Source organism: Anarrhichthys ocellatus, unplaced genomic scaffold (assembly GCF_004355925.1).
Source record: "Anarrhichthys ocellatus isolate YVR2014 unplaced genomic scaffold, GSC_Weel_1.0 scaffold113, whole genome shotgun sequence".
In the NCBI taxonomy this organism is placed as follows: domain Eukaryota; kingdom Metazoa; phylum Chordata; class Actinopteri; order Perciformes; family Anarhichadidae; genus Anarrhichthys; species Anarrhichthys ocellatus.
In genome coordinates, this window is record NW_022280143.1 from 38,278 (window position 1) to 162,786 (window position 124,509).

The 124,509-nt window shown below is 39.9% G+C and overlaps 2 protein-coding genes across 5 annotated transcripts in view; both read right to left on the minus strand.

Moving 5' to 3' along the window:
- Positions 1-4,267, minus strand: part of olfm3a (olfactomedin 3a) — a 24,737-nt gene extending 20,470 nt beyond the window's left edge. The window contains exon 1 of the mRNA XM_031876722.1: positions 4,042-4,267. Coding sequence (XP_031732582.1) covers positions 4,042-4,161 — 120 coding nt within the window. The 5' untranslated portion in view covers positions 4,162-4,267. The remainder of the gene's footprint in view (positions 1-4,041) is intronic.
- A 29,805-nt stretch (positions 4,268-34,072) lies between these two features.
- On the minus strand, positions 34,073-113,350 carry col11a1a (collagen, type XI, alpha 1a). 4 transcript variants are annotated; one of them, XM_031876706.1, is made up of 67 exons: positions 112,972-113,350; positions 107,763-107,924; positions 107,310-107,523; positions 104,726-104,888; positions 96,872-96,997; positions 95,447-95,539; positions 94,030-94,125; positions 91,795-92,076; positions 90,337-90,402; positions 90,023-90,064; positions 89,854-89,916; positions 88,230-88,304; positions 87,997-88,080; positions 86,640-86,696; positions 85,303-85,356; positions 85,132-85,185; positions 83,980-84,033; positions 83,755-83,808; positions 82,779-82,832; positions 82,290-82,334; positions 82,017-82,070; positions 81,870-81,914; positions 81,494-81,547; positions 80,545-80,589; positions 79,942-79,995; positions 78,331-78,375; positions 77,405-77,458; positions 77,200-77,244; positions 75,575-75,628; positions 75,347-75,454; positions 75,162-75,215; positions 73,702-73,755; positions 72,602-72,646; positions 72,355-72,408; positions 72,154-72,198; positions 69,682-69,735; positions 69,001-69,054; positions 63,262-63,315; positions 62,677-62,784; positions 60,133-60,222; positions 58,921-58,974; positions 56,619-56,726; positions 56,361-56,468; positions 55,799-55,852; positions 55,522-55,575; positions 55,228-55,335; positions 51,932-51,985; positions 51,798-51,851; positions 51,528-51,581; positions 50,957-51,010; positions 49,067-49,174; positions 48,634-48,687; positions 48,408-48,461; positions 47,332-47,385; positions 44,526-44,579; positions 43,042-43,149; positions 42,674-42,727; positions 42,340-42,393; positions 41,404-41,511; positions 40,371-40,424; positions 40,255-40,290; positions 40,109-40,162; positions 39,732-39,978; positions 38,987-39,099; positions 38,475-38,543; positions 35,648-35,881; positions 34,073-35,355 (listed from the first exon to the last, which is right to left on the minus strand). In XM_031876706.1, the coding sequence occupies exons 1-67, from the start codon at positions 113,084-113,086 to the stop codon at positions 35,209-35,211; spliced, it is 5,427 nt and encodes a 1,808-aa protein (XP_031732566.1). In that variant the 5' UTR covers positions 113,087-113,350; the 3' UTR covers positions 34,073-35,208. The 4 variants fall into 4 exon arrangements, with proteins under 4 accessions (XP_031732566.1, XP_031732565.1, XP_031732568.1 ...); XM_031876705.1 differs by having other exon boundaries at positions 107,763-107,927; XM_031876708.1 differs by lacking the exons at positions 91,795-92,076; positions 94,030-94,125 and adding an exon at positions 94,354-94,539.
- Between the last annotated feature and the right edge of the window lie 11,159 nt (positions 113,351-124,509).

Consider the following 124,509-nt stretch of genomic DNA (forward strand, 5'->3'; position numbering starts at 1 on the left):
AATGAACAGGATTAATTCACTTGCCTGACAAACATAAGCTCAATTGAATTATTCATAAAATGTTCCTTCCCCACATACCTAACAACTGACACATCCTAAAGCACGTATTAAAAGAAAGTGACAACAAACTCATTAGAACCTCACACAGACTCAAACCGTCTACCATCTGTCTAAGACCGAGCAGAAAGCGCCATATATTTACCCTGCTGCTGGTATAAACAATTCACATCCATCAGCAGTGGACTTTCTTTATTTCCAGTCTATCAGCTCCGACTACCCCCTCCCTGCTTCAAACATGAAACATGCAGCGTCGCAACTAATGACTTTGCTGGCAGTCTTGCGGCTGGCTGTTTGCTTTGTTTGTGTCGACACATATATATTTAGTGGGTGTCATCTTTAATTTGGCCCCCGGTGGAAACGGTGATGTGAAATATGAAATGATTGTGCGCATGTGTAGGTGTTCGCCTACAGCATCTCTCATCTTTTAATATGGCATCTGTGGCAGACAAATTCTGCTACCGAGCCCGAGTGCATCATCCGCAAAAATGCTAATGCAGGCTGGAAAAGAGTCTCAAATAAGTAGAAACAGCATCAGCTCCTGGCAGACGACACCTTCAGCTCAACACACAATCATCTTAGAGAACGCCTTTTTATGTTTCAGATGATTAATGATCAACAGGACGTCCTATTGATGAGAGGACTAAACATTTTTCTCCCCAACCTTTGCAGCTGTGATCATATTTTAGGTCGTATTTTGATCACACAGGATCAAAATATGAAACATTTCAACAGAAGCTGAGGCTGAAAACTGTTAGGTGGTAAATTGGCAAAAGTTACATTTAGATTACAAGTGGATCGGACTTTGTGTGTGAGTGCGACTGCAAGAGTGTGTGTGTGTGTGTGTGTGTGTGTGTGTGTGTATGCCACCTACTCACTGTGGCTAACACAAAGGGCAAGTGCCTACACAAAGCTCCATCCCACTGGCATTGGAACGTAATCCCCAAGAGAAACTGCTCCAAAACATCCACATGATTCACTGTTACTCCAGTTTTGTTCAACGCGGCCATGCACATCATTTGTTTTTTATCCACCAAACATATTGAGGAGAATTAAGGTTTGCTAGGAACCTGTTTGCTGTTACTAACCAGCTGTTAATTCGTATCCCAGGGAACAACATGGCACCATTACTGTAAGCACAAAAGCCCTGTCCTAACAATACATTGGTAGGTTTAGCATAGCTGGAATACATTAAGCCCCTCTACAGTATCTACTGCTTCATTTCATTATTAAAAAAGCACATTCAGTTGCAAATGTCAAGTCATGACTGCTGGTGTAACTGAATTTCAAATGTAGCTAGAATGAGCATCCTGGAGATACTGTCTGTATGTGATACTGTAGGTACTGTGATACTGGAAATACGACTTTGGCAGCCTATTTCAGACTGGCATTAACAGATCATAACAAAGAGTTATAATGAAAGACGATATTGAAAAAACACAAATTAACGTGATTCAACCTAAAATTTCCAAATTGATTTTTTTTTACCATTAGCTGTGACGATTAAGGAAAGATAGGTCTAGTGAATTTTAAGTGGGCAGTTGAATTCTGGCAGCGGTCTGACGTCAGACTCCTGGAGTCTATTAAGTCTCTCTCTCTCCTCCAATCAATACGTCCTCCAGGTGCAGGATATAATGTGTAATCATAACACACAAATTCCAGTCATCATTTTGATCATGATGAGAGTAACACATTGCCGTTAGCAGTCACTGTGTAATTACCCGGCTGGCACAGACCATAAGGGAAAACTAAATATGCAAATATTTCATTTTCTCACAAAGGTTCCTTTGGGATTCTTAGTGTACAATGCAGAGGTAATATCTGCCAGGATCATGCCACACTACAGCATAGGGGATTCCATACCATTTGCCCCAACTTTAGAAAGTTCATCCAGAATAGATCTGTGTTTTAACAGGTTATTTATATATTTTGTGTTGCTAAACTGAACCTATGGGAAAAAAACAAAAAGAGACATTTACTTACATACCAAGAGGCAGAGGCTGCCACCCCTTACTATAATGAACAAAGCCTTGTGTACAACGTCTGACAGCCTGTGAGTGACAGCTTAATAATTTCAAGCTTAGCGTATTACTATAAAAGGTTTGCCTTCCCAGATCTTTATAAACACTGAAGCAGAAAGCAGCGTACTAGCAATTTGCATGCAGGTCTTGCTCCAGCCATATCACATATTCCTCAATGGCAGCGGTGTATTCTATTGATTTAATGAAAACCGATGAAAGATAGAAACTGAACTGAATGATAGCCATCAGAGGTAACCAGGGGTAACACTGCAGAAATGTATTTCTAAAATGTAAAGAGGATGACAGTTGATATCAAGAGCTTTCTGTTAACACAATAACAGAAAGCTGTGCACCAGGGATGCACATGTCTGCGAAGATTATTCTCATTTCTGGTCAATGTATACATTACACTTTCACTGAATTGCTTAACCTATAAAGTGTTGAAAATAACAAAACTGACGGCATCAAAATGCCTTTTCTGTAAGACCACCAGTCACAAAAAAATAAATAATTGGAAATCATAAGAAACTGAAAAAGCAGCAAGGCCTTGGAAGAGCTGAAAACGACAAACTGACAAATTGATTTATCGCCTAACTGTTTAAGAACTATGAGAGGGTCAAGGATCTCAAAACTATGTATAAAGCAGTATCTGGTATTGGGTGTATACTCTCCTCAGCATCACTGAGCTCTGCTTAAAAAGGTTCAGACAACTGCATATGAAATGATAATACAATGATGAAATGATAATGTTTTCTCCCATCCTGTGGGTTGCTGCATAGCAAGAGAGCTTGTGTGGTGAAGTGTCAGCACCAGAAGGCAGACAGCTCCACACCCGCACCACCAGAAGACCCAGAGTCACATATTGATTCCTCCATTAATCATAAGGGACTTTGAAAGGAGTTGTCCTGAGTACAAAACTACAAATCACTGTCCATGCAATTCCCTCGAATTTACTTTATGCGATTTGCACAAAGATAAAGCAAATGCTGACAGGAACACAGTATTTAACTCAGACAGAAGAGAGACTGTCCTTGGTGGACAAAGAGGTTTTTCCTCTGAGACGGAGTCTTAGGCATCACCATGTGTTAAAAACAATCAATAGCCTGTGCTGAAATGATTGTCTCGCCCATATGCACTTGCCCTCACAATCTCATCACAACACATATATCTTACAAATAAAAGATGATCCACAAGTGGGCAAGATGGGTGCATAATAGGCTGAAAGTGATTAGTCACAAAGGTATTGTGTTTCAGCATGAATCCAACCTCAGAAATTACAATTAACGCAATGATATTCTGGGAAAGTAAGGCGCAGATTCGATGTTCTGCCTTTTATATGCATGATACAGTACTTTATATTTTTTTCTTAGAAATAAATGCAATGAAAAGCGGGAGTTAAATATGTTCTTGCTTGTCGGAGAAAAATGATTTCTGATATAACAGCATTTAAATACCTTCCTGAATGAATAGGGTCTATTTGCCAATTCGCCATACACATGATCCACTAGCACTGCATTTTCAAAAGTTTTAGAATTGATTTCAGCCCACCTTTGTGGAGGAGCGCGGCATGCATACTGATTAGCTTACTCCTATTATATTTTAAAATCATTATTATCATGGGAATAAGTGCAGCTTGGTGAATTACACCTACACCGAGGTGAAGTGCATGCTGTGGATTTGTGAAGCTCTTTAAAATATTGTCTAACCAGCTTTATATTACTGGGGGTAAAATAAGCAATATTAAACTGTGGGACTTTTGAGTGAAGTTTGGCATGACATCTTCCGTAAAAGAATTCTGACACCTATCGGGGCGAGCCCATACTGTATAGATAGGCTACCGGATGAAGCCTATGTCCTAAAACCCGAGTGAAATACAGCCGTAAATAGTGAGCAGCGATCAACGCTCTGATATGAAACAAGTGGCAGTAAGCGATTATAAAATAACATGCAATAAGAAACTCACCAGAGAGGGGTATAATCCGAAGATGGTGAGGGAGAGGACGGGGTACAGGACGCTCAACAGGACCCGCATGATTACGGGCTCCTGGCAGCCACTTTTCTCCAAGGCGCAGTCCTTTACCATAGAGCTGCTGTCCTCTTGTTCACGTTACCACGTCTCTACTGTAGTCGAGCCACAGAGAGAGCGCTCCGTCGGCGGCACAGGGTCCACACGTTCACCGGCATCACACCCACCGCTCCCTGGCGCTCCGTCAAGCACAGCCGAGAAAAAAAAAGTTTTGAGCGAGGGGGAAATATTCAAATATTTGAGTTCCAGCAGACTGCGGGGGAGGCGCACCAAGGGTGGATGTGACATCACTCGATGGGTTTATCTATCTACCCACCTATCTGTAGCGTCTTTCTATAGTATCATGTTTCTCTATCTATCCAATACCATGACACTGGGATTTTGATGACCTTCATATTCACCTTCAGATTTTGTACAGTTGTCTTTTAAAATAAGAAACATACGTGTTTATTGCAGTGCCAATGCCTCTTACTATCACTATGCACTCAAGATTCTGCCAAACAATACGTGTGTGTGTCTGTCATTTAGCTTCTACTCAAATTGCTATACATAGATGATAATAACACAACAAAAACGAACAACAGCATTGTACCATAAGGAACTAATGGGCTAAATTCCATCAAAACAGAGTATTTTTGATCCATGAATAGTTTGCATTTGCACAAATGATCTGCTATTGGTGCGGGCCTTTGACACTTAAAAAAGGTCTCATTGATAAAGTGTTCATCATGTTACAATGGGCATTGTGCTGACAGAGATTGACAGCAGGTGCTTCATGGATATGAACTTGCTTGACAATTTACTCACAATCTAATAGGTGTTTTCCCACTTGCTACTCTTTCGCTTGTCTACAGTGTACTACCTTTAAGGAAATCAGGAAAAAAGCAGATGGGAAAGAGGTGCAGCAACAACAAAGACCTGATAAGACTGTGGTGTCTCGCATTTTCTCCAAACAGAGAGGGAAGCAATTGAGGGAGCCTGGTTCTTTATGACTCATTCAGAGCTCGAGCTGAGAGGTTGTTATTTACAATGCTGACGGGTGGGTTCTGCACACATCTGTGGTTAACCTCATACTGTATAGTTTCATGAATATCTCATGCCTGAGATATTCATGAAACTATTCATCAGTGGAGCAGCAGTGGGGAGATGAGATGCCAGTGCGGGCTGGTGTGAAGATGCATGTCTCTGGAAAAGCAGTGGTACAATGCCATGAGATGCATTGCTGCTGGCAGTTGTATTCAGTTGAAGTCTTGATAATCTGGTCATTAGCTCTGTGACATTTTGTTCTGGGGTTCTCCCACTGTGTCATGAAGAAGAATCTCTCCACGAATCTCTCATCACAGCAGCAATGTATTTCTTACTTTCTGGTCTGTAACTCCTTTATATTCAGTTACACGTCTATCAAAACACAAAGTCAAGGTCAGTATAGCTTTATGTGTGCTTTTTTTCTGGTCTGGTATGGTTCCTCGTGAGAATGTTGACCCATAGGGATCACTAGAAATATAACATAAACAGATTAAAGTAATGCACCAATTGAAGATTGTTCAATGGGATTATCCATGTTTTCGTGTAAACTTGGGTTTTCATTTTAACATAGACGGTTGGCGTGGAGTGAGAATAGGCAACCATTTCAAAATGAACAGAATTTTTGCCAGCTTTGTATCTAAATACATTTTCAATGACATGGAGCTGCAAGTACTGTATGCAGAAGATTGATAACAATGTACATGAAAAGAATCCCCCAGAGGACAAATGCTACAGACTTTGATAATTGCCCTGACATTTGCTCTCTGAGCCACCAGCAGGTAAACACTTTCGGCTTTTGGTCTTTAAAAAAAAATGATTGAATGGATTGCCAAGAAAATACATGATGCTGCTAGAATGAGCTGCTAGAATGGATGTAGACTCTTAGTCTTGTTGAATCTGCAGAGAGTGAGCAGAGTATGGAATAGAAATGAGTATAAAAAAAATCTCCTACTAACATGTAAACACTCTACTGGAAGTGTGTTGGAGGACTTATTGTTCTGTAGAAAGACTGTGGCTTTGCGGAGGACTCTCAACTTGTGTTTAGTTGCACTAACAAACACCTAAAGTTGGTGTGGGAATAGACTGAAGTGGTGACCAAGCGTTCCGTTACTCAATGAGTATGAAAGACTTGGGGCCTTTATAACTAAGAGAAACCTTCTCTATGGGTAACTAAAGATTCACTCAACCTTTACATTGACAAAGTGGGCTGAATGTTGTTCCTTATGTCATGGGGCATGATGGAGGACTCAAATGCAGACCAGAAGTAGAGTGAAACATGAATTTAATGAATACTTAAATCAGAACAGGACACTTAACACACAGGGAATCCACAGACGAGACAAGAGGGTAAATCCAGCAGGACGAAGGAGGGCAGGCAGATGTGGGAACCCGGGAACAGGACAAGCCAAACAGGCGGGTCGACATGGCAATGGTCTGGCAGTGAGTGACTGAGAGGCAGGGGTTTAAATAGTGGCTTGAACAGGTGAGGGGAGTTGTGCTGATGAGGGCTTGATTAGTGATCAGAGGCAGGTGAAGGGAGTTAGGCTGGTGCTGAGGGAGTGGCTGACAGGTAGAGTGAGGAGGGCGGGGCTACACAAAGAACACACACAGAACACAGAAGGCAAAGCCTGATCGTGACACCTTAATACTTTAATTAGCAGGATTATTTTCCGCATTTTCTTATTCATCCATACAGTTTATCTGGTATGTTTTGAGCAGTCTGCTGTTTTAGGTGGCATGCTGTGTTCAGACTGCAACACTGTGTTCCCTCCGTGGCAGATAAAAAAATACTCCTGTCATAGTTTAAAGCGGGGAATGAAACTGCTTTTCGATACACCACTTTAAGCACTGCTTACCAATGAGCTCCTCAGAGCCATTTGTTTGAAGAGGAAACTTTGACACTGCAAAGGAAGCAGGCTTACATCAGTGTTTGCATGCTAATTAGACAAGTGTGACCTCTAGGTTTTGGGTGAAATGACAAAAGGAATTTAAATCTAATCTACTAAGTAGATTAGGAAAAAAAACATCCAGGAGTGATGCAATGCCTATTCACACCAGTATAATGGAGTCTTAATGGAGTAAGTTTTAATAGAGCTAGTTCAGATGGTTAAGTTGGAGTAATTAAAATCAAACAGACCATCTACTGGAGGAGATGTATATACTTAATTCTATATTCTTTTGGATGATCATATTTGTGAACTGCAAGTTCTGCTATTGGCCATGTGTAATGCTGTTAAAATACAGTAATGTGTATTTATATGAATAATACATGTATTGCATGGTGCTATTTGTTTTGTTATTAAAAGCCTCCATCTCATCTCTGCTCATTTACACCTTGAAACTGGTCAAAACTCTCTCCTTGTCATACCTCTTGTCTGGTGTCCTTGTCTCTTTTGGGTTTATTAAAGTCTGTAAAAAAACAACAGAACTGAGATGTGTAATGTAACAATTGTTTAAATGGACGCGTATACACAACGCCAGATCCTGTGCACAATGTTGAAATGTTTGCAGGTGTCTGAATTTACCAGATTATCAGGTGAAAGTTGATGGTTAAATGTTAATCATGCATCACTGAGGGATAAGCATGAGTGTATGTGAGTTGTGGCACATCTGTCTGCATTTATTTACCCTGAGGTCATTTAATGAGTAGTCTGGGGAGTAAGGATGCGTCATGTGGTGGTAAATTAGAGTCTTGGTAAACAACATATACCAACACTAACCACAGCGTTGTCTTCCAATGGCTTTAGTCCAAATTGTAGAACTCCCTTTAGCGTTAGCTAAGCATGAAGAACTCTTCTTTATCATCTCATAACTGGCAAGAATTCACAAAGTTGTGGGGAGCAATGAGCAGCAGTCCAAATACTGTTGCTGTCACCATAACCTTTGCCTACCCTACATTTGGATTCCCATCTCCAATGCTAGTCACTTCTGTTAATAAGATGTGTGACACTTTAAAGAATATTTACATATCTCCTGAGGTAGCCAGTATCTGTAAAGAGACTTACAAGAAGCAGTGAACACGGCTTCTGTTCACCGTGTTTTTGAATGGATTTTATCCACATTCAACTTGTTCAAGTTAAGGTTAACCTCACCTTCACATCAGACACTCTGAAGCATGCCACAGTAACTGAAAAAGATACGTAAACTGTGTGATTTGGGATGTTGACATAACAAACAAAAACAGACAATAATCAATTCTGTGTAGCTGTTGTTATTTTATGGCAGAACTGCAGAAGCATCAGACTTTTTCCAACAAATGTATTTTGCGAAAATCAGCAAAAGAAAATGCAAATAAATGCCTGTTTCCATCAATGACCATTATGTGATTATTAGGAGTTGGTTGAAAACTATCTTACCATTGTAGAAGAAGAGGGCGCAACACGATGGTATAATTATAAGAGCGCAGTCAAATCTCAAACGGTGAAAAACACTGTTGAAAACACAAGGGAAATATGACAAGGGAATATGTTGGTTTTGTGTATTGATGTGAGGAAGGTTGCATCAGATCTGTGTGGATCAATGAGTTGACTGCTTTAATCTGCTGCTATTTTTCATCTCTTCCGTAGAGCTTCCATATCAGTGGATGTTAAGGTCACGTGTTTCTTCATCATTTATTAGTTAGATCTTTTTCCATTACAGTTTGTCGATTTTTTTGCTTTTATCATTTTTACCAGTTGTAGAAACATTTAATGTGTGAATTGAAAATTCGCATAAAAACAGGTGGATGGAAATACACCATATGGTGAGACATAATAAAACCTAGAAACCCATGCTACATGTGAAATATTTGTGTTGTACTGAAGAATTATCTGCAAAACCAATTCTACAACTAAACAGTACCAATTAAGATCGTAATGACAAATTACAAAAGGTGGAAAAATTAAGATTGTCTAAAAAGCAACATCAAAGATCAAATGTTCAGAAAAAAAATAAAGGTCCAGAGTGCTCGGAAGTTCAAACAAGTATAACGAAGGTGGGGGACACAAAAGTTAGAAAAAAAAGAAAGGTCCAAGGCACTCTTGTGGCAAAAAGTTAAAAACACTTTAATCAGATGGCTTTTTCATGGTGACACGCATGTATATGTTAAGATAGAGCTGGGTTATGACCCAGGCAAAGCAACACAAATAGCCTTATTCAGAGAATTCATTCTTAAGATTTTGTTAAAATATAAAATATGCATCCAAGATGGAAAGTTCACTTTTTGGATGTCTTATTTTCTTCCATTTTTTGTCTTATTTTCAGTGTGTTTTTCTGTCAAATCGCAAGAAACACACAACAACTAAACATCTGAGAGCTTGAGCAATAAGCAACCTGACTGTACCGTGCCAAAGCCCCAACAAAGCTCGGGAAGGAAGAGGAACAATAACTCCAATAATCCACCCAATCCCAGTCACAATCAATCCAAGCATTGTTAATATACAGCTCGCCTTCACCAACATTAAACGCAAAACAAATTCCACAGAAAAACTGACCACTAACCATGTGAAGACACAATCATCGGTGACAAAGCCATAGATAAGCTCAACAATATACAACTCAATATCATTCATCCACCCCATACAGCAGAACAGCAGATCAGCCCGTCTTAGTGCAGTGACATCCCACCTTAATAACCCCAAAATGCAAATAAATATCCATGACAATATATTTTGTCATGAAAATATGTTCAATAAAGTACAACACAAAAGACAAACAGTGGCGTGCAGTCAATAAGGGTCCTGGACAAATATCTAAAATGGGCCAAAATTGGGTGCAATGAGTGTAGGATGAGTATTGTACACACTCACATACAGAGAACTATACACAAACAAATGTTTCTTGTGACATTATGGCAAAAAATTAAGCAAGAGTTAATAGTCCCTTCAGGATGCCCCTTCAGATAAGTAAGGGTGTCATGTGCTGTAAGCTTTTGGCAGAAGGTCACACCATGGCAGCACTTGTACAAACCAGAGGGGTATTAGAGGCAACCAAAGAAGCACCTGGGGGGCACTTGGACTTTGAGGGGGTTTGATTTAAGGATTGCACTGGAATGGCCTAAGTGCATCTTTGCTGTGACATGAAGCAAGGCAATACTCCCATAGGGAACATACTCTGGGCCAATGAATGATTTTGAAGGGGCATTTCTGCACGAAAGGGGAAATAGTTTTCCTCAGAGTAACATTCTAAAGTAATATGTTACAGTATAAAATGGTGGAACAAAAAACAAAGCACAGATGAAACTCTACCTGTCATGCATCCGACGCTCTTCAACATTATTGCTGACAGCTACAGATAATACAGAATAAAGCAATAAAACTTTTCCACAGACTTCCATTTTACATCACCTGTCATTACAAACGCATCACAAATGGCACTTGGGTCATAAGACAAAAACATCAAGCACAAGGACTGAAATGCATCAAGACAATAATGAACAGTCACCCACGCAGAAAACCACGGAAGAAGCACAGTTAACACAAACACACACAGAATGTTCCCTACAATGGCACTAAACTCAAACAAACACCGACCGCGTCTATATATGCAACATATATCTGTACAGTATGTGATAGTGTATGTCCTGTTATAACATATATACTTGTTTTAGTTAGAAATGCATTGATCATCACAGATATTTATTACATGTACACTTTGGTTTCCTGAGCCCCTCTCTTCTTCCTCTGCTACCATAAGAGACAATAGTTTCCACAGCTCCTAGAAAAAGATATGCATGTGTTTCATGTGTTTCATGTCATAGCTTGACAGCATGGACAGACCAATATCCAATCTGAAATTGTTCCCATTACTGCTTACTCTACTTCCCCTTTCCTCTTTTGTCTGTCTTCTCTGTTCCAGAGTTACTTTCCTGCCCTTTTGCTATTGCTGTATCGTCCTTCCTCTGTCATTCCCTCTGCTGTGTTATTCCTTTTCCATTCTCCCGCTTGTTCTTTTCTGTCATTAGTTGCTCAGCAACATCAAGTGGTATTTGGTGGCACAGAAAACAAATAGAGGGGAAGAAACGTGAGGGGTCTTTTGCCATTCTGCAGTAGCTGGTGGATCTGAAAAGCACTTGGACCTTTGAGTGGGCCTTTACCACAGCTGTCATTCACTGATTAAATAGTTCTGCTTCATGCCTTTATTCAAACTAACACACTGTATTTTAAATGGAGCTAATTAATGGTACCTTGTGGACGTCTTGACAACGTGTGGTGCTTATTCTACTGTGCAAGACGTTCTTACTATATGAGCACAGTAATCTGTAAAAGGCTGTAAAGCATCATTAAAGAAAAAAAGAAGACAACTTCCCGCTGATAATGAGACCTGCTCAGGTTGAAGGTGAGTGGAGACATGCTCCAATTATGTGATGTTGCCTGACTCCATATATCAATAAGGCAGGGTGCGCTCCAAACCGTGGTTTTCAATGGTGCATGCCTACTTTGACCTTTGGCCATGTAGCATGTAAATCAAATACCACGTCTCCCAGGATCATTAACAATACTGAGCAATTGAATACATATTTGACATGGCTTATTAGAGCAGCTGAACACAAATGATACTACTGTACTGTCTCTGTCAACACGTGAAAGCTGTGAAAAGATTTTGCAACATCTGAATCACCTGCAGATTCAAAATCAAAGCCGTTTCCTCAAATGCTGCTTGTACATTACTTCACGTTTTCATGGCCTTGCAGCTAGATAACAGTCAGGTGGCACACTTGCATGGCCAAATGGAGGCAATTAAAGGTGTTATTTGTCCCTCCTTAACAGCTGCAACAAAGCTTACAGGAATGTCAGGGAGACATCAGACACTAGTGAAAAAAAGGTCTAATTGGCTAATAATCAAATCTCAATTTACCTGCATTACCTTCAGGGTCTTGGTATTGTGCATGCTGATAACAGTGAGTCCTTCATATTATTATTGAAATCAGTGCTTTCCCGATTGTGACATGCCAGAAAGACTACTTGTGCAAAAGCCTATTTCAGGAAAATGGGGCTCAAAGTGTTTTGGAGAGCAACGATGAATGTAAATTGTAAAAACTTAAATAAAAAGGAATGAACTTCACAATAACTATAGCAACATTTTTCTTGGTATGGTATGCTAGTATAATTTCCCTGCCTTTAGTTTCAAGAAATTCGAGTTTTTTATTATTATTTATTATCACATTTGGATAATCTTGACATGGTGTTGCTTCTTCAAATGAAGCTCAAGAACTGTCAACAACAACACATTGATCACAATGTGCACAGCTAATTACAACATACAGTTGACCAATTAGTTCTTATGTAATTGCCTCTTCAATTCTGATAGTTGAGTGGCCACTGGAGTTTGACTGCTCCTTTGATTGAACCAGATATAGATCTCTTTATTATCCTCCGCAATAAAATATGCCTTTGCTTATTAGTCACATTTTGATATCATATTTGAAGAACTGGCCAAGTTGTGACTTGGGAGTGTAATGCATCCCGTCTTTGCATCTCGCACTCACAAGATTATGCTAATTTTGCCAAAGGGTTAGAGCAAATAACTGAACACCAAACAAGTTTTTTTTCCTTTCTACTTCAAGCTACAGTAATGAATTTATGTACGTCTGGGAGGAAATCAATATTGTCTGTGTGATTTTTCCGAGAAATAAAGATCTCTAGCCCAATAAAGTGACCATAAAATGCTATCACATAAGAGGAACTTATGCAGTATTCAAATAAATGTTTATATGTACAATTTAATTAGAGTTAATGCTTTAATCATTATCAATCAGTTAATGACAGTTAATGACTTACAGTTTTGTCATTCTCTGTGGAACAATTTAACAAAGTTGTTCATTAATGTATTTGTTAACAACTTTAACGCATATGTGGAGGTGTGCTGTATAAAGAAATAATGAATGACAATATAGTAAAAGACGTGTAATCACAAAATATTCCTTCATGGAAGAAGTTATAATTGTAGAAAATGACTGTACATTACACAATTTAATAAGCCCTTGTATTGCTTATGTTACGGTTTATTATTAAATGTTTAACATTTTAACATAACATACAACTATTAGTGGAGACTTAAGCCTCGGCCTGAGACTATACTGTCCCATCTTTCATGTCAACTGCTCTGGTGTGTCTTCTGCTCAGGTCTCTTATCTCTCCGTGATACTGATTTGCTTCTCTGTTTGTCATGAAAAACTCTGTGGGTGGCCAAACAATCTGTCTACCTTCTTGCATGACTCAGAAGACCTGGGGAAATGTCAGCTTGCCCATGCTGAACCACAGCTGAATCATAGTGCTCGAGTATGTTCAGGTTTAGCAAAAGTTCATTACAAAACTGTTTTGTATTGCAGCTATACTTTCAGCCTTCAATAACACTCACTGGTGACTCTGATTACCTGACTCATAGGCAGCAGTTAATGGCCCAATATTGTAAAAGGTAGTAAGGAGGATAACTGTTTCCCACCCACAAAAATGCTAATTTACTTGTCTGTACTATCATCACCAGCCCTCATGCTCTCTCCACCTACACTTTTTAAATCAAAAGCTGGATGCAACAAGTTGAGGCCTATTCTTTGATGCTTATTGTCTGTCTGGGAGACCAGAGGGAATCAATAACCGAAGAAGAAGTAAATAGAAAGAGGCTAACAACAGACACATTCAAAAATGACTGCTGGCATATATTGATTATCACATGCTGATCAAGGTTTTCATTAAGACTTAAGCTCATTTTTCAGAGCTGATATTTGTGAATTTATAATAATAATAATATTATTTTTTTTATAGAGCACTCTTCAAGATGCTCAAAGACACTTTACAAACATTAAAATCATCATAAAAAAGCTATACACTAAAAACGTACAACACACAACATTCGTCACACATTAAAAGCAGTTCTGAAAAGATGAGAAGCACTTTCATCTTCATATGGAGATTAAGATCACAATGCAGAGAATAGTGCAATCAACAAGGTGAACTTTAAAATTGTTATTGACATCTATACTCTTCATGTTAATCAAAACTCATCTCTTTTGTATACTCTTGTGCTGATTTGCTGAATATTTGTTCTGACTCTATTGAATTGTAGTTTGACATAAATCACTTAAATGTTAACTGTGGTATTTATCAACCTGGACCCTATTTTCCCATGTTTCATGCCTAAGTGACTAATGGGGACAACAGCTTTTGAAATTGGTCCAGTATTGAGAGAGAACGCTGCAGACGGCAGCCATCTAAACAGGCTGCAATATCGCTAGGGGCAACTCCTCACCTTCAATTTACATCCACTGAAAGTGCTTGTTTTTGCTACCGACAGGTTCAGATTGTCTGGCAAGATTATGGAAAGCATCCTACAAAGAAATAAAACATTTTTCCATACCTTTTGCTTGATCCGGTCCGTTTGTTGTGTGTGTCTTGCTGGGATAAGTCTCTGTTGGAAATCTTGTGTTCTGTCCTTACTAAGTGTTGTCCCCATGAATGCATACTCAGCTATACACACAGCTAAAAACTCTCCCAATCAAGCTCCAATTCGATGTGTTGTATTTGGCAGTTGAATAGGATTCAGTGTAAAACGATGGACAAAAGAGCAAGGATATACAAAAGAAAATGCTCCATCACAACACAAAGTAAAATAAAGCTGAACTTAAGGACTATATGGCATCTTTAACCACAACATACAAATACAGGACCAATAAGCTATGTTATAGGAGAATTACAAGGTAAGTCTGTAAATCCAAAGAATGACCATTTCCTCATGTCAGTAATACAATCTGATTTTACTGTACTAAATCACAATACGGTCAATCATATCTGGCTAAACACGATACATGTTCTAACAAATGATGATGCATCAATGTCACTTTTATGCAATTAAACAATGCTACTGAAAGAAGATGCCATGTATAAACTGTGAAGGTGAGAATGGCATTAGATTGTGGCCAGCAGTAACATGTGACTACCTCAGGTAGGATATAGAGAAGAAGTGAAGCACTTCCTGTTTCCAGGTTCATCAAAAGAAACTACACAAAACAACCACAAGTGGGTGACAAATGCAACTCAAAATAGATCTGGCTCCAGAACCCTCCCCACCTGACATTTTAAGGATGTCAAACTTTTAAGTTAATCTTGAGAGTTTACGCCTCCTGTCAAGTCACTTGACTGAGTCCTGTTGTAGCAGAAGGATGACTTCAGAGACTGGCCTATAGTTTTGGTACCCCACCTTTGACCTTTCGATCATCACTAGGAAAGGCTTTTGTGATTAGTCCTGTGGGCCGGTAACATCTGTTGACTTGGTTGTCTTTTAGCAGGACAACATCACCATCCAGCAGATTTGGTCATTCTGTTCTTCATATCCGCCAACCCTTGAGGTCACTAACATTGGAAGACATCACCACCATCAAAGTATCCAGAGGGTTATTTATTTGATTATAGGAGTAACCTCAGCCATGTGTGAGCTTGAGGAACATTGCATCAAGCATCAGACTGTGTGTGTGGTGATGATCATCCACTCCCAGCTGCTTCCTATGTGCAAGGAGGTAGTTGTCCACTTGCTTGTTGCTGCAACCTCTGGAGTCAATCTGAAGTTATCTGCAGTCGCCTATAAAAATTGGTTCCCCAGTCATATCTCAGCTATTTAACAGGCCCCCTAATTCTGAAGAAGCGTCTAAGAGCCTTAATGAAGCTGGATGAATCCATCAATTCAATGACCTCCATGTGTATGGTGCACATGCTTATGCACATGAAGATGATTGCCCAGCTCTAACCGTTTGCCAGGCCTCCAGGTCAAATAAGCTTGTAAATAGCAAACCACGACGTGATAAGGGCTTTTCAGTAGCAGAAACTTAAAAGGTCAGTGTGTATGTGTAGCAAGGTCCCATCCAAGGCCAAGGCAGCGCTGCACAGAATGAATGTTCTGACTCACATCTTGTAGGTTTGTGGTAAGGTCTTCAACCGGGAAAGCTCTTACAACCAAAACACTGCTTTCTTGATGCATTCTTATGCAGTCTGAGATTAGACTGAGCTAAAATGTCTTGGGCTCCTTTCAGCCCATTAATGCCTTCCTCTGCGCTGGGGAACAATTTTAGGCCGTCATCAACATAGCAATGTCAATGCACAAAGTTTGGAGGGAGTCAAGATGATTCTCTCTTATTAAGAAGCGGTGAAACATCTGTTGAATGTCCGTCATCCCAGCTATTGCCTCTGTCATAAAGCACATGAGGACCCCAAGTAGAGTGGTTTTGAGGTCTTGGCCCTGTTTTAGCAACTCATCCATAGCTATGCCCTTGATCTGTGGGCTTGAGTCGAAGACAATCCTCCTCCTTGCTTTTCCCAAAGCTTGGGAAATACCAATAGTCTTTATTAGCCTCTGGTGGAGGAGCTGGCTCGACATGGGCATGTCTGAAGATGTCTTCCATGAAGTCCACAAAATGGTGTTCCATCTCCAGATTTCTATTCAGGGTCCGACGCAGTGACATCAGTCGGCTGAGGGCTTGTTCTCTATCTTCTTCTACTATCTGCTCTTTAAAGAAAATTCCACTCTTGCAAGGCCAGAAGTAACTGGGTTTTTCAGGACATTAGACTTTAACTTATTGACAGTTGGGCAGTGGACCCCACCAAGGCAGACAGCAGTCAACTATGACTAGATCCAGTCATTGGGCATAGGGTGCATTGTGATGCACATTGCACTGGCTGAGCACTTTGTGTACACAGATGATGTCTCTGCCAAATAATAGTAGAATTTCAACAGAAAAGTCAAGAGGAGGAATCTTGTCAGCTCTCCAGCCCACAGGATGTCTTTCCCTTTTTGGGAATAATGTTGCACATAAGGATTGGCAGTGGTAGGTGAAGTACGCATTAGCTGACTCCACCGTGAATCCAGTGGCCCTCCTTCTAGCCGTTTTTGAAACTCCTACACATGTTTTGAGGGTGTAGGCAGAAGTATCCCTCTGGATGTGAAGCTTGTCAAAGAATGTTTGACATCATTTCTTTGATTATCTAGTACCACATCTGTCGTCATCTTTTGCTCAAGGTGCCCCTTCAAGTAATGTTGAGATTTTCCTAAAGGATTTCCCTTGACGACTCTCACCACAGACCCCTGTACATCTGGAGTGTGTTCTGTTTGCTCCTCATGTTGTTCCGCAGCAGGTGCATTGAAACTAGCAGCCCAAGGTGCTGGTCCTATGGAGTGCTGAGATGTGTCAGTCACTGTTGCATTGTGAGCAGCGGTTGACAGCTTTACACTGCTTATCCTGGTGTGTTGTCGAAGCATTTATAACACATGAAGTTCTCTGTAAGGAAGCTCCTTCGATCTGCAAGACATTTTTCTTGAAAAACTTGTGACTTCTTGAGGGAATGACGTCTCTTGTGGAGAGGACACTGCTTATCTGCATACATGACAGACCCTTTAGGGGAGTCTGTGGAGGAGGGGTTTCTATTTCAGATGTACTGACCACTATAGGTTTGGCTTTCCATCGTTTGGATGAACACCTGTCACCTTTGAACACAGCTAAACTGAAGGTAAGGAAAGCATGAAGTCTTTGAGGAACAAGAAATGGGTTATGGAACATGGTGCTCCCTTCTACACAGAGACCGCTCCGAGTCATCCACTTTTCCAAGATGCTTTTGGGCAGTTTCTCCAGAATAGGGTTTATTCCCTTTGCTGTATCTAGAAAGCTGAGTGGTAAATAACCGTCATGCTTTGCCTCTTCGATTTCTAGAAGCAGATCTCCAAGTTCTTGAAACCTCTAATAATCTCTGTTTGAAAGCCTTGGAAATTGCTCCAATCCATTGAAGAGAGAAGCTTCAATCGCCTACGGAGAGCCATGCACTTGTTCACCAAAGTTAGTCTATCCCAAAGATGGATTAATAATGTCAACTGCTCTTATGATTTTGGCATGGTGCAGTGACTCCCAACCCAGCCACTTAATGAGCAAGTCCATTTCTTAGCTATGTTTGCGATTTAGCCCTTCTACCGCATTGTTAAAGTTTACAGGATAGATAACTAGCAGGCTGGTTATCAAGCACTTTCAGCACAGATTTGACAAGATCTTGACGTGCCAGATATACACTATGTCAGATACACCAGGGGCCTCTGATAGGGAGCGATGTGGGAGCTGGTTTACTGAGTTTGTGTTATTGTGTATATGGAAGCAGTTGTGCGGACATAATTACCAGTATGACATACTGACTGCTTCGGTGATGGAGAGCGACTCACTTCTCTAAATCTGCAGCCTCAGCTTCACACTAATCTTATCATGCATTCAATGTAGCCTTTATGCTTGCTTTTTCCACTTGCATATCTATTTGATGCTTTGCATAGGTCGCTCGTGTGGGTGCAGCTTCCGCTTTGGCACGAGCTTGAGCAAGAGCTACACTGGTTGAAGACCTACTTTGAGTGCTGTGAAGATGAGGATGTCTCCAGAACATCTTGCATCACATCCACATTATCGAATCAAGTATTCAGCCATAGACATTATTTTAGATAGCACTAAGCTATGCTGTCTGTACTTTAACACAACAAACTCTGACACAAACACCGGTGTCACATGACAAAATAACAAATGTTTTATTTCTCTGTAGGGTCATTTCCGTAATGTTGTCAGACACATACAATAACTATCTGAGCCAACAGTGGCGAAAACTACAACTTTAAGTGGACGAACATTGAAAGAGAGGACTTGCACCAAGCGATTACATTGCATCCTGTTTAGCTCCCGACGTCTGCAGCATACTCCCTCAATACTGGACCAGTTTAAAATATTGTTCCAATCAGTCACATAGACACAAAAACATGGTACATAGGCCAAATGAAAGGATTGGACAGTGCTGTGACAGCCACGAATACTGGATTTCTTTTTTTTTGTGAGAGCATTTGATATATTGATTTCTGTCAGGCTGTTTAGAGAATTTCTAAAAATAAAACAAAACTGTTTTTGAAGGAGATTACAAAGCCTAGCTTTAATTTTTAGAACTAGGGATTTCATTTATAACAGGAGCAACAGCAACTGAAGGATAGGCCTACCTGTTTATCAGTTTTAATGTTCTTGTTATGGAGGAAAAACCTCTGAAACAATAATTACAACTGAAACTTTAGAACATTGAAAATTAACTCAAATTAAACAGAAACAAGTATTGGGGAGTTCATGTAGAATTCATGCCATTACCCCGAAGATGGTTAAGTTTTAATTGGATCAAAAACAAAAAAAAGACCCAATCACAGCTAGCAAATCAACTGTGTGAGGATATTCCTCCCACTCTATAGAAGTCGGTCCTGGATGTGCCACTTTAGTGGCTGATGTTATATTCCTCATTATACTTGTCTGTACTGCAAGAAACAACAACAACACATTGAAAGAGCAATACTGATTCTGTATTTGCATGTCTTCTGCATGGATCATCAACTGCTGAGGATCCTGAATTTCTGCCTAGACATTTACTGTTTCCTCAACCTTAGTCTTTTGACACAATATCATGTAACAGCTATGAATCCATCAAGTTCATAGAAAAGGACCTTTGGGTTCTTGTCTTATTAGGTAGCTGGAAACATTCAAATGTCAGACAGAGACAGCATTGTCAACCAACTCATTAAGCGTACCCTATCTAAAGTCGGGCTACAGCTGACAAAATCAGCTTGAGGCAGTTGTCATTTCAGCTGACAAAATCAACAGCAGGAAAGAAATGATAAGCCTTCCTTTGTTTGAAATCAACCACCCATTGATTCCAAAATTACTATGAATTTAAGTTGTAAACCACAAATGTACCCAAATGGATTGAACAGGCATAGCAATTTGTTATAGGAAAATTGAGTGTAATTCTCAGAGAATGTTTAGTTTGTTGTGTCAGGGTCCGGTGGCCTGTCCCTTCACTGATCCCATGCGGTTCACAGCAGCTTAATACAGGACACTGACTCATCATCTTCCCAGTGGTTACCCCCATGTCTCTCCTCCCTTTCAGCCTGCCCTGGCATGCATACAATGCAAACTTGGTTCAGGAGGATAGAGCGTGCAGTACCTGTCCTCTCTTCATTATGTCAAGGCATCGAGCACACACATTCTCGCTGAGCCCGTGTGTCTGTGTGATCAAGGTGAGGGTCAATTCATTCTTTTCAAAGGAGAGACGTGCTGCGACTCCTCCTTCAACAGAGCCATACAGATGTAAAATGACCCCTGAAACGTGTCATTAAAGTGCAGCCTGGCAGGCTCATGGTCAAATGCTCAATATCTTTCAATTTACTTCTCTGCAGCTGAAGCTTTCAGTTTACCACCGTCCCTGAGCGGTTTAATTTCCGGTCTCAATGGGAATTGCCTCTCTAGTTTTTCACATTTAAAAGCAGAAATATTCCCTGCTTCTGTCCGCAATCTTCATTTACTGGAATTTATTGTCAATAGGTGCAGTTACAGTCAAAGGTAGAGGGCTCTGCCTTTTTCTACGGCTGTCTTTCATCAAAATGAGCTGAAGTGATAAGGCTGTTCAATGAAATTCACAATGGATGTGAAGAGTCTTGAAGGCTGGTACAAAAAGGAGTCCTTATTCCAGAACATAATGTCCTCTAAACTCGTTTTTTTCTCATCACATAAACAGATTTAGCCTTTTGTGCTGTACGTCCTGGATAAATGACTTATTATGTGAGAGAGTGTGGCTGAATGAGCATAAAAGCTTAGATTACCATGTCATTTAATTATGCATTGTGAGCATTTCAAATCAGAAAAACAACTCGCAACTGGTAGTGGACAACAGCAGGTGCCTAAACTTCCAGCTGACTGTAGTCACTCTACACATACAGTATATATTTATTATGTCTATAGGCAGCATGGGATACCACACAGTTCTGCCCTGGAGAGCTGCTTCAAATCAAAGGATTAGACCGCTGATGTGTGACATCATCAATTTTCAGCTCAAATATGGGATTTAGCTCACATTCCAGTGCCTGGTCAAATAGAATAACAATTGCCTCTAACCATGTCTGCAGCCAGTACTGACTGTTTTCTGGAAATTTATAAATTCAATATAGATCCTTAATGTGTCAGACGAATGTGAGCTAGTTTTGGTACTGCAGAGGGAAGCAGCCATATAGTAATGTAGTATTGAGTATGTTATTATTTCAGAATTAATGCTAAGGTCACCTGTTCTGCAGATCAACAAGATTTCAATGAATTAAAAAACATGTAATGGGAACCAGGAATGCTTATCATTTTGGACAGTGGCAAAAAATACGGGTCTCGACATAATGTGAGAGCTCCAACATGATGACAGCACTTTGCCGGCGTATAGTTTCTTCCCAAATGAAAATGCCAATCTCCCAAGTAGAATATTTTCCGTCTCTGAGTGTGACAGGACTTCAAATGGTTGTGATGCGAGTAAGGCTGTAGAGGAGATGTGGGCTAAATAGCAAATCCATCAGAGGCAGGTCGATAGGTGTGACCTTGTACAGAACAATCTTTCTAACTTGTCTCGAAGGGAACACATTTCTCATGACTGTGACAACAGAGCAGCATAATTGTAGGAGGAAACAGTGGACGGGATTGTCATGGCTTTCCCTTATTCTTGTCGGCTACATGGTGGTGTCTTTAACTTGAGTAAACGTGCCAATACTACACAGGACAAATATTCAATAAGTATTCAAAACAATACTGAAGTAGAATTTTTTGAAAATGTACTTAATAAAAAGTATAAAAATTTAAGTAATCATCTTGGATGGCTATATTATTACTCAATTGTTCATACTGATCATCAAAGCACATATAGCGTTTTACTGTTGTGCTGTAGCTGGTTGAGGTTCTAATATAGCTCAGTTAGTATCGTGGTTCCAGCACTTTGGTAAAATGGGAAATCTCTCTTTAGTGAAACGGCTCAAACCTTTTGAACATCTAAATTGAGGGAAGAAGCCCAATGACACAGCTTTTATGTACAGAAAGTTGTCACAAGCACACACTAAAAATGTTAGAAACACTGGTTTGATCGTCGATTACAATTCATCATATTAAGTTTTTAGGTAAAATTGTCAACTAAAAACTAACTAGCAGCTACAATTGTAAAATAAATATAGTGGAATAAAAACTACAATATTTCCCTCTGAATTGAAGTGGAGTAGAAGTTACATAAAGTACAAATGGTACAAAACAAGTAAAGTACCCACATTTGTACAGAGCTTTAGTTACTTACACCCACTCTAATTCCTGCCTATTTTAGTTTTAGTCAGGATGATTTGATTTCATCCAGATGTAGAGCAATATTTTTCTGAATTCCTATTAAAATCAGCAAAAGTAAATATTAATTTGCATTTCCATTCACTCATGTTATGTAAATATTAAGACAACAATGTTTCTACCTCAGCGAAGCATAACATTTTTTTGACTTCTGGCATTTCCTTTCAGGTTTCTTATGTGCAAATTGAAGAAAAAACCCCCACACACACTTATTGTGCATTATATCAGTGTTACTCGACTCAATTAACCATCAAAGAGAGTAAACAGATTAATTAAGCCATAAGAACTTTAGGACTTAAAGAAATGAAACAGATAATGTCAGTAGAACAGTATGAAAATGTCAAATAATGTTAAAACAGTGACGTGGAAATGTGATGAAGTAGGAGAGGTTGAATGAGCTGGGAAACTGTAAGACCGTGTTGTTACCAGACCAGCCAGGATTTAGCTCCACTACTCATGAAGTTTACTAATTAAAGTTATCTTGCCTAACACTGACAAAAGACAGAGAGCAACAAAAGAAGAAATGGAGAATTGGAATTTTACACGCATACACATTATGCAGTGGTAATTGCCCAACCAACTATTAGAATCAGCATTTTTAAAGAATTAATAATTCACTGAATCAATTTTTCAGCCGGAAACACTGACAGCAAAAGTCTGCTTCAAAGTCCGTAACTCAATGTTTTTTCTTTCATAATACACCCACACCAGGGTGGTGCCAGTACAACCAAAGCAGTCTTATTGAATAATTATTAAAAGAAAGACCTTAAGGTGTTGCTTTATTTGTATGCAGCTATTATTTATTATTGTCAGATTTGTCCAACATTACTAATTAATTGTTAGTGAAAACATAGAGACTTATCCCTTTCTACTGTTGCTTCCTTCTCCTTGAGTTCTATTTTCCTGAGATACACTGTTAACCTTTCAAGTAAAGAAATGGCTTTTGGAAAAGTCTTCCTGTTAAATGTTTTAACAGGTGCTGCCAAGATCTATTGTGCAGTGTTTTCCCCGCCCCGAGAGATTTGCCTCCCTTGTCCTTGGCTGGTAAACACAATCTTCACGCTTGTCCCTTACCTGCTATTTAAGAGCTCACCGGCTCACTACCTCCCAGGAGATGCACCAGAATTTATTGGTAGGGAGGTCAGAGCGCCTGTTGTCCTGTTTGGGATTCAATGCCATGCACGGATACAACACCTCCTGCACAGGATGGGAGAGTGGGGAACGGTGCTCATCTGAACTTATTCAAATGAGAGTGTGTCTTTGAAGCATTTCATGGGGTGAGCTTTGTTATGGGTCCCTGTGGATGTGCTGTTGACAGTCTCTCAGGTTTTCTAATGAGGGGAGCCTTGGCATGTGCCTCGGGGCTTGTTCACAATCACTTGCTGTGCGTCTCTGATCACTCCCTCCACTTCTTTATATTCCATTTCAAATATGGCCTTAAAGTCCACTTGAGGATTTTGAAAGGCAAACACGGAGCAAGACCGGATGCGCTAGGTGCCGGTTCAGTGCAGCCACACGAGTGTCATTTTGTCCAGTGAATCATTAATGTCAGGCCAAGGTTTTTCTACAAGGATGCTCTGAGACTGACTGATGCCTGGAGTCCAGTCTGACTGAAACAATGCATTCAGAAAACTCTTTCCCGACAGTCACTATCTGTCACAGGATTACCACTTCAGGGACTGATAAATATTTCTAGGTAGATGTACAAAAAGAGTTGATACCAATGATAAACAATCAGGGAACCATTATTGCACAAGTGTATTGGTACTTTTTCCTGTGGCTTTCTTCTGAAAGGAATAGTTCAACATGTTGGGAAATACGCTCATTGGCTCAATTTCCAAGAGTTAGATGAGAAGATTGACACCACTGTTGTGTCTGTCCTTTAAATATGAATCTGTGAGAAGCTCAGCGTAGCATAAAGCCTAGAATCAGAGGGAAACAGGTAGCCTGAAAATTGACCAGACATACCCCCCCTGTAAAACAATTACCATGACGTACCTACACTTTGGGTTTTATATGGAATAAACACATCAGATACAACATGTTGATTAGTGAACTTCAGAATAAAACAGGAAACAAAACAAAGATCATAAAAAACAGGTAATTGTTAATCAAAACTCTAATTTATTTTGTGTACTCTAATGCTGATACTGAGTATTTGCTCTGACTCTATTGGAGTGTAGTTTGTCAGAAAAAAAGGGTAACTTTGGTAATGTGGAACCTTATTTTTCCATAATGTTTGTGTCTAACTGACAAATGGGGAAAACAATTTTTGAAATTGGTCCAGTATTGAAGGATTATGCTGCAGACGTCAGCCAGTAAACACGCCGTAATGTAATCGCTCAGGGCAACTCCACACCCTCAATTTACATCCACTGAAAGTGCTTGTTTTTGTTATTCTAAGTGTCTGACAAAGTCATGGAAAGAACCCTAGAGAGAAATACAACATTTGTCATTGCCTTTCACTTCCTGTTTTGGACTTGTTGACGGAGGACAACGTTGGAATCGTGTGTGAGAGTTAGAGAGAGGAGTGCCACGTGACACTAGTGTTTTCAGAGTTTGTTGTGTTCCAGTACAGAAAGCACTTTTAATGTCATGGCTGAATATATGGCTGATTTCAACAATGTGGATGCAATGCGAGATTTCAGGAAGAGACTTTTAAATGAGACAAACAATAACTAACAGATCGGATCAAGTGAAAAAGTAAAGGAATACGTTGTATTTCTTTGTTGTCAGACACTTATAATTGGAATCTGAGACGGTCAGTGGCAAAAACAATCACTTTTACTGGACGTAAATTGAGGTTGTGGAGTTGCCCTGAGCAACATTGCAGCCTGTTTAGCAGCTGCTGTCTGCAGCTTTCTCCCTCAATACTGGACCAATTCCAATAAACAGTTGTCTCCATTAGTCACTTTAGGCACAAAAACATGGAGAAAGGGGGCTCAGGTTAAAGTTACCCTTTAACAGTAATATGTCAAAACCTTAGTCTTTTCATCGTAAAAGGTGACAAAACACATGGTGACATTCTGTGAAACATGCAGCATCATATTTGATAATGGCCCCAGTGGATACGAGAAATGTACCACTACAGAAAAAAATAACAGAAGTCTTTGATTTGGGATGATGACAGAAATAAATATGTGTATAGTAACAAAATGCTGAAACGTGATGGATATCACACAGATCATAGTCAACAACATTTAGATCATTTGATGTATGTGCGCACATTGATAATGATACAATTTATATTATATTATAGTACAAAATAAAATTATCCAAGCAACTAACTAACTAGTTTGTATTATTCTACTTCATAAGACTTGTAGAATTTACAATTCTTCAGAGTTCTATGTTTTATGTTTTAGAGATGTTGAGTGAAGACTGTCAGGACTTTTTTTCCTTGATATACAGAGATATTAATTTAAACCGAATTAATCTCGTCACTTCCTCACAGATAAAGGTTTATTTGTGCTTAGGTGAAGGTTTTTTTTTTTCAATTCAAAACCAAAGCTCAGGTGAGTGATTCACCAAGAGGGAGATTGTTTTTACAAAATTGCATATTCACTTAAATCCTTGAAAATGTTTGACGGGCTTTTATCCACTGTTTAGCTGATGGTGCCCCCTGAATGTGAGGAAAATGTTAAGGTGACAGTAACGCTGTTTTTGTCATCTACCTCACATTTCGGTTTTCTCTTGGCAGGAGTTCAGAACTTGTTTGGATTCTTTTTTTAAGGTTTAGTGAGAAAGGTATATAAATAAATGCTTTTCCAGTTGCCTGGTTAGAACCCTGCTCCTACTTGAAGTGCCTTAACAGAGCCTGACAGCACAAATCCTGTACAGTCCCAGATCAGATATGTGACACTAACATAAACAAATGTAAATTTCAAATGTTCTGAAAGTAATTTCAGCTCTCGGGCTCCCGACAGCAGTTGATCGGTAACACCAGGACGCTGGGGTCGCTAATTAAGTGAATCACAAAAATAGCTTAGAGCATGTTACATCCACGGTTTGCTAAGAATGGATGTGATGGTAACGGAGCGGTTGGAGTCAAGAAGTAAGATCATTCCCTGGTGTTTCCAGCCAGTCAGTGTGTTGAGCAGATTCCCCAGGTTCCTTTCTGAGGACTGCTTGTAGCTGAGAGCCATGGTCGTGCTTTAAAATGATTGCCACTCTATCCCTATCTGTGCTGACCGAGCACTCTGCCTGCATGTTTAATGCACTGCTTTAGGTTGGAGAGTCTTTTTGGAACAGTGAAAATGAAGTGTACATGTGGAGGCGATAACCCATCTGTCATGTAGAGGTGCTGTGCATGCTCTGCAGCAAATGTGAGGAGAGATCAAGTATGTATGGATGATTTTAAATGTGGTACCGTACATCAGTGCATTTGTGATGGGATTATAAACATAGCACAAAAAGTTGGGAAATTTGTGTTTGGTAGATTATTTCTTTGTTGTAACAATGCTTCTTGGCAATACATCTTATATCGTTGGAAAGCCTGTTTATTTCCCTTTTAAACGGTGCCACATTTGTCAGGAACATACATTTGTGGGATGAGCAGCAGAGGTGAGTATGTGGGTTGCGCCCATGAAAAATTTGCCAAATCTTCTCTGCCAATGCCAAACAGCTTATTTTGCCATTGATTCTTGTTTGGTGTTGTTTGGTGGATTGGATGATTGAAGTCACATATTGGCAATTTAAGAATTTATTCATTTAAAACCTCTTGCACACGACGCCCCCGAATTTGGGGGCTCTCGGGCTCAGCCCCCCTGAAAATATTGTTCGGAAAATGCCCTTATTGTGCGCCAATATTGTGGATTTGTACATTTTTTTTACCGGATTAAACAGCAACGTATGGGCAACACTATCATATAAGTCACTTTTTACACACTCCAAACACAACTATAGACTGCTAATATAAGCATCTAGAAAATGTGGCATAAAAGGACGAATTTGTGGCCAAAAATCGCCGTCATATTTAACTGCACATCGATTTTGGAACACGAAGCTAATGGCTACCTAGCTAACCAATGCATTTTTTAGCATTATTATTTGACGCCGAACGCATAAATATCTTTGGTTTTTCTCTCCATGGAACCAGTAGAAAGCTGTGAGTGACCAACGGTACCATGTCAGTGCCCTTCGCCAAAAAAAATCGTTGGTTTTTGGTCACCTTTCATGAAAAATGAGTACAATAACATCGAAGATTATCCGGTTCAAAGCTACCATCATTGTTGGCAACTGCATCCTGTTTGCAAACCTTCTGTTTCCTGTAGAAGGGGGGTCAATCCACCATGGGCGAGCGGTCAGACTTTCGACGAATGGAAATTTGCGCACGGGGAGACGTGGCACTTCTTGCAACTTTACTCGCTGAAAGTTCTGTCAATCAACACCCGCTTTGACGCTCGCATTCCTGAGACTCTGACGCGTCGAAGGCGGGCTCATTGACTGAAATCGACGGATGATAGGCTGAGCTACAGCCCAATACACACAGAGCAACTGAGAAAATCCTATGGATGACAGCCAGAAACATGCTCTGAGAGGACCCTTGCTCTCAAAATGACTTCAAATGGCTGTATTTGGATGTATTGAATAATATGAGTGATAAAAAAGTGAAATATATAGTTATATAGTATATAAAACTGCAATGTAAGAGCTGCAACAGCTGGTTCGAAAATGACGACCTCGCGTTACCTCTCTGTACTAAAGCCTCTTATTCTTCACTTTATCCCAGCCAACCTTTATTCAACTACTGATCGGTTGTGCTATGATTTGGGAGAGTTTTTAGGCAGCCAGCTGCATTATTTCAAAAACATAATATCAATAAAAGTGCTATTTTTTCAGGCGAACCTGAATATTTTCAATTTGATTTTCAATATCTTCATGCACTATATTAACCAGCAACATATACACAATATTTATCCATCTGAACAATCTCAAAGTGTTATCTGATTATAGCATCAAAAATTATTAACTGTGGTCTCCTTAGTATGGGTATGCCATTTTCGAGCAGAGGCCTACAAATAGGGCTCGAGCTTAAGAGGTTCATTTAACAAACAGGAGCCTCGGTAGCATGTGGAAGAACCATACACAGCCACAACAGCCTGGCACCTCCTCCCCATGCTGGTCACCAGCCTGGTCACACACTGCTGTGGGATGGCATCCCATTCTTCAAAAAGCATTTGTCGCAAGTCAGCCACCGTGGTTGTGTTGGTCACTCTGGCACGAACAGCACACTTAAAATCCACCTTTGTTGGAGACAGATATTGATTTGTATCAAAACGTCACCTTTTTCAAGGCATTTTAGCTCTGGTCAGCAGCATTACAGTGTATCATTGGCCCTGATTGCTACCAGAAAATTGAGTTGGCATTAAAGCTGGAAAGTCTCCACTCAGCTGGTTTACCTCATTCAAACCAGAGGAACAACTGCTGCAGTTGGCCAATCAGAGCCCATTGAGACTGTTCTGACTCTGACAATCGAAACATATTCAATTAAAGACCTTTTAACTAAATTGCATTCATTTGTGGAACATCATAAAGAACATTTTTCTTGTTCTACTTGAAAACAAAATTATGACAATTGAGTACAAAACGTTTAATTAATTTCCTTTCTTTTTTGATGTAAGCCATCAATGCCCAACAGAAAGCACTCCAGGCTGTGTGTATTTGCTGCTGACATTTAGGCTTTGGGGCTTTTTTTCAGCCCCTCTTTATCACTAATTGCAAATAGCCAAAATTCCCTCTTGAAAAGGTGTAATATAAAATACTGAATGAGAAATAACCTTAAAGAAAAAACATTCAGGTTCAGTCATTTTAAAGTCAGATATGGTAGAAATGTGACTTCAGCAATCAGATAGTGATCTCACCACTACCTACTGTACACAATAAACCACAGTGGCTACAAAAAATAGACCTGGAAATAGACCTACAAAGCCAAGAAAACCTCTTGCTGCAGAGTGTGAATTATTAACCTGTTTTACCACCAAAGCCCCCCCCACACATGCCAACAAAGTCCTGTGAAATGTAGTCACTCTCTGTCTGACGCTACTAACGCTACTCAAAACAGAAGCTGCATAGATAGAGTTAAATGGCCCACACCTAAAAACCTTAAAAACATTGCCTTAAACTAAATATCTGGATGTCAGGATCTGATGGACATAGGATAAAAGATTTTTTTTGTTTTTCTCAGTAGTCAATCTTTTTAGCTGACCAGCAACATGGCTCGATTAAAGGCAAAGTCGGCCAATTTGTGATGAGATTCATGATCCCCAGAGGATGAAAACAAGTGACAATAGTGATCTCCTTACTTTTCCTCTTGCACCACCAACAGGTCATTGTTGGTCGTTGGTCCTTTTTTAATAATTATGTGATATGTCTTGACCACTATTAAACAAACTGCAATTAAATTTCCCTCAGGATGAACTGTAATCACTTTGGTAATCCATTAACTTTTCATCTAGCGCCATCATCATCATCATCATCAGTTTTTGACTAATAACCTGCAAAATACATTTCCTATTAGCCTCAGATTTATAGTGTGTGTGCAAAAGGTTCACATGGTAACCATTATATCTGATAAGAATCAGCATGTTAGCTTTCGCATTGTGAGCATATTAGCATTTAGCTCAAAGCAATGCATATGAATACAGTCTCAACGAGCTGCTGGCGTGGCTTTAGATTCTTATGCCATGTCCACACTACGCTGTTTCCATTTGAAAACGCATATGTTTTGCTACGTTTACACTGAGCGTCCACACTACGCCGGCGTTTTCGAGCACCGAAAACGGAGGAGTTTGAAAACGCTCCTGAGGACGGATAAGTTTGAAAACTCCGGGTTGCGTTTTTGTGTGGACGGTCACAAGATAAGATTAGAAACAATGACGCCCACACCTGTGTTCGCTACTTGATTGGTTCCTAGCAGTCATGGCGTGTCCTTCCCTGATTCGTCACACTCCTATCACCTGACTCTTACCCGGAAGCTCACAAACAACAACATTGATTACCGATCGACGACCAGGTTAATTTAACATGGACAACTGATTACATGTGTTGCCGACCTTGTTGTCCCGTTAAAGTCTGCATTATTACGGAGGAAGCAGCTGTTATTGGAGCGATTAGCGAGCCGCCTGACCAGCGGGCGTTATCAGACCTACGGAGCGGACGAAGTGTTTTCCTTTTATTTTTAAGTTTTGTTCCATTTACGTATGTGAAGCTGTAATACATCTATGCATAAGTCACTAAAACCCTATTCTTATGTCACAATGTTAGACACATTTTGACTTACGTTTGTAAAATCAACTTTGACCTGAGACACTTTCTGTCAAAAGGCCTGCCACTATGTCTCAGGCTGATGAAATGGGAGTGTGACTGTTCCTTGGTGGGTCCGAATGGAGGATTGCTGCTCTCAGATGGGTATCCTAACTTAAAGCCCACTGTGACGGTCGGGGCCCTGTGTGATCCCTCGGGTGCTGCATAATGTTTTCACATCCTCTGATCCAGAGGATGGTGCAATTTGGACAGCAATAAATGTTGTTTTTTTTTCTCTCTCTCTTCTGTGTCGGGGCAACTGGGAGCGCTGCTGAAGACTACATGGTCCCTGGGAATGATGTCCTTGTATTCATGTACATATGGAACACTCAACTAAAACAGTCACTGATAACAGACTATATGAAAGAGGCCGATAAGGTCAGGAGTTTGAAAATGTACAAACTGAATACAAAAATGTGTTTGTGTTAAGTTTTGACTAACCTCCTATGTCAGGTTGGTCACTGTGATCTGGATGATAGCCATTGAAGATCGGATATAATATGTGAGAAAGACAGCTGCTGGAGACACCAGAGAGAGCTGGATTTAACATGGGTGTTTGCCTCTTGACATTTTAATGCTTTCCTATTTGTTGCTAACAGGCTATTTTATGCACCATACTTCTGAGCAATCTTCAGTCAATCAAACAGTGGTGGTGTGATGATTTCTTTCCATTGATTTACAATTTATAAAGAGGGCATTTCTTCAAGTTGATATCTTTGTCTGTTCCGCCGTGGCTTCTTCTTCCTCTTCTTCTTCTGTTCTTGCTTTATTTATTCTAAACAATCCAGAATGGTACAAGAAAATCACTTCCTGCGTGCTGACACTTATTTATATGATAATGTAAGAGATTATTACTATGATCTTCCACAACAAGTTTGATTGCTTCATTTAAATAAATTGTATGTCCTGAATATGTAAAAAGAACTATTAAGGATGCAAGTAGTGTAATCTTCAGAGACGAAGACCGTATTTACTCAAAAGCTTGTTGTAACATGAGTGTGGGGCTGAATTCTCCTCTGAAGCCATGGGGAGGTTTTCGTGATTGTTTTCTCTGTGTTCGGTTCTACATGAGTATTCTCTTTGGTCGTTTCTCCAAAGAAAGAAAGATAAAAGGAAATTCCAAAGTCCATTTCTTTTGCTCAGCACAGACTTGTCAGTTGTTATTATGTGGATTTGTTTTGTACTCTTCGAAGAGAAAATAAAAGGTTTAGCGGTGGTCAATCCTTTGAGGTGACACAGCCCATCGCTTATATTTCTTCCAAGGAGCCTGAGGAGGACTGAATACTAATTTGGCCTGTTTTTTTCCCCCTCATAATTTCAAGGAGAGACGAGGAGTTGCAAGATTGCAGCGATCTGGGTGTAACAACCAGCACAGGTTTAGAAGATTGATAATTAGAAACACTGTGATGGACACTCAGGATGAATCCAAAGAAATCTTGAAGATAGAGGGGCAGAGATGAAAACTTGAAGCAGTTGCTTGACATTTCAGTAAATTCGCTTATTCACTTTCTTGCCGAGAGTTGGATGTAAGATTAATACCACTTGCCTGTCTGTTCACTAAATAGGCCTATGAAGCTACAGCAGCTGGTTAGCTTAGAATGGGGAAACAGCCGGAGGGTAACAAAATGTGCCTTCTAAAGCTTACTAATTACTCTACCAATTTATGTATCGGTTGTTTGATTCGTACAGAAACTGGCAAGAAAAAAATAACAATTATTTTCATGACAGAGACTATGTGGACTAGTTTTGGCTCGGAGCAGTTACCAAGCAACCAGCAGAGATTCCAGGAAATTACTGGTCCCATCCAGGAAAGTCTGGTATGCCAAATAGTTTTTCTGAGGATGACAAAATCACGAATCTCCCTACTCTGCCTCTGATTGGCTACTACTGTTGTTTGGTTAGGTTAAGGCATGAGGAGTAACATTGGTTAGGGTTAGGTTAAGAATATAAAGAATACCAGGATAAGCCAGTCAGTGGCAAAGAAGGGCGGGTTATACCTTCGCCATTTTAGAAAAACAAAATATAGAGTCTGGCACACAACTCCCTGAAAATGGTAAATTGTTGTTTTCACTCGTTGTTTTTTTTTACAAAAAATATATGGAGTGCCTTGGTAGCCAAGTATTTACAGCGTGCATATAACGGCAACATCCCGGTTTAAATCCCTCCATGCGACAGTCCTCTATCAAAAATAAGGCTAAAAACGCCCAAAAGATCTAAAACAAACAAGATGTAATGTGTGAATTAGTGAGCTTTACAGGTGCTGGTAAGATGTTTTTGTGACCTTTGAACAGAAGCAGTCAAGATGTTAGCTAAGCTAACCAGCCGCTGGCTGTAGCTTCATAATACTGTACAAACATGAGAGGACGAAATCAATCTTCTTATCTAATTTTTGGCAAGAATTAGTATAAGAGTATTTCTCAAAATGTAAAACTATTTTTTTAAGTTTTCAATTCTGCCCCTTTACCCTTAAAATGTCATTGATTTTTTCCTGAAAGTGTTGACAGTATGTTAAATTATTGAGCTTCAGAGGTGCTGGTCTTACCTTAAGACAGAGCCAGGCTAGTTGTTTTTAGCAGTTTTAGTCTTTATGCTAAGATAAGCCAACCACTACATATCTACTGGTCAGATGGGAGTGGTGTCACATCGCTATGTGATCACCACGACATGGATTGCATGTGTGAGAACAAGGCTCCCTTCCTGCACTTTGCTGCAGACAACAAACTCTTTCCCAAACTCTTTTTGTCAGACACAATTTCCCAATTGTCTCACTCAGAAGTCACACATGCTGTTTTTCTTTGAGGAAACAATCAAAACACTCAGAGGTAATTTGAAGTTGATGAAGACAAATCCCACATCGCTCTATAGTCAAATTGAAATTCAGATTTGGTATGAAAGCTTTTTGTCATAGAAAAGAATTCCCATTTGTCACACATATGCAAAGATTACTGTGCTAAAAAAACCTTCCAACTCTAAAGGAGTCTTTCCCTCCATTCTGTATAATAAGCCTTTATATTTACCACTATCTGAATAAAAAAATCGTCAGTGGCGTTAAAGGGCTTTGTGTGTGTCCTTCTTAGGCAAACACTTGTTACGCTCAGAGTGTGAGCTGTACCTCAAGTCCACAGCCATACCTTCTCAGAATGGAAATAAGAAAATATAGGAACATTTAAATAGGGAGGTCTTTTTTCATTCTTTCTATGACAAACAAAAGGAGACATTTTATTCACGTTTCCATTCATGTACTCCGAATGAGAAGAAACTAATGTGAGATGGTTCTTTATTGGTTTCAAGAGAGATGGAATTGCACCAGCCCAGAGTCTTAGTTGAAGTAACAGATCTTTGATTTAAAGCATTTGACATGTACAGTAGGTAGATCTACTCCAAAGTCATCTTACACAAACCATTGAGACGTTCAGCTCACTGTTGTTTAGAATCCAGTTTTTAATATTTAAATGAACTATAAAAAGCACATTAAAACATTTTCTCATTGTAGTTACAAAAAAATGGGTCACCTAAAGGGCTTCTCATTGCATTCACAGAAGGATTTGAACAGTGGATGTCTAACAGTTAACGTATTTCTCTCTTTAAAAAAAATCCCCACCCAAATATATAAACTTAATTGCTTAACCAAGGTATATACAGGGCATAACATCCTTGCATCTTACAGGTTATCAAGAAAGTTTGAGGTATACAACCAAAATAAAAAGCCTGTCAGAAAAATAAACGGAAAAAAACAACAAATAGAATTAAATAAAGGAAAAATGAATGCCATGATTGCTTCCTACTCGCACAGGATCACAACATTAGTGGGAGATGTTGCCGTATACGTGCTGCTGTGATACTTCCAGCTGTTTCACCTACGGTCACAAGGGCAAAACAGCAAATAACCTCAAGCTTTGGACTATCAATATATACAAAGGGAATACAGTCTAATTTAGCAATAGAGAATTGTTTGAATGCTCACTTTATTTGCATTATGACAAATACACAGTATGTGTTGAACAAAAAATATCATTATCAATTTATTTGATTGGATGATGTCTTTAACTTACACTGTATATCTTTGAACCAACATTGAAATTAAAGAGCCGGAAGCAGAATCTGATACACATGCAAGTTTTGAAAGTGGATTCAGAAATAACAGTATTGTACAAAATAATAATTACAGTTTTTTTTTAATATAATTATCAAAATACACCTTCTTTCTTAGCACCTCTTTATATTTTTGTGTGTTTTGAACAAGCACCGTTGTAGTCGTTTTCATACAGCACCTGGAGAATCCAGAGAGGAGGTCTGTTTCCCCTTATGTCGCCTGACCTCCTCTTGGTTACCTCTGATTCACCCTCCTCTGCCACGCGTTTAATGTCCTTCACCTTTGCTTCATAACGTGGTTAAGTCATGTGGTTCGAGCCCTACAAGGGCAACAAGTATTTTCCTGGGTTACACGTACATACATGGAAAGACATGTTTGCTACACCATCTCTTATTCAAAACTTGCATGTGGCATAGAAAAGGGTGGGGGGCTAGAAATGGGGTTTGGTGGTACCCAAAACGTCTCAACTTGACTCTCTTTGCTGGCCCCATCAAGTCCTTTTTTTTTCTTTTTTCATTTTTATTTAGCCAAGGAAGCAGATGGGTCCAACTTCAAACCCAAACTTCTGGTTAGGGTCCCCAAAGTCAGTCAACATGACATCGATGATGGGAACCTGATCGATTTTGGGAGTATTAATCTCCATCACAGTCTTTCCATAGCCCTTCCTTGTCTGCAACAAGAGAGACACAGAGGAACCAATTAGACATGCAAATCCAAAAGCACACATACTATCACATGTTTCTAACTGCACAAAACACTTTTTCTGTGTGTTCATGCTGATCATTAGGTCAGTCCATTTCCTTTAGACCTGAGCTACTGGGAAAACTTTGCTAATGTGTGTCTGAGAAGAGTCGGGCTTTTTGAAGGCATCCGCTGTCATCAGCTACAATAATAGCTTCCTGCTCTTCCTTGTTTCACCACTAATGTGATACCATTTCAGGAAAAATCGGTCTAGGGCTTACCGCACAACCGTCAGAGAGGGTCTTGATGTAAGGGTTATTGTCATAGGACATCTCCTCATCGTTGGCGCCCAGGAAGCGCAGCGCCTTTTCGTAGCTGTCGCTGGTGGCGTCGTGCCACGCCACGGACTGGTGGCAGCTGTAGGTGAAGTTTTGCCTGGCAGAGGCTGTCAGTAGTCTGAGGAAGGTCATCTGTACCATGTTTATTGAGTTTCCATCCACGTCAACATAGGAAAACTGTTGGTGGGCAAAGAGAGAGTAAGAGGTCAAAGGAAAGAAGCAAAGATGGGTCCACACTTTTTACTTAACAGTTGGATTTATTCATTTGTTTAATGAAAAATAGAATTAAAAAAATACAAGCAATATAAGAAAAGAGATGTGTAAAAATATGGAGAAAAAGTAATACTGCTACTTGTATTATTACTAAGAATAATAAAATAATAATACAGCAATTAGAAGACAAAACATTAAAAGAAAGTGACAAAATACCACAATGCTCTCAAATCTCCGAAAACAATCGGAGCAAATTTCCAAACAGTTATTTGGATTAACTGACCACATATTGGGATACTAAATGATCACTTTCTCGCATGAAAACATATTAAAACGTAATTAACAGCTTTTATTAACAACACTCAGAATTTTCTTTCTGAAGTAAAACTATGAACTATTAATAGTAAAACTCCTAATGCCGCACAGTAAAAGTCTTACTTACTTAAAGTAACATCTGTTCAAGGTGGAGTTTTCAATTCTATGATGCTGGATATTTTAATGAATAGTAATGCATCGTATTTCAATTGTTGTATTTTGTGAGTCAAATTTGAATCTGCAACGTAGCTAGTTCCTCTGAAGTAGAATTACACAGCCAATTAAGTTGCATATTTGTAAGTGCCTTGGGGGCCTTTTGTAAGGTATAAAATGAGTTAGAATAATAACATAATTTTCCATATCTAAACATCCTAATAAATCTTTTGGAACCCTTTTTAGTTGGGGGCCACAGGCAGTTGCTTACCTTGCCTAACGGTAAAGTCTGAACCTGAGTGTATTTCACTGATGTTTCTGACCGTGAGTAGCCGTGATTTGGATGTGTGAGGAACTTTGTCGTGTCAGGTATACTGCTGAGGACTCAAGGAGGAGCAGTGTCGAATGTGAAGTTGTTTGTATGAACGCTTCTCGAAAAAGTTGCAAGCAGCGACACCACAGGCCAAGCGCTCGGCCCGTACTGAACAGGCATGTTTTGAATGGGAACTGCACTCGTTTTTTTTCACAATAAAAATAGACAATGCATTTGTTAGATCTCCAATGACCAGCTTTGTATCTACACGAGCATTTGACCTCATTACTGAAATTTTGTAAAAAATACATTTTGAAGGATTTTGACGACCAGGGAGAATTTAAATATAATTTAAAAAAAAAAGATGAAGTCTGTACTTTATTAATGCTGAAGGCAATTAAAAGATTAAAACTTAATTTCTATGAGAAAAAACAGCTGATCTCCCAATTTTCCTTTGTAATATGTATAGTTTTTTCAGATATTAAGATTATGTACTGGCCCAAATAATATTGAAATAATTCAGTTCACTCAGAACACTAAATATGACAAACTGGCTCATGTAAAAACACCTGTAACAATTAAACAGAGGTTTTTCAATTGATGTACAGTAACCATGGCTGCCTCTTAACCTTAACCCATCTAAGGCTAGTGGCTAATAGTTACAAGGTAACATTAACCCTAGTTGCAGTCAGAGGATTTCTACACTTGGGCATCAGTTAGTCTTGCGGTACTAAGTCTTACATTGTCAACATCATCTAATTACTGTATTATATCTGGAGTCGTCCTCATTAGGTTGACTGGCAGTATATAAAACATGAGTATAGCACTGTGTGTTAAAATAGTTGGTCTCCATGTAAAGTACAGTAGGAAAACAGGGTTTTCAAAAGGCTCTGAAAGTTGTGCAGAATACACAGCAAGCAAGATACATTTAAACATCATTGTATTATTTTTTCTGTGGTCATTAAATACCACATATACAGCACTTTGTGCAACAGTATACTCTCATACTTTTCTATCTCTTTTAACGAAGCTTGAATCTAGAGTAACAAGAGGTCAACGGTACACACGTGACCCTGACTGGAACACTGACTTTGTGTGAACCTTGTCTGAATATGTACTTTGAAAGAGCTACCAGGAGATGTACTGTGCTGTGTAATGTTCTGTCACAGTCAGTCTTTTAAAGTCTTCTCTCTCTTGAAATACATCAGCATGCCATGTTTGATGGAGCAGGGCAAACTTGTTTCTTTCATTTCTGACTACAAGAACTAGTAGCTGATGTTTACGGAGATGATTGTATCTGTTCAAGGGCAGAGAGAGGTCTACTGGAATGTTAAAACACTGAGGCATTCTGCTTGAATCCTCTGTAATGTTTTATCGATGCTCTCTTCTTTGTATAGAACAGGCTAAGAATTGTAATGAGTTGGAATGACAATAACTGAAAATGAGGCACTAGTTCAAAAGGATGTAGATTATTTCAACTAAAAGCCAATCTGTGCATTCTCTCTGCTCTGGCTTTTCCTAAAATATGGACACACTCTAACCATTAGGCAGTTTGGGAGTTCTTTATGGGAAGCAACTTTGGGTCACTGCTTCACAATTTCATGGGTGGTGCTGCTATTTGAGTCTATTAGCAGCTGCTTGCCATTTTGCAGTGTCCCTGCACAGGTTCATAGGAGAGATGGAGCAATCCATTTAGTTTAGCACTGAGTGAAGGAGTTTCTGTTTTGTGTGGTAAACTGAAGCAGACGGATGAAAGAAGAAGAAAAAAACACTTACTATTTTACCACGCTTAAATTCACTGAACCATGTCCCAGGGACTTCCTTGGGCCATGACGATATTCTGACCTGTGGAAAACCAGACGGGGCGGATTAATACTAGACAATATAATCATGGGCATTATATTTTGTTGTGAATTATGATGTGAACATTAAAATGAAAGCTAAGCCTAAAGGGTAGCATCAAAGTTAGTCATCTGGGAGCAGAAGGTAAACCTGTATACTTTTTTAATATCTTTGAAATATTGTTTTCACAAATTTCATAGAGTCAAATCATTCTGTAGCATTGGCCTTTTGGTGGTTTTTGTGTTGTTTGCACAAAAGTGAATATCAAATCTATACACGCTTAGCCCTGAAGTAAATCAGATGGCTGCCTTTGACAACTTCAGTCTCGTGCTGTGCCGTTTGTTGATGTGTTGGTTTATTAACATGATGGCTTAATATTTGATGAGAAATGATGATTAGAAACAGGCAGTTATGAATCTTGTGGTTACAAATCCAAAGTCACTTACTCCATTAGACTTCTTATCTGGATAGATGCAGGTTTCGCCCCCAGCGGTGAAGTTACAGTAGACTTTGAAGGAGTCCCCAGAGCAGCCTTGGTTTGGATCAATCCAATATTCGCCTACGGAGAACCAAGCACACTCAAACACCCTGTTCTACTAGCGTCCACAGAAAATGTATTGAAGCTACTTTTCAGAATTAAGTGTACTAGAATTTCTTGATCATATTTGAAATTGTGCTTTAAAGTAATTTACTGCTCATTGTTATGGCTTATTCACAGCTAGATAATATGTTATCATGCCTGAAGCAGGGTATAATTGATGTGCAACAATTTTTGTCAAAACATATTCCTCAACAGAAGTAAAATAAGTAATGATATCCATCAGAGGGCCTAGAGGTCGTGTCAAATTACTTAATCAATCTGTAGTGGGCACACATTTAACAAAAGAGACAAACCAAAAGACACCAAAGGAAAAATGGGAAACGTTCGAACACTGATGAGTCCAATCTTCTCTGAGCAGTGTTCTCAATCACTGTTTTCAACAAAAAAGTTAGTTTTTTCACTTGAGTATCAGTCAGAAAACCAGGTGTCTTGACCAGAATCTCTAGTTTCTCAATCACAGAGGGATATGACGCTCTGCTGCAGCCTGACTCTGTGATTTACACTGACAAGAGGGCTGTGTTTTTATTTCAATTTCTCTTTCAGCATCTCTTTACTTTAACATCAAACACTCCTGCTTAGATTGAGCTTACCATCAGGGAACTCTGGGTGGCAGAGCTGCAGATCTTTGCATGTCCTGGCAGGGTTGTTTTGTGTGCCCATCGGGTATTTCATGCGTTCGATGTCCTGTTTGAGGTTGTTGAGTGAGCCGAAGATGTCTTCCATGCCCTCGCCGTAGTCCATGATTGCAGCGGCTGCGTCTGACTGTATGTCACTGGAGCGCTTGGTCTTCCTGGGTGACTGGATGGGCAGGGGCTGGATGACTTCACCTGGTGGGCCCTGTACGGTGTGGTGGGAAAAGCTGTTTAAGATTTCATGCCAAAAGACTGACCATAGATGTTGTGCAATGCTGCAGTACTGTGACAATTATAACTTAGTGGTACAATAGGCAACAGTCTTTAATACTCACAGGAGGACCAGGAGGACCAATTGTACCAGTGTCTCCTTTTGTACCAGCAGGCCCCTGAGAGAAACATGCATAGAAACATGTCATCTCAGATAAATCTAACATACACACAGTGACAAAATGCCTTTGAAAACTCTGATAGTACTCACACTTGAACCCTTGGATCCTTTGGGACCTTGAGGACCCTGCATGAGATAGGACATAATAAGACATTGTATCATCAGTGTAGAATCTGAATGAATGACTGAATCAGTAAAAGACTTACAGGCAGACCAGGGGAACCTGGGGGACCGAGAGGACCGGAGGATCCACCGATACCCTGTGAACAGATGAGATGAAAGCAGAAGTCAGATATACATCAAAGAATCATAGGAGACAAAAGTATTAATGTGAGGCTTGAATGAGTGAAATGAAAAAGCGAGACTAAACTGGCAAAGGACCAGGGATATGTATACATAGTTTATGAGCTGAACAAATGCATAATGAGCTTTCTTGTGAATGTCTTTATTTTAGCAATCAAGAAAAGGCCAAACACTGTGCCTGTGATATGCCATTTCTTTGAACCCAGCAATTCACAATCTTATGGCTCAATTTTGTCAGAAAATAAAGACAAACAATATGAGGCCTATTTTCAGTCATTAAAATAGAAATGGTAAACTGAGTGGAAACCTTTTTGAAGCCTTTGAGCTCTGAGAAAAGGGGACGTTATGATTTCATTAGGCTTAATATCCAGATACTTAATCTAACCCATCATCTTAAATCACTAAGCCAGGGCAGTACAAGGGCCACAGCAGGACAGAATAGCACATTCAGTCGTTCTGCAATGTTTATTTAAAATGGATGAAGGCTGTCATAAGTCTTTTATCGAGTCTGAGCTTCAACCTTCTGTCAGTACTGATTCCTGCTTCAGTGATGGAGAAAAATATCTTAATTTTAATGAAAAGGAAACTTTTTTTTGTGTTTTCCACAATGAAGGTATATTATCACAGCAGGTGTCAGATACTCAGAAATGGATCACAATGGGTGGAAGTTGTGTTAACAGTGAAAGGTTCAAACGAGATGCCTCAAAGTCTTGTTAATATTGTGTTTTTACACCCTTTGAGCAATATGAACGAATAATCCAATCTGTCAAAAGCCAGAACCAACACAATGTTAGCTCTGCACTGCATTGCCTTTTTCAGTGGGTTTGGTCAACAGCAAGTGCCTGTGGTAAGACCTTTGGCAACAGTGGAAGGGCAGCAGGTGGAGGGCAAACGGCCCGAGGACCAACGTGGCAATGGAGCGTATCAATTACTTACACCGTCGCCTTTGCCACCGGGAGAACCTTGGGGCCCGGGCAAACCTCGGTCTCCCTTCTCTCCTTGCTCACCAGGGGGTCCGATCAGGCCAATCAAACCTGGATGACCCTGTAGGACAAAAAGAGTTAAAGATAACAGCAATGTCCCTTTGTTTACTTGAACTTTAAAGCTATTGCCTACATGTCTGACATGGGCAAAGCTCCAATGGTTTTCTTCCCAAAAACTGCAATGCACATGGGAGGCTGTGAAGAGTGACGTTTCATTACAATACAAATCCTCAGGCTTTATAATTGAAATGTCTCTACTGAAAGAGAAACACCAAAATAAATAACACAAAATACTCACAAACAATTCACAACACAAAGATGATGACTTTGAAATAGGCAAGCCCTCTTACCAGGTCCAATGATTTGACAGCATTAAAAACGCACAACTCGCAACACGGTGTCTCTATTGTGTGCTTTTAAACTGCTCTCTCTCAAGCCATCATGTCAGTGTGTGGGAGGCAATTTAGACAGAGTAATGTGTGCTGTCCGAATATCCTTTGTAGTTATATTTCACCAGCAAATTTGACAGTGGCAGCGAAGAAAAGAGCAAGATTAGACAGATTAGAGTGATACATCACATTTAGCTGCATATTCAATCCTATTGAGAGTTTTTCTGTTACAGCAGCTGTGGCAAAATCTAATTTTGTTTCCTAAATGTTAACATATGCGCTAATATAAACGTTGCTTTGTAATTCTAAAAGATGTCTTGCTTATGATCAATTGCAGCCGTGGAAGCTTTGTGCTCGTGGTGGGCAGCCTTGACTGGAGTCTCAACCTAGATCACGATCCCCAGGTTCCTTTCACTGCTTTCATGTTTGTCTTCCAGCCTATTTGAAAGTGGAAAGTGAAAGAGCTTGCAGTCAGACACAAGAAGAGACGCTATGCTCACCTTTTCACCTTTAGACCCAGGGTCACCTTTCAGGCCAGGAAGACCAGGAGGACCCTAAACATCGACAGCAGAAGAAAAGGGAAGACAATTAGACAGGACAGGGTGCTGAAAATAAGCAAATAATAAGGACAGAAAAATATGAAAGGGAAAAAAAGAAGAGGCATGAAAATCATAAATTATATAGAGAGAAACTGATCCCTTCATGTATTACGGATATGAATTTTAGGGACAGTTCAGCTTTCTTTGTTTAACCTGTATTTAGGACTCCAACTCTAGCTGGATGGATAAATGTGAGAAAGACGGAGAGAGGGAGAGGGATTTTATACATACTAACCATCGGACCAGGTGGGCCATCTTGTCCTGAGGAGCCGGGCAGTCCTTGTTCACCCTGTGAAAAGCCATTCAATTGCAGTGAGCATTATAGCGTCCTGTATTTTCTCTGGCCTGCCATTGATTTGCTGTGCTCAGCATGATGATTAATAGCCCAAACAGGGGAAAAAAAGAGTGCTGGAATAAACAAGCACAACTAATGTATAAGCCAAATGGGTGTATTGATTATTCCATGAAGTCTATCATCATACCTTTTTATGTGTGTACACTGTGGGTGTGTGCCTGTGTTTGACCATGCTTGTGTGTTTGAGAGTAGAGAGATGCATATGCAGTGTATCACAGGGAACGTTCGCTGTTGTAGCTCAGACTTACGACAGGACCAGGGATTCCACGCAGACCCTCTGGACCGGGTTTTCCTGAAGGTCCCTGGGGTCCAACCGGTCCGGTTTTACCCGCTGGACCCTCGGAACCTGCCTCACCCTGTATGCAAATGTTTTGAAAGCATGACTCGGGTTAAAAAATACAACACAATTTAGGAACTTAAGCTTATTTTTCCTGGCGGAAAGTAGCGTACACCTGACATATTAATTGAATGTATTTGTATCAAAGCAGCTGTTATTTACTGATATTTTGATTAATGACATTTTATGAGACATTACAACTTTGAAACAAAACATCAGTCAAATAAACAAAGTGAACACTCTAGAGGTAGATGCCATGAGGTTGGTATATCTGGTTCTTTACAAAAATCTAGATATTTGTCAAGTTTGGTAGTGGTATAGAATAAAAAAATCTTCTTGTACAACTTCTAAAATCTGTTCCACATAAAGAACTCTTGATATGTCAGGTTTTCTCTGGAGCCTATCTTGGTATCCTAGAGTATTCGTATCAGAATTCAGCTGCAGGCTGCTTCTAGCTTTAAATTATGCTGAGATAGTATGCAGTGTGTAGATCGGGAAAATGGGGACAAGTAAACAAGAGTCTGAGTTATCAAATGAGAAAAAAAGGCTCTTGTTCCTCCAAATGAGGTTGAGGACAGGGACAATAATATACGGCGCTACATCCTACTGTGTTTTCATTCTCGGGTCATGATAAGATGAGTATGGCCTCAGGATCAGGGTCTGCCACAGCTGACGGAAAAACGTCAATATGCACAGACTAGACAGAGCTCATGAAATCAAGTTTGAGCTACAAGGCTTTTACAGGGTACAGGCTTATAGCAAATCTCTCCTTTACTGAGATTATTACAATCACAGCTGTAATTCTGTTTTGTTTTTTTGGAATTTCAAGATTCAGATCTATAAGCACGAGTTCAAGGCCATTTCATTAAGGTAGTCTTTCAATGCAACTATTTACAAAAATGCAGTATATAAGCAGGTAACAATACTATCATACCATAGTAGTATAGTTTTTACTACACTATTATATTACTATAGTATAGTAATATACTTTTGAACAGATTAGCTGAGAGGAGAGGTATGTTTTTGTAGTAAATATCATTTATATTCAGCGTGCTCATGCTGGTGATGATTGATTCTGCCCATGCACAAAGCAACAGATCATATGTATAGATTTAGACACTGATGAAACAAGGAGATTGGTGTCAAACGAGTGCTAACTCAGAGAGAGAAAAACTCTGAATACTTGGGAGCTTGACTGTTTTTGTCTTGAAATTAACAATGCAAGAAACAAGTGAATCTTAGTTTTACTCAAATAGTCTGCATCCATACATTTCCATCTAATCTAGGGTGGAAATTGAATTACGTCTGCGTTTTGGTGCTTTTAATTCAAATGGGGGAACAATGTGTGTACGGTGAGACGACTCTACTGTGAGAAGGACGAGTTGATTTTGTTACCTTAGCGCCCTTCTCTCCTTGCCTGCCCTCTGAACCAGCAGTCCCCGGAGGTCCCTGAGGAAGACGACAGAACACTGCTTTAGCACTTTAACACAGCATCGACACACAGGAACTGTACAAAACAAAAGTGAATGTTCATCGTTGACCTTCCACAGTATTTCAGAGGTTGACATCAGTAAGCAAAACAAATCATCAGCACTAATGAAGCGCCTTGGTACCCCAGTGGTTACAGGGCATGCTATGTAACCGCAACGTCCTTGGTTCGATTCGGGCTTTGTGACCTTTGCTGCGTTTCTCTCTGCCCCATCTAAACTGTCCTCAAATTAAGGTGGAAATGTCAAAAAATAACTCTGGTGCCTCTTGGTATTTCAGTTTAATTTGATTCGATTTCATGTTGAACAATTGTCTTGCCTGATAAGTACTTGGTGGATGCTGTCTTCAGACGGATGATAATCCGATGCCCTTGAATCTGCACTACTTCAGGGATCAAGATCTATTTGAGTGACTTGGACTTGTCTGCCCACAAAACCATACAATCTTGCGGTGTAGTAATGTGCTAACACACATAGAAACACACCAGCTTCTTCAGTCATGCTAAGGGTTGGCAAGGGTCGTCTTTTCTGACTGGTCAGGAGCTCTCAGGCCCACAACGAATTCTTTCAACTCCACCTCCAGTCGTCCCTCTTCAAAACCACTCTCCATCCAAATTCCATTCTCATCTTAGCTGATGGAAGCCTGAGTGCTATTGACTGAGAGGCTATGAAGTGAGCTCTCCCCCGTGCTTGGAGCTTTCATCTTCTCCTGATGTGTACCTCTTACTGGTGGGGAAGAGGTGGGCTCTTGATCAGCACAAAGAGCCATTTCAATTGTAGCGCGATACACAGCAGTCAACGTGTAGGTGTGTTAATCGTGTTCGGGTTGCCACGGCACCTTTTGTTGTCTCTGCAGCATCAGGCATAAGAGACACTTTATTGTTGTTCTTAATTGCATAAAATTGTTACCCGTGTCTTAGAACACATGAAAGGTAACACTCAGTAGTGACGTTAACTGCGCAAAAGCCAGATGAGGCTAATAACTTTTAGATATTTCTTTTTTCAAGAAGCAAAGTTGAATACATATCCAGTATTAAGGCAGATTAATATAAAAGGTGCTGCTATGCTATGCTAAATGGACTAATTCAGAATCAGAGGCTGTGCTGGGGAGATTTAAGGATTGTTGCAATTTTCTACAGGCGAAAGGCAGCGAAGACAGAAAAAGGGCCAACAGATCCTAAACAACTCTTGCTGTGCAATTATGTATTCAAAGGAGCAACCTGTCGGGTAGCAGCCGGGATCATCTTAGGTCCCTTTCTTTCTCTCAGCGATTAAAGACCTATGAGTGATAAAATAGCCCTTTTCCTTACCATAATCCCTAGGCCATTTGGTGCAGCAGATGCTGATACCATGCTAAATACTGAGAATGTAAATTTCATTGGGCATATTAGAAAAAGCAATCAACCCTAGTTTAGAAATGCATGACATGTCGTTCTTTGAAATGCAGCCAGTCACTTGAGATTGTGACTTTTCTTTCAAATTCAGGAGAATAGCTGCTCATTTTGATGTGGACTTTGAGCTCCACATCATATTGGAAATATGTTAATATTCCACATCAGATGTGTGCATTCAAGGAGTAGCTTGCTGGCTTTGATATTTCACTCATTTGTCTCCACCTCATACTGTAGGATACTAGATAGAGTGAGAATGGACATCATAGAACATTGCTGTGTCCAAACTCACTCTCTCATTAACTACTCCCTTCAAACTATCCAGAGCGTTCTATGGATAAAACTCATTCGGACACTACAAGTACTTGTCCGTTTGTGTTTACTTTGAGTCCACTTTATAGGGTATAATAATTGTCACTATACATTACACTATATAGTGACCAGTGGGTGATTTCGGACACAAACATTAACTTTCAATGTTAAAATCTTTGCATTCGGATTTGTAACCAGTTTTTTTTTTAAGTAGACACCCAGTTCCTCTGGTAGGCTGACAAAAATGTGATGATAATCACATCACAATCGACACATTAAAGGTTTCATTTGATTTCATTCTTTTTTTGGTGGGCAGTGCTAAAGCCCACCCTTCTCTTCTCATAACAACTTTACCACGTCCATGTTATGCCTTTGTTTTGCTCTGACTGTCAGTCAAGCAGCCATGGATCAATAATGTGTCAGACTTGCTATATCGCTCTCTGCTTTCTTCCCACTGCCGTGAATGAGTTTGGAACCCGCGGCTCCTTTTTCCTGCTATTTTTCTGTAAGCCTTTTCAATTTCTTGCTAAGAGAAAAAAATAAAGATTCATGATTTTCACATCCTGCCATTCATTTCTCAACAGGCTTTGAGGGAGATTTCTTTGCAGACAGCAAAATGGCTTGACCCCTTAAATCTCCCACTTTGTTTTCCCCACTCTTCTTTTAATGAGAATGAATCTCTCCTGCTTTACTGTCAAGATTGAGTTGTTGAGGAGGAGTTGTTGCAAAGCGTGGCGGGATACCGGTCTGTTGGCTATGAAGCCAGAATACAATGCCAACAGATGCACACTCCCTTCATCTATTTTAAAATAGGGCTAAGACATTTCACAAGGGCTTGTTGAGTCATGATTTTAACACTAACAAAAGCTTTGGTCAGCAAGAGATTTCATATCAAAACAGCACACTCTTGCAATGATAAAATGCCAACAATGGGGACTATCAGACTGGCCTATCTTGGGATGTACAAATAAAATGCTGCAGTACTCTTAGTTTTAATGGTCACAGACTTACTCTCTTGCCAGGTGGTCCAGATGGGCCAGCTTCTCCTGATGGACCTGGAGGTCCCTGAAAACAAGCAAGGAGACAGGAGATGCATGATGCCATTACAGACAATAAAACAAGTTGTATTAACAAATGAGTCAGGGCTGGTATGAATTTTCATGAGAGCAGCATGCTTCACTAAATCTCTCGTTATGTCAGCCAAAAAGGACAATAACGCACAGACCATATTGACATTTAGGGAACATTCAACCCCGGGATAGTCCAAGAGTTAAGCCAAAACCAAAAGTTGGATGAGTCACTGCACTGCCTGAAATAATACATGTTGTGATTCTTGACACACTCTCATCCAATTATCTCTGAGTTAATTGCAAGCAATCAAACCAATTTTTTATCATTTGCATTGGTAAATATTTGGCAGTTATTGAGCTGTTTTATGGGTTGAGTACACAGATACATGGAAATTTCGAATAACAGGCGGATAGATAGGTTTTCCTTTCAAAGAACACTGAGCCATTATATGAAGTTAAACATGTTTTAAAATACCTTCTAAGCACAATTTTTCGACTGTAGCGTTTCAGTATGCAATCATAAACATTCATTCATTCATTTAAAGTTCAAATATGCAACATTCATGGAGTTGATAAACTATTTTCTGTGGTATTCTTTGGCAATGGCAAAGGCTCATTTACATTCATGAATGTTAATCAGAGATGTGATTAATTGTGCTCTACACAGGGCTAGCACATTATTGTTTGGCTTTTATTTCGAATCAAACTTAATGGATCTGCAAAGCAGATAAGTCCATTTACCCTACATCCAAGAGTATGGAGTAAATATAATGATTTACAATGCTGCAGTGTCAATTATTTACTGACTAGATGTAATTACAGCTCTTACTACAGGCAACATTTTGGTGGACTACTTTAATATAAAATAAACGTAAACAAGACACATTCATACTCATTCGTGAATAGTAGCTGATTGTTGTGCTAATTACATTTTATTAGGTGTTTGTAAAGCGTACATGACATATACTCATGCAGTCATTTGTTTCGTCCAAATAATGTGAAAATACAACAACTTACAGGCTGACCGGCTTCACCATCGTCTCCTTTCTCTCCTGATTCTCCATCCGTGCCCTGTAAAAGAGAGATGTGCTGGTTAGATAATGTCTGTCACGTGAAATATTCATCCTCTACTTTAACAATCATACAGTTTCATTTATGGATGATTCCCAAGACAAAAACCTAAATCATTTAATGTTTATGGGCCTATATAGAGTGAATATTGCTTAAAAGATTTCATACTTACAGCAACACCTGCCTCTCCAGGAGGACCAGGGTCTCCAGGGAATCCAACGGGTCCCTTTAATGGAGAGATATAAAATACATCAGTGAAGCAAAAGAAACAGGATGCAGGTATTAAGGACGTGGATAGGAATTTAGACCGTGATTTAGTCCTGGCGTACCTGGTAACAACCGTTGAAGGCAATTTGATGGACTTAATGATGATGTTGCAAATCCATGAGAAAAAGTGTCACTGCATGCCATTACCACGCAGGCATAAAATATAATCCTCCCCAATAAAAAGGCTTTTAAGTTCTTGAATATGTGCTAGAATAGAATTGCCTGCCTAACGGCCGGTAGGGGACATTTCCTTTAAAGCAGTACATTTAAGCCTGGTAGACTGAGTGACAGAAAAGATTTCTTTTTAAATTGATTTTGAGAGTATTTGGCGGACTTACAGGGTTGCCCTTTGGCCCGTCATCTCCAGGTGGTCCTTTGGCACCCGCAGGTCCAGCAGCTCCAGGGGGGCCAGCCTCTCCTTTCTCTCCTCTCTCGCCTTTAGGTCCCTATAGTGATGAACGAAGGATGGAAATTGACATGTGGACAAATGCTGCTGAGAGCAATTGGGTCCAAAGCTGAGCTCAGTGTGTAACAAAGGACAACAACTCTGGATGGTCAACAGTGCTGATGTGAAATGAGACTGAAAATTTTTTTTTTCAGCACCAAGAGCTCTTAGATATGAAGGTAATGTGCCTCTACAGTCTTGTTCAATTTTAATCAATTTTAATCACAGTTTAAGCATTGTATTTAATGATTTTACTCCACAAACACTTTTTACAGTACGGTGACATCCACATCTTAATAGTGTTTTATCACTTATGTATATTTAGCATGTACAGTATGTGGCTTCATGCATGTTTCATGTCTGTTTGTCTAGTGTTTGTCAGTATTGTGTGCAGTTTTCAGATGGATGGATGATGATGAACATCAGCTTTTAGCTGTATTAAATTATAAAAAATGTTATTGCAGCAATTTTGTTAAATATTTTACATGATGCCTTACAAAATAAAGTTAATTAATAGTTAAATGTGTTCATTAATTAAGTAAATGATATTTAACTCAATCATTTTTTGTTAGTAGTAACTAATGCAACATTATGTCTACACTATATTGTAGTAATTAGTTATTACTGAGTTAGTATTGTCCCAATGCCATCAGTACTAACACTTGTAAAAAGACAAAAGAATAGCTGAAAGGCATTGGCTTCAGATGCCTTAGATGAGGGGCTTAAGCTGCACACTGACTTTGGAAATGTCAATGACACCAGCAGTTTGATGGGACCTAGCAGGGGACATTATGAATGCTTGTCATCACGCTCCTCTGCCACTCCCACTGGAGATGAGCCATCTTTTCAATCTGCTGTTGTACCTCAATAATAATTAATGAGGCAGCAGAGCTAATAGAGCCATCAATGACGTGTGCTTGGTAAATGTTTAAAAAAAGCTAAACAAATTGTCATAAATCTCTCTCTGGCAGTAACATGGGAAAGCATATGGATATGGTAAACTTACATGAAATCTTTCAGAATCTTTTCAAATTGAATGTGACATTCACTATAACACTATAGTATATTAGAACAATCTAACTGCTAGGTATTACAGATGATTTACTAAACTTTTAAAGTCCTTTACTTCTGCACCTTTTAAGCCATCAAAACAGGGCAAATCACAGCTAAAAGCTGTACTCAGCAAAGTGGGTGTTTTGATGCCAACTTGCTTCATGATGTCTGCAATGATTGCTCTTTAGGACAGAAGCACCATGGCGTATCCTCTTGGTAATTATATTTTAAGAGTCCTGGAAGATACTCAATTTGGCACGCCAGGTGGACATGGGGTGCAAAGCAGAAGAGCCATGCTGAGATGAACGACCAGCCTCAATGTGAGGAGCAATTACTTGCAGTGTGATGAATACAAAGTGTCACACTAAAGAAAAAAAACCTTCTTGTTAGATTGGCTTTTGCACTATATTCGCCTAAAGCTATCCATTAAGCAACCGTTTTCCTGATGATGAGGATGAGGATGAGGATGTTCCTTATATTGTTACCTATCTTGCATTGCAAGCTACATTTTAAAATGTTTTCATGTAGAGCCCTACAAATATTCATGCCAAGGCTGGTTGGTATGCTAAAGACTGACATTCTAACATATGGAATGTGTGTTGATAAGCAAGATGCACTGTACACACAAACACACACGTGGTGGCACGTACATACATAAGGACATACAAACATCAGATATTCCTGGAACACATAATAGCAAATAGCAAAAACAAAATCAGAGCTCACTTACCCCGGTTCCAGCCTCTCCAGGTGGACCTGGGTTTCCGGCCTCACCTTGTTCACCCTGCGGTTAGACAAATGTCAGTGTCCGGACAGATACACCTTCACCCTAAAATAGCCCCACCTATTCTACCAAAATAGTTCTTACATACTAACACTTAATGATAGCAACAAACGCCAGACATGTAACTTGACTAAGTCTATAACTCTAGTTGAAACAAGGGGCTTAAAAGTTACTGTATAACAAGTGCCCCCTTAAAGAGTTGGTAGCTCTTTATTTTTCATACTCCAGAAGCATTTAACTGCCGGGGTAAAGCATTAAGCATTTATAGTGCAGCCGTCTGCCAAATGGCAGTAAATTGCGTGAATCTTGTTGGAAGCGTTGTAAAATAGACATTAATAGTGTCAAAGCACTAACTCAGACAAAAAGCCTTGGCATATGAAATGAATGGACTGCATGTGGTAACAAATGGGGGCAGCTGGATGGTCTGGAGTGGGCTAGACCAGCAGGTTCTCAGTCCTAATGCCCAACATCACGTTAGGCAGGCAGAACACCTGGGGTGCCGAGTTGTGACTCTTACCTTCTCACCCACAGATCCCATGGGGCCCACACCACCTGGAGGGCCTTGTGGACCCTGCAGCGGGGAATAAAGAAAGAGATGAGTCATCCTCCATCACCTTGGGAGAGGACACCTGATGATGTCCAGGCATTGCAATGTAAGATATATGAGATAATGTCACTAAAGATGAAGTTAACTGTATGTCACAGTCTTACAGTGACCATGTCCTTTTCAATACATGCAGGTCATTAGATTTGGGTAAACACATTGTTATCAATTAGCCATACGTACATCAGCTCCACTAGGACCCTGAGGACCTCTGGGACCAGGAGGACCAGGAGGGCCCTGCACAAAAGAAACACAGTGTTGTTAAAGTGCATTAAACTATTATAAGAGTGCTTACAAGAAGCAGATGTGTCTCTTACCATGGGGCCCACATCACCGTTCTCTCCCTTCTCACCAGGAGGTCCAGGAAGCCCCTGAGGAAAACAAAAATGAATAAATAATTATATTATCAGAAAAGAAAATAATTATGTTAAAAGCACAAGGTGATGTTGAATGAATAAGTAATGGTGTTTTTCATGATTTACATTTGTCTGTGCTGTTAAATGCATTCACAACAGCTGTTCCTGCTTGATATTTACTTTTTTAATTTGATTTGACTGCTGGGATACATTGTAGTGAAGCACTGGAATATTAAATATATCTGTGGGCCAGAACATGCATTAATGAATCACTTGAATCCATGTTTTAAGTGCAGTCTAGTCCCACTCTGTTAAATGAAATATTCAATGAATATGCTGAGCAAGGTCAAGAACAAGTCTCCTACCAGATGAACCACATACCTTAAAAAAGAGTCAATCTTGTGCACACAAACAGAGAAATAGAGAACTAACAGAATCACACGAAATGTAGTGAAGAAGTCATTTCAGTTCTTATCCATAGATAATATACTGAATATTTCAAACTGCTCTTTGAATGAGGAACGAGATATGGTAGGGCAAGTATGCCAGGTATTAAAAACGCCTAACTTAGCTTGCCTGTGAAGAACTTAATGATGTATCAGATATCTCCATAACAGGGGTTTAAGCTTCGTTATAAATACTCAAGCAAAGGGGAGATGATTTTGTTCTGCAATCTGTCCCCGGATCCACTGACATGTAAGACAAGACTCCTCTCCTGTTTGCTTTCCCTTTTGTAGTCAGTAACAGCTTCATCTGAACTCAAAGGTGCAGACATAGATCCAGCTCACTTATGCATGGTAAATGAGCAGCGTGGTCAAGACCTCATATGTGCGTTTGATCCCTGACATTTCTACCGGTAATTGCCGTGATTAAATTGCTGTACTCTGCTTCGCATTCTGTGTGTGTGTGTGTTTGTTCTTGATTCAGGCGAGGTTTGTCATCAGTATAAGGTGTAACGTTGCAAGGGAGGAGATCAAAGAACGCATTCCTCAACATGTGCTTACACCATAAGCGGACTCTTTTGTGTATGTGTGCGAATGTCCTTATTTGCAAGTATTTTCCCTAGGTGCTGAAAAGTGTGTGTAGCTGCATGCTGATTCCTACCGTGCTGAGAAATCTCATCTGTGTAAAGGTCTCCTCTAGTCTGAGATCATTAGCGGTGCTACTAATTATGCAGCGTGGTAAATGTGCTCGATGAGGAACTGACTATCGAGCAGGTCAGTCCACACAATTAATGGAATGGCGATGGGAAGTGAATTACTCCCAATTAAAAGTCCATTGAATACAATCCTGCGGAGATAGGATAGTTCCTTGGAACGATGAGTAATAGTCTATGTAATTTCATCAAGACAATGACCCCAATCTCTGCAGTAAACTCTTAACGTGTTTATCTTAAGGAGCTGATTACTAATGAAAAACAGATAATTACTAACAAATAGGCTCCTACGGAGGGGAATGTCCTATATCATTAAATTATTATCCTGGTGATACAGAACATCATTACGCCTGGTTGTACTGTAGATCGCTTTATATATTTGTATCAAGCTGATCTGGATTTCTTTTACCCTAATATTACCTTATTATTTTCAGTCTGGCTACAGACTATGTCCTTGGATCTGTAGAGGCTACTTTACCACACACTTATGAATTACATTAAATGCTGTATATTAAAAAGCAAAATGTATCACAGATTGCCATGCCTTTTTCTAAAGCGCTGATTTAGAATGGATGTTGCCTTGGAATAAAGGTGAGAGGGGTCTTCCTTTGTTGGCACTGTAGCGTGATGTGAAATGAATGTCACACTTGTGTTGTAGCCCCACACAGTGTAGAACGGTAGTTGAGTGATTCTGATTCCTACGATGTCATCACTCGACACTGCTACTGCTACTAAAGGCAGAATGAGTGAGTAAATACATTTAATTTCGGTTTATTGCAGACTTCTTGTTCAGAGCAATAAAATATAAGAGAAGTATTAGAGGAAAGTATACACAGTGAGTGGTTATTCTAAATTGTTTTATACTCAGTTTGTTGTAGTCCTCTCTATCTTTCCACCCCTTATGCATGCTTAATCAGCTCTTCCTCCCCGTGCTACAGGTGATTATTGTACCGTATGGTGTTGCAAAAGAATGTCCTTAAAACTCTCTTATGCCGTTAGAAAAAAAGAAACAATCTTACTTGAGAGTTCGACACACGTCATATGACATGTCATGTGTCACTCACAGCACAAACCTAATGCATAGCCTAGTATGTCAACATAACTTGACCCACAAAACAAAGCATGTAAAATGGATATGAAGTGATGCCCTGCATTCAGGATCCTGCCTTGTGCTATTTAAAGGTAATTCCTCACCTGAAGAGCCAATCTCTCCAGCCATACATGGCTAAACAGGTAATGTCTTTTTTAATACGATCTTTATGAAGCCAGGGCTGTGGCTCATAGAGGACTGGATATTTTTACACCACAATGATGAGATTTTGTGACAAGTTACAAGACCACAGAAGAAAAAATGCTATCACGAAAAAGTCAAGGTACAATGGAAGTACAGTGGAAGAAGGTCTGAGTCACAGGGGTACAACATCCACCCCGGCCAATGCCTGCTACCACATTTGTGTATTTGTTGGACTAAATTTGACAAAAAATATAAAGTACAGACTAAATGTATCAAAATTGTAGCTTTCCCTCTCGGCAACAAAATGCAATATCCATTATCTAATGACATTGTCTAATAATGTCTTGTTTCATATCACTGACGCTCATTCTAGAACAAAACTTCAGCAGAAACAAGTAGCATTACCAAACCTTGATAGCAGAACTATTCATGACTTATGACTTATAGTCTAAATCGTAGAGTGAGTCTTAAGAACTGAATATGGCATTAAAAGCACAGAGCTGATGGAGTTGTGGAGGCACGATTGGCTTTTGTTCTGGCTTCCATTTGACGTTCATTTTGCTCGTATAAACAGTGCTGCCTCACTGTTCCTCTGTGTGTCTTAACAAAACGCCTTTAATGCTCATTTAAAACGATTGAAATTCCGACAGTAAATTCATTATTTCATTTTCATTGACTGAAGGCCTCAATGTACCCATAATATTTACACAAATAAAAGTAACTATATAGCACTACTTTAAAAGAAATGCATGTACACAATAGGAACTCTATAAAGACTCTAAGTCAAATACAGGCTTGCAATACGGAGAGAGTTGTTCGAGATAGCCATTTACATGACACAAACTGGATTATGTGAATGGTACTAACCTGCAGACCGATGGGACCAGGGGGTCCAGGGAAACCTCTGGAGCCTTCATCTCCCTTCTGTCCAAACATACCCTGCTGACCTCTGGGACCAGGCTCTCCATCAGCTCCCTGAGTAAACATACGTACACACATTTTTTAAATTAATTTACGTCCGCATAGAGAAGAACAATACAAGGACACAAATAGTAAAGGTGCCGTAGAATCATGGACCAGTGACATAGGTCTTCACAAAATAAAACATCGTAGGCTTCGCCTAGATCTGTTTCAACAGTCTTTTAGGACAGTTGTACTCACAGCAGGACCTGGGGAACCTATGGGACCTTGGAGACCAGCTGGGCCAGGAGGACCCTGAATGCAAAGAAGAAAAAGTATCACACTTGAAAACGTTTTGCTCTGTGATTTGAAAAACAAAAAAACGATCACTGTTGTTTTTATAATGTTGTTAATGTGTGGTTCTGTAAATGGGAAAAGAAAATATTCACAGTAACATGACCTCCTAAACGAATGTGAAAAATGTATGTATATGCTTGTACAAGTAAGAAATGAATGGACTTCGATTCGCATAGTGTACCTGTTCTCCCTTGTCGGCTTTGCTTCCTTTCTGACCAGGCTCTCCAACCTCTCCCTGGGAAAGAGAAAAACACACACACACAAAATCCGTCTCAGCTTAGCTTCACTTCTTCTCTCAATATCAACAGTATATGAAAAGATCATTGACAAGCTTCACCTTACATGAACACAAACCACCATTATACTCTAACTGTATGGATGCACAAATATGGTGAAGTCAGTTTTTTACTGTCTTCTTTGTTGCATTGAAGAGACATATGTTGGGCTGAATGCCTGATAGTAACCTCAAGGGGCACAATGACTGCAGGAAGTGGAGCAAGCAACAGTTTTTCACTTTTACATCTCCTCTAATTGCGTTTGCTGGCGCATTTGGTTATGAAGATGGATAAGCAACAGTGTTGGAATGAAAGACATATTTTCCATGCAGATGGACTAAATATGAACATGGGGATGAAGACTGATTGGCAATCTGGTTCAGTCCCAAAACATCCATCCCAGTTTGGGAATGGAAAAGGAGTTGTAACTGGGCCAACGGGGTGGGATGGTAAGTGTGGATGACTAACCTTGTCACCATCCTCTCCAGGCGGACCCTGAGGTCCAGCAGGCCCGGGCAGACCAACAGGACCCTGGACACCATCACGACCAGCAGGACCTTGAGGTCCTTTCTCACCCTAGAAGAGATAAGACATTTGTTTGAATTATATTTAGAAAACTAAAACCAGCAGAACTGAAGGTCAAAGGAAGGTAAAGGAAGAAAGAAACTATTTACGTGACAGAACGATTGGTGTTGGCCACTGTAGCAAAGAAAAAAAAGTACTTACAGGTGCTCCCTTCTCTCCAGCGGGACCCGGGGGACCCTGAGGACCAGGTCTACCAGATAGGCCTATTGGACCAGCTGAGCCAGCAGAACCTCTTTCACCAGGAGAACCCTGTGAGTGTGAAAAGGAGAGGGAGATGGTGAGTGAAAAATAAAAGATAGAAGCCATGTTTTGTTTGCTGTAGAGAGAAGGAAACATATTTCAGAGTTTTGTTAGCCTGAAATCTAATATAACCGAGTATGCTGAACAATAACCGTTGCCATTAAGACATCTACAAAGCAAGACCCAACTGAGTCCCACTGCTAATGGATCAACACACACATACACACACACACACAAACACCTTTTCAGAGGAAACCTGAGGAAACAGCAGGAGCAACACACAGTAACAGGTGGCTAAGTTGTAATAAAGCAGTGCTGCTCCTTGAAAGCAGCATTATCTGCTTTCGGAGAGCTGATGTCTCGCCGGCTATAAGCTCCGAGAAATGCTTTTCTGAATGAAAGAGGCCGCTGCTGTGTATCAGTGCTCATAGATACACATATACACATTTTTACATCCATATTCAAAAATTACGAATACATATTTTTTTATTTTCTACTTGTTGTAATTTATAAGGAATCCTACTGCTACCAGATAAGCTTTGATGTCCCATGATAATTGTTGGAGGCTTTTCTATTCTGTTCAGAATAAAAATCCTAGAGCAAATACAACAGATGTTAATGTTCAACATGAAAACAGCCATCCAAATGTAATGCTGGTGGAACCCTTTGATTTCTACTCTACAGCGTGAAGTAAGTAACACTAGCTATCATAACGTCCGCTGACATTTTGTTATAATCTTCTTCATCACCACTGAATAAGTAATGAAAACTATTGCTGTTGGTAAACAGCGTCATACATACATCGTGTACTCACTCATGGAAGAGAGTGAGGGGGGGCAAGCAACACGATGCCTTAATAATCTCTCATCTAGAACATTGACAGTTTCAGACCCTTATGCAACCTTAAAGGTTTATAAGGTAAAGTGTGTGGAAATACAGTCTACAAAAAAAGGCAACTAAAGTTTGTGTTCACTGCAGGTTACTTTAATATTTTCAATGTTTGGCCTTGAGTAGGAAGTTACAAATGTATTCATTTTCCAGGGCTGTAATTACTGTAGCGGAGTTGCATTGCTGCTAGAATGTTTTAAACATTTTCAATCAACATGTTCATGCTTACATAAGTAATCCGAAGTCTCTCCTGAGCTGAACATTATGAGAAGAAGAAGTGTCACAACTCACAATGTTTCCATAACATAATATTTGCAACTTCCACAGTATATGTCACATTTCTAGAGCCACTCATAAGGGCCAATTAGATGATTTACTTTAAATATCTAATTTTATAGCAGTTGGTATTTTGTGATTTTATTGCATAAATACAGATGCATAATCACGTCCATGCCCATTATTAACCTGATTTAACCTTACCACTGAGTTGTGTGACGAAGCTCTAGAGTCTCTGTGACAATCTGAGAAGAATGAACACAGCTGGCGTTAAGTGCCAAGATGCACCCTTTGGGACTGATGAGGCATGTGTAGGAGCAATGCCCAGGATGACTAGACACTGTGACTCACCATATGGATGCTCTCCTGGCTGCATGTTTTTTTTTGTGTGTTTGTTTGTTTGTGTCTGTATCTGTGTGCCAGGAGGCAATGATGCAAACAGTCTTAATACCAGAATCTTAAGCACATGATCGCGGCAAAGACAAATCACTGTGTGCAGTGGGACAAGAAGAAATTTGGAAAATGATTAAATAAAACACTGATTACGTGACCATGAGGGCTTAATGAGATTACTGTATGTGTATTGCACACGTTTACTATAATTTACTATGTTTGATTTTCTCTCATGTCTGCCTTTACTGCAGTTCCACAGCTCATATTTACCTTCAGCACCTGCTGTAAGACTCTCTTTTATCTTTAGCTACAGTTTGTGATGTCTTTGAGTAAGGCACTACAGTGGATTTACACAAAGACAGAACTATAGATTCATGTATGTTCAGCACTGCCGAGCTGAAAAAGGAAATACTGCTCACCAAACGTTATACGTTGTAGTAAAAGGAACAAATAGTAGTGTAATGTAATGTAGTTAAAAGGAATACATAAATAGGTGCACAATAAAAGTCACATGTAAACTGCCCTCTGGTACTTGGCATACGCAGGCCTCTAAAACATGAAATATACTTCATGCTAATCAATAACACATATCAAATTTACAGAGTGAAAAGAAAGACACTTTGATCTCAGGTAACAGTGTACTTACAACGGGACCAGGTGGACCTTGGGGCCCTTCTCCTCCCTTCAGACCTGCTGGGCCCTGAGGAAAAGAAGGACAAAACACATTAGGTCCTACTTGACACAACTGTTAAACACTGTGTAACTTTACATTAGCCTATGCCTTCTCTCTACAGCATTGTATTTCAACGCCTCCATTGTCAATCCAGCCTGGACAGTCTACCTTCGTTTACTGGTTTCTTGCTTCAGCCAGACACTACTAGATATGTGCTTTGAGTGATATTAACCCCAGATTCCTACTCCAAGAAATATCATAACATTTTCATCCTTACAGACCACCATCATTAATCTCAGATCAAAAATATAATGCATGTTAGAAAAATCTATAGCATAAAAATAGCATTCATTCATCATTCGGATACATGAGTCGTGAGTAAACACGACTGTGTGTGTGTATTTGGGAGTATACAATTATCTCAATCTACACATCCAATATTCTGAGTTTCAATTAGCACATGCCAGATTGTGTATAATATGTTGTATGCGTGTGTCTTGTATATTTGTCAAAGCCCATAATGTGTGTGTGCGTGTGTGTGTGTGTAGGTCCCTAGTGGGCCACAAAGGAGCACATGGCTGTCTCGGTAATGAGTCTCAGTTGGCTCTGGCTGGGTCCTGGAGTAAATTACAATGGCAGAAAACAATCAGCAGTGCTGCTGGCCTGCAGAGTCTGACTGACCTTGAGGATACAGGCAGCACAGCATATCCATTCCCAGCCACCACAGTCTAATTGCTAACATTCCCTCTTAATAATGTATTCGGTAAATAATGCATACAGAGAAAAACAAATAACTTAGCTGTCCCCCAAAAAATGCTGGTACTGAAATATGAAAAACAACTCAAGTCCTTGAGTTACACCAGGGAAAGATTTTGCAAATGGATCCCTTACCAACATTCCCTAGTTCTATAATAGAGGTTCCATGATGCATTGCGGCAGATAAAACAGTGGTGTCAGTGGCGGTGGACCGATACAGAGGCACGCCTGTTCATTTGTAAGATGTCGCTTTGGATTTCCTCTGCATCGGATTGATTGCTAAGAGTGAATTCCAGGGCTGGTGTCTCTAATGAAGCGAATGGCTCTAGATAGATGCTGGTTCATTCGTTATATAGCAATGTTCTGTCACTTTCTACTAGCAAACACATGTAAAGGGATGCTATGATGAAGGTGGAGTGTAGCTCTTACCGTGGCGCCAGGTAGACCTCTTTCTCCAGGGAAACCTCGAAGGCCGGGAGGACCGTCTTTACCGGAGGATCCCTGTGGTCCAGGGTCTCCCTATACACACAAGCACACATGTTTGTGTTAAACTTAGTGTACTTAATTGTACTTGCCATATTCCTTGGGTGTAAATTAAGTAAATTAAACAATATTTTTTGTTGAGCAGCAGAGAACATTTCTTTCCTGCTAGAAGACCAAAATACCAGTCCCACAAACCCGACTATATCTCGCATATTCACTTTTCCCTTCAAGATCTGGAAAAATGTCTTTCAAGGAACGATTAAGTCTGCCAGAAACTATAGGAAGTGTCTCTCATCAACTTCCCAAACCTGACTATTCAAACTAGCCATTAGAATGTTGCAGAAAATGAAGCTTGATGCTGCATGGACTGTTGCTTATGGTTTTACTGTGCGATGAACCTGACAGTGTTTCTAGAACAGCTGTTAAAGCTGTTAAAGTTAAAGGCAAAGATTAATAAGAGCCAAACAAGTGGCACATTCGTCAAACCGGGGGTGTAAGTAGGGTGTCATCTATTCTGCTGCCTACCTATAATGATGCCAACTAGGCCTTGCCAGACAATGAGCGGAAATTGAAAGCGATGCCAGACTACCGAGGTAAAATTTGCATTTAAAGATCAAAATGCTAGCCTGGTTCCTAAGGCAGGTTGTTACACAGGATTAGTTCAGTTATCAGTTATATAGCTGTTTTATATAGTAAACTGGTGTATGATGTGCTTTACTGTACTGAACAAGTGCTCAACCTTTGACCCTTTCATATGACTGTTGCAGATTAATTTATACTTAGAAAAGTACATAATAAATGTAAGTTTCAGTTGAGCCCCTTAGTGTCAGAGTCTGTCTGAAAGGGCCTTTAGTCTTCAGTAATTGCTGTGGCATCAGAGAGGCCTTGTAGTGAAACAGACTGAGTCACAAATCTCGACTTTATAGATTCAATGAAGAGCTTGGATCTTTTATATTTTCGATGACTTTCGATGACCTTATTCTTTTATTTAAAATGCAGTTATCCACATAGTGGTGTTGAATTGGTGTTGGCATTGTGTAGTATTGGTTTGAAGATGCAAAGCACATGACAGCTACAGCTTGGCCATCCTATTTAAAGAAACATCCTCCACCTCCGAGCCCTCTGGTGAAATGTGTACATGCAGGTACGTTTGGCATTTATGTATGAAATAAAGTACTTACACTACACAGTTTGCAAAGAGAGAGCTATCTGATTGAATTTAGATTGAAGACAGCTTAAAGGCTAAAAAGCCCAAATCAAAAGTTGAAAAAATCAGGTGACTCCACGTACCACGTAGATAAATATCTTTTATGACTAAAATGAGCAGACAAGGTGCTTGCTACAGTGACGGACAATAAAGATATCCAAGCAAAAAGAATTTCAGCTTTTACAACTGTTTGCATGCTCTCCCTTTTCACTAACCCTTACCTCAGACACTGTAGTAACTTTTTAGAGTTAGTGCCAATAATTGCAGGGCAACCTCATTTACTTCCTGGTTGATTTTGTAAACCGTATCTCCAGAACATTTGACTTCAGAAAAAGTTACTTCTGGCTTTGTTTGATTTTCTTTTGTATTGGCAGGCTGACTTTATCTGCAAACAGGGAGACACAGAAGAGTGGGCTTGAGAGGTATAAGAGGATTTGGGCTTTGCTGCCAAGACCTCGGCAAAGTGTCCCTGGCATAGTGATGCACAGGCCTGAGCGGAGTGGGGAAGAAAATGGGCTTGTGGGAGGCAGAGCGTTTGGAGTTAGCCGACGAACTTGATTAAACTGTCTGCTTGGCGAAGACAGGAAGAAAATGAAAGCAGAAGACATGGGTGCGTGAGGGAGGGTATGGGGAGAAGGGGACGTTCAGTAGTCCTGGGAGTCAGGGGTTTGGTTTGGAGCAGCCCATACTTCTACAAAATGGCTACTGTCTGCTCCTAATGGACACTCAATTGCCAGCCGGGGAGAGCCAGGGAGGGAATCTAACCCCAATTCTCAACTACTGTATCTTCAGCAGTCATTTGCCAGAGTCTCATATAGCGCAGATAGTAATGGTGAGACTTTGGTGTTTGCTGGGGTGTGTTTCTGGGTGAATTAATTGCTATAGATTTATTTCTGCTCTCTCCCACTTTTATCTAAGCACTCCAGCAGTCTTTTGAGCCTTGCATGCCTTCTAGAAATATAACTGTGTAAAGGCAGCTGGCAAAAATCTGCAAAATCAAATGATGTACTATAATTGCAGCTGCATAAGTTAAATTTGATGCCCACTTCTATACTGTTGATCTCTCTATCAACCTCACTGGCTTCATCTCTTCAGTATAACTAACACAAATCTAATAAAGCCAATCAGGAAATATAAGCTCACTATGTATACAGTATCTGTTACCATAGAAGAGAAGGGGAGCAATGGGGCCATCTCTTGCATTATTACTATACAAAACAAATGAGAAGACTAATCGTAAGGAGTACTTCTCTCCCCTTCAGTACAGTATACTAGACACATACCTTCGCTCCCTCCTTGCCAGCAGCCCCTGGAAGACCCTGCTCACCAGGTGGGCCAGGGGGTCCAGGATGGCCTCTCTCACCAACAGGACCAGTCTCTCCAGTAGGTCCCTAAGGTGCAATCACACAGTTTGATATCAGTTCAACATAGCAATGATACAATATGGAGAAAACAGTTATTCAAGGCCTATTTCATTGATGATGTACATCAATACTTTAGGCCATTAGTCAGTTGCTGTCCAAAATCCAAATAAAAAACTATCTATTTCCAAAATGACAGCTGTTATAAACAGATCCATTATCGCTTAGTTGTCTAGACTATTTCTTTTTCTAATAATAAAGATACTAATCATTGAAGAAGGGGCTCCACAATACCACTGACACATTGCTTGCTTTACATCTATATACATTTATATTTTAGCATTGCTTTGAATAGCTGTTATTTTTGCAAACTTACTACATGCTGTATTGCCTTATTCCCAAACGATAAGCTTTTATGGAGGGCTATTTCAATACCCTCCAGATGTCACATTAAAAAATGTATTCTTTAATAATAAATCTATTCTTTTAATAATTAATTGCTCTTACCTGGGGCCCGACAACCCCTCCTGGGCCTGGTGGACCAGTTTTTCCTTGGAAACCCTGAAGAAAATACATTACAAAGTCTTATTCATACGGTTTATAATAACAATAAAACACGCAGCTTATCTATCAAAACCCAGGTAGAGAAACCATAAGGCAGGGGTCTCAAACTCCCGGCCCGCGGACCGAATCCGGGCCGCCACGTCATTTTATGTGGGCCGCGAATCCGCCAAAAAAAAAAAAAAAAGTAAAAAAATAAATAAATAAATAATAATAATTTTTTTAAGTTAGACTTGACAATAAAAATATCTCCATAGTCAAAATTATGAGATAGAAAGTCGAAGTTATGAGATAGAAAGTCATAACTATGATAGAAAGTCATAATTATGAAATAGAAAGTCAAAATGATGAGATACTTAAACACAGTCATAGAAGCAGCTCTTTGGCTGGTTACTGTACATTTGACATGGAAATGTTTTGTGAGAACAATGAAGACTACTTTAAACGTGGCTTTAAAACACATGAAATACTTCACGTGAGATTGTGCAAACGCACCCTTGAAAGGATTTTAAGCTTTGAACAAAGTTATTGTAATAACTTGTGTTTGATATTTGTCTTTGCTATTTTCTTTAATAGTTTGATCTTTGATAGAGTAATGTGGGTTTCTTAACCCTAAATTAAAAGGATTTAAGTTATAATAACAGAAATGTGCTTAAATATATTTTTACATTTATATAACTGCATGTACAATATTTTTACACTTGAATAAACAATAATCAAATGCAGAGAGTTATTTAACAATATGTTATGAGTAGTTACATTTACAACCGGCCCTTTGTGGGCGACCATGATGCTGATGTGGCCCAGAGTGAAAATGAGTTTGAGACCCCTGCCATAAGGGATTCCAATTGAACATGTTTCAGATGATAAACCGGGATTAAGGTTTTGGCTTTGTATTACCTTGATGTAGGAACAATGAGTTTTCAGGTTATATTCACAATATCAAGGATTGATTCTATTACATCACAATGCTGACTAGTAAATTACTGTAGGCACAGTTTTTTGATATATTGTATACCTTGATCTCTTCATTGAGAATACATTAATATTACATGGAAATATATTATAGCTTTTAGCCTTTACTGACAAGTAGAAAAGTAGATAAACATGAAACAGACAGGGAGATGACATGCAACAAAGGTCTCTGAATTGTTTCAAACCAGGATATCAGGGCTGATCCTGTACCTTACACAGTATTTGGAAAAAACATTACAATGAACCTTCCACTATATATTTCTAATATCTTGCCAGAAATGCTAGATTCATTAATGCGGTATCTATCTCTCTGGTCTTTTCTATCATTGCACCACTAGATGAAGTATCACATGACCTCAGAGTTTGGCAGTTGCAATTAGGATTGACGAAGCCGGCAGGCAACAGAGGGACGCAAAGCAGACGAAGGTCACTTGATATGTCATTGTAATTATGAATCCCACTGCTTTTCATGTAGCTGGTCTTGCAAACCAATTGTACACAACCTTCACAGCACCAACTGATAACGAGCCAAATCAAATAAGTAGCTGGGGCCACATTAAACAAACTTCCTAAGGCTACATCCACACTACTCTATTTCCATTTTAAAAGGCATTTATGTTGTTGTGTTTGCACTGAGCATCCACACTACTATGACGTTTTAGAGCACCGAAAACAAAGGAGCTTAGAAATGCAACCGAAAGCCGGGTAAGTTTGAAAACTCACCAGCCTTGATTATCGATCGACTACCAGTGATTTGTTTCAACATGGATAAGGGATTACAGGCATTGCTGACCTTGTTGTCTATACTAACAGCTGTTGTGCAGTTCAATTCTGCATTTCATTTTACTACCACTGCCGACATGCGGAGGAAGCAGCTGTTATTTGAGCAATTAGCGAGGGGCGTTATCAGCCCTATGAAGCGGACGTTTGCAGTCACGGTTTGTGGCTTTGAGGAGGATGATGGACACAAAACTGAGGACTTTCCTTTTCTTATTAATGCTTATTTTAGTCTGCACAACTATTGTGAAATCCACGCAGAAACTGTAAACAAACAAAAGCATTAATTGCTCTCCAGTGCAACAGGGACAACAGTGTAAAAACAGACAAACAGGTAAACGGGTAAGACACGTGTGTTGACCAAATGTATTGACCTGTAATCTAGTAAACTTTCATTTGTACATTTGATGTGTGTGTGAGAGATAGAGCAAGACCGGCAGCCTTGAAACTAAGTTTGAAAAATAAAACTTTCCACGAAATGTTTCTGTTTGAGTACATAGAGGAAGATTAGAGTAGAGGAAGAGTATCAAGCACGGCCTTTTATTATTAAAGACTACTATAATATTTTGATGTATTTTCTCTAACTAAGCAACCAATCTACTTCCTGTTTTCACCAGGACCCGCATGCCCAGTGTACGTGAATAGTGATATTTGTTTTCAGGCGGCTAGTATGGGCGGAAATCATTTAGAAAATGGAAACTCATTTGATGTTTTAAAACCCCGGTTATAAACGAAAACTATTAGTTTAGTTTTAGTGTGGATGTAGCTTGAGTCCGAAATCCAATCTTCTGTCAGTTTAGGATGTCATTTAGGATTTTTTAATATAATAAAAACATGTTTCCTAACTGCATTTAGGGAAAATTTAGCATTTAGCTATTACAGAACTGTCCTAACTAATGAATTCAAAAATAACACCAGCACTGATATTAGGTCTGTATGGCAATGCAATGCAACTGGAAAACACATGAACACCAAAATCGAATGATTGAAAGGCTATGTATCGCAACCGCCAGGACAATGACTTTTGAATTTGATAGACGTGCTACGTCCAGCTCTGGAAAGGCCTACAAGGAGGCTCTGCTAGTGCTTGTACAGATAACAAAAGTATTTTGTGAGGGTTGACTTCCAGACTGAGGTTGCAGATTTGTCTTCAACATCAGAGCCTTGCATCTCATGTATCATCACAGAGGTCACCAAAGCTATCTGTACTTTTTTTTGTCCATGATGGCAAGTTAGCAAGCAAATGAGAGCCATTAAAATTATGGCTTGTCCATCTCGAGAGGTCGAAGTTAAGATAGGACGAGCAGTTAGAATATTTTTCTGTAATGAGGCCCCTGGTGAATAAAGTAGTGTGTCTAACATCAAAAGACCCCTACAAGTTTCTATGAGAGTTGATGAGCCAAACCAGAGCTGAAATGCCAGGGAATATTGAGCTTACTTTAGTCTGTAGCAAGACACCTGACTCCAATGGGATGATAATGTTGCTCTAACTCTGCTGAATGTGTAATTAGGCATCTGGCAGCTCATAAGCCGATGGCGTTATCATTCTGCCAATGTGTTTTGGAGTTTCCCTGCTTCATAGCTGTCAACAACTGCATGCAGCTTTAAATTTACAAATCTGAGTAAGAAAAAAAAAAAAACAACGTTACCTGATGAAAATATATAAATAAGCAATTGCTTAATTTTGCTGTTCCCTGCATGGATCCAAACCACTTTGCCATGCATTTTTTGTTGCACAAGTTTACATTCACAGTATGCGGTTGATTTGCATTGCAGCATTCCCTATGGATATGCTTAAGCGGATTCAAACAGCCGAACAGGAAAAGCAAAAAAAGACAGAAGTTCAACATCTCAAGAATCGACTCCAAAACTGCAGCACAAATCAGATGAATTTCTGTCTCCCGGGGAGAGTAACAATCCAATCTGCATTGGCTTAAGCCTTCTTCCAAGTACTCTATAGTATGAAGATAAAAAATGTCTGGTATCTTGAACATATATTTCATAATTGAGACATATCTGCCATCTATATCAGAGTTGCTTTCTTCCCAGACATATGAATATGTAATGCTTTAAGATAGAATGTCATGAACAGTAAGACTCTACTAGTGCCAGGGAGTGATTAGCATAAAGCAAACATATCAAACTCCAAGGTTAGAGTGTCGGGTGCCCACACTGACTTTTCTACTTTGACTTTCAATTTTCTGCTGATTTCCATTTGATCTTTGAATCCCTCAGTCATCAAACTCCATACACTGAGGTATTGCATTTCCATACACTGAGGTATTGCATTTCGAAATAATTTCAATTGCAACTTATTATCCTACAACCAAACAAATTTTTCAAATCCAAGCTCTTAGAAGAACGATCCTGAAAGACTTATGACTCCAGGCCTATTGATCACTGTGTTGTGATTTATGGTGATGTATTATTCAACGGAAACCCTCAGGCCATGCTGTTACAGCATCAACCTTGATTCAGAGACAGCGATTCAAATCTTTATTTGCACTTCCTCAAATGCAAGTTCTGTTGCAGTGAATGGCTGCCTATAAGCATCTTTATTGCTGTGATCTATTCTCATATTGGATGCTTGTGGAGTATGTTCATCAGCACGTAGATCCACAGCCATAAACACCTTGATGAAGACTCTATCGTTGTAGCTTGAATAGCAGCAAAGGCAAAGGCAAAGGGAAGCACTCATGTGTGGCATATTACATTATCTATAGGAAAGAGGCAGGCGGAAAGGGAAGCTTTAACGATAGAGGCGATGATCTGTCAAGCTTTTAGTAGAATTTATTGGCCTCTGAGCCTCGTCAAACCAAGGTGCACTGATGCATACCAAGTACGGACGAATCGAAGTTGAGAGCAGGGATTGCAACTAGATCAAATCAAAGTTTGCTTTGTTTTTGTTTGTTGTCACATAAATCTTATGTCCCATGGGATACACCATCTACGCATCAATACATCTTCAGTTCAGATTTAGTATAGCCATTTCTCATTAAGCTCATCTGCATTTTGAAAGAAAAAAAACTACATGAACCATCATTCAGTGCTGATGCAACACATTTCAATTCTGCTAGTTTTTGTTATACTTCAGCTACACTATTATTGCTCAATTATTTCAGAGCAGGCAATGCAACACAAGGACACCTTGTTGCAACTGGACAATCTGTCTTCAGCATCCTTCCATTGCATATTTGTAAACTTCAAAAATATAACAAGATAGGAACTGCATCAGGGAGGGATGGTTCCCCAGCTCCCTCAAGTCCATCTCTATGATAGGAGTCTGAGCCATCTGGATTTACTCAGACAGAATGAAGTGAGTGCGTGTCTGTGTGTGTCTACATGTGTAAATAGAGACAAGACAAGCAGACAGACTTGCAGAAAATGTTCGCAGGGGTTTTTAGAGTTCTGCTTTAAGAGACATGTCTGCTCCTTTGGCATCCCGCTGAGATGTTGTATCACTGATTGTAATCACCTGCATACAAGGGCAATAGAGATAAGATTTGGAGGAGGAAGAGTGGGGAGATTCACTTGAAGTGCAGCCCACTGATTGGGAGGATCAGATCCGTCCTTCAATCGAAAGGTAATTTGAAGATTGAGAGCTAAAAAGCTGTCGTTAGCAACTTTACCCTTAAAGGCAATAAGCAACTGAGTACCAGACATTAACACAACAAAAGTCATTTTTGCAGGATTAAAACAAGATGAGCCTGAGCACTGAGAGGATACTCCTGATTAAACGTTGCTGTCACACTCTTGCATTAGCTTTTGCAGTGGAAATATACCAAATCTGTCCAAGTGTGAGAAATGATGTTGTATTGTGTTTCCAGGTCGATGTGAGGTCTTCAGTTTGTGCACTCAGCAGGACGTTAGAGGCTGAGCCAAACAGGAGTCACACAGGTGAGTGAAAGCTCAAACAGGATCTTTAGGACTCACCGTCTCACCACGCTGACCAGGGTGCCCGGGCAGCCCGTCCTTTCCAGGTGGTCCCTGTTAGAAATCAAGAAACACACTTAGTAGGAAACCAAGTACATACATCATAATGACATTCACATCTTAAGTGAATGATGGCACTATGACATTGGCCCTATTGCTGAAATAGAAGGGATGTTTTCCAAGCAATGATGTCTTATTATTGCAGAATTGTGTTAATGCTTTGTAAGCACAATATATGATATAAACATATTTTTCAGACAGTAAAGTCATAGTTAGACTACTAGAACACTAATGAAAAAATAACAGGTTCTGTTGAAAGGAACAACATCATTTGCTGACGGCTCAGAGTCAGCTATGTATCTAAGCTGAATCGATAGGTGGAAATTACCCCTTGTCTGGGGAGTGAGAAAATGGGTTCTGCTTCAGTAACAGTTAGACTAATGATCCCCGCACAGAATTAGGGATATTGCTATGTATTACTGCACCCCTGAACTCTTCAAATTGAATCAATTCTGACTGATAATGTTTGCAAATGAGGCTAATTTGCCACTGAAACAGTAGGAAGAGGAGAATAGACACTGAACACCAGGAACTAGCGGCAGAACATACAGCCTCACTGTTGTTTTTACACTACATTGATCTATGAAGTGCGAACACTGTACAGGAAGGACAATTACTTACAGGGGGGCCTTTTGGTCCAGAGAAGCCCACTGGTCCCTGAGGTCCTTGAGGCCCCTGCAGTAGACAAACCAAAAATTATATTAATGAGAGATGCACAAAGAATAAAGTCCTGAGGTGGCTTAGTGCATCATGCAGAAAGAAAAGCAAAACAAAACATAACAGTGACAAGTTTAATAAGTTGGAAGGATATAAGGCTGTCACGCTTTTCACTATCAGCCATGCCAAAAGAATTCACAATAACTATATTATCGGATTATCTACAGACAATTTGAAAATAATAATGCTATCAATTAAATTCATCTTTATTTTTGTTTACTGTGTGATTTGTCTCTTTTTAATTACACTCAAAATAGTTGTGAGTCCATATTTTCATATGTGTATTATTAACATGATATCCATATTTCATTTTTTAAATAACACGGTTATCATCAATATGTTCCGGTATATCACAACACCCCTAGAAGGATATCACGTGGACTATGAAATATGACTATTTTCAGAGGAGCTTGACAAAGCAAATTAAAGCTATTCAGTACAAAACGTTATCTAAAATAATTGCTGTCAGGTGAGTCATTGTTCACCAAGTCATTGTAGTGAGCACACTGAAGTGGTAAAATGCTTCAAAAATCTTTTTTTGGTGGTAATTTAGTGGCTCAAGTCTGGGAGGAGCATGTAAAAAGAAAGATTCTGAGTGAATACACGGCTTAGTAAAATAGGGTCACTTCCTGTCAAACGCCAAACAATGATGTTGCAGGGACAAGAATAATTTTATATAAGCCAGACATTAGGTTTGTTTTCTATTGAAGGCTTTAGCTGAAGCCATTAGAAAACTGATAATTAAAACACCTTACTGTACAGAGTGAGGTATGTTAATCAGCTAATAAAGCATATTTAATTACATATTTTATTCAGTGTATGTACCCCTCTAAGCTGAAGTGCATTTACATATTTGATTGGTATTTTTAATGACGCAATGATGGTTGAGCGAAGTGAAAAATGAGACAAATGAAGAGAGGAAAGTGGGACCGACATCATCACACAAACGGTGAGAATCTGGAATGTGAAGAAAAAGAGGTCAGTGTGCCACTTATACAATGTTACTGAGAGAGATGATCCTATTCAAAAATTGTGTGCTGAAGTTTGTTAAAAATGAAATATGTTGATGAAGTGAAAAAGTGTTTTTGGAAAGCTACATAACAGTACTTTGTTGAGGTAACATGACGGTTTAGGATTCAGTGGTATTAAATAATTTACATATAAACTATCCAGTGCAAATTGATTCAATCTTTTGCACTCTCATATAACATGCCTCAAAGCTGACCTAGTAATTTAACTTAAATCATATTTATCCATCACAGTTTACTTTACCTCTCTTTTGGGATTGGGTCAAAAGCGGAAAATCCAGTAGATCGAAGTAGATTCTAACCAACCCAAGCACTAACCTACACCTTCACAGTTGAGTATTCGTAGAACTTGGGCCCTTAATCAAATGATGCTCATGATTCGGACTCCAGGGTGACATTGGAAATACTGAATGTGACTATTTTAGGCAATGAGGAGTAAGATACTGTACTTTACTGCTGCCTTTACATTCTTGTTTTTGACTTCATCTTACAGAGGTGAGGCTCTTTTTTCTGATGAACTTGCTTTGTCACAGTTAGAAATATCCATTTCTCCCCCTGTAGTGTTAAAATGTCTATGCAAACTGAGCAATTGCTGCAGCTGTCTTTCTTGTTTCATGCCTTCTTTGGCCTTCACTAGATTCCAATCAATGTTTCACGTTTGCTTTGTTACACAGCAAAATGAAATTGCACTAAAACTGGAAATCGAAATAAATCGACTGAAATATTTAAAATGAGGCGCCACTGCTTGATGTGAAGCAACTGCAGAGATAATTTACTTTGCCACTTTTTGTTGTCGCTTCAGTTTAAAACTCTGTAAATGAGAAATGCACTTTATTTCAACTCTGAGAACCAATGTCAAAGCAAAGGAATAACAAACTGAAATGCTGCTGTCTGTTGAATGAAGATAGGAACAGGAACATGGCATTATAGCAAAACCGAAATGACAGCAGTTGTTCTACATAGCAGTATGTGTACAGTGTGCTAAGCTGCCCTAACCAGTAAACTTATGAATTGTTTTGGGGCAAGTAAGACTTAGAGCAAAGAATTCCTTTATGTTGATGAAATGGAAGACACAAAGACACAATCAATTAAAGTTAATTCAATCAAAAGCTTTACCAGCAAAGAGTCATTGATTTTGAATGACTTAATTATTTTCAGTTAACCCTAACTGATCTTTTTGCCTTTCGAGGAAAACTGTTCTAGTAAGTTAAACACTGTCTTCGTCTTTAGTGACCTCTCAGAACTTCTTGTGGGAGCAAAAAAGTATAAAAAGTATGTTTAAGTCTAAATATCATCATATTGGAGGTGGATTGCAAGGAATGGCCTATAGACAATATAATAGACTTACTCTCTCTCCAGGACCGCCTGGAGGGCCATCGTTGCCTGCTGTGCCCTGCAACACACAACCACAGATCATCATCAGTTGATATTTAGATATGTTTAAAAATGTATCATGTTTTCATTGGTCAAGAATCATTTCTGCTTGATAGTACAGCCCAGTAAAAAGCCCAGTAAAAAGCCAAAAATCTGTTTAGGATATCTGGTGTACCTTGGGACCGGGTTTTCCTGTTGGACCTCTGGCTCCTCGGCCCCCACGGGGACCCTACAGAGAGAGAGAAAACTCCAGAGTCAAACAGAAAGCCTGGTTATGTGCAGCAAGTTATAGCAGTCTGATGTGAATATGTCAAATCCTAAAACTGTTAGAACGTAAATAATTCAGTTGGATACAAGATGAGTTGATGCTATATTACAGTTGTTTCATTAATCATGGAAATCATGGGGTGAAAAATACGTACCGTTGGACCTCTTTGCCCTCTTGGACCAGATTTGCCTGCAGTGCCCTGTTACATAACAAAGGACAAAACATTTGAGGCACCCACAAATACTTCCTATTTGTCATTATTCAACATTAATTCACTCCTGACAGCACTATAACACCTGTACAACAGAATAGGGCTCACTTAACTAAGGCCAAACAGCCACAGAACAATTTGTTTCCTGTTCTACATAAACAGCCTCAGACTCCTTCATTTTAAGAGATAAACTACAGTAGTTGAGATGAATAAAATTTTTCTAATGTTTCAGTGCATTGATACACATCTTTACCCAGCGTGAGCTTGGTGTATTACGACTAATGTCTTTGTTAGATAAGAAAACAAAAGGTTACATTCAAATGACAACATTGACAAAACGTAGTGGAACAACATGCACTCCTAGAATAACGACACAGAATATGGTAAGTAATATTATTTCTACCGGTTGGCTGCCTAAAGCAGCAGAAACAGCCTGCCAACAAATGCAGCAATGTTTCTGCGATAGCTTAAAATGGTTTTCTGGTTTTAAGTCCACACTGGACAAAGTTTGACTTTATGGAAAAAGTATTAAGTGTATAATTTTTGGCAGCTAGTCTCGACATAAGTGAGATAATGTGCTTCAAAGTGTCCATTAAATGATTTTGATGTACTCCACATAGCTAATTTCTTACCACCACTACATTCATTTGAAATAGATACTTTTTCAAACACTAACTCCATGAATCAACTGTTTTATTAAGGTGCATTAAGCCAGGACTATTTTGGCCATCTCATACTTAACTGTTGAAAGTAAAACCTGTACCATTAACTCTTTCTCAGCCATTCTTAAAATTGTGTGTGAGCACCTTCTTTTTTCAAGCCTATAAATGGTGAGAGGGGCTCGATGAAAGCACGATGGTTTCCACGTCTTTTGTTCTCTCCTCAACATTGATTTTGCTGCTGTTATTTTTTTGTGCCAAGTCACCATACAGATGCCTTTATAATAGGAATCAATTTTCCTTTGTGCTGGGAATTGATGGCGTGGTGATTTTCATACACAAACAGGCAAAGGATGTATTCTCAGTGAGTGTTTGTCTTCTTACCCTGGCTCCTTTCTCGCCGTTGGCTCCAGGGAACCCAGGGAAACCACTCGAGCCCTGTTATTAGGAGAGGGAGATATCATGGAGGGGAAACAAGGGAGAGGCTGTATGGGTCAGGGCATGCATGATAATGAGGGCTCATCCTGTACTGTATCTATCTGCACTACTGTTTGATATCTACACTGTAGTTTCACACAGTTAACACAATGGCCCTTATATAAAATTTTAAGAATTTTTCACAGTGTTATGGTAATGGAAGTCATCCGTTTTGTATTCTAAAACACTTGTTTTAAAATATGTCTCTATTCCACTTGAGCACCACTATTTCATTCAATGAACCTTTTTAAATTGTAAAACACATTCTCAATATTCCTGTGAAGTGAAAGTTTGACATAAAAACAACCAAACATTCAAAATTCACAAACTTTCCCCACTCTGGTATCTCTACAATGTTTATCAAGCTAGCAGAGTAGAGGACGTTTCTGGGGCAAATTCTCTAAACTATGATTATGTGGGGAACACACGCACATACAAAGAGAGAGACGGACTTCAAAACAAAACAAAAGGCTTCGCACAAGACCCCTGTAAACACAAGACCCCTGTAAACACAAGACAAGGTGACATGATTTTTTTCTTTAGTCAAACTCTTAATAGGGGATTAAAAAGCAGCTTACCCATTCTGCACCACCTTACCACACGTTGCATTGGGACATTCAATGAAAATGTAATCAATGACAAATCATAACTTCCTCCAAATATGTTTAATACATTATGTGTTATAAGCTTTTGTAGAACTTTGATTTACTTATTGATTTAATTCATTATGTTTTCAGATTGGAGGATACATACAAGCCAGATTTTTCTTTTTAAACCTGGCAAATCAAAAGTTGTTCTTAGTAAATGGAATATAGAAGAAGATAGAATAGAAATATACTTTATTCATCCCGAAGGGGAAATTTGTCTGTGGCAACAGCAATCTTTAAAGCATGATGTTAACTACCCATTGATAAAGCAATTAGTTACTACTTATATGCCCTTTGTAATTTGTGCTTTATTAAAAAATGGTACCAACATTTCTGCAGGTACCATCCCTAAGAAAGATATAGGGCATGCTTCATTTTCAGAACGGTCACTTCCAAAATGTTTCATCAAACCAGCGTGTATATTATGTATTAGATAAATGATCTGCACTAAAGCCCTCATGCTCCCCAGGAAAGCAGGTAACACTTATCTTCTGTCACGCTCTACTGGTTCTACACTAAGATGGTTTATCTTCAAAATCTACGTGTTTTCACGATGAACAGTTTCTAATAATTCTATTTATGGTAAATCCATTTCATGTGAAATCATCAGGCTGTCCAGTGGGGACGCTTTGGTTTGTTGTGTTATGCCAGTGTACAGTGATCACTGTGACGTCTTCACAGCTCTGATAACAGAGCATACTGGTGCAGTATTGTTGTTACCTTCGGTCCTTGTCTTCCTGGATAACCTGGCAATCCTGGAACACCCAGTTTACCCTGAGAGACATTAACAGCACGAGTCATCAGCCCAGCAACACAACTTTAGCACATTCAAAAACACAACTGAGATGAAAACATATGATTCTTCGATTGGCTTTTTAACGCCCTTGGTCATTGAGCCCTAATACCTTTTCTCCAGCAGGACCAAGGGGACCCGAGTCTCCGTTGGGGCCAGATCGGCCTTTGGGACCCTCAGGACCATCCTCTCCACGGGACCCAATCATGCCAAGCTCACCCTACAACCCAAAGACATACAGAGACTATCACGTAATGTACAGCAGTTGCCTCCATGTAAAGACTAAAGATCTGACTGGACATGTAGGAAGTTATTTTTAATGACAGATGGTGGTCCTCACCCGGTCTCCTTTGATTCCCATGTCTCCCTTGAAACCTGGGAAACCATCCTCACCCTAAAATGAAACAAAAACAAGTTTTGCATTTGGCAGCAATCATTCCTTGACATCATTATATTGTTATTTAAGGCATTTGTTTATTTCCGACTGAGACACATTACAATGTACTATTTTCTTCATTTCACTGGGGAACTTATTAAGTCTCCTGACGTTTTCTGTTCACTCTGTGATGCTGCTCCCTGCTGGCCAGATAGAGGAACAGCATAAGCAAAGAACTGTTAAGCTGTCGGGCTGTGCTTTATTTAAATAGGCTCTATGTTTAGCACCTGCACCAACTGATTTTAGGTATTTGGAACATATTAACGTAATAAATTAAATTTGATGATCAGATACAACATTTAAAAAAACACTTTTCAGCAAAATATTGAATGGAGCAACCATAGAGCTCCATTCAAGCTGTGATTTTTAATTGAACCAAAGTCCTAACTATAATCCAATGGACACTGAGGGGCACTACTGACTTCAGCAGGACCTCTGTCTCTTTTCTTGTGCACTCTCTCTCTCTGGTCTGTCACTTGTCCATGTTTTCAACCCTATCTGATGCATAATGCAGCGCTGAGCATGTCTGTTGCCAGCAACTCGCATCACGAAGACCACACACACACACACACACACACACACACACACACACATACACAAACACACACCTGAGGTAAAGAGCATCCTTTATTCATAACAAACCCCTTCTCCTCAAGGTTTGGCTTTGGAATATCTTGCTACAGTATAAATAATTCAATGATTCCAAGAAAATAAGAACAATGATATGAATACTTTCATTGTAGTGAGAACAACACCCCTCAGTCAGACAATGGATTTCATACAGCTGAATAACTGTATTGATCTTAAATAAATGTCACGCATATTAAAAGGAAGCTTAGTTTAAATTCGACATGGCGAAACACACAGTCACACACTTCAAAAGTGCTTGAGATGGATTGCAGTATTCTTTGAAACCAAAAGCCTTGAGCATGACAGCTTTACATTCAACAACTGATTGAGGGTCACTCCAGGAAAGGCTCTGTCTCCACTGAAGATGGCTATCGACTGACCTCTGCATGGTTCTTTCAGGCTGCAGCAGCCGTCCACTCCAGCTCAAAAGAGCCAAAACACAGTTGGAAGGACAGGTAGACAGCCGCCGTTACAGACAGAATATCTGTGACATGAATATATTTACGGGCTGTTCCCAAACTTTATTTTGCTGTCTTCACCTTCATCACAAAGTGAGTGAAGTTTGGACAAACACATACAGTATTTGCAAAAGCACATTTAAACTGTAGCCTGTTGATTCAACTTGTCAAAGTACTTTTTAAACAGCACTTCCAATACAAGATAGAGATCTTAATTGGATCGCTGTGCTATTGTAGATTAAGAAGATCACATTTTAGCACAGCAGTTGAAATAAATAGTTTCCAGTGGCGTCAGGGGTCTGAATATTTACTTAATCTTTGTTGATTACATTGACATTCATCATATGATTCGTATCCTGTTGGGGCTGCTAAGTGGCTATAATCTGGGAGGTACACTGAAAAATGATGTGGAAACAATTTAGCATTCTAAGAAGCTTTTACCTTCTCTCCCTTGCCTCCCTTGAGACCACGGACACCATCAGCACCCTATTGGACAGGAAAGAGAGATAATAATAACATTTAAAACATAACAGAATGCAATACAATACCATTATGTACAATATATTAAAAGGAGGACTTTATCTGGTGAGGAATAGTAAATACGGCTGATCATGTGGGCATTTGATTGACCGAACTGAAACCGTACCTTGACACCACGAGGGCCAGGATAACCAATAGGACCCTGTGGACCTGAGGGACCCTGGAGAGTCAAATAGAGCATGGTTATGATAGTAAATGCGTTACAGTGAGGAAGGTGGAGGTGTTCACAGATGGGATGTAGCACATTACCGTATAAATAAATTAAATTATACATTTATTCTAGTTACTGTAATTTAGGAGATTATGAATGATATAGCTCAATTGAGGTTACTAATTATATTTTCCAATACATTGACAAATGTAAATACTTTATCTTGAATTAACTGTGCTCTGCATTACAACGGCTCTCTATTATAATTGTATCAGAAACTGGCCAATGCTCATAAAACTTACCGTACTATTAAATATTATTGCCTGACGACATATTTCTTGAGCCAAATGCAAAGACAACGACTTATCACTGGCTCTAAATGACTATGTTTACTGACACTATGAAATTCAAATGACAATCACATGACACAAAAAACACATACTTCATTTGAGAATCTTAACTTCATTAATGAAAAACATACAATTTATAATGTCAAAAAATATGTTATTTTTCCTTTGACAGCTAACCACATTATTATCACTTGTGTTGTTGTCAAGATAGTTGGTTAAATGTACAACCTAGTTGGTTAAGTAAAACTAAAAGGCACATGGCGATGCTTCTGACTGTGAGTATTAGAAATAATCAATAAAAGTAATTTCATGTATCTATGTAGACAAACGTGACGTTATCCTTGTGTCCTTTTAGATTACATGCAGACAAGACTTACCTTTGGAGTAAATATAAAGGAGTTACTGTACATTTTATACTACTTTTAGCCCTTCAACTGCACTAAGACATGTTGGTAGTTTTCCACAGCATCAAACATACATATAAATACATATCTCACCCAAATGACTCAAATCCTTCATAAATACACCTACCAGGGATCCTTTCTCTCCAGGTGGACCCTCCTTACCAGGATGACCCTGTGAAATAAGCGTTCACAAAGTGATTAAAAGTGCTAGTTACAATGCTGTTTTCTAAACTAAACACTCAACACAGTGTGAACAAATGTTTGTTATTCAGCTAGTTGATGCTAAAATGTATGATGTTGAAGCATCTGTGTCTGTGAATTGGTATCATTATCTACAGGGGGTCAGGTTTGTGTTGTCCTGCTCTCGATGGCTTCGCCAAGCAACAAACATATATGAGAATGAGAGCCAAGGGATGACCTAACTTCTCAAAGGCTCCTGCCAACTTATGAGCATGTCTTTGTTAAAGCTCACAAAGAGCAACCTTCAGAAAGAGCAACCTTCATATGCCTTTTGAAACCAAAGCAGAGCCGTGTTGGACCCATATAAAACATGGTAAATAACTTCAGCCTTTTGTCTGATTCACCCAAACAACGCAGGTTTTTCCCTGTTTCTTTATGTGAAAGACATGTCAGTGTGCACAAGATGGTGTTTTTTTTCTACTGCACAAATTCAGTTCTGTGCCTTAATAGCCACTTGCGTGGTGGCCAATGGTGGTGTCAGAGTGATGGGGCAGGTAGACATGCCCATACAGATGGCTTGAAACACACCTTCACACACACACATATGGAAACCTTTAGCTGCAAACACCTGGCACTTCCAATGTGAGGTGTGAGGTTGAGGCAGAAGGCTGTAAATCACTAGGCTCTGGGGCCTGAGGGCAACTAAGGGCTGCTTGCTCCTTGAATTTACACACCTCTCCTAGCGAGGGCAGAAAGGGAGGAATGACATGAGCTGCTGCAGGTCTAGAATAACAAAACTCAAAGGCACATTTCTTATATGTCTTCGCCTTGAGAGATTTCTGAGGGACAGTTCCGCAGTGTTTCACAAAAAGGCCGATCAAAATAGTCTATCTGCTTTTGTTGCTCAAAAGAATAGCAACTTTTTCAAGAAGACACAATTGTTTAAATTCTAAAATGCAGTATTATGCAGCTGGTTACATTTTTAGATGGAGATTAGTAGTTATGTCAAGATTTAAACTAACCCAAATAAATATAATCAATATAATTTCTTGTTTATAAACATGGCTGTTCCCTTTATGATGGCCACTGATAACATTTTAACAAGTGTCCAGTGACTTGTGAGCTGAGAATGGTTTGAAACTGGAGGACTGGCTGTAGAGTAAACAATCTCACATACTACCTGACCTGCATGCCGTGTCTATATTATGTGTAACAGTTTTATGAGGATATCACAGGTCATCAGATCTGGTTTAAAAGGGTCATATACAGGATCAGCTCTGTGTTGGGAGTCGTGGGTTAAACTTGGTGTTGAAAAGAAAACTCAGAATGTAACCACCTCTACATCCACCACTTTACTAATTCCCTCAAAGCAGTTTTTACATCATGTTAACTTGTCGAAGTGTCTATGTGTATGTACTATCAAATACAATTGACAAGAGTTTCCGAAACAATAGTTTTAGTAGTGAGGTTTTGGTGGAGTAAAGTGGAATCATGTTTCTGTTTGTGTGTGTTATACTGATATACTGTATGTACGTATATAGGTGATAAGAGCACGCACAGGAGGCCCATCAGCTCCGGGTAATCCAGGCAACCCCGACCTGCCATGAGGTCCCTGTATGGAGAAAAAAAAAGATCAGAGGTTACAAACAAGAATTCTCTATTACCGAGACGTCAGAGTATCTGCAGATTCCAATATCATTTTTTTTATGACCTTTCATTTGTTACCTGAAGTTGGTATAAGAGAGCAGACTGATTTAACATGGCTAGTCAAATTATTTCACTACATGTGTTCAGTTTAGGTTAAAAAGCAGAAGAAAGACACAATGACCAGCTCTATTCGGTAGATACAAATGAGTGATTAGTGATTTATCATTATCCTTATTGTTAGTGTTATTTACATTATAAATAACATTGACTTGACTTAACTAAAACATCTACATTTTGTCTTGATACTTAATGAGAAAAGCCAAAAGTTAGCACAATCTAAAAACTACAGAAATCAAGAAACTAAACAGTTTTGAAATGTAGATTATGAATTAACTTTGGCTAATTGATACTTTCTTGTGATTGACTGATTTTTTAAAATTTGATGTCATTCTTATTGTGCTTAAATTTTGTATGTACGTTTTCCACAAAACAATTACAAAAAAAGGTTACATACTTTTTCACCAGGTGGTCCGATGGGGCCTTGAGGACCAGGAAGACCCTATGAGACAGAGCCACATAGAAATGAGAGTATGTTGCTATGGCAACAACAAGCATGCTTAAACACACACACATACATAGACACACACTAGAAACTGAAGAGTTTGTTGGAGTTGTAAATAGTTGAGCAAGTGAGGGATTGTTCAACTGGTACCTTTGTGTGTGCGTGTGTGTGTGTGTGTGTGTGTCTTTGTGAGAACCATTTTGAGCTTTAAACCGTGAGAGTGAGGACATTTTTCAAAGTCAAGACATTTTGGCCAGTCCTCTCCTTCAGACAGTCCCTCAAAGGCCTGTTGGAGGGTTCAGACTTGGTTCTAAGGTTTAGGATAACATTTGGTGTGGGTGTGGGTGAGAGTTAGGGTACAGGTTAGGTTTTGGTATTAACTTGTGAGGTTAGGGTAAGGGTCTATAGAATTGTAATGCATTATCTCAATGAGTGTCCTCACAAGTATAGAAGTAGAGGGTTGTGTGTGTGTGTGTAACGAGAGGGGTCTGTAGGCATATTAGCATCTAGCATGCGTGTGGTACTGCATGCACTTAAATATTTGTGTTTCTATATATGCCTTTTTATGTGTGTGTGTGCGTGTGTGTGTGTTGCAGGGGTAATTTGAGGCACTGAAGCTTGCTCCAACAGGTGTGGCAGCTTTGCAGGAATTCCACCAACATGAATAAGATGCTTTCAACTGCACCAACCCCGAAACATTCCCCTTTCCGAGGTGCTTTTGGAGAGCTGCTTTCCTCTGTGTGTGGAGTTTGTGGTGGGTGATACAGGCAGCAATAAGGCCTAAAACAAGTGTGCCTGTGGCCACTGCACTGTATTAACACATCATGGTGCATGCATCAACACTGCACTCTGTCTTTGCCGCTGTCATCAGGTGTCATGGGTGCATGATGGATTCGTTTACCTGTGTTCCGGGGATTCCCTGCTGCCCGGGTGGGCCTGGTTCTCCTTGTGGTCCCTGAAAAAAGGTGGAGTCTGTCAAAACTAAACACTAGTCCCTGAGTAATCCTCTGTCCCAAATACTGCCACTTGAATTACACAAATTATTGTCATTGTCAACAATCAGGTGGGTTCCATCCAACCTTCTGCCTATAAACAGCATAAACTATGACGGCGTGTAAACATGCTTCATTTTAACAGAATAAGTGCTTCTTCCTAACCGAGACAGTGCACAGTTATAGAAACAGTAGTTTACAGCTCAGACAACCTCCTAAAACTCCGCAGCCTTCGGAGCTGAGCAACATATAAGTCAGTTTAGTAGGAGAAAGTTTTGCTCATACCATGTTTCCTTTGGAACCAGGAGGCCCGTCAACCCCAGCAACACCCTGCGAAGGACAAGTCAGAAAAGACCCATGTTACCTTGTATACATTTTTTTCACACACAAACTAATATCAGAGAAAAGGGTAATAAAGGTAATGGTACGTACAGGAGATCCAGGGGGTCCAGGAGAACCACGAGGTCCCAGCAAACCTCTAGGACCCTGTGAAGAATGAGAAGCAATGATTTATATTCTATGCTGAGAACAATGATGAATCACTTTCAGCAGGGCAATCGTGTCCTCTGGTGGATACTTTTGTCAAAGAGAGATCAGACATCAGAGATCACTTGCAAAGCAAGAATTAGGAGAATATTGTTGCAACATGTTGGAATCCCATATGTTTGGGATATCTTGATGAAACAAAACCAACAGCAGCCTTACACTCTCGCCAGCTAATCCTCTGGGCCCGATCTCTCCATCCTCGCCCTACGGTAAGAAAAAGGCATAAATCAGACTCTTCATTGGAGGCGTTCTGTAATTCACGCTCTGTAATTTCAACAAATACAATCTGAGGTAAATACTGGCATCTTTTACTCAAACATGAACTATCTATCACCACCTATAATCGTAAGCTCTCAAAAGCCTGTATTAGCGAGGGCTTAATCTCAACCTAACCGAACATTGTTGAATGTAGTAACCGCCTGAGGGTGGAGGTGGAAGGTAAGAGTGGGGTAGTTAGTTTCATGGGGAGTAAAGGTTAAGCACAAACGCTCCTCCTTCCCAGTTGATAAGTTTATGCCCAGCTGATGCTGCCTGAGGGTTGAGTTGACGGACCACCTCTGATGTAACTGAACAATAGTGGTTCACCTCAGTTGAGTGTAATTTTATTCAAATTCATTCAGGGTTTCAGTTGAAAGAGGAAGTACTTACTCTCTGTCCATCCTCTCCAGAGGCACCGGTGGGTCCCATTGGCCCGAGCTCCCCCTGAGATAGAAGAGGAAAGAAAGAGATACAGATTTGGGTCATTCATTCATTTATTAACTGTCCTTCATGTTTCACTCTTGATTCCAAAAAACTTGAACCAATCAGCCATAGGCTTGTGACATGTGTGATTCATACTGGACATATTCTGCATCATTCTGACTGGTATGCTGCTTTTATTTTGATAACTCTTATTATGCTGTATTTCATGTTTAATTTATACATTTCATTGAAATTGAGTATGATTGAAATGATTTGCAGTTTATAATAAAATGAAACATTTTAATTTCCATTTCCTTATCCTCCACAATGAAGTGATCTCTGCTTCCAATTCCACTTTTATAAACTGCGGCTCATTCTACAAAGTTGAAATGCATCAAATATGAATACCTTGCTTCACTACAACGCTGACACTACATGTTTCCATGTCAGTCAATGCAGATACATTAGTGGAATGAAACAAATTACAACTTCTTGTTCCCTCGTGACATTGTAGTTATTCACTCATCACACTGAAATGTATGCAAGTCACTCAACGTGATCTCTGACCGCTGACCGCAGCCAAATGTATTTCATCCAAAGCATTTGCCATCTAAAAGATACGCAACCCTTCAGTAAATAGTAATCTGAGAAGACAAATCCCCAATAACTAGATTTTGTTTTAATGGCAGTTCTGTGACAGTATTTTTCTCATAAGCTTAAAAACATGTAGAGGAGTTGTTTCTCAGGCAAAACACTACCCTGCTTTTCATGAGGATTCCTTCAAAATCTGGTTCATTGTGTCTCTCAGTGGACAAATCTCTAAGGTATTCCACTTCAGTGGCATTTGCAACAGAAAAGCAGATTTTAAGAACGTCGAAACTTTAATACTTTGACACATGATTTTGACAAATTGAACTGCTGACAACTACCATACTGTACTCACCCTGTTTCCCTTTTCACCAGGCAGTCCGGGCAGACCATCGAAGCCTCTGTCGCCCTGTATAATAAACACAGCAGAGCATGTCACCAGACCACACAACATCACCATAGATCAATGTTAAACATGGGCTGCAGTACGCTCGTAGCAAAGCTTGATGAAAATAATACTCAATTTCTCATTTGTACTTTGTCACATAAACATGAAAAGTTGTGTGATGGCATGTGGTACCTTGGAGCCTGGCTCTCCGGGCATTCCACGGGAACCGTCAGCTCCGGCACGGCCCTTAGAAACAAAGCAGAAAAATTAAGCACATACATAAATGCTTATGTATTGTAGTAGACTGTTAGTAAGGTGAGTTTAAGACAAAACACCTTTGAAATTCTATAAAATCCTTAAAATAATGAGAAGTCGCTCTTTGTGTTATCATTGTTGTCTTGTCTGGGTGGTTTGTTGGATGGTGCAAAATCTTGCCAGTAAAATGAAAGAAATATAGATATCTGGAAAAAAATACTTTTAATATTTCTTGAAAAAGTAAACAACCGAGTAGACTGTGTTGGCCCCAGAAAAGCCAGCAGAGCAAAAATAATGCTGACTAAACAAAAACACTGGTTGACAAAATATTAAGCAGCAATATACAAACAAAATCAATTAAGAAATCAAGAGGTGGAACTAATGAATACTGGGAATCATCTATAAAGCCTGATGCCAGTATACTGGAAATATTCTGAGATAACTACTGAAAAGAATATTATATATAACATGCAAACAATTATAAATCTGAAATATATTTCTTATGATCATACTACTCAGATTTTCTGTTGCAGTGATATATTGCATTGAACTATTGTCTCATCCCCGCGGTTGCTTTATTAGCTGTTGTTTTTTTTTGTATTGACAGAAACAGGGATGTGAGAAAGAATTGTCCACTACAGCGGTAGATGGGTAGATTACATATTTACACTAGGTGATTCTTTTATCACACTTTGTGACATTACAATCAGCTAATGGCTCACAATTGACCTATGAATCAAGCTTAATACTAATTTGCTTATGACTGGTTTATGTTTATTAGTAATCAATTAGGTCAACATGTTTGGCCCTGCAGAGTGACTGCACCCTGACACCAATTGTGTCCCACATCCATAGCCTGTTTTAACATTTTGGCATTTTCAGACAGATTTAATGCCTGGCCATTGATCCGAGGATTGGAGGCAGCAAAGGCCTTTAAGCACATATCAAGCAATTGTTTGTTGGTCTGGAAATAAGCCTCTCAGCATTTGAGCAGTGACCCCAAGTACAAACATTCACACAACAACAAACACAGACATGTGAGCACACACACACACAGTGAGAGCGGACCAGGTCATTGAGTTCACTCACCCTCTTGCCAGCCTTGCCAATTTGTCCTGGAGACCCTTGGATGCCACGGGGACCCTGTACAGACCAACGAGGACCACTTAGTGACAAAGAACTAATAACCTGGGAGCCGGTCTTCAGTAACTGGTGAAGGATATTTTATCCGCATTATTATCATTATCACTTCATACTGACCTGAGGACCATGGTCTCCACCGTCACCTTTCAGTCCAAGAGTACCAGGTAGACCCTGAGGAGAGCACACAGACATTAATACTTTGTATGCATGTATTTTTGACGCATGCAGCTTGCTATCTGAGAGAGGAGTAAAAAAATAGTGAAAAGTAAACAGCAGATGGCGATGTTGAGCTCAAGATGTACATTCTATTTGTGTGTTTGTCTTAAGAAAAATGAATCCACACATTCTTGTTACAACAAATGCACACTTCCCAGGTAGCTCATACCTGGAAAGTGAGGACAGTCAAAGACAATAAGATCCTTTAAATTCTTATGAATTCGAGCATGACTCTATGACAATTCATAGGTAATAATGGACTATGTGCAGCTGGCACAAACTGCTGTTCATTTGGATGGTTAAGGCTTGTTTTTAGCATATGAATTAATAGAATCTGCTTTAAAAATGATGTAAAAAGATCCTGATAGCGTTAATGTTAAAAGGCATGCAAGCACATTATCACAACTGGGTGTTTTTTGCATGGACTGTGCTTAATTCTAAAAATGCACTGCTAAATTGTTGGTCGAGGCAGAGAGATTTGGGGCATATACTGTAATCTGTCTGCAGGTAAAGCTGGTGATTTGGTGATTGCAGAAAGACATTTTAGAATCCTGAAATAGCTTGAATGTCTGAAAAGCTGGGTTTTAATCAATCAAGAGGGGAAACCTTTTAGAGAGGTACAGATACAGATAAAAGCCACACATTCCTTATATCATCCACTACTCTTTTTATCTGCTTATTGCAATATCATTTCGGATCATTATACTTGGCCTTTGGCCTGAGAAGAGCAGATTAAACAGAGGGTGATTATTTGTGTTGTTCGTAGGGCCTTCTCCTGCAGATAAATAGTGGATCGTACATCAACAAGCCCAAGAGAAAGGAGGAGGGGGAGGACCAACAACAGAAGGAAATATGCTTGGCAACTGGTAGCACAGAACAGTCAAGCAGTGTGGCCACTGAGCCACCAACCGCTGATGCAACACAACATTTTTTAAACAAGCAACCAGCTTTCTGGTCTCTTCCAATTCATTTGACCTGAAAACACTAAGATGTTTTTTGTCACACAATGCAGAGCTGTCAAGAGCATTGATTTCCAAGGCTATTCTTGAAATATTGGTGAAATACCTTTACCATCAAGCTTTGAGTAATTGTAACTTTTGGTGTCATAGTATTGATCCGAAAGGATGTCATGTGTGCATATGACAACTTTATACGTATAAAATGCTGGAAATTACAAAAAGTAAATTGCCAAATTCTTACAAACAACCACAGAAAACAACCAAAAGAAGGAGACTCACCACTGGCCCTGATCTTCCTGTCAACCCCATTGGCCCTGAGGGTCCCCTCATAGCCAGCTGCAGGGCAGAAACACAGGCAAGAACAAGGTTAAATTCCACTTAATGAAATCCATTCAAATGATGTTCAATACAGCGATTGAAATAAAATATACACCTTGTTTCTCTTACATGCTATATATTTTCCATTTTGTTGCATGTTTCTTCTTGCATGTCCATGTTCCATGCTGAATGGAGTCCGTGTTTTATTCAATTTTACTTAATCAACTTTTTTTCTCACACATTGTATTGTACACACCACAGCACAAAGGTGAAATCGAGCCTCTGCATTTAACCCGTCCACCTAGGATGCAGTTTGGGGGTCCGGAGGCCCAGGAGGCAAACTGACACCTGTCAGCTACCGGTCCACACTCCATACTTGTATGGGGACTTGAACGGACAACCATCTGGATCCCAAGCCCACCCCCCCCCCCCCCCCGACTGAGCTACTTTCCCCAGGTAAGTGTTAGACAAGTGTTATTGTTTTGTGTATGTTGTTTTATGACAAAATACAATCAAATCAATAAAATGTAAGACTATTATAAAATGGCCCTTTAATTTGGTGGTGTCCACCAACAATACCTTTTACAATTTCTTTAGTACTTTATACATTTTATTTTCCACAGTATAGCTTTATACTGAAAACAAATCACCCATTGCATATCTGTAATCACAATATCTAGTTTGCCTTCTTAATTTTACATTTCTATGCATTTCTTGCTCAATCTGCTGCTCACATGCTGTATAAGAAATCTGTCGTAGCAAAACACGCAAGACAATAATTTCACCACATTTCACTATAATGTATGTGATGCCTTTGGGTCCATTTCCATTTTGTACATTCTCTAACTGCTTTCTTATTCTGTTGTCTCATGGTACAGCAAACTCAAAGATTTACTTCCACACTTAATCTCTTTGTTCACTGTGGTCTCTGACTGTGTAATTAATGTGGGATATTGTGCAGAACTTCAAAATACCAAGTGCAGATTTCCCTCTATCCACCCAAATCCTCTCCAACATATACACAAGAAAGATATTTTCTACACCTGTTGGTTCAGCCCACCCGCAGGACGAGAGCCCCTAAAGTATTTTTAACAGTCTCTTCTGTCTGTCCATCTGTTTAAAGTGGCCTTTTTATGTTGTTGCTCTTCAGCCTGCTTGGCATGTCTCCTTTTAGCCTTGCAAGGCCAACAAAATGCAGCCCCCCACCCCATCCCTCCCCTCCTTTCCCCCTACAGCTGTGTGTAGGGAGCAGGGTGGGGGTTTGTCCACAGCTTTTTGGTTTCCTGGTGGATTTTTTTAAATGACCTTTTCTACTTACTCTGGCCTGTGAAAGGATTGCCTGAGCTTGGGCTTCTTGGGCAGAAACCACTGGACCCTTCTCACCATCCCCACCAAAACGGAACTGTTGAACAAACACACACACGGACGTTAAAAACGTTCTTTATTCTGTTTGTTTGCACTATTCAATACCCTGGAAATTAGTAACACTATGGAATTATATGCTAAAAGGTGGCTGGTATGTACTTCTGTTGCGTTATTCTGAGCACTTACTGGCAGCATCAGCATGGTACCAGGGGGTCCTGCCAAACCATCAGCACCAGGCAGACCAGAACGACCAGGAGGACCCTGTAATACAGAAGAGAAGCCACCAGATTCATAAAATGATCAACTTTGTAAGATTAACTGTAACATGTGGAGGAAAGAAAGAAAAATGTAAAAGGATAACGTGATGATGGAGATTTGGATTTTCTATTCCTTCGTTGAATCCTCAGTGATCATTAAAAGAATACAAATCATATAGCTATTTTCTATGTATGTAATGTATATATTATCATATCTAAATATCTAAATTAATAACTAACATGGTTTAAAGTGATTTTCAGGTAATAACATGTACATCTTGGTGGACTTTTTAAGAATTTATGATGGTGTAAATCACTGAAAATCGCTACAAAAAAGTGTAAAAAAAATGTACAAACATATGCATACATATGCCATGATATTGCTAATTGCCTGATCCTGAATCCTTTTGGTTGAGACACCTAAATTGTGCCACTACATACGCTGTTATGGCAGTGATATGGATGGAAAGACAAACACAGCCACACACTTACACAAGCACACACACACACACACACACCACACATGAGGAGACGCACAGATGGAGCAGTACATGCTGGCGGTGTGCTGTTTGTTGGTTTGATCAACATGTGCTCCTCCTCTTCCAGCACACATAGACGAGGCCTGTCCATCTGTAAATCACGCTACTGTCTACAGTCCAAAACCAACATCCGTTTCCATTAATTCTGGTGAGCATGTTTGTGTGTGAGAGTTCGTGTTACAAGTATGTGGAACAGGGATTCCAAACAGCAAATCGTTAAATCATTAAATATGCATACCTTTTACCAAGGAAAACAGGACAAATGTCATTCCACATCTTCAAGAGGGCAAAATAATTTACGTATGATGGGTTAAATCTCACTTGTTTTTCGCATCTATAAGGTCTCACTGTGTTTAGGAAGTATGCCATAATGCATAAGCAGTAAAAGTGTGAAAATAAGATGGAGCTCAAGCAAGCCAAATTCCCTCCACTGACTCCATTCTGTTCTACACTGAGGCACTTTGGAGTACATTACTGTGCTTAAGGGAGCTTCTCACAGCATGGCTGTGTTCAAATTGACGTCTACTATTTAAGGCAAAGTCAGTTCATAAATATTGTTGCTAATGCTACTGCAGTGTTTCCACACTGATTTTCAATGATGGTTGAACTGTTTAACAATATTTGAAGAGTCACAATATACAATCTTATTGGTCACCTGCCAATCAGAAGCATATCTTCTGTGGCCATGGTATAACAAGGCTTTCTATGATGGTTCTATGCAGCAGCAAAATGTAATATAATATGGTATAGTGGCATAAGAGTCTCTTACAGGTTACCTTGCCAATGATGTGATCAATACTTATACACTCAACCCTTTTTTGTTGCCTATTAGATTATTGCACTGCGTAGCTGAGTCAATTATCTCTCAGTTTTACTTTGGTTTGATTTTTTGGTCTCTACATCGAACAACTGAACAGGTAAGCTGATAATTTCGTATGACAAAACTCACATTATATTTACAGTATACACACATTTTAAAATGTTGCTTGTTTGGGGGCATAAATGACAACTCACCCTGTCACCAGAATCTCCAGAGGGGCCTGGTGGTCCTTGTAGCCCTGAGGGACCTGGAAGACCCTAAGAAGAGAAAGCTCAGTCAGCACACCACAAGCAGACAAGCTCATTAAATTAGTTATTCTCAGGTGCACAATGCAGACTTATATCTTTTTAACAATATACTCACAGCTGGGCCAGAAGATCCTGGTGGTCCTTCAATCAGCATGCCCTTTAAAAAACAAACACATTGTTTCACACCACAACCACTGTCCTGTGCTACAGCAGGTTCAGGATAGGTCAACAAATTTGGGGAGAAATTCTGCTGCAAGTTTTGGGGGTTTGACCAGTGCTTTATAAAGGGTCTTAAAAGCAGTAAAAATGTAGTCCAGGAGTTGACTTCATGTCACCTGGTTTTAGATCATTTGCAGTGAGAGAAAAATGAGACAGCTCACTAAGTGAATGTAATAATTTGAGCAAAAATGACATGATTATATCACTCACAGGCTCAATGACAGCCGGCTCGCCCTTTTCTCCCTTCTGGCCAAAGGCTCCTCCAGCACCAGCAACCTGTAGTGACAGAGCAGGAACAGAGGTGTCATGCTTCACACAGCAGCTATAGTCCACAGGTGAATAGCAATGCTGAGCAAGGAGGAGGCCGTTCAGCCAGTGAAAAGAATGTGTGTTAGTGCTTGAACAATCCCATATTCAGTTGCATCTACTGTAGCTATAGAGGCAGTGAATCAAGAATAACAGAAAGTGAAATAACATGATGAAACCAAACCAGCAAAATGTTAGTTGTACACAGACCTCGATGTGCTTGAAATGGAGCAATGCTGTCATTGCATTGCCACTGTGCTGTCATGCAGACCTCACAAAATAACATAAATCGATAGATATATAGAGAAAGAGGCATGAAGAGATATCGCCCTACAATGTACAGTTTCACCTTTTAATCTGTGTGCAACATTGCAAAGGATTATATCTATAATCTATAATATAATATATTGCTGAACACAAATGTATTTCATTAGTGGCAGTGAATTAGTTCAGCTGCATTCTGTATTTCTTTGTGTTTTGAGGGTAACGGTGGAGAAGTTGGGGTGAGGATTAGGAGTGGAGGGCGGGCAGTGTGTGCCTAGAGGGGTACTATTATATAAGTGTAGAAGAACATTGTCCTCACATGGTAAAAATACCCACAGGTACACAGACACAACATCATGTCTGATGATGTCCTGACAGTGCGTATATTTAAACCGAACTGGGACTAAAATGGCTAAACATAAAGACAAAGTGAAGAGAAGGATGTTAAATATTTAGCTGTGACTGTTGTTTGGTTGGAGAGGGCAGAGTTCAAAAGTTTGGGAGGGAAGTGAAAAGAAGCAATGATACCTTGATTATTGTGTGTGAGTGTGTGTGCACTGTGCAGACAGCTGCCGATGAGTTATGGGCTAATTGCTGAGCATACAGGGAGGGATATGTCACAGACAGGCTGCTTGTTATAGTGGCAGAGGAAGAGAGGAAGGGGTTTGATCCGACTGCTGGAATGAGTGGGTGGGGACGGGGCGGTATGTATGGGTGGTGTGCAGGCTGGGCCGACACTGACTGAATGCTGTGTGCAGAGAAAGATGAAGTTTGAAGAAAGAAGACAAAAATATGCGAGTGTGAATAATGTCAGAATGAGATCTACCAAATGAAAAGGTAATCAGCAACACCCTCTCTAAGAAAACACAGTTGCATGCATTGTCCCTATCATGGATGTCAATCATTAAATCACCAATAGAACACCAGTGAGACAGCAGCAAGACTCCACACTCAACATGTCAATGACACATTGCCAAGCAACCAACTAGGAAGGCGTGCACTGGAAGGCAGAGTGAGTCCATAACACAAACAGAGATGTTTAATGCGTGCCGTTCATGCTCACACCCGTCAGTCACCAGGCCAGGGTGTGGTACTTACGGTGCTCTCAGAAACGTCAGTTTCAGCAGCAACCCCAGGCCCCACCTCATCATCTTCAGTTGCCGTGGGTTCGGGCTGGGCCCTGCCATACTCATCATATGTCCCGTAATCATACAACCTGTTGTCAACCCCGTCCATATCATCATACTCCTTTAGGTCATATTCCTTAATGCCATATTCCGCACCAGTGTCCAAGTTGTCCACCGTTTCCGGGACAATGGGCTGCGGAGCAATGGGAGTGGCCTCGGTGACATACGCACCAAAAACATCCTCCTCCACAGCCTTCCAGGTGTTACCCAGGCGACGAAGAGGGGAGGTAATGGTGAGCAACCAAGGAAATAAGGATGTTAGTAAAGCAAGTGAGGCAAATAGTCTACTTTTAGATGTTATTAAAGCAAATTGAAAATATATTCAGCATGATATGCGGAAAACACTATTCTAAATAACAACGGTAACACCTTATTTACTCAAACAACAATTACAATCTTGAGCTATCTTGGAGGAATGAAGAAAATATCTGACACATACTGGGCTGGCAGCATTATGTTATAGTAATTTGAATATACCCAAAATCAAAGGGCTAAACGATATACTGTTATGTACTGAATCATGTTACTAATTATGTACTGGATTAAGTATGTGCATTGACAATCTCAGAAAACTGGTATTAAATGTTTCCAAGATGGATATGTTACAAATACTGTATGCTCTGTTAGATCAGAGATTCGTGAAATAAAGTAGTGCAGTAATCCCTACAACACACATCACGTTAGAATACAAAGGAATAAAGTGTTACCGTAATGCCTGAATAAAATCAAAAGTGTGTTTATGTCAAGACAGACTTGATCTCAGCCTTCTTTTCTTTCTCATCATACTACTGATACAGAGAGTACAGAAAGGCTGAAATAGATGTCTGAAATGACACAAGCAGCGATTTTTCATGGACATATCATGAATCATCAGATTGCAGCAGCTGTGCAGATATACAGAGTGCATCAAGAGACATACAACTAAAATTGACATCTGTTGGTCAACAAATCCGTTTGGATAGAAAATGTTTTGAGCCGCCTGTGAGTTTACCCTGGTACACTCTGTATTTGGCACAAGTACTGCAAACACAATCACCATTCATTCCAAATTGATCATTGTTTAGCTTTGGAAAGCAACAAAACAGATGCAATTACAAAGTAATTATTGACAGTACCCCATCTTGCCAATTTATATATTCAAAATTACTTGTAGAATCACATCCACTTTGTCAAACACTGCGGTAGACAATGCACATTCATTCTGGCTGTGAGGAGATTTTAGACTTGGTGATCATAGTTCTTTTAGAAGTAATTAGCAGAACTAGTGATCAAAATCAAGCTCAAGATGTGATGGACAGGGCATATATCATTTAAAAAATAATCTCCACTATCATTTTTCTGTAAGTGGCATTGGCTGAGCCAGGCTCTGCCATCATTAAATTCTTTTAATCCTGGATAAGGCTGCAAATCTTGTCATCGCTCCACTCTTAGTGTGGGTAATAAAAGCAGACAAGTCAGAGTGACTGAGGCAACAGTTCTGAGCAAACAGCACTATCTCTAAATATCAGAGGACGTATTATTGGCTCTTGGTAATGATGCACATGTTTCTTCACTGAAAGTCTGAGTGGTTTCTATTAGAAGGGTTGCATGTTCCCCGAGCAAATTTCCTTTTCTAGTCATAATATTAACATACATTACAGCGAGCTTGGCATTTGCTGGTTTTTCATTGATACTATCCAGACAACCTCAAACTTTAAACCCACAATTACTTCTAGATGCCACACATTTTTAAACAACTAAGTTAACTTGCAGTGTCTGAATGGGTCTAATGAGGAGAACTAACAACATGTGCAGCCTTAGCCAAAAATGTATGACGTGACATAAAGCTACAAATAACCTCCTCAGTGTCCACCGCATTATTTCTAAGCATGCGATGCATCACTAGGATCCACATGGTGAATTTAGTGGAACAAGTGGGTTGTAGCTTTTAAGTAAGAAAAAAAAATTCTTTCCCTGTCCATCAATTCTGCAACACTCAACACTCAGCAACATTTTTAGAAAGTCAAAAGACATCAATTCCTGAGAGTGGTTGTGTCTTTGTCATTTTATACCAGATACTTCCTTGGGCAAAATCATCCTGGCTCCCATTTCCCAAAACACCCAACACTGGTTTTTAGAAGTAGATGAGAATGAAGATGAAAATTACCTCATTGGGTCCGCTCGTGGCAAAGGGGGACTGAGTTTGAGTACCATCTACAGTTCCGTAGTCAAAGTCTGTATTGTAATCTCCTACATTGTTTGGCTGAGTCATGTTGAAAAAAGGAAAAGACATATAAAGCGAAGGTTAACATAAAGGCTGCGAAGGTTAACATAAAGGCTCAACCCAGGGGTTATTTGCTAGGGGCTCCTTTCAAGCTGGCTACTTCTACACAAAAGAGGTTAGGGAGCTCTAAGTCTGTCATCACAGATTTTCCCTTCAAGGCAGGAAGATCTTGATGGGATTTGGTCTCATCTTTACATGGACGTTTACCCTAAAACTGCCTCTGGGTCGTGCTGGCGCTGTGGCCTGGTAGCCAGGCATCTGTCGCTTCTTCTTAGCAGCAAACTTTTTAGCTGGTGATTTTTTGGCAGCAAAGAAGTTTAAGGGCTTGGCCTTAGTTTTACTGAGGGACTTTCTGGTCCTCTTCTTTTTCATGGAGACACTACGTTTCTTTCTCTGGAAGAGGTGGCGGGGACAAAGAACACCAAGACAAACATGGAACATTGAAAAGTAGAAATTATTTAAAAACACAATCCATAACTGTTGAACGGAGTCTTTCCCAACCCAACTGTCCATGTGCTCAACTTTGCAGTATCAGCCCATGTACAGTAGTTGGTCTGCATGGTGTGAATTAAAATGTTGACCACGAACATCAACTACGAGGGCTGCAATCGCTGACAATGTTGGCGATAACTTTAGATTATGTAACAGTTGGGTAGAAAGAATGCTGCACAACAATTGAGGACTGGGCCTTTCATGGAACACAGGAGAGTTTTCAGGCACATATACGTAGGTATCTATCTGGGACAGATACAAAACACACAGGATTTGCTTTTCAGCAACTCTTTACAGCTATTGCAGTAATAAAATAGTCAAAGTGCTTCTGCTGCAGTTTCCAAACTAAAAAAAGTAAAATGTTGCCGATATCCATATTAATATATATATAATGCGTACAATAGTTTTAAAGACATGCTGGAATGCAAAAAAATAACGACAATCAAAGCAGATGGTATTTTCCAAATAAAAGAAGGCAGCAGCCTCATAAAACAGATAGAAGGAGAACTGACGCACTGAGAATGTTTACATGCACACACTCAGGTCATTATCAGAGTAGACATAACCAGGTCAGGACACCTAGATTACTTTTCAATGTAGTGAGGTAAATCAATATTTTGGGCTGAAATACTCAAAAATATTGTCATTAAGCTGATTAATCAAAGTTTTTAGATTATTGTGTGCACATAAACATAACATTGAGACAGACAACACAAGACGAACTGAGGGATGGAATGCATGACAGACAGAAAGAGACATTACAGGAAACACATTTTTTTTTCCGTTTCTTTGCCTTTTTTCCATTTACCTGTGGTTCAGAATACTCATCAGTTGGAATGGTGTCTGTGGCTCCCTCTGAGTAATCATAGAACTGAGAGTAATCTAAATCGTCAGTAGTGTACTAGATAGGTTGGGAGAGAGAGAGGAGAGAGACAGGAACGAAGAGAGGTCTTAGCGTTAGCATTAGTGCCCTTCCAGCAGGAAGATGATACATATGGTACATATCATCATGGCCATGCTACATGTTTAAAAGTTAAAACCTATAATGCTATAAGGTATTATAGTGTATCATTTATAACATATTAACATATTATGAGTTATCAAAACCTTTAGATAATCAAAGCTAAGTGTTACTGTATTAGATAATGGTTCTAATATGGTGAACAAAGGAGTAAAATAAATGCTGAAACTAGCCATGTGCTCCTTCAAACATGTAAACAGATGGGATGTTTAAAAGCTTGTAAAACACAGGAAAACAACAGTGAAAACCTCAAAGACAAAAATACCAGCTGCATTTAAGGGATATCGTAATGGAACTTTCTCACTGCAAGCGTGTAAATTGTACACTTCCTGACTTGACGTGAAGTTCAGCAAGATTAAAGGGTTTGATTGATGTAGTCCTGTTGCAGTTTCTCAACAAGGACAGAGAAATAAAACTATACAATATAATAATACTTAAGTGTAGGGGGAAACCCAACTTCCAGTCATAAAGGTTTATCACTTCATGCTGCAACATGGAAGTGGCGTTTGAACATGATTCCATGCTTAACTGATATAAAATGATAGGTCCTGGTATTTGGCAGTATATGTATTTCCAATTATTAACTAAACATAGATGGATCTCTGTGGTTAAGCTTTCATTAACGTATCATCTTATAGCTGGGAAGTGTCCATGATTGTTTCACCCTGCCCCTTGTAATCATCTTTATGATTAATGGGCAAATATAAAAGAAGGGTTAACTAGTTACACATATTCCACTGTGTCCTTGGATGCTGCTTGTTCTTGTTTCCAACTCTTACTCACCGGAGTAAGAATTATAAGTAAACAATTGTGGTTAATAGGCGTTTATGAATTGCAGAAAAAGATCAGAGAAACAGAATAGATATCCCTATCAGCTGCTTTCATTATTTTCAAAGATCTAATAAATAACTTCCCAAAATACTACAGAAATATATGTTTTAACATTAACCAGTTATATTATCAATTAACTAAGAACTAAACCCCTTTTTAAATAAATAATTAGATCACTAAGGCTGCAAAATGTCTACCTCCAAATTGAGACTAAACTTCATATGCAAATAAGAGCTGACAGCTTTGGTTTCTTTGCATGTCAAGGCCATGAATACGAACAAGAAGCAATACACAGGTGGAATTGAAGCTCTTCAATATCTCCTGTTAAAAATCAGGGCCCTCCATTGATCGAATCTCCCCCACCCTCCCTGGTTGGCTGACCTCTTCCTCTGGCTCCTGGGCCTGCAGAGATTCACTGTAGGGAGTGTCACAGTCTGGGCTGTAATGTTCACAGTAGTCATATGCTGCTTTGGGATCAGCCACAATCAGGAGTTGCTGGATGTCGCCCTGCAGAAAACAGAAAAATAAACTTGTGTTACTTCACCTTAATTCATACAGGAACATATTTCACCCACATGAAATCGTCCATGACATTTAAAAAAAGATATAGTTAACATTAGAAATCACAATTTTGAATTAGATCTATTTACAAAGTCTGAAACCAGATCCCTTCAAACAGACAAGACAAGGCTGCCCACATACATACGCACACACACGCACACAAGGGTCATGTCTCATCTTGCTCACACACTCACACATACTGGGTGCAGCGGCATAAATGTAAATCTCAAATTGCAGATGTGATCTCTTTGGTCCCATACACTTACAGAGTCTAGCAGAGTAAACCCCCCCACTGGTATGATTAAACAGCTGGACACACACCCCACAGAGTCCACACTCACATGGTGCAGGGAGGAAACTAAGTTCAGACACTAGGAAGATTATTATTATTAAGCAACACCTGGCACGGCCACGTGCTAAAGTGAAATACCTATTCAGCAAGGTTTACTCTTCAGCATTTACCATACATTTAGTGTTGCAGTACTTTTTTGTTTAAGTTTTAGTTCAACGGTGAAATATTCTGCCACAGTAAATAAATGTTTCCTAACCCTTTAACAAACACATTTTTTTAATCATTGCCTAAAATGTTATGTAATAATATAAATGTCCTTTGTGTCTTTCACTCTCAAATAACACAATCGTTACTGGCCACCAAATCCGACAAGCTCCAAATCAAACCTAACCTGTTCAGCTTTTAATTCGAAGCCTTAGCCCGCAAGACATCTCTAAAATGTCACCTGAAAAAAATATATATATTTATTGAGCAAAAGCCCAAAATTCACAACGACATTTTATGAAAACCATTGAAATAGCACACAGGAAAGAGTAAAACCTCAGCCATTGTTTGGGAAAGTTGCTCAAACCACAATGTTCTCTATGGTTGGGACGGGACACCCCACAATGCTTGACACTGCTCCAGCAATGTCTCGCCATGTTATCAGTCCGACAGCCAAAGCACACAGCTCACTGCAAGACAACAAACATATTGGCGAAAGCATCTGGATTTTTCTTTGGAGTCTGTAATAGCTTGAACCGAGTTCCTGGAGGTTTTTGAGCCTTTATACACATTGCGAAGACAGCTGAGGGGGGTTCTTAGGAGGTGGAAAAAGGGGCATGTCTTTGGTTAGGATGTTTGGCAGACAAGCACACAGAGCCCAGAGGTAAAATCCTGATGCACTTATGTGAGCAGGGACAATATACGTTGAAGAGCAGAATAGACGATTGGCAGAAATGAAGCAGGCTGCAACTTGTCAAGAGAATGTGCGTGAGTGTGTATCCTGTGTTAAAACTAGATCTATGGATCCCGAACATGTGCCTTAGTATAAACATCCATGTGCTAAGGCTTGTCCCATCGAAAAACAAGCAGTGCTTCTCCTTGAAACTTTCTCTGCGTAACCATCCATCAACATCTGGCTGCAAAGCTTCAGTTTGACAGTGCAGAGAATTCTGTGACTCTGGGTGGGTGGAATGCTACTTTAACTTGATTTCTCTCATCAGTGCATCTCTAGTCATCTCTTGTCAGTCAATTACAGGTATGACACAGTGCATCTACACACCAAACTTGAAACTAGAACAAGCAACCCATTCTGCCTCGCTTAGTCTGCCACTACATTGAAGGGTTTTTGGCCCATTCCTGAGATTGGCAAATACCTGATCCTATCTTAATGATATCCCTCATTCCAGCTTTCTGATTTAATGGGCAAATCACAGTACTTCTGCTCATACAAGTTATTACACTCCAGGTATTATATTTGTAATGGCTACAATTATTGATCCTGCAGTGTAACCAGAGCATCAGCTCACTTCAACAGTCTGAAACTGAGATACATTTCCTGTTGAAATGCACAATGCAACGTGGTGTCTGAGTTGTACTAAGAATTGTGCACCATTCCTGAAAGATATGATATCATTTAACATCTGTGTCAGCCATTAAAAACTAACATTTACTATAATGACCAAGAAAAGACACAATTGACCTGCCAAGTGGCCATGGGACAGCAGTAAACCTAGGTGGCAAGTCTGGAAAGGCCTCAGCTGAGTGTGTGTCAGTGTGTATGTGTGTGTTTGGGAAGGCTCAACAGAGAAAGAGAGATCAAGCCTTGCTCTGAGTCAAGTTGACATGTATTACCTCATGTGTCACCCTAAGACCAACAGTAAATGCTTGAACCCTGCCTAGAGTCAGCTCTAATTAGTCCATGTCTGAGAGCCACCCGTCTGCACACAAATAGGCTGTGGAGACGTGGTGTTCAAATCAGTGTACAACTTCTGACTGAACAATACATGTACATGGGAACAAGAAAAGACTAAGTGAGCCTGTACCTGCAGGTTATACCATAAAAAACTTTTGAAAAGTACTAAAGTTGACAACTTAAATTAATCAGATAATCATCTTAATATTTGCCAAGGTTACTACAGTAATAGTCATTTTCTTGTAGAAATTGCACTCATATGGGCAAGTTTCTTCCTTGAACGGTGCATTAACTTTGCAGTTCAAAATAACAAACAGGCGTCAATCCACAAAGCCAAAACAAGGCAAGTGAGAAACTGATGTCAACTCAGGAAAGAGAACACCAATAGGGATCCAGAGACTGACAGGCAGGGATTTAGAGAGAGCAGCTGAAATGGTAAAAGATGTTTTGTGCTTGGAAGCACCTGGGGAGAGTTATGCTGAGGCTCTAGACCTGTCTTCCATTGTGGACTGCTGAGATAAAAGCCCCTGGCAACTTGGAGTAAAGCCAGAGCTCCAAAAATATGCCCCTCCTGGCTACAGCACAGCATAGTAAAGAACAGAAACAGGCCCACTAGGCTGTGTGTTAATGACTACGGTGTCAGAGGTCAAGGAGAATAGAGAGAGGCTGAAAGAGAGAAGCGGGGTCAAGATCAACAGGTGAAGCTTGTGAATCCTTGTGGAAATTACTAATCCATACCTGTTATATCCTCTTTTTGTCATGCATTTTTAGCATTAGCATTTAAGTGCATGATAATTCTTGCTATCAAAGGATGATAGAGTATATAATGGTAATATATTAAACTGTGATTTTTGTTGAGATTTTGTTGAAAATCACATATTTTTCTAAAAGCATTATCCACCTTGACCTGGCCATAAGGCACAATGGGATTTAAATACACATGGAGAAGTCAAAGGTTACAGGAGTGCATCGTAACAGTCTGTGCGTACCCATATTACCATACTATGTAGTATGCCAGCAGTGGATTTAGTATGTCAAATGCAGTACGCCAGAAATACCAGGATGTCCGACTGCATCTGGTCGCATTCAGCACTGAGCAAGCCAGCATGCTTTTCTGGCCATTCTGACCCACAATCCTCTGCGCAGCGGATATATGAACACAAGGGTCAAGGTTTAAAGTGCAATGTTATGACTATGTAGTAGATCCCAATTGAATGCATACTGCATGCAACAGTACATACTTTGTGAAGGCAGCTACAGCAAACTAAAACTAAAAAGTAAAAGAATGCGATTTGAACTGCAGCTAGTGTTCCCTCAGGGGTGCTGCATGAGGACAACCTCCATGTTGTGAACGGTCAGTACACAGCACTGTTAAGATTTGCTGTGATAGATATCCATCATGTCCTTTCTCTACTAAACTGTAACCACATGTTGTAATTACAGGGCATCACTGGCCAAATCAAAAGTAGTCGTCACCATTGGTCCTTTGACATACCTTTGCCCAGGGCAACATACCTTTAGTCCAGCCATAGCTAACTGTAATTAGACAACAATTAGTCACTTCTCAAAAGCCTATACCGTACAGTTTCTCTAGGAAGGTAGGAGAACTAAGAGATCAAGAAAGGCAAAAGGAGTTTCCACATCAGACAGTGGGAGGATCAGTTTAGAAGGCTATTGCAAAGCTTCTGTATGTTATTTGCATGTTATTATAATACATTGGAAGTTATAAAATCAACTTTGGTGTGCAAAGCAAAGTTAGAATGCTGTCCTGAATAAGGCTTATTTTACTATTGGCTATCCAGGCTAGCAGACCTGCTCTGAAAATATCCAACACAAACCAATGTTATCTTTAGACAAGTGCATCTTCTGTCAATACTGGTGGTGTGGCATGGAAACATAGAGCACCACAGCTCCACCAGGGAATAGGCAGATATGTATATGAGTGTGCTCAATTCAGACAGGTAGTGTCAGCGAGGCATGAATAGACGGTCTCATGGCTTTGGCAAGGTAGGGAGGCCTCAAGGTGGGGAGGGTGGGGAGGGAGGACGAGGTGGTGAGCAGAGGAGTATATGTGGCTGAGGGGGGGAGGAAATGAGGAAGGCCTGACGGGGGAATGAAAGACTCCCATTCATCTAAACCAGATCCCTTCACGACGGTGGTCGCCTCAAACCTGGGGCAGGTATGGCATGAATAGACGTTTATCAAAAATGTGGGTCCGATTCTGAAAATGAATGTCAGAGTTTGAATAATGGAGCAAATGTTTTATTATTACTGAATTTATTATCAAATGTACCCCTGAAAATCAATAACTACCACTGTGTTATAAAGGGGAGTAATAACTTAACTTTGGAAGAATCTGTATAGTCGCTGCTATTAGCTAGTCCATGTATTTTTCTTAGATTCCTCCAAATTTCTAGATAGGTTACACTGTAATCAAATCAAATATGATCACTAACAAAAATAATAAAAAGAGGTAAGACAGAGAATCTGCTGCGGTTCAACATTTCCGCAAAACTGATTTTACCATTTAATTTATTGTCTAATTATAACCACTGGCTTGAATGCAGAAGGCCAAGGTATTTCCTTCTTTCGTATATCCCAGCATGCATCTGTGGATCTCTGAGGAGAGCAGGGACAGAGAACAGACAGGAGACCTGTTCCAAAAACTACACAGAGAAGACCCTGTTAACTGACTTATGGCTCCTATTTTCAGCCCTTCCACTGGCCGACCTCTGACTGGACACACTGTTTCGTACAAATGCTGGTTTCAGTGCCCTCTCATTAATCTAATCAAAAGTGACAGGAGATATGAAAGCAGATCTGCTTATAAAACTTTGCACCTCTAGCTTTGTTGAGTCATATGACACAGTAATCTTATTCAGTCTGCAATTAGATAGCAGCAACATCATACTGCTAACTGATTTAATATTTTTCCTAAGAAAGGTCAATTCAAAATTAACACTGTTGTCAGTCTACTACTGACAGAGGCTAATAAGAGACTTTTTAACTGCTCATTTTTTTAGAACAGCTGCATTTTTTTACAACATTGATTAGGCTATGTAATATTTATTATACACTATATAATATATATATATATATATACACACACACTATATTCTAACATCATTCTGTGTACTATCAAACTGAAGTAAGTTATATGTACAGTATTTTATATTTTCAAAAGAATACAAAATTAATGCTTTTCTATTAAAAGCAATTCATATTTCTTTCATTTGGGCATCCAAAATGATTACAATAGCCACATTTTAATTTAACTCTTCATCGGGGAAATGACCTCAGTGTAGCACTAGGTCAGACAGCAAATACTGCCAAATACCAAAGTACAACATTAAGAGCAACACAAGAGTTTCAATAAAATATGCAGGGCCCTCTCTCATCGACAAGATGTGCAAAAAATATAGCTTTAAATCATGAGCAGCAGCATCAATCATTCAAACTTGGCATCAGAATAATGACTAGGCATTCCTGCTTCCCATAAACAATCAGCACTCACAATCACAAGCAAACACAGCCCCTATACAGCCTCTTCAGTGATGCTTACTTCCCACGAGAGAAGACCATGTGCCATGACAATTCAGTCATTGTCATTATTTACAGCCGCCTGACCCCCTGCCAGCATCCACCTCTAGATGAACTGTGCCTTAAAGCATCAAATCAAGCATCAAATCACAGACTATGCCCCAGAATGTTGCCCATATACATATCATTTGTATACATTTTTATTATTTTTTATCATTTATTTTATTTTATATTATTATATAATTATTTGTATTTGTTTAATCTCAATGATTTGCTATTGAGAAATAGTGTAGGCAAAATTGTGGCTTATATTGCAAAGAATGTGTCCAATATTGTGCCTACATTTTGCTTGGCTTTTATGTAGATGAAGTTGTGTTTCTGTAGGTGGCTCTTTACGTCTGTTCAGTGATTATTGGTGCTCAGGTTAACAATCTAGTTCTATTTATGCTACAGCAATCTTGTGTCAAAATGGATCTCTCTCTGGACATCAGAATGTTTTTAGACATGGGGTATGTAGGACAGCAGTTGTACAAGCCTTCACGAACTTAATGTTTGAAACCTATACTGTGTTCACGTATTTCTTGACAGATAGCACAGTGAGAAAACTAAATTCAAACATTTTGGTCAACAGAAGTTGGACTTTTCCAGTAGCACATGAACTATGAATAACAGTAATGGATAAAAGTCAATAATGTTATTCGAATAATATCGTGAATCATGACGCAATTGCAATACCAGTCAAAATAATGACAATTAGTTGTTTTTTCAAAATGCTTCAGTTCGAGTTTTATTCTCATCAAACAAGGTATCTTCTAGTATACACATCCTTGGCACCTCAAACCTTACAACTGACTTCTCTCCTTTGGAGCCAAGTAACATGTACTTACATGACAATATCATATCATCAATCATTCCAACTAATATCTTTATCAGCTTCATCAAATAATAACAGCATCACTGCTATTGCACTTAACACTTGGTAGTAATTGGACACCTTTTTGCCAAAGAAGGGACTGAAAAACTCCAGCTCAGTTTAGTGAGTTTATCTTCTCTCAATCAATATAATACCATCATGGCTGCAATCAATCTCATCGAGTCAGAAATTAGTGGTTCACTTCACCATTTCACTTCAAGTCGATGCAAACCATCAGATTGAAAGTCAATCCAAGAGAACAATTCAACAAAGCCAGTTATTTTTGGTAAACCTATTACGCCTGAAACTCCCATGGCACCAAATGCCTCTAATTACAAGGTAAAGAGAAGCTTTAACAAAGGATCTGAGATGTCTGAGAAGTTAACCGAGAGCCTGTGTGTGGTTTGCAGAAAAACACAAACAAACAAGGTGGCCACGATCAACTACTTAGACATGGCTAAGGTCCAAATCTTACCAAATATCACAAAATGCAGTCACCAGGTAAGGACGATTGTGAATAACGTCTCACTTAGCCTAGAATCCATTGTATCACCCTCTGTCTGCTGGGACCTTTTGGGTAGAAGGCCATCTGATGAGTATCAGTCATCCATCCGTCGTTGATTGGATTTTTTAGTTCTTGCTTGCAGTCTGTGTAGATTGTGATTTTTATAGGCTGCCTATGTGCCTCTTGGATCGCTAAATAAAGTACAACCTGAGCTTCTCACACCAGAATAGTAAGAACAACACATTAACCAAATGGCTGATGTGGTCAAGCAGTAGGTCAAAAACAAGAAAAGCTGTAAATCTGCTCCATTATCAAACTTTACAACAGCACTAACAGCCTAGTGAAAAGGCCTCAGATATTAGATATATGTATGATATTGATGTAGTAAAATCTAAAGAATTGAACACATCCAGACCCACTCTGGTTTCTATCATCTCAAGGATTAGTAATGTAATCCAGCAATGCAGCATGCAGCAGAAGCAAATCAATCACAATGGACATGATCACCACCACGCTGAAAACTTTACCTGGAAAACCTCCTCATCCAGGATCCTGGTGCCGAACACGGTAATACCATTGGTGTTGATGGAACCATGGTCACTCCTGAGGAGAGGCTTGGTGATCTTCTTCTTACAGTCTACAATGATGGTGACCGTCTTCTTCTCCACACTGATGGCCACACGATGCCACCTGGTAAAGGACAAAACAAGGAGGGATAAGGAATAAAAGAGGCCACGGTCAGTGAGTAATGAGACTCAAGTGCACATTGTGAGTGTACGATGTATAATTACTGAAATCAGAGGATGATGCAATGTAAACAACATGCATGAATTAGGACAATGAATTCTTTGTGGTGTTTAGTCAATACCATGAAGCTCGTTTGTAGACAATTTTGTTGTGGTTGATTACGTTCTAAGGAAATCTTATCAGCACTTCTAATAGGATTATCAACCGCCTTTTATACATCACAACACACCTCAAGGCGAGAGAAATTTAGAATGCTCACAGAACCAAATGCTCTAAGAAACATGAACCTCAGAGCAATGCATTATATATATCGTTCTACAACACCCATAGATGCAAAGGGTCAACCAAGGTCACACGTGAGTCTGACACCTCCCTCACCTCTGGACCATTTTGCCACTGCACTTAAGGGCTATTGCATACCAGGCAGCAGTGGACCACATTCTTGCCCCCACACTCTGGCCCTGTTTAACACGGGATTACACTCATTAAACTCAAAACTTAATCCTCCTCCTGGGTTACTCGGCATGACAGACATGGTGAACATTGTGGAAAGTGTGTGTCAGAATCCAGGAAGGCCTGCCTTGCCAGAGCAGGAGACACACAGTCAAAACATTGTTCTGAGGTGGAAGATGAGACCTGGCACCACTGTAGCTCAAGAAGGCAATACAACAAGAGTTTATAACATATATATATATATATATATATATATATATATATATATATATATATATCATATTTGTAAATCTGTATGGTAAATCTTGTCATCAGAAGAGGAAAAATGTCCAATCCATTTGAACACCGCTAGATCATACAGACGCATTCCATGGTAGGCAACAGAGCTTAGAGGAAAACAAACGGGCAACACTCGCTGGGTTTAGCAGTACAGCAGGAAGGATTACTTGTCACCTTATATGGCAGAAAAGGAAAAGTTGATTTTGGTTTAAACAGTTTCTCAAACTCTTGATGTGCATACTGATCAAAACAAGAAGAGTACGATTATTTTTGAAAACGCAAATCGATTTAAATGCAAACGTTTGAAAAGCATGTATAACGAGATTAAATAAGATCAGACTGAGGATATACAGTGTAACAGCTCACAATAAATGCTCCTATTCACCCGCCTCCCCCTTCCCTTTAGAAGAAAGGATAATGCTCCTTTTCACCTCATCAATATCATCATTGTGATTCTCTTTTCAAGCTTGGCATATGCTTCTCACTAACGATGAATACATCTACAGGGATTGCAGACTGTACACAGCCTGAGCTGTAGCCAATAAAGTTTTAGACAAGGCCTGGAGCTGGAATGGTTCCAGACCAAGAAGTGTTAAAAATCCTCGACAGAGAACACTGCACCTTAGACACTGGACAATGCAGCCCCACTAGACTAACACAAAGCTGTCTGGGAGCGTTAACTCCTTCTCTTTAAATGATTCCTGACATGAGACTTTTGAAGGGTCAAGCTTCCTTCATTCATGATAACTGTGTACACAATAGATCTCATTAAAGCCAATTTGAGTCACATAAATATTGTGACCCGAGTTATGACGCAAAAAAAATGAACTGTCCTCACCTAGCATGTTCAGCGAGTGAAAACACATTTTGATAACGCTGAAAGAAAAAATATACTATTTAAAATTATGCATTTTTCTCAACAGCCTATCTGTTTATTTATTCCCCCTTGCCCCTGCACACGGGCTCATGTCAGCTAAACTGCAGCTCTGAGTGAGAGTCCTGTGATTTCTGAGCCTGGGAGCAGTTAATCAGGTTTATGCTAAAAGGTTAGCAGCGCTGTTTCTGGTTGGGTGAGGTAATCTAAGGGGGTAAAAAGGAAGTTTACAACTGCCCCTTTCCCCCCTCTCTAAAATAACAGAGGCACTGAGTTCATGGATGAGGTCAGGTTGCCCACAGCAGTCCCTGCTGTGCCCCAATAATCCAGTGTCTCCCTGTCTCTGACCTGTCTCTGCCCACGGACCCCCGATGAGATAGATAATCCGGTCAAGAGCACCTGTGGTGCAAAAATGGGAAGATCTGGGTTGTTTTCTTGCTTGCTTGCTGTCTTGCAGCTACTTGGTCAAATTGTATCAGCTGCAAGTAATAGAACTTCTGTATCAAGTATATTCAGTGCTATAAATTGGCACAGCCTGGATGGTATGGACAAGTTTGAAGTCCATTTGGATTACACTTCATATGTCCCTCTTGCACAATCTAGCATGTTTATCTCAGACCCTCAGTACACCTACAACAAATGCACTGCCCTCCCTGCACGCTGCGAACACCCGTTCCTTCTGAATGAGCTTCAACCGTGAGCCTGAGGGTGGGTGGGTTTGAGTTATTACGTGAGGGGAAGATTGAGATTTGACGTACTTTCCGTCAGCAAGGTGGAGAGTACGGAACAGAGGGTAGTCCTCCGGCGCTGGTTTGCCAGTCTCATCCTCAAACAGGAAGACAGGTGAACGGCCCACTTCCACGCCCAGCTGCTGGACTCCCTGCTTGTTGTAAATGGACAGCAAGAAGGACTGGAGGCCTGACTTGGGGCGCACTGTGGTCAGGATGGAGAAGTCCTCAGGAAAAACACCTCCTGCACGACCAAAAGAGGAGGGATGGAAAAGACAGGTCAATGGGTTAGGGTTATTGTAACAGAAGACACGAGAATCAACTCATTTTGATGTTATGTTCTTTGCATGTTTGTCTCTTTTGCCTCTAATTTAACAATACTAATCAAAGAATCCACTGTCAAAAGTGTGTGTTTTAAACTCACTAACCAGTTTAATCTGTTTCAAATACAAACTGGTAAAAAGGTTGAAACGTTTCTCTTACCAGGGAATAACTGTGTGGTGGGGGCACTGATCTGGACCTGCTTGGCAACTCTGTAAGCTGAGTCCGGCTTTGATGCTCTTCGGTTTGTGCAAAGTCCTGATGTTTTCGTCACTCCTTCGGGGTAATTTTGAAATTCTAATACTTTTAGCACGTCCACTGGCTCTGCTGATCATGGGAGCAGAGAAAACACCAGTTAGGTCATAGCATTGGTTTCTGAAAGCTACATGTGGTTCAGCACATGGAACATTAAATGCATACTGTATTAAAGGGTTTCATTTTCAGTCGGTTATATTGCAGATTTTCATCATCAGGTCCGGTTCTGGTAAATAAAAACAGAGCAGTGAGAGAGCCACTGCTTGATTCAGGTCAAAATAGACAGGGACGATTAACCCAGGTTGTGGAGCAATTCACAGATTCCCTCATCATGACCATCCCAGAACCTCTGTCCTCAAAATGGCGCTGTGACACATTGGTCACAGTATCATGGACACAATACACCCTATCTATGATAAACTTAGCCTTAGATAACAACACATGTCTAAATAGTTAAATGTTGCCTTCCTGTGGCTCTGCAGGTTCATCTGACAGGAAACGTCTCTGTCAAGGCCAACCAAAGAGCATAATGAACAATGTGCCAACAGAGATCTAGTTCTATAACACCTGGATAGGTTTACCTTGATAACGGTCACCAGAGGCTCTCTGGGTTTTCCATTCTCTTCAATCTGATGCACTTTATATAAAGGAGCCTGTGTGGCGATGGTGCTCATAGAGAAATCATTATGTAGGGAAAGCATTATAATTATACCTCTTCATTAAAACACCCTCTCAGTATTAAACATTAGCTTGATGAACAGGATATGGGGGAAATCAAACTGCTGCAGTATATTGACCATCTGTTACCAGTGGCCGTTTGTGCGTGAGAGATGTTTTACTATAATAGGTCTAATAAAAAATTAAATTTATGCAAAATGAGACTATAAACATGATTTACAAGCCTCATTTTCTAACAATAAAATCCATACTCGATAAAGTGAATGTTATTCTATTGTTGCAGACCACATCTTGAGAGAGAGAGTTCAATGGGCATGTAGTGTGTCGTACTATAATTGTAAGTCGCTTTGGATAAAGCGTCTGCTAAATGACTGTAATGTAATGTAATGTGAGTACTATAAATAAATGCCATATATCAAAATAAAAACAGGTGCTCACGTCACTCCACAGAATATAGCAATATCCGACTAAAGCAGGCAATACAATGGCAGACTGTTAAATAGAATAACACTAATCTGTTTTTGTGGGGTAAATAAGCATGCCAAGGTGTCTGAAGTCATCAGCAAGCACCTTTTCTGACGGCTTTAAAGTCCCTGTTTTAAAAAATGTCTGATGTCTCGCTCAACACTCTCTGGTCAACATTCCATCGGTGGCAAGGAAAAGGCAAATTAAAAACCTGTTTGATTCTCTTTAGAAAAGCATGTGGTTCCAACACGAATCTATGTTTACTGAATATGAAGCACTTCTCAGAAAGATGATATAAACAAGATCACCAGATAGTCAGTGCGCGTTACACTGCTATTTGAGCACACTATTCAGAAAACGTAGACAGAAATCCTTCCATTGCTGTGAGTTTGTCCCACTCAAGGTTTTTATTTTTATGGAAGACCCTAAAGGAATATGTTAAGTTTATCATGCTGAAGGTATTTTCACATAAAGGGCCTGGCCTACATCTGGTCTCCTTATCGTCTAGCGCCTTTTTGCAACACCTGCGATGGACCAGAACAGATGCATCACGATGAAGGCAAAGAGAGCTGCTCTGCTTCATTGCATAGTACTAAGCTCTGAACTGTACGCAGTCCAATAAAGCAAACACCACCAGCAAGCCATCTTACAAATATCATCCACTTATATACTATCTGCTTAGTAAGAATAAATGAGTGTCTTACATGGCAACCCAAAATCAAACTCACTACCATTTCAACAGAGGACACAGAGGAAACAAAGTTATGTAAAAATGTGAAGTTGAGATCAAAATCAGCAAACTGTTACTCCGTAGGAATGCCGTTACCGAGGACAACTTGGCTTTTTTGTGGCTTGTGAGGATGAACCGGCTACTTACTTTGGAGAGTGAACTGAGGACCGCATTGTGAGTTCCTGCAGAGCTGCTTTCAGTTCAAACAGGACTCATATGTTCCAGATGTGGCCGGGCTACGACCCTCACACGGAGGTGCTGAGAAAACGTCAATACTGGCCAATCCATTAAGGTGGCCTAATGAGTGTGCACAGGTTTTAAAAGAGTGCATCTGATGAGCTGGTGTGAGTTTGCCCTCAGGGCTGAGCAAACAGGCCATGTAGCTACCAGCCGATCTCATGGCATGAAGGGATGGACCTTCTTCAGTCTGGAGAAGAGAGTTCATGCAAGCCAGCCTCTATTACTCAGTTATTGGATCATCTGAACATCATTATGCAAGTTGCAGAGGCATGCGTAGAAGGGTGGAGCAGAGGGAGACATTTCCATAAAACATAAATGGAGTAATTTGATATCACCTCCATCATGTTCACAAGTGTACATCCATGTAACCAGTGTGTTCCATGAGATAACATACAACACTGTCTTAGGACAGAGGCCAAAAAAGTCTGCCTCAGCTCTTCCTTTATGACATAGTATGTAAGGCTTGAGCAAACTGATATTATATATCCACCTCCTGTTGTGTCATTTTCAGCGCTCACTTTGTTAAACAAATGTGAAATTGTCTAATAAACAGAGGAAGACCTTTTCACCTGCAGCTCCCTGAGACTCTAATAATATCTTCAGCCAGAATCTCTCTCTATATGTCCCCCCCCACCCTCTCTCTCCCACTCTCGCTCTCTCTCCTTCCTTTAACTTCCACCATGCTGCCGGCTAAAACAAGACAGCTTTATGCTGGTGTCATACCAAAGAAACTTCACTGAGACCTACCCAGTTTGTCAAAGCTTCCCCACCCCCTCGCCTTTCCTCTGATTAACTCCTTTTACTGTATGCCTCCATATAGTATTAGAACAAGTGATCCCATAGTGTTTTTCTAAATCCAAACAGGTCAGGAAAAAGAGATCTCTTGTGATCACCCCTGTTTCAGAATTTAAGTATAAATGTGCAGTTAAAGCACAATTTCAAGCTGTGGCTTTGTGAAGAGGAAGAGATGCTTGTCTCAATGTGATTCTGCAACTATGAATATGTGCCAGCTACACATGACAAATGTCCAGCAAGGAGCTGATTAGCTGACACTCTTGGTTGAACATATTAGAGAGAGGTCTCTGGAAATGCTAGCTTTGCCTGCTGGAATGCACATGCCTGCGCCCTGGGGGCTGAGAAAACGTGTCTGTACACTGCTAGATGAAGAGGGCGCCCTGCAGAAACAGCTTTGACTGACTGAGACCCCGGAACACAGAGCATGCAGCTAGTTGTTTGAGATTTTTTTAGAAAGAGGCAGGACTTGTTTGGAAAAGTGAGATTCTCAATTTAGAGTAAAATTACATTCCAGTATCTTCTGAATTGGCAGGTTGTATTCCTCGTAGGAAACAAACTGCTGTAAAACGAGGAAATGTTACGTTTGTAAACGAATATAAAGCTCCATTATTGATTTGTGCCGTATAAATTAAAATACTAATGACATTAACTGCAATAACTGATTTTTTTTTTAGATGTCTAGCTTTAACTTGACTAAATACTTGGTTTCAAGGTAGAGACTTATAAAACCTTTTCAGAACTCATAGCATAAGCTATTTAAGCTCATGTTAAAAAGTATCTCTAAGTCTCTACCTGTATCTGTATGCAACAATAAAGCCTTACAGAGTTGTCCATAGGCCAAGGTGTGATGCCTATCCTGAACCCTATGACTTGTGGACATTGTGGCTGCAGGCTCGGCCAATATGCAGTCCTGCTCTTTGAAGGCTCTGAAATCATAGGGAAGTGCAACAAGGACCATCATCAAATAACTACTCAGTACTTAAAAGGGAAGCATTCTCACCACACACACAACAGAGCCTTGTCCTGCAGCCGACGAAACATCTAAGTGCAAAGTTGCGGGGAAGAGCTGGGCAGCGTGGGGGGGGGGCACAAGTCAGCTTTTGGGCTTCAGTGTGGACCAGGGCAGTGTGGAGATAGGGTGAACCTGCCTGACCACTTAGCCCCCTGCAGACCCAGAGGGGCTTTGCACTCTGCACTGACAGATCTGAGATCCTGTAAGGCCTTTGTGAAAATGCACTTCACTACCACATATGTATCACCACTCTAATGCTGTACCCCAACAGAACATCCTCATGTCTGCAAAAAAACAGTGCTGTGAGCCTCATAACCTTCAATCAGCCATCTAACCTGAATAGTCTTTCCTCCTCTTCACATAGGATCACATGCCCTAAATGCATTTATCAAGAGTACACTCAGTTCAACATATACGGATAATTACAGCACTCCACACTATCACACAAGTCAATATCCCATCCGCCTGAAATGAAATGTAAAAACACTTGTCAGCATGAGGCATCGACGGTTTCAGTTCAATTCAACGTTTGTAAATTGCAAGTTATCACAGTGTAGGGTAAGCCGTGTCGTCAGGCTGAGGAAAACCCACCCTGCTAACCGTGTCCACATCCACCTCGCGGACCACAGTCCAAACAATGAGCTTTCTTTCAGGCTAAGTGAATCTGTTTCCCAGAGCTCCAGACACATACCAGCTGCGTAGGATGAATTTAATTGGGCGAGGTGTTTCATCTTCTGAGCGGTCGCTTCCCATTCATGCGTAACAGCAGCCCGCAGTAAATTGTGGGATACTGAATATAGTTTTTTGGCCAACGATATATGTGCACCTCAGTACTGTATAAGAGTCCTCTCGGGGTTTAACCGTCCACTTCACTACAGCAGTGAGGGGGGCACCGTTTTACTGTACCAAACGGTCCGTTTGCTTAGAGTTAGTTGTTTGTTGGAGGCTTTCACAAAGCGCTCAATTACACAGGCATATGGGGAAATCTCGCTTCAATGTAAATACTCTGGTTATGGAACGTTGAAGTAACAAACATACAACTAACTACGAAGCAAACGTGACGCCACTGTGTCCAGGTAAATCTGTTAATCCCCCAATCTCCATCATCAGTTACCGAGTTTTCCCAGCCGGTCGCCGCTCCGTCCCCTTTCGGCCAGATCAAGTTCATTAGAGAAGCTTGATCCTAAGAATCTTACCTGCTCCGACATTGGTAGCTTGTAGAACCAGGGTTAAAGTGATGAATGCAGTTACAGTGGAATCCATAAACCACCTTTTCGTTTTCCACCTTGTGGACCACTTTTGCATCTCCATGGTTGGGCGCCGACAATTGAGTAAAACTTTTGAGCGACCGGTGAATTTGAACGACGTCCCTTCCACAATCCCAGTGATGATGGAAAAATGTCCTACAAAAAAGCCATATGTGAGGAGTTTAGTCTCTTCTCTCAGCCACACCGAGGGCCCCGATCCTCCTTTCCAGTGCCCAGCCTTCACAGTGAAGGTAGTCGGGCTTTAACCAAAACGCACAGTGTGTACACAGTCGGTACACTTGGTGCGTCCACGGAGAGGAGGGCTGGGCAAGCTCCACAAACCGGAGCCACGATTACAGTGAAATGACAAGGGAGCCAGCCCCCGATTAGCAAATCACGGGGCTGGAAATTCTCCTTCGGGTCCACCCATTAGCTTTGTAATGCGCCCTCAAGTCTCTCCCGAGTGGTCTGAAAAAAGAGAAGCAAAATAAAACCGTGACAAAGTTGGTAACGAACTGGGCATGATGACACGGCAGAGCTGTATACGCAGGGTGTTTTTATAATAGGCTACTGATAATATCACATCTTACACCACCTGAGCTGGCGCAGATAAATGCTGTTATTTGCAGCATAAATACAGTATTTAGTGAGAAAAACAAGGAACTGTTTTAGAATAGCCCACTCTTCCTCAAGTCCTTATTGACAGTTAAACATAGGCCTAAATCAATTCATGAGTAAAAAAACGAATATTGAACCTTGAGAAATTGAAAATAGTAGCCATATAACACACCCACACACATAGGAACAAACGTGCCTCGATCATATGAAATCAAAAATGTAATGCTGAGTTTAATTACAACTTGGCATTAGTGTGGTGTGAGGAAATCAGTGCAGCTCACTGTAGGCTACCACTGTGCAATCACTGGATAATCCAGCTGGTTGAGTATTAGTATCAATTGTATGTCTGTCACTATTCCAAACCCTTATGCAAATGTTAGTTAAATATCAATATCACAGAAATAAGAAAGAACAGGGAGAGGTGAAATTTGATCCTGCAGGGTCTGGGTGACAAATGAAAAGTAAACACCTAATGAATCAGGAGATAGGAGGATAGGATACGATTTACTTCATTAATCCCCAAAGAGGAAACTGCTTTGCCACCATTGAGACAACACAATATGTCATCTACACAACAGATAACACCGGGCAGGGTCATTGAAGGGAAACACTACAAACACAGATGCTTCCATTCGGGGCATGAGGGATCACTAAATGTTTTGAGTTTGAACATGATGCCAATATGGCCTTCACTCTCACCAGGGGTCAGATGTATAAAGGACATGGACACACAAAAAACATGCATACATCACCTCCCACACATTAACTGGTGAAAGAAGAATTTGCAGTGAGAATAGGCCGTACTTCAGACTAGACGTCCACACATTTTAGAGGTAGCTGCGGTTGAAATGAAAATATCAGCATGAAACTGCAATAAAATGCAAATTTATAAATTTCACATCGTCTATGAATGATGAATTTATTTTCTTATTTACATTTGAGCCAATATTCATCTATCAATAATCTTTTAATTCTATCCTTTATTAAAAAACACTTTGTAAAGTCTGTTTCAATATGAACTCCATCAGTGAAGCTGACTTGTGTTATGAGTGGTGGAGCTGGTATCAATATGAAAACAGATTTAAGGGCATTTCTGCATCCATTAATAGCAAACAGTGGAAGTGGAAATGAGGCCTGTGCATGTGCAGCTTTATAAAACTGACAAAAAAAATGCGTAAGCATATTTCCATCTTAGTGTGGACATGGTTTTAGTTTTTTGTACCGGCACAAAACAGTTCTTTTCCACCACTATCATTATATATTTTGGAAGAATCGGTTTCACACTGCCAAAATGCTAAATCTTAACAAACATATTTGTCCAAACATCACATAACACTTAAATAAAGACACAATTACCTAACAAGTACATTTTAGTGAGACACAGGGACTTGTTTTTAGACAATGTATCTTGAATATCTCAAGTGAAAACAATACTTCTCATCAGCATACAGGCTTTAAGTCACACAAGTGAAATACAGCTCAAAATGAGTTTTCTTTGCTAATTCCAAGGTTTCTTTTTATCTTGAACGGCCTAAATAATACATCTTATTTCAAGAAATTTTACCAAGCAACTTTCAGATTTGATTTTACTTATAAAAGCAAAAACACCTTGTATTCCTTGTTTTTTTATAACTATATCAATACTGCATACAATTACAGATCCTCCCTGACTGCAGTTTTTATAAACCATAAATAATTCATATACAAATTGACATAGCTAAGAGCATAGCTAATTGTATTATTTCCTTTTTGATTCCCACCATGTTGTCAATGTATTTCTCTCAACAGAGAGTTTCCTTATCATTGAATAGGTCTACAGGGTCACTATGCCTTTAAAAGCTACCTGCACTGAGAACAAATGCAATCGTCTGCCAACCGTGTGAGAAAACTCCACTTGTTCCCAGTGGTTTCCCCTGTTTCAAGAGTTTTGTGCAAATAACTATGTGATTATCCTGAAACAAGACACAATAGGACAAGTTGACCAAAATGCACTTTAAGAAAACTCCAAAGAGTGATTTCAGGGGGCCGAATGATTCCAGCGTTCCTCATCTAATGGCCTTTTAGAAACAGGGGTCAGTCCAGCAGACAGTCAGCTCCTTGTATCTCTTGGCTCACTCCAGTGAACTCATGGATCCTGACCAGGCTTTGTTTGTCAGCCAGCTCGTCCTTCCCAGCCATCCCGGCTCAGCCTGTTTCCTGCCAAACAGTATCAGATGCTCCTCCTGTCTGGCCAGTGGCAAAAAGCAGAGCCATTTCTCTGGGACGAATTGGTGTCCGGGCAGGGAGGGTTTCATGCTACATCTCATCTTCTCATGGTTCAGGGAGCAGGGGCAGTCATTCTCATAGTGGGCTACAGTGTGCTTCATAGGCTCTTGTGGAGGTCAAAGTTGTCACGAGCAAAATCTCACACGGAAATGATTCCAACTATAGAACGTGGAAGTGCTTGGTAGTGCTTTGACTTTTTCACTCTCTTTTCTATCATCTTCTACATACATATTCAGAAAATAATTGACAGCTTTTACTTTAGACAGTCAGGTGTGCACTTGAAAAGAGATTATCTATTGCGAAGCAGTCAGCAGTTGGTGATGCACTTGAAAGATGCTGCGGTGACATCAGTGATAATAAGGTGTGCATATGATTTGGCTTACCTGCTGGTTTGATTTCTTGTCAGATGGGGAAAAAAATAGAAAGTCTCATTTCTCCTTCATTTAAGAAATGCTGCCAGCTTGTGACAGCTAATGCCCAATGGTCACCTCCCATTGGAGGTGTTCTGGGCTTGACTTGATCAGAGCTGTTGAAGACCATTCAGGAAGAAATGAAACTTAGAAAATTACTGCTCTGTTTGATCGTTTAACACCAATGATAGACACCAAGTCTCAAAAGATTGGATGGGTGGAACATGTCATTATGATCAACTCTAGTTTTACATCTATATGAAAAAACAAGTGTAGGAGGAAACAAAGATGCAACTTCACACACAATTGCTCCAAACAAACAGAAAAATACGGGATTGGTCCATGCCCTCCAAAAAGGCACACACATGTGTACATAAGCATTTTTAGATCTGATGACACGATCGACAGGACCATATTGAAATCTCAAAAATAAAACCATCTTCTAATCTTACACGGCTATGGTTAAGGTTTTGGTTAGCTTTAGGCACAACCCCATCTTGGTTTGGGAAAGATCATGGTTGGGATTGAAATAAATAGTGGGTTAAGGTTAGAAAAACATTGTTGGTTAGGTTACAATTACTACTTTGTTAAGGTTATGGGACGTTCGTCATGATAATAATGTAAAAAATCTGATATTTGATAGGAAACATCTCCTTTATAAGTTTGTTGTTTTGTTGACACATGCATCCACCCAGACCTTTTCCCTCTGCAGACTTTGTGAATCTACAATAATGTAACCTGACTTTGTTTCAGACAGACGAGAGTCATAATCAGGCCTCAGACTGCATGTCGCTTTCTTTATGAATGAAAACTGAAGGAAAACAACTTTTACAGAGGAATACCTCAATGTTTTGACATTTGTTACCAGCGCACTGTTCCATGTTGTCTATGCATATGGCCTGGTCAGGAATGAAACCAGATAAATAAATGTAAAATGCCTAGGAGCAGCCATACAATGCCTTACTGTTCAATATACTGATTACTGTATTGTTGTCGGTGTACAAGAGGTTATGTCAATATCATTAGCATCTTGCAATACATACTCAATACCAGTAAAACAATTACTGAAGAAGTTTGGAAACTAACTAAAGTAGAGGTAAAAATATAAATCATGTGTCAGAATACTACTGAAATGAGTTGTGTGAGCTGAGTATTTCTGGAAGCCGTTTAGCCCCAGTACAACACATGGTAGTGAGGCCACAGTGACATTTTTAGAGAAAAACACACCTGGATTAAGATTCTGATATTCATTTCAAATATATCCTGTTAGACATGTCTTATGAGTACTGTACTCATGTTAAAATGAAAATAGTCATTTTACTGGCCATGAGTTTTACCTGACATGGTATCGAAACACAAGCACTTTTCACAGGCACACTCAAGCCAACCACCCGCCACTGTCTGTCACTGTTTACACACTGCACAGAGGAGAGTATAAAGAGCTCTTTCTCCACACTCACTCTAGTCCTCTAATACAAGCAAGAAAAAGTTCCCTCATTTCGCTGACATTATTTTTGGCTGCCACAGTATTTCATAAGAATAAATACACTTTTTTACTTGTATCGTTTGGTAAATTTAGTCATCATGGTTACTGAAACCCTTTAACAGAAGTCTAACCAGATTTTGGGCAGTTTGAGGTCATCTTTGGAAAGCCAATGCTTCATTTGTTTGTTTCTCTGTCATGGGTTTTGGTGTTTTGTAGATATATTTGTGCTATTGCAATGGCTCTTCGTTGTCATTCACAGCACTCTGACAGTGACAACCATGTATTTTCAATGTGGTCTACCATGGAGAACACCAGAATTAACATCTGACTAAATGCTGCCTCCATTTTGGGAGGGCACATGCAGGCCCACGATATACAGTTATATGGAGATGGTGTCAGTGGAGGTTCTTGGTGCTTATTTTATTGAGACAAACAAACAGAAATATGACAAGAACAGGCCTATGCATCAGCTGCAGACCTGATTCAAAGTAACATTCCAACTCATTTGCATTGTCAGAGAGTCATTGTGTCACTGATTACTCGATCTGTATCCAACCCGATTGGTACTGCACATGTATAAACTAGTACTACACACCTGTACACATGCTCTTGCACCCTATTTTACCCTGATAATGTTACATTGTGAACAACAAATCCGTGTTGAAATTAGCAGAAGAGCTGGTTAACGTTACCTGTAGACAGCCGGTGGGCAGCACAGTCCTGCTTGGCAAAACAACGGAGCAAACAGCTTTTAACTGAAGTTCAATTGAGTTACATTATGATGCGTTCACGGTCTGTTCAGTAAAGAGAGTACTGCGCAAAAGTAAACTATAACTTTATTATGTGTTTAAATCACATTTTAGCAAGGAAACTGAATAAATGCAGTTGTTTCTGTTGTAAGTATGTTTAGGCAAATAACCACTAGATAACAATAACAATATAAAAGGATTTTTAGAATGTTTGACGGTTTACACAGACTTAAATAATAATAATATATATATATTAATTAATGTTGTATTTATGCTGTATGAGGCACAGTATGTCACATATTGGAAAAATAAATATAGCTGGCATTCAGATCTAAGGTAAACTTCTCTTAAAAAACAGGACAAAATCAATCTACATTTTGGTTTTGCCTTTTGGTTTGATACTTTTTTGGCCCTTCAACCTAATTTAAAGAACCACTCTACATTGTGTGTTCATAAACCTCAGTCTGCCACAGTAAAATAAGTCTTACATATGGCAATTTTTAGCCATAACATAAAAATGCAGTTCATGTGAAGTTGATGAGTGTTTGCAAAATGGCTGTGGAGCACAGCATAATAACTATGGTGATATGTTCATGGACAGTTTGAGTGCTACACCAATATCCCTCCCTTAATGGAACAACATAATACCTACAGTGCAGCTCTGCTTCCAGACAATAATGAAAAGCTAAAGGTAGAGCTGTATGTTTGCACCACCTGGTCGGGGCAGATTTTAAGTGAGCCCTCAGGACGGAAATGTAAATTTAGGAGATTTGCATGACCTTGGTATGTGAGGCTGCGGCTGAAAAAAAAAAGACAGCAGACATATTCTGTAGCAAATATGCTGTACACCTTCTGTTGCACCATCCTTAGTACAGGTGGCAAGCTGAGAGCTAGAGGTCCACACTGTGACTATAATCTGTTGTGAAACTGATTTGGTATAGTTGGGCGCAAAAGAGAAGTTTAGTAAAAGCCTAAATGAGCTACGGTGGCCAGATGGGTGCTGACTGCTAATACAATACAGTTCAACAGCAACACAAACTACATCCTGTAAAATACCATCCAGTTGAATGTAGTTAACCACCGTACCACTCATTTTATAATGAATCCTGTTAAATAGGAGTTATAAGACACCTCTAAGCAGCACACTGTTACCAATATAGAGCAGAGGTTTGCTCTTCTTAGCCAGCACTGACCAAAATCTTCTTTCTCACATTTCCTGGTTTGCTCTGTGGGCAGTGGAAGTCAAGCCTCCTTCACAGAGCTCCTTTTCATATGTCTCTGTGTCTCCCTCCCACCCTGTAACTGAGTTGTTGAGAACTGCCCTGTAACAGCATGCAGTGTGTACCCGCAGGGGCGGCACTGAAATACTGTGGCCTCTAAATGGAAGCCCATAGGACAGGGTTCACAGTCTGGCTGAGTGATGCATTGTAGGAGGTGAACTGTATGTCCCTATTCATATTACAAAATGACAGGGCGTGTGTGCTTTTGTAGGCATTTGATGTGGTGGAGTTTGGATTCATGTTTAATGCAAGTCTGTCAATCTGTTACTGTCGTATTGCTTTTGATCGTAAGGGAGCATATTAGCACGACCAAGCTTGTTTCATTATCTCCTTAAGATCCTTGTTCTGGTACCCTCACATGACCCCTCCAGTCATTGTTGCTTTTTCACACCATATATTATCTCCTGTGAAAGATTTTGAAAGATTCTATTTGAACCAAAAAGAGCGTAAAAGTACTAATTCATACAACTGTATTCATACAAGTAGCCAAGATGCTGATATCCTTGCATTTGCAATGTGTTTACATGCAAAGCAGAGCCATTATGACACTGTAAAACTGCTTGCTTGCCCGGCATATAGTATTTTTTTTGGAAATGCAAAATGCAATTAATGCACAATGTTAGAAAACTGAGAAGAATATAGTTTTTCAACAGTATGACTAAAAGACACGAGTACAAACTCTGAGTAGTCACAGTATTACATAGGCATGCATTAACATTCAAATCTGACGACCCTATTATATGAACAGCGCTAAGATGTGACACAAAAGGTGTTTCTATTCTAAGAAAGAACACTGTAAATGTAATGTTCTACTGAAAAACATGTTGTTTTTGCAGCTGACTCTAGAGCATCCGAGACGCATTTTGAATGCACCAAACATTTCCATGCAGTGTTGATATATTTTTGACAGAAAGTAAAAGTGACAGCATTTACTGTGATGGATCACCTACTGTCAGGCAGGTTACATGCTTCTGCAAGTTGGTGCACATACCACACAGTCATGGCTTGTAACCAATGGTCGAAAGTGGTGCTGCTGTTTTCAGTCATTTCAATTGTCGACAACATATTTTTAATGCATTCTCCATTGGACTTTATGACGCCCTGTTTGACGTCTGACCACTAAGGTAGTTTGGTGAAGAGGTCACAACATAGCTCAAGACGAGTCATGCAGCACTCACCTCCAGACAGAGCTGCCTGATCTGTGCTGCTTTGTGCTTCTTTAACTCTGTCAGACTCAAACTAATTATCCAACACAGCCCCCCAAGGCAAGTCTTCAGTACAGACCCTCGGTGTTCAGGTATGGTGTTCAGGTATGCTGCGAAAAAGCATGTCGGAAGAATAGAGAGGGAGGGAGAGTTTAGTGCAAACCTATTGATGATTAGACAAAATGTTTCAGCTTTAATCACTTTGTCCATTTATAGCAGATGTACCTATGCATTTTCTTAGAACATTAATAAATCCAATATCTTACAATATTTTACATAACGTCTCATAACCCATTAGTGCTTTAAAAGTTCCATTAAGTAAATAATTGCTGGTATATGCAAACCAAATTGACTTACAGCAGATTAAATGTGTATTACAAGGATTCAATTTGACTTTCAGAAAAACATTTTAATAGTCCATTCCTTTTAGTCATACATACCATTTTCCAGGACTGGCACAGACCTTTTTCAATAATAGCCATATAACTCGTAATTGCAGAAAAATATTACTACAACTCTTTTAATTATGACTGTGTGTATTTAGATGTGCCAGTAACCCTTATCTCAGACAGCATGCCCAATACCAAGGCCCTGGGCCACATACATGGAATTTAGCTGTCGCTATTCATCATCATTGTTATTGGTTACACCTGCATTCAGGAAGCTAAAAATGTCTCTCATGGAAAAGTCCTACTGTGCGTGTTAACTGTGCTAGCCTACTAATGCACCTAAATACTGTATAATGGAGCCATTGTTATTAACACCTGTGTAAGTCAAAAGGTCAGATATTAGAGACAAACTATTAGAGACAAACTTGCAAGTAGAGGTAGTTTACAGAGGAACTTACTCAGTATTTAATTTTCTCTCGTACTCGTCGTTTTCTTTATATTCATCTTTGAAGTACTGTCCACATCAAGCATCACATCTCTGTCACACATGCAGCTGTCCTTCATTGATGCTTGATTACGTCCTTAGTCTTGCAGGTGATTGGCCAGCTGGTGTGACTGATGCTAATGGCTAAACTATAGAATGATGAAAGACCATATTAATAACAGGTATATTATGCTGTGTTAACTGTTTGCTCACCGCTCTGACGGTTTTTAATTGTCACAAAAGCAATTCCTGCAGTAAAAAATAAGTTGAAACTAATCTTCATGGGATGGACCTGCTGTGACTGGATGCAAAAGTAAACAATTACAATCCTTAAAAAATATAAGGTAGGCTTTCATTTTGACTGTCATTTATTGGCCAAGAATATGACAGCTCTGATTGTAGATACTAACTATAACTGTGAAGTAAAGTGGTGTAAAAAGTACAATATTTCCCTAATGTTTTTTGTAATTTTTGTACTTAAGTACAGTAAATTAGTAAATATTCTTAGTTACATACCATTGACCACTTTATAGTGTCATCATTGACTTACAAATGTTACTGAACTGAGAGCACATTAGCCCAGTGGCTGACTGGTTTCCCCGCTCTGGTTTTGAAGACACCATGCCCCCGTTTGTAGAAACACAGGCCTTCTATAATTAAGGAATTGCAGCCAGCAATGAGAGGTGGTAGAGACTAGCAGTCGAGACATGGGAAGTAGCAGGCATCTTAATTTCAGATTTGTACATCCTTCCCGCATTAGAATGATAGGAATGTGCTTAAATGTCCCTTTAACTGTTACCTCAGTACTCTAAGAACCTCACCATATTACTTTGTGGATTGTGGATGTCACTGTAGGGTGCAGGTGGCTGCAGTAAAAAGGTATATGAAAGGAAAAGCTAAGGAACATGACTATTTGAGGCTTGGCAACCAGGTTAAAAGCCTAAAGCAAGAAATGATCCTATTAGTAGAAAAGACTATCACTGAAGCACCACCGACTGTGAACCGTTGGTTTTTGACCTCGGCTGCGGCTGGAATCACTTAGAAATGTGAATGGCCTCCATATGTGCAGTCTTTTGATGGCAATGTCAATGTACTCTCAGCGGGTAGGCCTATATTATGTGGCCTGCTTGGATTATGTCAGAGCAATGTGGAGTTTTTCTTTAACTTCATTTTATTTCAGAGATCTTTCTTGCTTGATTCAAGATTAACATGAAGGTAGTCAGTGTCCCCAAGAGATCCAGTTGGAGAAATGGTTTGAAGATGATTTGAACTGCTGTGTTTGGCTGCTTTTGGGTGTTGACAACTCTGAAGCAAGTTTAGAGGAGGCCTTTTATGGTAATGTAACTGTTGTCTTATATGGATGGTTCTCATCCACAGCCCAACAGCTGCGGCTTCATCGCCAATAATCAAAACTGTTACATGCGTACAGCACCTGCTGTCAATCTATCTCTTAGTTAAAACAACTTCAAAGGATCTATAATGTCCCCAGATACATTTCTCCGGTAGAAACAGTGGAAGATTCCTGCTGCAGTGCAGCTGTGTGGTGCAGTCAAGCTCGGGGAAGTGCCCGTGCGTTAGAGAGATAATTAACTGTTTGGAGAGGGCATTCCAGCTGAGCCTGTGAGAGATCTCACTTGTTAGATTTAAGAGTTGAAACCAACCACCATATGAAAAGTTTCAAGTTGGGTATTTTAGGTCCATACTTTCACTACAGGAGGCCAAAAATGCTCTGGATACCAACTGACTGTATATCCGTGAAGCATGCAATCATGTACGTTGCATAACTACTTCTATTCAGAGATTGGTTATAAAATGTAATTTTCAGCCGTGCTAGCAGCGTGGCTCTGGCCATGGCATTTTCTGTCCACCACTTTCTTATTCTTCTGCGACCGGGCATCAGACGGCCAGCGGAAGGCTGGGTAGTGGAGTAGCCTCAGGTCCTAGCTGGGTTAGCTTCTTGGCTCTCCTCCCTAGGGCGTTTGGTGCGGCAGGTCTGGCTGAGGTCAGCCGTGGAGCAGTGATCTTCTCAAAGTCCGCTGCATTTGATCTAATCCCCCGCGCTTCCTTTTCAGATGTTGATGAATGTATTCTGTCATATGCCATTAGTGAGATAGTGAGTGAGATAGACACACACACACACACACACACACACACACACACACACACGGGAGCTACCGGCTGCAGCATGTTCATGCGCCTCCGGTATCCGGTATCGTGTAACTCATCATGTAACTTTTACCCTGGGCCATTACTCTGCAAATCCTTAGATTGTATCTCTCTGTGGTTGCTGGTTTTCAGTATCCGGGTTCTGCAGACAGCATTCCTCGCATTCTGACCTCCCTTCCCTCTCCTTTCAGAGTGGGTGACACTGTTTGATCCCTGCACAATTTTTACCTTTCTCCACCAAGCCTTCTCCTACGTGGCCAGGAAGAGAGCAGATAAGTGAACTGGTTTAAGCCTGAGAGGCCGAGAGTCAGAGTCCACAACCGGGTGGGTGGAGGGGGTCCGGAGGAGGGACGGCCGGCCTGGCAGACTGGGGAGGCTGGGGGTCAGGAGGAGGGAGCTGCACTCGAGAGGCTGGGAACCAGGAGGGGGGGGGAG

Coding starts and splice junctions, on each gene's coding strand:
- col11a1a (XM_031876705.1), bottom strand. CDS start 113,086: ATGGAGATGCAAAAGTGGTCCACAAGGTGGAAAACGAAAAGGTGGTTT. Junction 81,915..82,016: donor CTGGACCCCCTGGATCTCCT/GTACGTACCATT, acceptor TGTCCTTCGCAG/GGTGTTGCTGGGGTTGACGG. Junction 75,629..77,199: donor AGGGAGGCAAGGGAGAGAAG/GTAAAAGCTTCT, acceptor GTTTCATTTTAG/GGTGAGGATGGTTTCCCAGG.